Source organism: Acinonyx jubatus, chromosome X (genome assembly GCF_027475565.1).
Source record: "Acinonyx jubatus isolate Ajub_Pintada_27869175 chromosome X, VMU_Ajub_asm_v1.0, whole genome shotgun sequence".
Taxonomy (NCBI): domain Eukaryota; kingdom Metazoa; phylum Chordata; class Mammalia; order Carnivora; family Felidae; genus Acinonyx; species Acinonyx jubatus.
The window spans coordinates 29,264,206-29,408,384 of NC_069389.1; the positions used below are offsets into that span (position 1 = coordinate 29,264,206).

Here is a 144,179-nt window from a genome sequence, read left to right on the forward strand (position 1 = left end):
CCAACTCTCAATTTCAGCTCAGATCATGATGTCACGGTCATGATATCAAGCCCTGCATTGGGTTCCATGCTGGGCATGGAGCCTGTTTAAGATCCTGTCTCCCTCTCCCTCTCCCTCTGTCCCTCCCCACTCATGTGCATGCAGGCACTCTCTCTCTCTCTCTCCTTAAAAAAAAAAAAAGAAAAGGAGAAGAATTTGTATCAATCCTCAAACTCTTATAAAAAATTGAAGAGGAAACATTCCCAAGCTCACCTTAAGAGGCCAACATTACACTCTTATGAAAGCCAGATAAAGACAATACAAGAAAAGAAAATTAAAGGCCAATATCCCTGATGAATACCGATGCAGTAATTCTCAAAAAAATACTAACAAACTGAATTCAACAGCACATTTAAAGAATAATACACCATGATCAAGTGGGATTCACCCCTAGAATGTAAGGATGGCTCAAGACACACAAATCAAAAAAGGTGGTAACACCACATTAATAGAATGAAAGGTTAAAAGTCACTGTTTATCTCAATAGATGAAGAAAAAGCATTTGAAAAGTATAACATTCTTTCGTCATAAATAGTTTCAATATTTGCACAGAGAAAGAATGTACCTAAACCTAATAAAGATGACATATGACAATCCCAAAGCTAACATCATACTCAATGGTAAAAGCTTGAAAGCTTTTTCCCTAAAATCAAGAACAAGACAATTGTGTCCACTTTCACCACTCCTATTCAACATAATACTGCAAGTCCTATCTAGAGTGGCTAGCAAGAAAAATAAATAAAAGGCATCCAAATAGGAAAAGAAGAAAAACTATCTTTGTTTGAAGATGATATATATTATATAGATAATCCTAAAGACCCCACCAAAAAACTGGTAGAACAAATCAACAAATTCAATAAATTTTCAGGATAGAAAATCAACATAAAAAATCAATTGCATTTTTATAGTCTAACAATGAAGTATCTCAAAAAGAAACAAAGAAAACAATCCCATTCAAAATAGAATCAAAAATAATAAAGTACTTATGAGTAAATTTAACCAATAAGGTGAAAAACCCACACACTAAAAACCTATAAGATTTTTTAAATAGTTTCTTCTTTTTAAAGTAAACTCTACCCCCAACACAGTTCTCAAACTCACAACCCCAAGATCAAGAGTCACATGCTCTACCTACTGAGCCAGCCAGGTGCCCATAAAAACTATAAGACTTTGATTAAAGAAATTAAAGAAGACACAAAATAATGGAAGAATATCCTATCTTCATGAATCAGAAGAATTAATATTGTTAAAATGTCCATACTACCCAAATCCATTTGTAGATTCAATGTAATCCCTACCAAAATGCCAATAGTGTTTTTCACAGAAATTGAATTAAAAAAATCCTAAAATCTGTATGGATACACACACACACACACACACACTATATATATATATATATATATATATATATATATATATATATGGGGAGTAACCTTCTTATATATATGTAACCTTGATATATATACGAAGAAGGGAGTAACCTTCTTCATTATATATATATATATATAGATATAGATATAGATATATATATATATATATATATATATATATATATATATATATATCCAAGGCAATTCTGAGAAAGAACAAAGCTGGAAGCAACACACTTTCTGATTTCAAAAAATACTACAAAGCTATAATAATCAAAACATTACCGTACCAGCATAAAAATATATACATAGACCTACAGAAGAGAGTTCAGAGCCCAGAAATAAACTCTTGCATATACATTCTACTAATATTCAACAAAGGGGCAAAGAATATTAAATAAGAGAAAGACAGTCTCTTCAATAAATAGTGCTGAGAAAATTGGATAACCACATGTAAAAGAAAAAGAGTAAATCCCTATCTTACACCACTCACAAAAATGTACTCAAAATGGATTTAAAGGCTTAAATGTAAAAACTCAAACCATACATAAAACTCCTAAAACAAAAGAGTGGGAAAACTCTTGACATCATTCTTAGCAATGAATTTTTAGATATGACACCAAAAGCACATGCAACAAAAGCAAAATAAATGACCCGGACTACACCAAACTAAAAAGTTTCAGGGCGCCTGGGTGGCTCAGTCGGTTGGGTGTCCGACTTTGGCTCGGGTCATGTTCTCGCAGTCCGTGAGTTCGAGCCCTGAGTCGGGCTCTGTGCTGACAGCTCAGAGCCTGGAGCCTGTTTTGGATTCTGTGTCTTCCTCTCTCTCTGACCCTCCCCTGTTCATGTTCTGTCGCTCTCTGTCTCAAAAATAAATAAACGTTAAAGAAAATTTAAAAAAAGATTTCTGCACAGCAAAAGAAACAATCAACAAAATGATAAGGCAACCTACAAAATGGAAGAAAATATTTGCATACCATATATGTGACAAGAAGTTAATGTCCAAAATATACAAGTAATTCATACAACTCAATGGCCACAAAAATTCATTTAAAACATGGGCAGAAGAATCAAATGGAAATTTTTCCAAAGAAGACACATGAATAGCTAACACACACCTGAAAAGATGTTCTGTATCACTAATCATCAGGGAAATGCAAATCAAAACCACAATGAAATATCACCCCACACCTGATAGAATGGCTATCTTTAAAGAGATAAAAGATAATAGGTGTTGACAAGGATATGGAGAAAAGTGAATCCTTGTGTACTGTTGTGGGAATATAAATCAGTACAGCCACTCTGGAAAACAGTATGGAGGTTCCTCAAATAATAAAAAAGATAATTACTGTATAATATAGCAATGTCACTTCTGTGTATATATAAGAAAAATGAAATCACTATTCTAAAGAGATATATGCAATCCCATGTTCACTGTGACATTATTCACAATGAACAGGGTATGGAAACAAACTAAGAGCCTATCTATGAATAAATGGATAGAGAAGATATGAAATATATGTGTCTGTATATATACATATATATGCATATATGTGAATTATTATGTGAGATACAACAGAATATTATTCAGTCATGAGAAAGAAGGAAATCCTGCCATTTGCAACAACATAGATAGATCCTGGGGGCATCATGCTAAGTGAAAAAAGCCAGACAGAGAAAGATAAATACTGAATGATATCACTTATTTGTGAAATCTAAAAAAAACAGATAAACAAAATAGAACAGTGGTTGCCAAGGGCTGGGGTGTTGAGGGAAAAGGAGAGATAATGGTCAAAGGGTACAAGCCTCCAGTTAGCAGATGAATAGTTTCTAGGAATCTAATGTACAGCATAGTGATTATAGTTAACAATAGTATATTATATACTTAAAAGTTGCTAATAGGACTTAAATTTCTCACTACAAAAAAGAAATGGTAATTATGTGAGGTGACAGAGGTATTAACTACCCCTTTGGTGGTAATCATTACACAACATATAACATATCAACATGTTGTACAGCTTAAACTTATACAATGCTATATGGCAATTATATCCCCATAAAGCTAGGGAAAAAAAAAAGAGGCTGTCATATGACATTCAAGCAAATATGCTGGTCCTAGCCTGCTTTTCCTGGAATTCACTCATTGCTCCTTCCTGGCTCTGTTTTGTATCACATGATAACAGACTCATATAGACAGCTTACTTTTGATCAGCTGCAGCCAATAAAAGTCACTGATAGAATATGGGACTTTAAAGCTAGACAGTATATTGTTAAGCAAAATAAGTCAGTCAGAGAAAGACAAGTACCATATGATCTCACACATGTTGAATTTAACAAACAAAACAAATGAGCAAAGGAAAAGACAGAGAAAAAGGCAAACCAAGAAATAGACTCTTAACTATAGAGAACAAACATGGTTACTGGAGGGGTGGAAGGTGGGAGGGGATAGGTGAAATAGGTGATAGGGATTAAAGAGTATACTTACCATGATGAAAAAAAATAATAAGCAGAAAGATTAATCTGAAATTGTTAGGCAGTTTAGAGCTGGTGGTGATTTCAAAGAAAAATTGTACCAGATGGTTAAACAAGCAAAGAAGATTGTATTCAAGACTATTGCGATAGGGGTCAAAACTACTTCAATAAGGGAGGGAGACTGAACTCAACTCTGCAGAAACAAAAGGCAGTACAGATTTTAAGTGCCAGGGCAAACTACAGGGAAAGTACTAAACAATGTTGGAATGGGAGGCAGTCAATGTGATTAGACTATCTGTGTTTGTTAATTGTCTCTTATCAAAGTTAGGCTCCCATAGTCCCCACAGAGACCAGGCACTAGGTGACCTATCTTTCTCAAAGATTATGTTTCAAAGAGAAGGCTCCCAGGTCCTTGAGAAAGATATTCCAGGGTTGTAAAAGTATCAAGTTACTGGGAGAAAAATTACATCTCAAAGAGCCAGAGCAAGAATTTATAATTCCAAGTTTTTAACAGTAAATGTATTCAGAAAACGGAGGTCCGGGGCCTACAGTCAAGAAGAAACTTGTCTCATGTTCAGTGAAGCTGATGCGAACATTAAGGTCATCTTGGTTAGTGACTAAAATTAGGGAGACCCATGGTAAGGTTATTTTATAAAAGTATAATCAGTGGGAACAGAAGAGAAGGAATGCTTGAGAAACTTTACAAGAAGAAACAAAAGTAATTATCTGCTAGTTAGATACAGGTAGGAAAAAACAAGAAAGGGTAATTACAAGGTAAACTCAACTAACATCCTCAGGGATGTTGCTTTAAGAACGATGAAATAAGTAGAAACATTAATTCACTGGTACAAGGTAAGAGCCAAATGGATGGATTCCCCTATTAGAAATACTTCTTTATTGATTCCAGTCATTACCTAGTCAAGGATTAACAAAACTACAAAATTTGTTAGATATATTTCTGTCTGGGGATTGAGAAATATCAATTCAACTTAATCACTATTTGTATGAGATTTTTAAAACCATACTTTGAGGACAAGTAATGAAAGAGTGGTATGTCACGAAAACATTGAAGTGAATGATCTAAATTAGATTATGTTTTTCTCTTTCTCATTGCGAAGGAGGGGGAAAAAGATGGGGACAAAAGAAATGGACAGAAGATAATATTTATCCACCAGTTGTGGTAAGTGTTTGCTACATTTATCTCATTTAATTCTCACAAACCATGACACATGAGGAAGATATTATTTGCCCGATTCTTCAGATGAAATTCTGTTTACAAGGTAATATATCACCCACCAGCAGAGCTGACCTTGAATCTCAGTCTGTTGAAATGAAAAAGCCAAACTCTACTGATACCAGATGCTTGGAATAGGCAGACTTCAGTGAACAAGAAAGTTGGAGAATGAATGAACTAATGACAAGTCTTGCTGACCTAGTAGTAAATTTGTGAGGTCTGGCTAGATTCAAAGGTCCTTGCTCTGCTAAATATCAAGTTATAGGCAGTATCCTTAAACATCCAATGTTTACAGAACTATTAAGACTTCAGTTGATGATATTTTTTTTCAAGGATTAACTATTATTACTGTTTTGTCAATCTTTAGAAAGACCATGTTCTTGTGGAAAGCCAAGTTAAATTTTGATATAGGTTTTTGCAATGATGCAACTTGGTCGCCCTCTGGAGGCTATTCTTAGATCTGACTAGCATATATTTTAAGAAAAAAGTCAAGTCTTAACAATTCAACAACTGATTTTCAAATGTAAGAAATAGGGGCCCCTGGGTGGCTCAGTCAGTTGGGTGTCTGACTTTGGCTCAGGTCATGATCTCATGGTTTGTGGGTTTGAAACCCGTGTTCGGCTCTGTGCTAACAGCTCAGAGCCTAGAACCTGCATGGGATTCTGTGTCTCCCTCTCTCTCTACCCCTCCCCCACTTGTGCTCTGTCTCTCTTTGTCTCTGAAAAATAAATAAAAGTTAAAAAAAATTTTAATGTAAAAAATATGTATGTATGTTATACTTTTTTAAAAGTTTCAAAAACATTGAGTTCAAAATGCTCAAAATATGTTACAATGTTTAACATTTTATAGCATAGCATTTTTGAAGTCCTGCCCTTCGTTTGGAAATACAAATGGTCATCATTCCCCTTTTATCATGTAATATCTACTGATACTAAACCCATTATTTTTTCCTTCCCCAGTAGGAGCACATGAACAATAGTTTTATATATTGAATAATAAAGCATATGATACAATATTAGACACTCAATTAGTAACAAGATCTTTAGTTTCAGGTAAAGAAACCAATCTCTAAATTTTCAGATTGTTTTATTTTTTTTCTTTTTCCCAGAAATAAAATGTCAGAGCTTATAAGAATCCTTATAAACGGGCTCAATAGATAAAAATATTTTTTTTTAATTTTTTTAGTGTTTATTTATTTTTGAGAGAGAGAAACAGCATGAGTGGGGGAGGGGCAGAGACAGAGAGGGAGACACAGAATCCGTAACAGGCTCCAGGCTCAAAGCTGCCAGCACAGAGACTGACATGGGGCTTGAACTTGGGAACGGTGAGATCATGACCTGAGCCGAAGTCGGACGCTTGATCGACTGAGCCACCCAGGCACCCCTAAAAATCTTTTATTCCTTATTTCATTCTTTTTCAGTTTTCTTGTGGAAGGTCAAATATTCCAGTTAATTAAAATTACACAAGGAACGTGTTTCCCATATATTGGTGACACCTGTCGTGATTTAGCTATAAATCTACACAAAGTAAGCAGTTATGAGTTGCTGCAGTAAAACCAGTAGTTCTTTATTTGATTTAAATGAGTTTAAGTCTCTAAATAACTGAACAGGTAGAGAATTAAGACTCAGCCATTATTTGAGGTACATTATACACCCACAGTGCTTTATAAAAAATCCTAAAATACAAAAGTGTTATGGAAGTCTCTCTGGTCATCTGAGGGTCACCAGTACCTTCACGTCCCACTGATAAATGTTTCTGTGCAATGTTCTGTGCAATGCTGAAATAGTGAGATACATGATGCTAACACCTGACTTCCTTATATCTCCCTCCTGTTACATCCTTCTAACGACTTGGTGCAGCTCCAGGGTTGTATCCAGTCACAAGGTTAGTGTCAAGCACTGCTTATTGTACCCACTGGACTTTAATCCTCCAAATGCCTTGTAATCTCCTCCTTCATACCTTGATACTTACAAATGGCACATTTCCTGGGGAAAAGATTTTTAAAGAGTCCTGGATACTTGTTTGAAATGGGAAAGGGAGGATGAACTTTGGGAAGGAAAAATACAGGGAAGAGTAACATCTGCCACAAAAATTACAGCGACCATGCAAAGTAAGCAGGGAAATTGAGACTTGTGCATTAGTTTACCACTAAAGATGCTGAATAGATAGAGAACGGTGGACAGATTAAGAAAGAATCTAGGAGGTAAAATGGAAAAGACTGGTAGTAGATACAATGTGGTGGATGATGGGAGAGAGTCAAGTCAAGGACTATTACTAGGTGACTGCTTTATAAAATGGGATGAATGGTGCCACCGAACACTAAGCAAAAAGAAAAAAAAGGAAGGAAAAGGTATTTGGGTGTTTAGGGAGACCATGAATATTTTCTGTATATTCTAAATGAACAAATCTAGACATTACATAGGCAACTAAATGTCCAGAATCAGATTCGAGGTCTCAAATACACACGTATCCAAACTTCATGGAGTTAGTAATTGTGTTTCCATGAAATCATATTCTGAGTTCTGGAGTGAGAGAACATAATGGCTTAGAATTGAATTTTGAAGAATTTCAACAATTAATGTCTGAGGAGAAGATGTACATGCAAGGAAGATAGGCAATGAGCTGCCACAGAGATTAGAGGAAAATGAAAGGAATTTTGGGTCAAGGGAAATCAAGTTTCAAAGATGGAAACAACTTCTACCTAGGGGTCAAGTAATTAAGAGATTAAACCTTCCCAATGCATTTATAAATTTAGAAATAACTTATAAAGTAATTTTTATTGAGCTTTATTGAGGTATAACTGATAAACAGAAAATTGCACATATTTAATGTATACAATTTGATGACTTTGGACATATGCATACACCCACAAAACCATCAAAACAATCAAAGCAATAGCCATATCCATCATCTCCAAGAGCTTTCTTGTGTCCCTTTTCTTGTATGTGTGTTAAGAACATTTAACGTGAAATCTACTCTCTTAATTTTTAACTGCACAGTACAGTATTAACTATAGGCACTATGTTATACAGCAGATCTCTACAATTTATCTTACATAATTTTAAATTTATACCTGTTTAACCACAGTTCCCTATTTCTTCCTTCCCCTAGCCACTAGAACCATCATTCTGTTTCTAAGTCTGATTATTTTAGAAACCTCATATAAGTAGAATTATGCCATATTTGTCCTTCTGTGACTGGCTTATTTCACTTCGCGTATTTGTCTTCCACTTTCATATATGTTGCCACAAATGGCAGTATTACCTTATTTTTAAAGGCTGAATAATATTCCACTGTAAATACCACATTCTTTTATCCATTCATCTGTCAATGGACATTTGGGGAAAATCTTCTTGACACTGATCTTGGCAATAATTTCTTTCCTTTTAATGTGTATTTTAGTTCTGAGACAGAGAGAGACAGAGTGTGAGTCGGGGAGGGGTTGGGGGCACACAGAATCTCAAGCAGGCTCCAGGCTCTGAGCTGTTAGCACACAGCCAGATGCGGGGCTCCAACTCACAAGACATGAGATCATGATCTGAGCTAAAGTCGGACGGTTAACCAACTGAGCCACCCAGGCACCTCATTGGCAATAATTTCTTAATATAACACCAAAAGCACAAGCCACAAAATAAAAAATAAACAAATTGAACCACATCAAACCAAAAAGCTTCTGCACAGGAAAGGAAATAACCAATAGAATGGAAAGTCAACCATTAGAATGATAGAAAATATTTGCAGATCATATATCTGATAAAAAGTTAATTTCCCAAAAGGAACTCATGTAACTTGATAGCAAATTAACAAGTTACTTGGTAAAAAAAATGGACAAAGGAGGTCAACAGACATTTCTCCAAAAAAGATGTACAAATAGACAACAAGTATATGAAAAGGTGCTCAAAATCACTAATCACCAGGAAATGCAAATCATAATCACAATGAAGTATCACCTCCCACCTGTTAAGGTGGCTATTACAAAAAAAAAAAAAGTAACCAATGTTCGTGAGACTATGGAGACATTGGAACTCTTGTATACTATTGGCGGGAATGTAAAATGGTACAGTCACTATGGAAAACAGTATGAAAGTTCCTCAAAATATTAAAAATAGAATTATAAAATAATCCAAAAGCCCCACTTCTGGGTATATATATCCAAATAAATTGAAATCAAGATGCCAAAGAGACTGTATTCCCATCTTCATTGAAGTATTATTCACAATTGCCAAGAGATAGAAAAAACATTTTTAAGAATTATTTTAAAGGGGCTCTGGGTGGCTCACTCGGTTAAGCATCTGACTTTGGCTCAGGTCAGATCTCGTGGTTTATAAGTTCAAGCCCTGTGTCAGGCTCTGTGCTGACAGCTCACAGCCTGGAGCCTGCTTCAGATTCTGTGTCTCCTCTCTCTCTACCCATCCCCTGGCTCATGCTCTGTCTCCCTCTCTCTCAAAAATAAATAAACATTTAAAAATTTTTTTTAAAAAGAATTATCTTAAAAACAACAGCTTTGAAGAGGAAAACAGGGTCACAATTAGTGACAAAGGTTGAGAAATGGGTAGAGAAATGGTGAGCTTTGTTTTCCTTTTGTTTTTTGTTTTACTCTTCTTTATTATTTTTTCCCAATTTGGAAGATGCTAGAATGTTTAAAAGCTAATGGAAAAGATCCAGATAAAGGAAGATACTGATCAATATAAGAATCATGAGAGGATGGAAGTTGATGCAATCCAAATTAGGAGTAAGGAAATTGTCTTTAGTAGGAATAGAGCTTCTGTTCTGTTAAATTACCAAAGGAGATAAAGATAGAAGCAGATGTAGTAATTCTATTATGTTCATTAACAGGAAAGTTCTACTCTAATGTCTTTTATTTTCTTTACTGTGAATTAGAAGAAATTATCTCCTGATATTTCAGCAAATGGCAAGGACATGACCATCGAAGGATAATACAGAAGAACAGAAAAACATTGTAGAGAGTGGGAAAATGATAGGTCCAGATTAATGTAGCAGAATTACAAGACAATATTGAAGGAACTTTTAGGTTATAACCATGAATTCATAAAGGAAACAATTTGAACTATTATGTACTTTTCTTAGGGAGCCTTTGTAAGCTGGAGACCAACTAGAATTTAAATAAAACCTTGAAACAAAAAAGAAAAGAAAAGAAAGTTGGAGATCAAGAAAAGAGAAAGCAGCGGTTTGGATTCATCCAGGACTAGATACAACTAAAAGACATTGGAGCAAAGGAATTTGAGGTATGGAAAAATATACTATTTATTAGATAATGAGCATTGGAATATAAGAGAATAAGTAGGGATGCAAATGCAATATAGGAAAAGGCAAAGGAATAAATAGATCTGTTTCCAAGTACAGCTAAGGTGCAGGAATATTTGAACAATTGCATTAGAAAGTGAGAAGTTAGAGGGATAGCATGCTTGTTAATAATTTTGGAAGTGGAATATGCCATCAGTTTTTTAAAGACCATTTCTCCATCTTTTTTCCTACTCTGATTTTTATTGTAGAGGACTGACTTCTAAAAACTATATTTCCTATTATCTACTGACAACTAGCTTCCCATTAATTGTCAGCAGAGGAAGGACTGGTGACATACTGGAAGATGGTAACAGGGAAGAACCCAGAATGTCCTCTTTGAGTGGGATATGCAACTGAGGTTTTGTCTCCATCATGGGTCCAGTTGCTGCTTAAGATCTTCTCCCTCCATGTTCCCAGTACCCACTAGCAGACACTACATTCATTCTAGTTCTGCTTAGGAGATTCTCTCTTGCCAAACTAGATTGCCTCCCTATCCCGTGTGACACTAGCTTTTCTAACTTTTGAAACATATATTAAAATCCACTTTTTAAACCTCCTGAGGCAGATTTTCTGTTCTGTCTGAACTCTGAGTGAGCAGCCCCAGGAAAAAGGCCTTTAACATAGAAGTCTGGAATTAGGTTGTTCATCTGTTTGAGCTTGAATATTGTAGTGACTTCATTGCCAATGTAAAAAAGACAAGTGCTTCTTCCAAGCAGTGGCAACATAATTATTTAAATTACCAGCAGTGTTTGCATTGGATAAATTGCTAATTGAAGACAATACTTTTAGAGGTCAAGTGGCTGCTGCTTTTATCTATTATGGTAGTAATAACTACAAAGCACTATGGGGACCATTAGCTGCTTCTGATAGCACCAGAGAGCTTACAAAATGAAAAATGATGTCAGGTGTTTAAATTCTCAGATTAAGGCATGGGAAGATAAAGGGAGCCACTCTAAGGGCCATAAAAGTTTCTCATATATTATAGGCACAAAGCAGACACGACTAAGGATCAGCTCAAATCTAAAAAGGTGGTTGCAGAATTAAAATTCAAATTTAGTGCACATCTGTGCTAAGTATTACATATTAATATCAGGACATTAATCAGGAAGAATTTGATATTTAAGATAATGATAAATTGAGTGTTTGGGAAAAGTACAGGTAGGCAGACTCAAATTAATATAAAACCTTTTTGTCTTAACATACAGTGTAATGTTAGTTTCAAGTGTACAATATAATGATTCAACACTTCCATAGGACAGCCAGTGGTAATCACAAGTGAACTCCTTAATTCTCATCACCTATTTAACCCATCTCCCCCACCTCCACCCTGGTAACCATCACCTTGTTCTCTATACTTAAGAGTCTGTTTCTTGGTTTGTCTCTCTCTTTTTTCCCCCTCTATTCATTTGTTTTGCTTCTGAAATTCACACAGGAATGAAATCATACAATATTTGTTTTTCTCCGACTAACTTATTTCACTTAGCATTATACTCTCTAGCTCTATCCATGTCATTGCAAATGGCAAAATTTCATTATTTTTTATGGCTGAGTAATATTTCATTACACACACACACACACACACATCACCCTTTATTTATCCATTCATCTATTGATGGACACTTGGGCTCCTTCCATATCTTGTGTATTATAAATAATACTGCTATAAACACAGGGGTGTATGCATCTCTTTGAATTCGTGTTTTTCTATTCTTTGGGTAAATACCCAGTATTGTGATTGCTTAATTAGAGGGTAGCTATATTTTTAACTTTTTCAGGAAACTCCTTACTGTTTTCCACAGTGGCTGCAAAAGTTTTGCATTTCCACCAACAGTACACGAGTGTTCCCCTTTCTCCACATCCTCGCCAACACCTGTTGTTTCTTGTGTTATTGATTTTAGCCATTCTGACAGGTATGAGGTGATACCTCACTGTATTTTGATTTGCATTACCCTAATGGTCAGTGATGATGATCATCTTCTAATGTATCTGTTGGCCATCTGTATACCTTCTTTGGAAAAATGTCCATTTGTGTCTTCTGCATTTTTTAATTGAATTATTCATTTTTTGGGTGTTGAGTTTGAAAAATTCTTTATATATTTTGGATACTAACCCTGTATCACATATGTCATTTGCAATATGTTCTCCCATTACATAGGTTGCCTTTTAGTTTTGTTGATTGTTTCCTTTGCTGTGCAGAAGCTTTTAATTTTGATGTGGTATCAATAGTTTATTTTTGCTATTGTTTCCCTTACCTCAGGAGACAAATCTTAAAAGAAGTTGTTACGGCCTATGTCACAGAAGTTACTCCCTGTGTTCTCTTTTAGGATTTAAAAAAAAATTTTTTTAACATGTCTATTTATTTTTAAGAGAGAGAGCATACAAGTGGGGTAGAGGCAGAGACAGATACACAGAATCTGAAAAGCAGGCTCCAGGCTCTGAGCTATCAGCACAGAGCCCAACACAGGGCTTGAGCCCACAAACCATGAGATCATGACCTGAGCTAAAGTCGAACGCTTAAACGACACAGCCACCCAGGCGCCCCTCTCTTTTAGGATTTTTATGGCTTCAGGTCTCACATTTAGGACTTTAATCCATTTTTTAAATTTATTTGTTTAGAGAGGGAGAGAGAGAGAAAGAGAGAGAGAGAGAAAGGGAGAGAGAATCCTAAGCAGAGCCCGATGCAGGGCTCAAATTCATGAAACCATGAGATCATGACCTGAGCCAAAACCAAGAGTTGGACGCTTAACCGACTGAGCTGCCCAGGCACACCAATTTTGAATTTATTTTTGTGTATGGTGTAAGAAAGTGGTCCAGCTTCATTATGTTGCCTGCTGCTGTCCAGTTTTCCCAGCACCATTTGTTGAAGAGACATTCTTTTTCCCATTGGATATTCAAATTAATATAAACATTTTTAAACCAAACCTTCTTGTAGTTTCCTTGCCAGCAGAAACTACCCTTCTTCCTCCCAATTTGAGGAAGCTAACTTTCTCCTGCTTCACACCTCTCTAAAGACCTCATCTGAAGTGGTTAATTTTCCAGGCAGTTTCTACTTTTCTCAAGACCCATACACATCAGCATTATTACATCCCAACCTGTAACTATAGTCAGATTCTTGCAGGTCTCAGGAGGAAAATACAATGTCCACCCTGTTAAGAGTTTGCATATGCACCAAAAGAAATGCAATATCTTGCTAATTTGTATCAGCAGAACCCAGTAGAATATGTGTGTGGCATATATTTTATGACTGTTAGACTGAAGAAGATGAAATATAAATTTGGAAGGGGTTGAATTTATTACAGAGAACTCACCTGAGATTTAAGATTTAAAATATTAGCTCTAGCTGATGAAACTGGCTCTAATCATTGGCTTGTTTGGCTGACTAAAATATGGATTCAATATTCATCAACATTCAATGAAGGCAAGATGCCATAACTTATCTGACAGAATGTGGAGGAAGGAATCCATGTACTCAAAATGAGGATGTTGGAGTGGATTAATTATGTACAACACACTCAACTGTTTCATAGTTATGCCCCTGTAGAGGTTCCAGATGACATTATTCTTCAAGACATTAAGATACCCTTTGATGAAAGAATTACAAGCATCCTTGAAAACCTCTGTGGTACCTGTCTTCAGTGGGCTAAAGATGACAATGGGGGATGCCACCACTGAAATGGTTCCCTCATTTTTAATAGGAATGATGGGATTATGAAGTAGCAGAGGTTAGGTAACAGCATTTAACATGAAAAACAAGGTAAATGCAATTACCATAAAAGTCAGCAGGGGAGAACGGCAGAGTGTTTTTACCCAAAGTGATTTCTAGCAGTAAATGATCAATCACATTTATACTGGGAATCAAATTGGTGAGCAGGCTTGAACTACATAAATGAAAATAAAATTCAAGCACAATAAGCAGAAACCTGTATCAATTTGGCAGGAAAGAAAATTATGGTCTCACCCAGATCTAATCCAGAGATCAGGTGGCTACAACACCTTCAGAAAGATTCTCATAGGGGTGTCTGGGTGGCTCAGTTGATTAAGCATTCAACTTAGGCTCGGGTCATGATCTCATGGCTGGTGAATTTGAGACCTGCATGATGCTCTGTACTGCTGGTTCAGAGCCTGGAGCCTGATTTGGATTCTGTCTCCCTCTTTCTCTGCCCCTTCCCCACTTGTGCGCTCTCTCTCTCTCTCTCTCTCTCAAATATAAATGAACATTTAAAAAATTTTAAAAAGAAAGAATGATTCTCATAATGCTCAAGAGTACACAGTGTGAGTTTTTCCCCAGGTCTACCTCCAAGGGACTTATAATTTTCCAGAGAAAATGTTTACACAGAAAAAGAGAAAACGCAGAATTTTTCAGAGATTATTAAGCTAAATTTACACACCTGAAGATCCAAATGGTCTTCAGGTCGTAATACTGCTTATGGAGGTTATGTGATAGTTAGTCTTGGCACAAGTTCACCTCACTAGGACCTCTGTGGGATCAATAACCTACACGATATTTACTTCACTATATCTGAATGCAGTTTTGGAGTAGACATACTTGCAAAATGACAGAATTCTGAACCAAGGTAAAAGCTATTAAGATAAGAAGGGCCACCACTTCATACCCATTAAGATGGCTATTAATAATAATAATAAGTAATATGTGTTGGCATGGATTTGTAGAAATTTGAACCCTTATGCATTGCTTGTGGGAATATAAAATGGTATAGCCACTGTGGAAAAATATGGCAGTTCCTCCAAAAATATTAAACATACACTATCATATGATCCAGCTATTCTACCTCAAGGTATATATCCAAAACAATTGAAAGCAAGGGCTGTAACAGATGTTTTTATACTCATGTTCTCAGCAGCATTATTCAGAAAAGCCAGAAGTTGGAAACAACCCAAATGTCCATCAATAGAGGAATAGATAAATAAAATGTAGTCTATATATACAATAGAATAAAATCACTCTTAAAAGGGTAAGACATTCTGGCACATGCTCCAATATGGATAAACCTTGAAAATATTATGGTAAGTGAAATAAACCAGAACCAAAAGGACAAATACTGTAATTCCACTTACATGAGCATTTATAGAGACCAAAAACAGAACAGTGGTTGCTAGGGGCTGGGAGGAGTGATGCATGGAGAGTTGTTTTAATGGGTAGAGTTTCAGTTTGGGAAGAAGAAAAAGTTGTGGAGACGAATGGTGCGCAACAATGTGAATATACTTAATGTCATTGAGTGGTACACCTAAAAATGGTAAATTTTATGCCATGCATATTTACCACAATTGAAAAAATATATAGGAAGGGCCAAATAGAAGCTTCTGGAATCTGCCCTGCAAATGAAAAATACCAAAAAATTGCAATAACCCATATCTGAGGAATTTGCAGAGGATATTCTCCATTACCTTCCCCATTTAAGAAATTTGTTTGGCTTGTGAAAAAGGCAACTGGATCATGGACAACGACTGTTGATCATCATAAAATAAAGAGGTGGTAATTCTAACAAAGCTTCTGGGTTTTATGTTTTTGCTTTTTCTCCTGGAGCCAACCAAAACATCTCCTGACAGATAGATATTCATATGGCAAATGCTTTTTTGACTGCACAGTAAACAGTAAGTAAGGATGATGAGGCAGTTCACTTTTACCTGACAGAAACAGAAGTACACTTAAACTTTGTCTCAGTCAAGTGCTAGGCCAAGTCTACTGTTGTGTATCACATTATAGTTCATAAGGAGATTAATCATCTAGGTACCACAAAAACATGATAGTCCATTATATAGATGAGCTTATGGTGATTGGATGTAATGAGAAAAAGGTAGGAAATGCTCTAGCTATGTCAGTAACATTCACAGATGTCAAAGGGTAGGAAATAAACTCCACAAAAATTTAGAGTGTCCAACATATCACAGACTTAGAATGATAATGCAAGCAAACAGAAACCAATCTTCAGAAAGCACTGAAGATCATGTGGAGTTGTCTTAAAGGCAGGGGCATTACACAGCACACTGCTAGGCTTCCAAAAGACTTCGTGTACATCCCTTTTCCCAAATCTCACTCCTGATAATTAGTGCTCTTTCCTTTTAACTCTTCTCTCGTGTCCTCACCCTTCCTTGGTGGTTTCCTATCCTTCTTACGCCCTTCTTCTTTGCCCTTTCTCATTCTTTATACCAGCCTCTCTCCCCTACCTATCCCACCCTCCAACAAAGGCCTTGTGCTAGCTAAGAAAGAAAATATTTCTACATCTCAAAATACTGAAAGGGAAAAGGTTGTAGGTAAATAGCAAATCTTGACAGTTTAAATACTGTCTATCACATTAGTACATCTTATAATGAATTCATATATGCAATAATGGTAGAAATTGAAAATATTCACAAGCTACCAGAGTACCAAATTCAACATGACATGCCAAATCACATAACCATACTATCTGCTTTTTAATTTATAATTAAAACCCTATCTGATAACAGAGTTTTAAAATATCATTTCGATAACTATTAAAAATTACAAACTGCATCAAAATTTAAAATTTCTGCACTTTTAAAGACAATTAAAAATAAAAAGGCAAGCCACAGACTAAAGAAAATATTGATGAGACATGTATATCTAACAAAGACTGGTATTCAGAATATATAAGATACTCTCAGAACTCAATAACGAAGTGGTATTTGGGGGAAAGTATACTGACATCAGTAACTTTGAAATATATCAAAAACATAACAGGGATAGATGGAAGAGGAGAGAGATGTGTAGATGAGAAAATATGTAATAAAGTACACAAAAATGTTAATAGTAGCATGTATATAGTGGATATATAAATGTCCACAAAAAATTATTTCAAAAATTATGTTTTAAATTTTAAATTTCTCATAATAAATTATTGGAAAAATAGCTTTTTGTAAAATGCACATAATTAGTTTGTAAGCTGTACTTCATCAATCTAAATTTGAAGCAACAGGATATTGTCATTGTATTCTTTTTAAAAAATGGGTAAGTGGCTTCTAGAATTTCCAAAACCTGTAATAAGCACCTTCTTCAGTATCTGCAGACAGAACAGATGCTACCCTGACCTCTACTTGGTAAAATCTGACAGTCTGTTATACATTTTCTCACCCTTGAAATGACTCTGGAAGAGATTTTGGCCAATGGTTCATCTTTAAATCAATCATATTAAAAGGAAATCATCTACCTGTCCTCCTCCTTAGGAAGAGTTCCATGGCAAGGGTCAGACATGGAGATGACATTCCTACAAAGCCTGTGTCTTTTTCTCTGTAGAGCAAAATAAGATAAATTTTTAATAGAGAGAAATATGTAAATACATCCTTGTTGTCAAAGAAATTAACACTGGCTTACTAGATTTAAAGCCTATAAGAGTAGGGCTTTAAAAGGGTAAATGTTTTTCTTATCAAACTTTCCCTCTTCAGAAATGGAAAAAAAAAGTCAGCAAGATTGGATCCGTGAGTAATAGGTTTTTATGTTTATGTTGAAACTTAGTATTTTCAAAGTTTACTGAATGTTGTAGTTCAACAAAATTCTCATAAAAGGAAATAAGAAAAGACAGAGAAAGAACCAAACAGTGTAAAGTAGAACCAGGGAAAAATATAAATTGGAGGGATGAATTAAATGAACCAGAAGAAGAAAGAATAGATTTCTAGAATGAGACTGTATATGGCCAGAGTCAGATCAGTGGCCTCTATAAGAGAATAAAAGACAGTTGTTTTGATTCTTCATCCATAGTTGAGGCTGTTTTACAGAAAAGTAATCTACCATGACCTTTAAAACTTTTCTATTATGTTAGTGATGCTGTTGCTAACCCATTGCAAGAAGAGTGATATTTCCAACAGAGCTGCAAATCAGTAGTTTAGAAAGCCCCATGGAAAAAGAAATACATTTTCTGTTGTGAGATCATTGTGGTTATGTATAGTGCCAATACTTGGTGCTTGTACATAGCTATTTGATGCTGAGACTGCTGACCTGCCTGGCTCTTGAGTCCATATTCATATGGGTGAAAGTTAAAATAAACCTCAAGGAAAGTCTTGCTTGGAAAAAGGAATTCATAAAGAGGCAACATGTGGTCTGAGATCTAAGAGTCCAACTGGAAAAAATTAATTCTGCCAGTTTTTCTTCAATGTTAGGTGTAGAGTTTATCACACCAATAAAATTCTGAGAATCTTTATTTTGATTAAAAATTCCTGTTATGTAAAGTCTTTATAGAGAGTATATAGGGGTGCCTGGGGGCTCAGTTGGTTAAGCATCCAACTCTTGATTTCGGCTTGAGTCATGGTCTCATGGTTCATGAGTTCAAGCACCACATCAAGTACCACTCTCCCTCTATCCGTGACCCTCCCATGCTGTCTCTCTAAATAAATAAAATAGACTTAAAAAAAAAGAAAAGGAAAGTATTTATACTGTAAAATAGGATAAAAAAGAAAGAGGTAACTGGCAGGTAACTAGACCACTAGAATGAATTAAAGCATTCAGAAGTGTTTACCAGTTAATAACTGTATGTCAAGCATTGTGCTTTTTTTATTTTTTTAAGTTTATTTATTTATTTTAAGATAGGGGGACATGCAGGAGGGTCAGAGAGAGAGGGAGAGAGAGAGAATCCCAAGCAGGCTTCACACTGTCAGTACAGAGCCCAACATGGGGCTGAACTCAAGACCCTTGAGATCATAACCTGAGCCAAAACCAAGAACTGGACACTTACCCGACTGATATGTCCAAGTGCCCCTGTCAAGCATTGTTTTAAGCACTCAAGAAATAAGTGAGCATTTGTTTGAGTCCTTACCAAGTTCATCTGGCATTCATAATATCATCATCTATGTCAGTGGTGACCTTTGAGTTATGCAGTACACAAATATACAGCCATGCATGGTGGCCTTGCTGAGTAAGTAGTAAGGAAAGAATAATAAACAATACAGACAAGATCCCTGTTCTCATGGAATTTACTATATATTGTCTAGATTGGATAAAGGGAGAATAAATGAGTAAATTAAACATAAGTTACAGATACTGATGACTCATAAATCTAAGAAAATAGAATATGCATGATAGAATGGCATACATCAGGATAAGGGTATAGTTATACTACAGATAATATGATCAGAAAAGATCTCTCCAAAGAATGTATCTTTGGACTGAAACTACTAAATAAGTAGGATCCAGCCATATGGAGATCTACATGAAAAAGATCCAGGCAGGGGAAAGAGCAACCACAAAGTTCCTGAAGTAAGAATAAGGTTGGGATATTCATGTTCTAAGAACTGACAGAAAATCAGTGTGGCTAGAATAGAGTAAATGGGAGGAAAGTTGCACAAACTGAGAATAAAATTGTTATGGACTGAATGAATGTGTCCCCTCCAAATTCATACATTGATATCCTAACCTTCAATGTGGTATTATTAGGAGATGGGGCCTCAAGAGGTCTTTTGTAAAGGACTTTCATTTAGCATAATGTTTTGAAGGCATATCTATGTTGTAGGATGTATCAGTACTTCATTTCCTTTTATGGTCAAGTAATATTTCATTATATGGCATATCACATTTGTTTATCCATTCATTGGTTGATGGGCATTTGGGTTGTTTTCATCTGTTGACTATTATGAAAATGTCGCTATCAGCATTCTTGTGCAAGTTGTTGTGTGGACATGTGTTTTCATTTCTCTATGAGTGCAATTGCTGGGTCATATGTAATTTTATGTTTAATTGTTGGAAAAACTGCTAGATGGTTTTCAAAGCAGCTAGCTATACTAGTTTATATTCCCACAAGGAGTATGAGATTTCTAAGTTTTTCCACATCCTCACCAACACTTTTTGTTATCTTTTTTATTCTAGCCACCTTAGAACATGTAAACAGGATTTCATTGTGGTTTTGATTTTTAATAAGCATTTCCCTGATGAAAAATGATATGGAGTAACTTTTCATGTGCTTATTTTCCATTTCCATATCTTCCTTGGAGAATCATCTATTCAGATCCTTTGCCCATTTTTAATGTTCTACTCATCTTTTTATTATAAAAGATCTTTATAAATTTGGATACAAGTCTCTTACTAAATATGTGATTTGCAAATATTTTCTCCCATTATGGGGGTTGTCTTTTCATGTTGTCCTTTAGAACAAAAACATTTTTAATATTGAAGAAGTTCATATTATTGATTTTTTATTTTGTTGCTCATGCTGTATCATATCTAAAAACCCTTTCCCAAATCTAAAGTCATGAAGATTTACTCCTATGTTTTATCCTTGTTTATCTGTTTGTTTTTTGTTTTATTTTTGGTTTTGGGGTTTTGTTGTTATTGTTGTTTTGTTTTTGTTTTGTGGTGCTGAAACCTGGAATCGAATCCTATGTTTTATTCTAAGAGCTTTATATGTTAGCTCTAACATTTAGTTCTGTAATCCATTTTCAGTTAATTTTTGTGTATGGTGTAGAATAAGGATATAATGTCATTATTTTGCATGTGGTTATATAGTTGTCCCAGTACTATTTACTGAAAAGATTTTTCTTTCTACCACTGAATGGTGTTGGCACCCTTATCAAAAAATCAGTTGGCTACTTTTCCAAAGGAGACATCCAGATGGCTAACAGACACATGAAAAGATGCTCAATGTCACTCATCACCAGGAAAATACAAATCAAAAGTGTAATGAGATACCACTTCACACTTGTCAGAATGGCTAAAATTAACAACTCAGGAAACAACAGATGTTGGCGAGGATGCAGAAAAAGAGGAACCCTTTTGCACTGCTGGTGGGAATGCAAACTGGTGCAGCCACTCTGGAAAACAGTATGGAGGTTCCTCAAAAAAATTAAAAATAGAATTGCCCTACAACTCAGCAATTACACTACTAGGTATTTATCCAAAGGGTATAAAAATGCTGATTCTAAGGGGCACATGCACCCTGATGTTTATAGCAGCACTATTAATAACAGCAAATTATGCAAAGAGCCCAAATGTCCATCAAGTGATGAAATGATAAAGATATGGTGTGTGTGTGTGTGTGTGTGTGTGTGTGTGTGTGTGTGTGTATAATGGAATACTACTCGGCAATCAAAGGGAATGAAATCTTGCCATTTGCAACAATGTGGGTGGACCTAGAGGGTATTATGCTAAGCGAAATAAGTCAGAGTAAGACAAATATCATATGATTTCATTCATATGTGGAATGTAAGAAATACAAAAGATGAACAGAGGGGGAAGGAAGGAAAAACAAGATAAAAACAGAAAGGGAGGCAAACCATAAGAGCCTCTTAAATACAGAGAATAAACTGAGGGTTGCTGGAGGGGGGTAGGTGGGGAGATGGGTTAAATGGGTGATGGGCATTAAGGAGGGCACTTTTCCAGATGAGTACTGGGTGTCATATGTAAGACATGAATTACTGGGTTCTACTCTTGAAACCAAGACTACACTGTATATTAACTAACTTGAATTTAAAAAACAAACAAAAAAACACAACACTAGGCCTCAGGGATTCAGAAGCAAAGTCGTGCCATGCATAGCAGAGAATGACTGTGATGGCTAATTTTGCATCACCTTGACTGGGCCATGAGGTGTCCAGATATCTGGTCAAACATTATTCAAGATGTTTCTATAAGGGTGATTTTGGATAAGATTAACATTTAAGTTGGTAGACTGACGAAAGCAAATTGTTCCCCCTAATATTGGTGGGCCCCATCTAATCAGTTAATGGCCTGGCTAGAATGAAAAAACTGATCCTCCCCTGAGTAAGAGAGAGTTCTTCCTCCTTGGCTGCCTTTGAACTGGTACATCACCTTTTTTCCTGACTTCAGGCTTGAACTGAAACATTGGCTCTTCCTGGGTCTTGAGCCTGCCAGCCTTTGGACTAAAACTACACCATTATCTCTCCTGGTTCTCAAGCCTTTGGACTAGACTTGGACTTACACTGTCAGTCCTCTTGGATCTCCAGCTTTCCTACTCACCTTGCAGAACTTGGGTATTGCCCACCTCCATAGTCATGTAAGTCAATTCCTCATAATAAATCTCTTTCTATGTGTAAATATAAAAAAATAAGTCGGCCATAGATATGTGGTTTTCTTTCTGGACTTTCAACCCTATTTTATTGATCTCTGAGACTAACCTTTATCAGCACCATATTGCCTTGATGATTCTCTTCTACTAAGTTTTTAAATAGGTAAGTGTGAAGCTTCTTGCAAGTTGGAGATTGTTAATATTCCCTACTGTTTATTTCCTGTTTGTCCTATTTGTTTTTATTAATTATTCCTTCTACCATGGCCCAATTTATTTAATTCTTGTGTTGCAAAATTAGCTCATTAATTTTTAATAAGTTTCCTTTCAAGTATACATATATAGATCTAGACTGCAGGTATTGATTTACAGGTTTCCAGCAAGGTGGGTTTTTTTTCAGTTCTCAATATTTAGTAAATTCTGAATTTTTCATTAAATAATGAAAACAGAGTTTACAGCTTCAAAATTAATAAAGTAAAAATAGACTACTATAAATATTTCATGAATCCAAAGGAAGGAAAAGAAAAAATATGAAAGGATGTAGAAAAGACAAATAGAAAAAAAGGGAGAAGATTTAAACCAAAAGATATCAGTAACTACATTAAATGTACATAGATTAGGGGCGCTAGGTGGCTCAGTCCATTAAGTATCCGAGTCCTGATATCTCAAGGCTCATGGGTTCGAGCTCTGCATCGGGCTCTACACTGACAGTGCTGAGCCTGCTTGGGGTTCTTTCTCTCTCCTTCTCTGTCTGCCCCTCTCATGTGCTGTCTCTCTCTCTCTCTCAAAATAAATAAAAAATAAACTTAAAAAAATGTACATAGATCAGCTGCTCCAAATAATGAGAAAAGAAGGGTCAGACTATAAAATTACATGTAACTACGCACTACCTTCAAAGACATACCCAAAGAAAGCAGAAGCAAATAATAAACACAAGAGCTGAAATTAATCACATAGAAAATAAACAACATAGATCACAAAGCCAACATTTGGTTCTTTTGAGATATTCATGAAAATGACAATCTACTTGAGAGTCTTCTGAAGTCAAAAAAATTAAAGTACAAAGAAGGAATATCAGGAATGTAAGTGGGTAATATAGTACATGTGTGTTACAGATTTTACAAAGGAAAAAATACAGAAAGTGTTTTTAAATAAATTTTAAATTTTAGGGGCACCTGGGTAGCTCAGTCTGTTAAGTGCCCAACTTTGGCTCAGGTCATGATCTCACAGCTAGCTCATGAGTTGAAGCGCCGTGTAGGACTCTGGGCTGATAGCTTGGAGCCTGGAGCCTGCTTCAGATTCTGTGTGTGTGTATGTGTCTCTCTCTCTCTGTGCCCCTCCCCCACTCATGATCTGTCTCTGTCTCTCAAAAATGAATAAAACTTCAAAAATTTTTAATAAACAAATTTTAAATTTTAGAAAATCACAATCCTCTAGAAAAATATAACATCAAAATAGATTCACAGAAAAAATAGAAATGTATACAAACATTTTTACATTATAGAAATTGACAATGCTCACTACTCTTACCATGAAGAAAGTTGAAATCCAAAAGAATTTCAATAGGTGTTCTGATAAACATTCTAGAAAAAAATAATTTCAATCCTATATAAACTCTTCAGGAAACAGAAAAAGAGGAAACACTAGTCAATTGTTATTTTTTTAATTTTCCTCATTTCAAGACAGGAAAGAACAGTATAAGATAATTAGAGGCATTCTTACCATGGAAAATAGATGATAAACATAATATAAGCAAAATGAATCCAGCATAAAAAGCTAAGTTTATGTCAAAGTTATTTTGTACAACAAAATTAATAAAATTAATCTTGCAAAAAAATTAAATAAACGGTCTCTTATAATTTCAAAGGTCATTCATGAGTTTAAAGAACCTTCAGTAGGTTGACTCTTAGTTTTGTTGACTGTTTTCTTCGCTGTGCAGAGCTTCTTATTTTAATATAATCCCAAGAGTTTATTTTTGCTTTTGTTTCCCTTGCTTCAAGAGTCATATCTAGAAAGAAGTTTCTATGGCCTATGTCAAAGAAGTTACTGCCTGTGTTCTCTTCTAGGATATTTATTGTTTCAGGTGTCACATTTAGGTCTTTAATCCATTTTCAACTTATTTTTGTGTACAGTATAAGAAAATGGTCCAGTTTTATTCTTTTGCATGTTGATGTCTACTCATATATGAAATTTAAGAAACAAAACAAACAAGCAAAGGGATAAGAATAAGAGAGAGAGAGAGAGAGAGAGAGAGAGAGAGAGAGAGAGAGAGAGATCCTGAAGACTCTTAATTATAGAGAACAAACTTATGGTTACCAGAAGGAGGTGGGTGGAGAGATGGGTCAAACTGGTGATGAGGATTAAGAAGGTGTGATGAGCACCAGGTGATATATGGAAGTGTTGAATCACTATATCGTACACCTGAAACTAATATTACACTGTATGCTACTTAAATGGAATTAAAATAAATACTCGGGGCACCTGGGTGGCTCAGTAGGTTAGGCATCTGACTTTTGATTTCAACTCAGATCATGATCTCACAGTTTGTGGGATCAAACCCCACACTGGGCTCTGTGTTGGGAGTCAAGAGACTGCTTGGGATTCTCTCTCTCCCTCTCTCTGTCCTTTCCCCACTCACTAGCTCTCTTGTTCTCTCAAATAGAGATACACATTTATAAATAAATTAATTAATTAATCCTAAAAATTTTGAAAATAAAAAACCTTCAGCAAATCTTACCAAAGTAGACATAGAAACTATTAGTTGAAATGTAGATATCTATCATACAGTAACATCATAGTTATTATTGAGATAACTAAAGATTTAATTTAAAATTAGGCACAAGACAAGGATACCCTTTGTCACCATTTCTTTTGATTATTGCACTAGAGATCTTAGCCAATGCAGAAACCAAGAAGTTGAACTATCAAAATGCCTCAGGATTAGAAAGAAAAAAAAAACAACAACAACAGAGCTTCTGCTATTTATATACGATGTGTTGTGTACAGAGAAAAATACTAAATAATATACAGGAAATTGCTAGAATTTGTAAGAGAGTTTAATAGGATTTCTAGATAAAAATAAAAATAAATTGCATTTTTATATAATAGCAGCAAACAGAAAATGATATTAAAAGAGATAAACCCTTCCAGAGAGCACCAAAAGGCTGAAGTAGAAATAAATCCAACATGTGCCAAGTCTCTACAGACAATATTATACTTTTTCAGAGACCTTCAAGAAATAAAAAATGAATAGAGATATATTCCATGTTTATAAATTGGACGTCTTATTATTGAAAAGATATTAATTCTCTAAAGTTTAATTTACAGAGTAAGCAAAACCTAAGTAAAATACCAAAGATTTTGTTTTGGACCTGAAGATCTTCTCCAAAAATTTCTACAGAATTACAAAAGCCCAAGAATAACCACCACACATTTGAAGAATAAGATAAATGTGGGAAGACTCATTCTACTGAATATTTAGATTTCTGATAAACCTTATTAAGCTAGAGTAAGATGGTGCAGTATTAACATGGAGATCAACAAATGGACCAAGAGAAGAGCATAGAGATGCAAAACACAGACCAAAACATATATTAAAATAAAATCATATAAAACACACACACACACACACACACACACACACACACACACACACACACACTTGCCACACTCTGTATCTCAGAGGTATCTCAACAAATCGACAAAGAAATAACATACTTTTGAATTAAAAAATGGTGAGCAGTAGGTTATCCATAAGGAAAACAGTAATTAAAATTAGATCATACCATCAACAAAATTATTTCCAAATGGATTAATGACCTAAATGTGAAATGTTCAAATATACTTTAACAGACAATATAGGAGGATATCTTTATGCCACAAAGTAGAAAGGTATTTTTAGGATGAAGAAAGTACAAGCTTTAAAGGAAAAGATTGATGTATTTGCTCATATTAAATTAAGAAATCTTTTCCACCAAAAGAAAACATAAAGATAATTAAGACAAGCCATGCCACAGAGTTTTAAAATACTGTTGCAACATATAAAACCAATAAAGAACTGCCATTCAAAAAATGAAAATAACTCTTATAAAGAAGAGAAAAAGAGACAACCTGATAGAAAAATGGCAAAAAATTTCAACATACCCTTGGAAAACAGCAAATCCCCCAAATCAATAACTATATTTAAGATTACAACCTCACCAGTAATAATGAAAACTAAAATTCATACCATAATGAGTTACTACTACACACCCATTAGATAAGAAATATTAAAATAAGTGATAATAACTAATGTCAAGGAATTTAAATATGCGAGACTTACCACTACTGTTGGAAGTATGAACTGATTTGACCACTTTTATTAACTTGTGGTTTAAAGATATATTTTCCCTGTGACCCAGCATTTCATTCCTGAAACTTCCCTATAACCCAGCATTCCATTGCCTAGAGAAATGTGTTCTCTGCACCAGGATGTGTATGTGTGTATATATACGTATGTGTGTGTGTGTGTGTGTGCGTGTGTGTGTGTGTGTGTGCGTGTGTGTGTGTGTGTATGTGTGTATGTATGTGTGTGTGTATATATATATATATATATATATATATATATATATATATATATATATGGCGGCATTATTCATGACAGCCACCACTTGAAAAGAACACAAATTGAAAATAACACACTTTGCACAGTGAAGGAAATAGTCAACAAAACTAAAAGGCAACCGATGAAATGGGAGAAGATATTTGTAAATGACATATTGGATAAAGAGTTAGTATCTAAAATATATAAAGAATTTGTCAAACTCAACACCCAAAAAATGAGTATTTCGGTTTTAAAATGGGCAGAAGATATGATTAGACATTTTCCAAAGAAGACATCCAGATGGCTAACAGAAACATGAAAAGATGCTCAATATCACTCATCATCAGGGAAATACATATCAAAATTACAATGAGCTATCACTCCACACCTGTCAGAATGGCTAAAATTAACAACTCAGGAAACAACAGGTGTTGGTGAGAATGTGGAGAAAGGGGAACCTTCTTACATTATTAGTGGGAATGCAAACTGGTGTAGTCACTGTGGAAAACAGTATGGAGGTTCCTCAAAAAATTAAAAATAAAACTACCCTATGATTCCATCAATTGCGCTACTAGGTATTTACCTAAAGGATACAAAAATACTGATTCAAAGGGATATATGTACTCCAATGTTTATATAAGCATTACCAACAAAAGCCAAATTATGGAAAGACTCCAAGTGTCCATCAATGAATGGATAAAGAAGAAGTGGTACAGACACACACACTGGAATATTACTCAGCCATAAAAAATACTGAAATACTGCCATTTGCAACAACACCTATGGAGCTAGAGAATATCATGCTAAGCGAAATAATCAGAGAAAGACAAATACCGTATGATTTCACACATATGTGGAATTTAAGAAACAAAACAGATGAATATAGTGAGAAAAAAAGAGAGACAAACCAGGAAACAGACCCTTAAGTATAGAGAACAAACTATGGAGGTCAGTGGGTGGACGAATTAAATACGTAATGGGGATTAAGGAGGGCACTTGTGATGAGCACTGGGTGTTGTATGTAAGCGATGAATCAGTTACTACATTCTACGCCTGAAACTATTATTATACTATATTTTAACTAAATGGAATTTAAATAAAAACTTGAAAAAAAAAGGAAATAACACAAACATCCATCAGCATTATAGAAATGCACACATAAGTAGTAAATCTACAAAGTAAAACAATGAATGGATTAACATAAAAGTTATGTGAGTTGTTATTGCTTGAGCTAAGAGATAATTCTGTAATGATGCAAGGCATAGAGGGAATTTTTGGGTGTTGGCAATATTCTATTTCTTGACCTGTGTGATAGTATCATTCATTTTTGCTTCATAATTATTCATTAATTTTTCTAATGTTTATTTATTTTTGAGACAGAAACAGAGCACGAGTGGGGGAGGGGCAGAGAGAGAGGGAGACACAGAATCTGAAGCAGGCTCCTGGCTCTGAGCTGTCAGCACATAGCCCAATACAGGGCTCAAACCCACAAATCATGAGATCATGACCTGAGCTAAAGTCGGACACTTAACCAAGTGAGCCACCCAGGCACCCGAATAATTATTCATTAAATGCACATATATTGTATTCATCTTCTGTGTAAACTCACCAAAATAATCAACTATTGTACCTACTGCCTAGGATCTAAAGTACACAAGAATCCTGCTACAGAAGAATTCTTATGTCTCCAAAGTGACACTTATTAGCTGCAATAGCTAAGTCACTAGGATGACTGCCTTTCCAAATTTCCAACTTCTGAAACTCACATAAATGCATTGACATGTGGAACTTCTTTCACATCAGGTTCCCAAGATGAGAGAGTATCTGAGACTGTTTTTAAACTTTCTGGCCTGCAGTTTAAGAAAGCACACTAGAAAGTAGACCAAATAGATGGTGAATGCCAACCCACTTATTCCACCGTAGGAGTGATCTTGGATGAATCAATTACAATACCACCTGAACTCTCCAAATGTCTTTAGTCCTTTACGATTGGTAAGAAATGGGTTTGTTGATGAGATAACTAATCGTCTTTCCTCTTGTCAATAAGCATTATGGTGACACACTTAAGTGTGTCAAACTCCCACCTGTTAAATGTTATTTTCAAACTGACTTCATTAAGGTGATCTTGCCCTTAAAGCAATGATTTTTCTTGCTTTTTCCAGAGCCTTTAAGTCCTAGACCCAATTTTATTATTTATATATACCCATAATTCCCAATACTCCTATCAGTAGCCAGTCTCCCCATTAAGCACCTGTAAGAAGTGTTCTGAGACATTTACTCAAAGGAAAAACACACACACACACACACTCTCACTGGAAAAAAGAATCTGTATTCTGAGGCACTTGGGTGGCTCAGTTGGTTAGGCATCTGACTCTTGATTTAGGCTCAGGCCATGATCTCACGGTTCATAAGATCAAATCCCATGTTGGGATCTGTGCTGACAGTGTGGAGCCTGCTTAGGATCCTCTCTCTCTCCCCCTCTCTCTCTGCCCCTACCCCACTCACACTCTCTCAAAATAAATAAATAAACATTAAAAAAAGAGTTTGTATTCTTAGGTTTAGTATTCCTAAGGGTATCAAATAATATTCACTTCTTCCTTAAATCTAACACAAAAAAATCCTTGACTCTATGCCCTGCCAGCTTCTGAATCCTACATTTTGGGACATGATTAGTTAATAAATAATAGTTTCTTCTTAAATGTCCTATAATACAATACATACATACACATAGCCTAATTTTCTCAGTGTTTTAAAACATATCAATTGAATAAGCCTATTAACTTGGATATTATGTTAACATGATGCCAGATTTCCCACTATGGAACCATAAACCACTGATCTCTGATGCTTCAGTCATACTGAAAATCTCCATAAACTCTAGGGTTCAATACATATCATTCTCCTTTTGCACAGCTCCTACCCTGCGTGCAGGAAAAATAATATTTTTACTTATAATATGTAACTTCTCTTTAAACTTCCCTACCCTTCCTAGATTACTTGAGATTTTATAAATTCAAAGCTGCCCACAAGGTGGAGTCAAATCTTACCTTGATATGTGATTAGGTATTAAAATCAGTGGAAAATATTTAAGTGAATAAGTTAAAATTACCCTCAAAAACTTCTTAAATCATAACATACAGTGTCCACTATATAACTTTTATCAGTTTCTCTAAAGCTTCTTTAATCTCCCTTGCCCATCCTCTCTATTAATTATTCAATGAATTACTTGAGAATGGCAAAGAATCATGAATTCCTATGCATTCTCCTTCTCCTCAGATACCTACATCTGTCTTTTCACTGTCTAGTTTCAAGACAGGTTTCAAATGTACCTGCAACCAAATATTATATCAACTGCAATGTCCCTACCAATTTTGCCCTATCTTTCAGGGATCCTTCCCCTTTTCATAAACAATCTAATTTCCCTTTTGTCTTCTCTAAACTCCTTCCCTCTGTTTCAAACTTTGCCTAATAACAGCTACTCAAAATTTCCTATGGGAAACTAATAAACTCGCAAGAAACCATTATCCTAGGCATTCATGTTAAACCATGCATTCGCAAACTTGACACTCAGCCAAGTGCTTCCATGCCAAGATTACTACTTTTCTCATGAAACCCTCCTGCTAAAGAAAAGTACTGATTGCATCATTTGCAGAAGCTTTGAGCACTCCCCTTCCTCAGCAACAATCTGGTAAATAATTTAGATGAATGGTGGAGTGTTTCCTGGTTGATTTTTATGTTATTCTTAGATGGTAGTACAGCCATATGTTATGTCATAGCACAACAATATCAGACAAACCCACAAGTATGTAAATCCTCATTTACATAGATTTCAATGTTTACATGAGTTTGAAAGTGTGTTACTAGAAGAAAACCCTACTTCTCAATACAAAACAGTAGAGAAGAGTGGATGGCACAGATAACGTTCTTTCCTCTTTTCCATTTAAAGTTGATTCAGGTTTTAGCTTAAATGTGCATCCCTATAGGTTCTCCCTAACTTTCCTCTTCTTCCACCATGATCTTGGTTTCTTTAATCCCCTTCCCATTCTCCAAGGTTTTGACTATCAAACAGTAGGTTCCTTTCATCTTTCTTCTCATGAAGCTAGGTATGTAGATAGGCTGACTGTGGGAAAAGTCAGGAATCTTAAAGGTCCTCTAGAAATGTCTTTAGATCTCTCAGTTAATATCTACAACCAAAATTTTCCTGCAAATTTTAACAGCCTTTATTTGATGTTATGATAAAAGAAATTTTCTCTTTTCTCAATTATTTAAGGGTCTCTTTTAAGAAGAGGAAGTAAGAAAGAAAGAAAAGTTTAAGGAGGAAGCAAATCTTGTCTCATTACATAAAACTGAAAAGACAGAAGAAAACCACATGACACTTTTTCTTGAGGAGGTGATGACAAACCCTGTAGTATTCTAATGAGAAAAGTGTAAACAAACAAAAAAAAATTAACAGAGGTCATTTACCATCATTGTGGTGATCTGACTTCTCTTGTGTCTTAAATTTGGGCACCTAAAGCCATTCAGGAACTGTCTTCTTGGTGTTCTTGAAACAGATTGTAGAAAATATAGACCTTTCTCCAATTTATTAGCCAGTTATTAAGCACAATTTAAAGACTGTGTTTCAAATAAATCAAGGCACTATAGTCTCTAAACTTTAAACATTCCTTCAGTTCCATTAGTATTCATTTCCAAAGATACTTTTTTAAAGTCCACAATGCTGTATTTTCCACATAAACTATATGTTACATTAAAATGAAAGCATGGGGGAGTGCTAATTGGGCCAAGATCCTCTCATGTTATAACATATATGTCATAAAAATAATTTAGATAACCACAATGCCATGTTTACTATCAGATTATATGTCTGTTAGTAAATAAACACCGAAGGACCAGGTTATTATATGTGGTATGACTGAGAAATTCAAACTTGATAAATTAAAAAAAATTAAAATATTTAATTTTTTCAGTAACTACTATAAGGGAATTTAATTCCATTCTAGTCTCTACCAAAAACATTTCAATTACTTATAATTTTAAACAATTCATTTAAGTAAATATACAGACACTTCATATGCTATAATTATTATGCTGTTATTATTATTTGGGAACTACTTATTCAAGGCAACCATACATGCTCTTCTCTAAGTCCCTATTCTATTTGATTTTAAACCTAAATTTAAAATTAAAAAAAGACAAAGCAGAGACCCTACTCTTTTCATTACAGGCATAATTGGTTGCTCATTGGTATTCAAGATATGATCCTCATCTTGTCCCTCTGATATCAGTGGTCTCTAATAACACAGGATGTGTTTGTTCTGTGGCTTCACCATGGGAAGAATTTATGGTTCATCCTCATTCTTGCCTCATTGACCCCAGAAGACCCCCAAAGTGGAAGCCATATCTTACTTTAGCCACTGTTAGCAAAAACCCCTTCCAACTCTTTTCTGGTATGGGTTCTATAACACTGAGTCCTCTTTTTTTTTTTTTTTTTTAATTTTGAGGGAGGAGGGGCAGAGAGAGAGGGAGAGAGAGACTCTCAAGCAGGCTCCAGGCTCAGCACAGAGCCCAACATGGGGCTCGATCCCACCTTGAGAGATCAAAACTAGAGCCAATATCAAGAGTCAGACACTTAACCAACAGAGCCACCCAGGCACCCCACACTGAGTCCTCTTTTAAGCTCTCTGAGAGTGACAGTGACACTGAAGGGTTGGGACTTCTACTATCTCTTCTCCAAAAACACTGTTTTTTTCTGCCAGATCTAAATTTCTGTTAATCCCACCCAGTGATCTGTTTATTTTAATCTCAAGTACTGTAGCTTTCATCTCTAGAAGTTCATTTTTTTTCTATTTTCCATATTTCTGTGTAACTTTTTGAACATGAGGTAAAATTATATAGCTATTTTGATTTCTTTGTCTTCTAATTCTAACATTTGGGTCAGTCCTGGGTGACTTTCAATTGGTTGTTCTCATCTTTTCCTGTCTCTTTTTATTCCTGGTAATCTTTGATTAGATGCCATAAATTATTAATTTTACCTTGTGGTGGTGATGAATATTTTTGTATTTCTTTAAAGATTAGTGAGTTTTGTTTTGGAACACAGTTAAGTTACTTAGAAAGGTTTTCATCTTTTTAGGTCTTGTCTTTAAATTTTGTTTTGCTCTTAAAAACTTCATTGAGGGGCGCCTGGGTGGCTCAGTCGGTTGAGCGTCCGACTTCGGCTCAGGTCACAATCTGGCAGTCCGTGAGTTCGAGCTCCACGTCGGGCTCTGGGCTGACGGCTCAGAGCCTGGAGCCTGCTTCCGATTCTGTGTCTCCCTCTCTCTCTGCCCCTCCCCCGTTCATGCTCTGCCTCTCTCTGTCTCAAAAATAAATAAACGTTAAAAAAAATTAAAAAAAAAAAACTTCATTGAGTGTTTTTTTATATCTATTTTTTAGATGATGAAAATTGACTTCCCAGAGAAAATGTAAAAGCCATATACCTGGATGTGAACAGGTCCTCAAATATTATCACATAATTTGATTCACATCCCTCTGATTCTAAACATACCATGGTGCCACTCTTCATGAATTTCCTCTGTTTTTTTTTAAGTTTAGGCTCCACATCCAATATGGGGCTTGCACTCATGACCCCAAGATCAAGCATCCCATGCTCTACCAACTAAGCCAGCCAAGTGCCCCAAATTTCCTGTTTTAATTAACTCACTTATTAGCCAGATGAACAGTCCCTCAAAAATATCTTACATATAAAATTAAAATACTGTACTGAAATAAAAAATAATAATTTTCTTACCACTAACTCTAACAAACTTACTACTCTAACCCAGGATTTTCACTTAATACTAACTAAATATTGGTTATCATATGTAAGAATACACAAAAGTTATGTTGAAAAAAATCCATTCTTATATATTACATTATAAAAAAATTTTCACTCTACCAGGAATAGCCAGACATATTCTAAAATATTTATTTGCAGTAATGTCTAGAATACATATTATCCATTAATAATTAATAAAGCCAAGAACTGACTACACCACTGATCAAGAAGTGTAATTTTAAAGCTCCTGCCTCAGAGATTATGCTAATTTTCATGTTCACATTTCATTTAGTTTAATTCAGAAAGAAATGTTTTTATTTTCCTCTTTGTAACTAGAAGAATCCCCAATCTGTATTCAAAACAGTAACAGTAAAAAACAAAGGCCCACTTCATATAAAGCCAGAAACTGTAAAACAACACACATTCATAGTATACATATATAACTTCCCTACTGTTGTTTGTAAAATATTATTACAGAGAAAACAATGACTTATGTGGTACTTATTCATGAGTAAGTTCTAATAGATAGTTCTCACTCCTCATTTTTGTCACCCAGCATGTGAACACCGTACATAAGTTACGTAAATCTCCATCTTATGAGGAAGAACATGTCCTCATTATAGAGAATGAAAATGTCGGCTACTTGATCTCTGAGTATTCCTTAAAGCTATGGGCCAGCATATGACCTTGCCTCCACCAGTTATATCCACTCTGGAGATTGGACTGGAAGCTATTTACAAAAAGGAAAGACTGGTTAGAATATATTCTAGAAATGGGAAGCAGAAACTACTTTCAGCATCCAGAAGAAGCTTAATAGAGATTCACAGGACAATATTTAGCATCCCATATCACTGATATTTGTAGTTCCAGCTGCAGTGTCTTGCAGTAAGTTGTTTCCTAGACCAATTGTACAGTGTGAATCCTGGGCATAATGTTCAGCTTTTAAACTGTAATCTTGGTTCTTGAACCTTCCAGAGATTACATAAAGTTCCCAATATCTCTCTAATAGTTTATTTTCTTCTTAAGCCAGAATAAGTCATAGTTGCTCTAATGTAAAAATTAATACCAAGAGATGGGGTGCCTGGGAGGCTCAGTCAGTTGAGTGTCTTGACTTCAGCTCAGGTCAGATCTCAGGTTGTGATCTCACAGCTCATGAGTTCAAGCCCCCCATCAGGCTACATGCTGACAGCTCAGAGCCTGGGGCCTGCTTCAGATTCTGTGTCTTGCTCTCTCTCTGCCCCTACCCCACTAGCATTCTGTCTCTCTCTCTCTCTCTCTCTCAAAAATAAATAAACATTAAAAAAATTTTAATTAACACCAGGAGAGATCAGAAACAACAGATCATTGAAGAAATAGGGAAAATTGCTACCATGTATCTAGCGTGGTTGGCACTGAAAGCAATAAATCTCCATTTGGCAGTAAGGAACAAGACTCTGGCATCCCATAGCACAGAATGAGAAAGTAATTTAAAAAAATTATGCTTGGAATCTCCAAGGATTTAGTGCCCATTAATGACCTGAGAGGGAAAGTCAAGTATTAACTCACTTAAAAAAGTATGAAGGTCAAGAGTACTCCAAATTTGTAGGGTGGCATGGTTGCTTCTAGAGGCACTGGGAGATTATCCTTTCTCCATTGTATATTCTTGGCCCTTGTGTCAAAGATCAACTGATTACGTATGTGTGGATTTATTTCTGTATTCTCTATTCTGTCAGGTCTATATGATTTTCCCTAGTCAGGTTTGCAGGGACAATAAATCACAGGAGACTTTAAGGATAATTTACTTTTTGCCACTACCATACTGTTTTGAGTACTGTAGCTTTGTAATATATTTTGGAATCAGAAAGTGGATGTTTTCAGCTTTGTTCTTCTTTCTCAAAATTCACAAATGGTGCTGAGAAAACTGGATATCTACATGTGAAAAAATAAAATTGGAAACTTCCTCACACCATACACAGAAATAGACTCAAATTGAATTAAAGACTTAAACATAAGACCTGAAACTGTAAAATTCCTAGAAGAAAACGTAGGCAAAAAGCTCCTTGGCATTCATCTTAGCAATGATTTCTTGGATATGACACCAAATGGGACAGGCAACAAAGTGGAACTTTGCCAACAAAAAAAGGCACGTGTAGGAGTGCCTGGGTGGCTCAGTTAAGTGTCCAACTCTTGATTTCAGCTCAGGTCATGATATCATGGTTTGTGGATTGGAGCCCCACATCGGGCTCTATGCTGACAGCATGGAGCTTCCTTGGATTCTCTCTCCTCCCCTCACTCTGCCCCTCCCCTTCTCTCTCTTTCTCAAAATAAATAAATAAAATAATTTTAAAAATGTATTTTAAAAAATTTTTAATTAAAAAAAAGGCAAGTGGAACTATATCAAACTGAAAAGCTTCCACACAGCAAAGGAAACAACAAAATGGAAATGCAACCTATGCAAATCATATATCTGATAAGAGGTTAATATCTAAAATATATAAAGAACTCCCATGACCTAATAGCAAAAAAATAAACATCTTGATTTAAAAATGGGCAAAGGACTTTAATAGACATTTTTCCAAAAAAAAAACAGGCCAATAGATATATGGAAAAGTGCTCAAGCTCACTAATCATCAGAGAATTGTAGATCTGAACTACTATGGGATGTCATCCCAAATATGTTAGGATGGTTATTATTTTAAAAAAAGATAAGACATGTTGATGAGGATGTCAAGAAACTGAAACTCTTATAAACTGTTGGTGGGAATGCACAATGGCACAGCTGTTATGGGAACAGTATGGAGTATCTTCAAAAAATTAAGAATAGAATTATCACATGATCCAGCCATCCCACTTCTGGATATCCTCAAATCCTGAAGATTTGAAATCAAGATCTCAAAGAGATAACTGCACTTACATGTTCATTGAAGCATTATTCACAATAGCCTTATATGGAAACAACCTAAATTTCCACTGACAGATAAATGGTTTAAAAAATGTGGTACATACATACAATGAAATATTATTTGGCCTTCAAAAAAGAAGGAAATCCGGCCATATGCAACAACATAGATAGATGTGCCTGGAAGATTTTATGCTAAGTGCAATAAGTCAATCATAGAAGGACAAATTCTACATGATTCCACTTATATGATAAGATATCTAAAACAAATGAACAGACAGAAACAGAGACTAGAATGACAGTTGCCAGCGGCTGGTAGGAGGAGGAAATGGAGAGCTGTTCAATGAGTATATAGTTTCAGTTTTGTAAGATGATTAAGTTTTAGAGGTCTGTGTATAATAGAGGACGTCTCTCTATTTCACACTATTGTATTATACACTTAAATTATTTTTTTAAATTTATTTTTGAAAGAGACAGAGACAGAGTGAGAATGAGGGAGGAACAGAGAGAGAGGGACACAAAGAATCCAAAGCAGGCTCCAGGCTCCAATGTGTCAGCACGGAGACCGATGCAGGGCTCGAGCTCATGAACCAGGAGATCATGACCTGAGCCAAAGTCAGAAGCTTAACTGACTAAGCCACCCAGGCATCCCTATACATTTAAATTTTTAAGAAAGTAGATTTTATGTTCAATTTTCCTGTCACAAGGCAATATCAAAATATTATTGACTTTCTGTGAATGTGGTAAAAATGTTATTTCTCACACTCACACATTGAGATAGAAAAACACTCAACATTTAATTTTGAGGACTGCCTCATTATAAGAGTTAACTGGAATTATGGAACAGGGCACTGATGGAAAAAGAATTAGAAATTCTTTATAGTGGGAAAAGCATACAATAGTAGATTCTAATAACGAATAGGTGAATCTCCAACCCACGCTTATCTACTTTTGTAAGAATTACATTTTACAGTATATGTTGTAAATATTTTTCACTATAGTTGGAGATATGTAATAACTTTGCCAAGAAGAGTTACCTAGAAATTGGTAGCCAATTTTCCCATCCCAACCTCTTCATCCTTCAGTGTATTAACTCTTGGTACCTCCAACACCACTATTGCCCACTGGTCAGGGTGGAGACTTATGAAGATGAGATAGATAATAAATGGCATTTTGGCTTAAGTATGCCTCACAGTCATATTAATAGGATCCCAAAATTCCATGGATATTTCATTAGTTTCATAGTATATCAGTCATTAAAGAGGAACACTCAGCCACAAGCAGAATCACCATCTTGGCTACATGCCTTAGGGAATAATGTTCATTATGAGGAAGGGCCCTATAGAAGCCCCTAGAGCTTCCTCTATCTACTATAACAATGTATCAAAGGCATGACTACATCTCTGGGAGAATCACAGTGATTAGTTTCACCAATGAAGATGTGACAGATTCAGGGTTGGCAATTTCTATCATATTCCTTTTTAACTAATTTCAGTTTGTCTAGTGCACAAGTCAAGGTATTCAGGAGTATAACAGGATTGTTACAAATTTGATCACCTAAAGACAGCAAATCAAAGTCATTGTTCTATATGTGGTCTTTTCACTAGAACAAATCAATAAGGTTCTAGGAAACCTGCCTTGCTTTCTAAAGAATCAATAGCTATTGATTAGGCACATGCTTTTATTCTTTTACTCTAAAAAGCTGAGAACATCAGAACAATTTGCTTGCAACTCATAAGGCGACAGTATTACTTCACTGTCTTGCCTCAACTTTTTCACTCTGATACAGCTTAGCTCATAGAGACCTTGAACTTCTAAAATCACATTCAACTTCTATTTTGATGATATCATGCTCAGAGAAACTAGAGATCAGCAAATAGACTTTACCCTAAGTATCTTGGCAAAACCCATGTGTGCCAGAAAGTCAGAGATAAAGTGCATGAGCCAATTCCATTCCCTATGTTTTAGGAATCTCCCACTGTATGAGGCAAATCCACCTCCCACTATAGAAGCTAAAGATCCCAACTACATGTTTTCTCAGCTTCCTCTGAAACTAGGGCAGTAGCACAGGAACCAAATTCTATCAGTCTTGTGCACATAGCCCACATTTAGAATTAGACACTGGCAGTGAGTGAAAAACAGCAATTGCAGATTCTATTCTGGTCACATAAAAGAAGAGTAGTGGAAGCAACATCCATTTTCCAGAAGCAGCAGTATCTATCGTTCTGTGGTTGTGAGTTCAGCATTACAATCTACAGAGTAATCAGGTAATCCAACAGTAACAGCACTCATATTTTTACCAGGTGAGACTGCTAAATGAATTTTGACATTTCTCCTGGCTGGAAGTTCAGGCCCATGATTCTCTGATTCTCCAAGAAATTCTGTAAACTACTCTGTATCATTATGATGAATTTATTTTCTTCTTCAAGGTGTCAAAGTCAAATTAAGTTCCTTAAAACTAAGAGAACTATCTGATATACTCAGTTATTTCATGGACATATTCATTTGACCTTATCAGACCCTAGAGGAAGCTAGATAAATATGGACACAGACTTTGTTAGTGCATGCGCTTTTGAGGGAAAATGTGATAAGTGTCACAGTACATACATGTGCAAGAAGCTATAAGACTACAGCTAAAAATTATTTTCTTAAACTCACTGTGATTTCTTCTTTAGTTTGTGGATTTAAGTAAAATGCTTAATTCCTGAACATTTGGATATATTTTTTAATGTTTTTATTATTTATTTTTGAGAGACAGAGAGAGAGAGAGAGCAAGTGAGGGGCAGAGAGAAAGGGGGACACAGAATCCAAAGCAAGCCCCAGGCTCCAAGCTGTCAGCACAGAGCCCAACACAGTGCTTGAACTCGTGAACTGTGAGACCAGGACCTAAGCCGAAGTCAGATGCTTAACTGACTGAGCCACCCAGATGCCCCTGGATATATTTTTAAATCATATTTGTTAATTGATTTCTAATTCAATATCTCAATGGTCAAAAACATATTTTATTGTATTTCAACCTACGAAATAGGTTGAGACTTATTTTAAGTACAACCACACATGAATTTTTGTAATATAATCTATATGTACATGAAAAAGTGTGATTCTGTCATTACTGAGCAGAATGTTTGTACACAGGTATCTTCCTCCCCATGCTTTTCACAAGTTTGTGCTGTAACACCTCAGTTTTACAAAAGACCTACATAGTATCTGTTTTCACTAAGTGAAAGAAATCCGAAAAGGATTTTCGCTTCTACACAAAAAAAAAAAAAAATGCAAAAAGAGTACTCGGCAATTGTTTTGCATTGAGCTACCATAGAGGCAGTGTGCACCCAAGCAGCGAGAGTGGAACTGCCCAGCTCCTTCCCCACCCGCTGCCCAAACTACACTCACCTTCTCAGCATTAGGCTGCCATACCTTTGAACTGTGTCTGTGAGCATCTCTGCTTTATCTCAATTTATTTTGTGCATCCATTAGCAAGATGTGTCCTAAGGTATCAGAAAAGCCTAAGAGAGGTTTCTTTTGGGTCTGGGAATGCCCCAATATTCTTCCATATTAATTGTTTCTTTACTTTATGCCATTTTGGCTTAGGAAAGATTTCACAAGAATATGCTACTTTTGGATAGTGGGAGAAACCTGTATTTCAATTTGATCAAGTTTGATGTTTATGTTTAAATCTTCTACAGACTTTTGGCTGATTGTTCTACCTACTGCCGAAAAAGTTATGTTAAAATTTAACACTATAATTATGGATTTACATACTTTTTGCTAAACATATTTTTAGAGACATGATTTATACAGACTTATATTACACTGTTTTGGAAAATTGATCTTTTAGTCATCATGGAATATGAACAAATTCTATAGGTAAGCTATTTGAATTAATAAGATAATTTAACAAGATTGCTGACTATTTTCTAAAAATCAGTTGTATTTGTATAGACCAAGAGCAAATAGAAAATGAAATTCAGGATATGATGCTCTTCACAGTAACATCTAAAAAATGAAATACATCAGAATAAATCTACAAAGAGATATGAAGAACTGTATATATAAACCTGTGAAATGTTATTGAGAAAAATTAAAGAATACCTAAATAAAATAAGGGATATACCATATTCATGCACTGAGGGACTCAACTTATTGAAGAAGATAATACTCCATAAATCGATCTTAGTTTCAAAGCAAGCAAGGCCCATTAGTTTCTTTCTGTGTTTGTATTTGCGTTTGGCTGTTATATTTTTTGTGTTTGTTTGCTTATTTGTTTTTTATTTCTTTGTGCAAACTGACAATGGTTTTAGAAGCTCTAGGAAATTTGTCCTCCTACAATTTATGATTGTTATTCTATTCCTAACTGATACCTGAAATTCATCCCACATTTAGGTATTTATTCTGTAGCTTTACTTTTTCTTTCCCCCTCTTGAATCTTACTCCTCCCATTTCCCTCAAAGAAGCAGCACCTTAAGACTTCTGAACCATTTGTGTTTCAGTATGAGTGACTTTCAGATAAGTGTCCTAGAAGTAATTTTGGTAGGGAGAAGGATAGAACAGAGGCAAGAGGCACCTAAAAGAATAAAGACAAAGGAAAATGAGTTCAATAAAGATAACCACAGACTCCAGAAAGAGAACGTTTTATCTATTTCTCAATCCTACTATAGCAATTCTGTTAATTAAAATTCAGAAAAGCAAATGAGTACAGTATTTCTGCTTTATCCATTTATTTTATATTCCAGTATTAGCCACTGCCAATCAATTGGTCATCATGTGCTTAACCTAAAATTTTAATTTAAAATTGTCTTTTATGTTGTTTTTAAGTTGAAATGTCATCCGGATTCCAAAACATGACATTCTGTTCTCTTTGGGACACAGGAAAAAATGTTTTGATATCTGGAACTATATAATTAATTGGGCAAATGGTGGAAAGAGAATTAAATTGGGAACAGAAATTTTAATACTTATTAATATCTAATATTTAACCATTTATCGTTGGTAAATTGTTTAGCTCATCAGGCTCATATTTTTCTCATTTGTAAAATGAAAGCACTAAAATATTTCATGAATTTGTTCACCTCCACACTTTTAAGAGTATATGACTCTTAGTCAGATGGTCATTTGATGATTCAGGAAAATCTTTCTAAGAATAAGACAGGGCTAAATGTGCGATGAGCATTAAGGGGGGGGGGGGCACTTGCGAAGAGCACCAGGTGTTGTACGTATGTAAGTGATGAATCACTGGGTTCTACTCCTGAAACTAATACGACACTGTATGTTAACTAACTTGTATTTAAATATATTAATTTTTTTAAAAAGACTGAGACAGGATAGTTTTAGATAACACTTTTCTTTCTTTAATGTTTACTTTTTTGAGAGAGCGAGAGCGAGAGAGAGAGCTGGGGAGGGGCAGCAAGAGAAAGGGAGCCAGAGGATCCAAAGTGGGCTCTGTGATGACAGCAGAGAGCCTGATGCAGGGCTCAAATTCACAAACCATGAGATCATGACCTAAGCCAAAATCAAATGCTTAACCTACTGAGCCACCAAGATGCCACAGTAACACCTTTTTTTTAATGATTCAAATGAACGTTTTCTTTAAAAATTCCAGTAAAGGATTAGAAAGATATATTTTTGCTAGAATGGTGATATCAGTAAAATGAAAAATTTCACTAGTCTTAGAGTTGAAGAGTAAATATTAACGCCAACATTATTATTTAGAAAATACATTTTATATCTCACAGTTTCAGTTCAGAAAATAATAATGTTTTAAATCATCTACAAATATTCAAAGGGCAAACAAATTATTCTGTGTATGAGCTATGATAACACAATACTTTGATTGCTTAAATATGATTTCCAATTCAAACTTCTCCCTCATTCTCTCCAAAAAAATATTAAAAACTTAGGTTTATTCCTTTGATCTAAATTAATTTACCAAAAGACATGTAAATTCTCTGTGCTAGATAATCTTTTAAAATATAACTCCCTTGTGCTAGAATGCCCTCACTTGAGACAGGCAAATAAGTAGATGAATTATTAAAATGCCTGCTGTTTCTACAATCTGGTGGTTTTAGACATTATTTAGTCAATCTGTCAAAAGTTACTTAGACCAATGGTTTCATTTTTTAAAACATTTTTAAAAATTGTTTTAAGTTTATTTACTTTGACAGAGAAAGAGAGACAGAGAGAGTACATGAGTAGGGACAGAGAGAGAGGGAGAGAGAGGATCCCAAGCAGGCTCTGAACTTTCAGAACAGAGCCCACTGTGGGGCTCAAACTCATGAGCCATGAGATGATGACCTGAGCTGAAAGCAAGAGTTGGATTCCAAACAAACTGAGCCACCCAGGCACCCCAGACCAATGGTTTTAAATTATAGTACTTGGAATTTTGTCAAGGAGACTTATGGGCATATGAAAGAGGGGAGTGTACAAATTGTCAAAGCACCACTGATTTTTTATTTTGTAATTTTATTGCAACAAGACATAATTTTTTTTTAAAAAAGATGGGATATGTTGTTTTAAACATTTGGATATCAAACTTATGCATAAAAAATATTTTAAATGTAGAGGTTAACAACGTAATAATAACTAATGCATACTGAACATGTACTAAATACTGGGTACTGTTTGAGTGCTTAAGATGCAGTAACTCATTTCATCCTAACATCAATCTAATTATCATTACCTTCATTTTACGAATGTAGAAATCAAGGCACAGAAAAACAAAAATAACTGTCCCAATTAGTAAATTAAGAAACTGTAATCAAACTCAGACTATTTAACTCCAGGGTGCTCACTCTTATACAAAACATTAATTCACTTTCTTAGGACCTCCTTAAGATAGGATAATGGGCACTCTTGGACGCTAGACAAAAGAGACAAAGTAGATTAAATGGAGCTCCTGATAAAAAAAAGCAGTGATTCAAAACTGGCATTAAAAATATTCATCTGGGAGGCACCAGGGTGGCTCAGTCGGTTAAGTGTCCAGCTGTTGATGTAGGCTCAGGTCATGATCTCACGGTTCATGAGTTCAAGCCCCACATTGGGCTATGCACTGACATCAAGGAGCCTGCTTGGGATTCTCTCTCTTTCCCTCTCCCTATGCCCCTCCACAGCTCTCTAAATAAATAAATAAATAAACTTTAGAAAAAATATTCATCTGGTAATGAATGTAAAATATATTAAATAATAGCAGAGCCTAGGTTTGAATATTTGGGCTCATTCATTTAACAAATATTCATTGAGCTAGTCACCATCTTGTAAGCTCGGACTACATTAATGTACAAAGCATATAGAAAAGTCTGCCCTCTTGAAGGAATGATTCCAAATGCATTCTGTGAGGCCAGAATTACTCTGTTACCAAAACTAGATAAAGATACTACAAATAAAGAAAACTACAGGCCAATATATCTGATGAACATAGGTGTAAAAAACCTTAACAAAATATTAGCAAACTGAATCCAACAATACAGTAAAAGAATCATTCAAGGGGTGCCTGGGTGGCTCAGTCAGGTAAGCATCTGACTTCGGCTCAGGTCATGATCTCAGGGTTCATGGGTTTGAGCCCCGTGTCGAGCTCTGTGCTCACACCTCAGAGCCTGGAGCCTGCTTCAGATTCTGTCTCCCTCCCTCTCTCTCTGCCCCTTCTCCACTCATGCCCTGTCTCTCTCTCTCTCAAAAATGAATAAACGTTTAAAAAAATTTTTTAAGACAATCATTCAAGTGGGATCAAGTGGGAAAATTTACTCCTGGGATGCAAGGGTGGTTCAATATTTGCAAATCAATTAACATGATACATCACATTAATAAGAGAAAGGTTAAAAATTCTATGATCATCTCAATAGATGCAGAAAAAGTATTTGACAAGGTACAACATCCATTCATGATAAAAACACTCAGCAAAGTATGTTTAGAGGGAACTTATCTCAACATAATAAAGGCCATACATGAAAAACCCACAACTAACATCATTCTCAGTGGTAAAAAAAAAACTGAGGGCTTTTCCTGTAAGATCAGGAATGAGACAAGGATGTCCACTCTCAGCATTTTTATTCAACATAGTACTAGAAGTTCTAACCACAGAAATCAGACAAGAAAAAGAAATAAAAGGCATCCAAATTAGTAACAAAGAAGTAAAATTTTCAGTATTTGCAGATAACGTGATAGTACATATAGAAAACCCTAAATACACCACCAGAAAACCACTAGAACTGATAAATGGATTCAGGAAAGTCATAGGGTACAAAATCAATGCACAAAAATCTGTTGCATTTCTATGCACTAATAATGAAGTGGCATAAAGAGAAATTAAAAAAAAAAACAATCCCATTTACAACTGCACCAAAAACATTAATAAAATACCTAGGAATAAGCTTAACTGAGGAGATGAAAAATTTAAACTTTGAAAACTATAAAATGTCAATGAAAGAAATTGAAGATGACATAAACAGAAATATATCTCATGCTCATGGATTTGAGGATACTGTTAAAATATCCATACTACCCAAAGCAATCTGCAGATTTAATGCAATTTCTATCAAAATAAGAGCATTTTCTACAGAATTAAAAAAAATAATAATCCTAAAATTTGTATGGAACCACAAAAGACCCTGAATAGCCATGGAAAACTTGAAAAAGAAGAACAAAGCTGGAGGTTTCACAATCCCAGATTCCAAGATATACTACAAAGCTGTAGTAATCAAAACAATATGGTACTGGCACAAAAGTAGATACATAGATCATGGAACAGAATAGAAAGTCCAGAAATAAACCCATGCTTTAAGGTCAGTTAATCTACAACAAAGGGAACAAGAATATACAGTGAGAAAAAGACAGTCTCTTCAACAAATGATGCTGGGGAAACAGGACAGCTCCATGCAAAGGAACGACACTGGACCACTTTCTTACACCACACACAAATACAGAATAGATTAAAGACCTAAATTTGAGACTTGAAACTATAACATTCCTAGAAGAAAACATAGGAAGCAATTCTTTTGACATAAGCCATTGAAACATTTTCCTAGATTTGTCTCCTCTAGCAAGGGAAACAAAAGCAAAAATAAACTGTTGGGAGTACACCAAAAAATCTTTGTACAGCAAAGGAAACCATCAACAAAATAAAAAGGCAACCTACTGAATGGGAGGATGTATTTGCAAATGATATATATGATAAAGGGTTAATATTCAAATTATATAAAGAAGCTATACAACTCAAAACACAAAAAAAATAATAATCCAATTTATGAATGGTCAGAAGACATGAAGACATTTTTCCAAAGACATACAGATGGTCAACAGACACATAAAAAGATGCTCAACATTACTCATCAGCTGGAAAATGCAAATCAAAACAACACTTAGATACCACCACAAACCTGTAAAATAAAAAAGACAAGAAATAACAAATGTTGGTGAAGATGTGGAGAAAAAGGAATTCTCATGCCCTATTGATGGGGATACAAACTGATGCAGCCACTGTGAAAACAATACAGAGGTTCCCCCCAAAATTAAAAATGCTATTACCATACAAGCCAGTAATTCTACTACTAGGTATTTACCCAAAGAAAATAGAAACACCAATTCAAAAAGATATATATGCACCATGATTTACAAAAGTCAAATTCTGTGTCTACCCATAGATGAATATCAAGAGGATATGGTGTGTGTGTATGTGTGTGTGTGTGTGTAGATACGTATATATGGTATCTATAATGAAGTACTATTCAGCCATAAAAAAGAGTGAAATCTTGCCATTTGCAACATCAATGGACCCAGAGGATATAATACTAAGTGAAATAAGTCAGTCAGAGAAAAACAAATACCATATATCTTTCACTCATATGTGGAATTTAAGAAATAAAACATATGAACAGAAAAAACAAATACAAACAAACAGACAAAAAACAAGGCCTTAAATATAGAGAACAAACTGATAGTTACCAGAGGGAAGGTTGGTGGGGAGAAGGGTGAAATATGAAATAGGTAAAGGGGTAAGAATATACTTATTGTGATCAGAACTAAGTTATATATACAATCATTGAATAATTATACTATACACTTGAAACTATTATAACACGGTATGTTAATTATACTTAAATATAAAATAAAGTCTGCCACCCTGAACTCTAATGAACTCAGACTAGTTACCTGGATAAGGGCATGGCATAGGAGGGTAGCAATGAGCCTGCAGAGTAAAGAGTAAGTTAAAAAATATTCAAATAAGTTTAAGCACAGGTACAACAATGAAAAATCAGAAAAGGGGACAAGTTTTGGATAAAAAAAATGATTTTCAATAGCTGTCTCTGAAGGAAAAGCAAAACACCCATTTGTAAATATTTACACATCAGTGAGCAAAATAAAGCTGAAGCTATATAAATATGTAGTAAACCATATAAATACCAGAGCCATTTGTCATTGAGGCAATATCCAATCCAATGACAAGTTTTAGTTGGAACCATAAAATTGAATAAATACTCTGAGGGAGAAGGAGAAGCAGCAGGCAAAATATCGAAGTTTGCAGAACTCCCAAAATAATATAATGGGAAGAGTCAAAAAGAAGCACTCAAGGTAACAAACTCATTTCTTAAATGTGTAAGAAGAATAACAAGGTAGTATACAGCCATAATTCAAGGGAAAAGACAGGCAACTATGGACAGCATATTATCAAAGGCAATTGAGATTTTAAAGTAAATGAGACAAAAAAAAACCCTGTGAATTAGGGAATTACAAAGTCATTACTGATGAAGATAAAAATCTTGGTAGAATGTGAAATGAAAGCAGGGTGAGGAAAAAATGTAAATAGTGCATATAGGGGCACCTGGATGGCTCAGACAGTTAAGCGTCTGACTTTTGGTTTCAGCTCAGGTCATGATTTCATGGTTTGGTTCATGGGTTCAAGCCCTGCATTGGGCTCTGCACTGACAGTGTGGAGACTGCTTGGGATACTCTCTCCCTCCATCTCTCTGCCTCTCCCCTGCTCTCTCTGTCCCTCTGTCTCTCTCTCAAAATAAATAAATATATTTTTTTAAAAAATAGTGCATATATGCCATTTGTTTTACACATATCATAGTACAAGGGAAGGAGCAAACTATTAGGAAGAAGGCCAGCCTTCACTTTGGTAGTAATGACATCAACAACAATAAAGGATCTTGAAACCACAAATGAGCTGATGATTAGAGAAAACTTTACTTAGCTTTGTAAAAGCTGTGTTTCAAATAGCTAATGGATATCCCAACTAATTCCTAGTCTTTCAACTAATATATGCTACTTCCAAGATAGTAACAAAAACTTGTCACTTGTTTTTAACACGGCTTGCTCATTTTCCCACAAGTTTTCTCTTAATCTATTATCTTTTACTTCCTTGCCTCAGACTTAGAATAACATTTTAATGCAGGTGAATATAACAATAATGCCGGGCTCATTTATAATTCCACTTCTTCAAACACATTTCCCACATGTAATGCGATTAGGATTAAGTAAAAAGCAAGCAGAGGGACAAATAAGAAAACCTTCTTTTAAAAAGATAAAAAAAAAACAACAACTTTGGTCTGAAAGGTAGATAAGAATCACTGACAGCCCACATTTAGGTGATTAGCTAGGTGTGTTTTATTAATAAAGTTCTCAGTCTTTCATTCATGCTTTGTTCCAGTATAATTGTGCCCTCTACAGTCTTATCAAGTGAATGAAGGGGACTTTAGCTTGAAAGGAATTAGAGAAGTTTCTGATACTCAGTCCACACTGATTTACACGGGAACGCAATAGTTTCTTTTTCATTAAAAATATCCTTGATTTATTTAATTTGGGGAACTTTCTAAGACAAAAGGTAACTAAATTTAGCAAGTGGACACATTATTGGCTTTGTGATGACCGCTGGAAAAGAAAATGAAGTTTTGTTTGGATCTAATTTTGTCCTATGATACTGAAAACTTTACCATTGTTGACAATGTTGAATTTTACCTGAACCCTGTAATCCCGGAAAATAGCAAAAGTGAAAATATCCCCTGTCCTTTGTGCTGTGGAAAACAGCTTATTGCAAAGATCCATCCTTCCACATTTGACATAAATAAGACTCACAGATGCCTTCTCTTGTATTTCTATGGCAAGGCCAATGATCCTCCAAATTTCTATTGTTTGGCCTCATAAATCATTAGGTGAAAAGCTGTTCCTACTAATCAATTGTGACAAAATCTTTGTTAATCAAACTTTAGGAGTTAAACAAACTTTAGGAGTGAAATCAAAATTTCACTCCTTCCTCCAAGCTCCAGAACTCTGATTCAGTGTCAGCCTGAGTCAACATACAATCTCTCCTGAGAACAGGCTGGGTAAAATATTCTGATCTACTATCCAGTCAAGCTACTCATTTGTCCCACTTCCCCACACCCTCTTCTTCCTAACCTTCTTTACCCCTCCCAATAAAATAAAATCCCTTTTGCCTAACCTTTGAAAGACTTGCAGATCTTATGGTCACATGTACTCTCTTTTGCAACAGTCCTCTCCCTCTATTGCAAGAGACCCCTCCTTGCAATTATATTTTCAAATAAAGTCTCTCCTTACTAACTTAGGATTTGTTTTTTACTTGACACTGATAAGTGGTAGAAAGAAGTAGATATTACTGCATTTGGATATAAGTGATAATGGGGAATTGAAAACTCAAAGTATTAAATAATTTGACTCAGTGAATTATGAGTGTTACAGAATACAATAAAGGGTTCACAAAAAGATAGCCATTTAAGCACCTGCTATATGCTAGGGTCTCCTCTAGTTGCCCACAATTAGACAAATTTGTTTGCTCAAAGTGCACACAGGTTAGTACAGAAGACTAACATAAAACCATTATGAGATGAGTTGATAGAAATATATACCAAGTATTATGCATACATTTGATTAAGTCATTTACTATGAATGCCTATGGTGGGTGGCAGGAAAATAATGTAACAGAAAAAGTTTTACAGTAGAGGTGATATCTGGAGAAGAGCATTAAAGGATGAATAGGACTTTGGCAGATGAATAAATTATGAAGAGTCTGTATTTGGCAGTGAGAAGAAGGTAATCACAAGAAGACCAAGTAATGCCATGGCCTGTCTGGATAGTAAAAGTAGCTGTAACTGACTCAATTGTAGAGCATACAGTATGGATGTAAGACAACTGAATGAGAGCTGTAAAGATAAGCAGATGCAAGACAGTCTTTTACAGCTATGAAGGCTAGGCACTGCACAACTCCAAAGAGTGCCATTCATAATGATGTCAAGTGAAAGGCATTTTCTGGAGATGTGTACAGCCCTGACCAATAGCTCTGAGCAGGTACCAAATTAGTAGTGTATTTTTATACCAAGTATATATGTTAGGATGTCCTGGTAGCAAATTATGAAAACCAAATCTGTCTTTGGCGTCAAGGGGACTTGGGGATGAACACCAGAGGTTCATAGTACTGCTGTGGAGCTAGAGGAAAACCAGAACATTTCAGCAGATGACAGAACAGAAAGTTAGAGAGCCTTCCTTTAAAAGAAACAGTTTGGCCAGAATGTTACTGACCAAGAGGCAGGATACTACCAACGTAACTGATGTGAAATAATCTGAGCCATCTCTCATCATTGCAGCATTTTGCTCCATATTCAATCTTCTAGGCGAGAAGCTTTGATAAAGCATGAGCTGGGGTCTTTTCAATGGAACAACCACACAAAAGTAGAGATTATCCTCAAAATAGTTAAGAGGAAAGAAGTACTGGACAGGCAAATTTAACAATTTTTTTAAACAAGTTGAGGAGTTTGGATTTGTTTTCTAAGGCAGGGGTTCGCAAACTTTCTTAAAGGCCAAATAATAAGTAGTTTAGACTTGCCAGCCTTCTGATCTCTATGGCAACTAATCAACTTTGCCCTTGAAGGCAGCCATGCACTAAATCACTGGGCTTGGCTACGTTCCAGTAACACTTAATTTACAAAATAGATGGCCATGCTATTGATCTTAGTTTGTCAAAAACATCTGTTCTTAGGGATGGAAAGGCCTGGAAGGATCTCAAGACTTTGTCATGTCTAAATAATTGGCCATTTCCTCCATGACTATATGAGGTGGCAGCTACAAAGTTACAAAATTCATAATCTTTCTCCTTAATGAAGTTAAAATGAAGTAGATGAGGCCAAAATATAGCATAAAATCATCATAATAGTTCACAGGACATAACAAAAAAACTAATATGGCAACTGTTTCCACTTCCCAAATTTGCCCCCCAAATTGTATCATTTCTGATCCAGTTTATCATCTCTTTCTATCTAAAATATAAATGAAATGCTTTGGAGGAAAGACATGAAAACTATCTTAATAAGAAAATACTGGAAGATTTGTAGCAAAGAATAAGGGAAAAAGCCAGATGGGTAATAGTGCTGGATATAATTGGGAATTTCTGTGTAAGAAATTCTGCAATATTATAGAATGTAAGAAAATTGGGTAGGAGGATAGAGATTTGAATAATGTTCCTTTTTAAGGGAATTAAGTTCCCTTTTATGTTTTTTCATGAGAAATGGTTAAAGTCAGGATTTTTTTTCTAAAATGATTTGGACACTGTACTTTTTAAAAGGCATCTCGATGCTAAGACTAAGCTACATTCCCTCTCCAATTTATTATGGATGCCTAAATAACTTAATACATCTTGAAGTGCTTAGTGGTAAATCACCATAACTGATTTCAATAGAATCTAAAAGATAAGGAAAAAGTCAGCTTCAGAAACAACAGCAAGGACCTGTTACTTAAGGAAAATCTGAAAGATGAGCAGCTACAAGGATATCACCATATTTCACCTGATGAACTAACGAAAATGAATTTTGCAAATTTTCAAAGTATTTAACAGCCCTTTCTTCTACTAGATTAAAAAAACACTTTAATAATCATAAATCATGATTTTTCCCCAATATCCTCTTTCTACTCACCTGTATCTCCCTCTCTTACTATTATTGTATTATTATAAATGAGTTCCTTTATGCTTGGTATTAATTGTTTTATATATTAGAGTGCTCATACAGTGGAGCATAAATATTTACAATTGTTAGATTTTCTTGTTGGACTGTCCCCTTTATTATGATTTGGTGCCCTTCTTTATCTCTTGTTAGTCCTTGTTTTACAGTCTGGTTTTTCATACATATACTGCTACTCCTGTTTTTCTTTTCACATTCATTTGTGCGATAAATGTTTCTCCATCCACTCACTTTCAATCTACATGTATCTTTAGGTCTAAAATGAGTCTCTTATAGGCAGCATATAGTTGGTTCTTGTTTTTTTATCCTTTCTGATACTCTATTTCTTTTGATTGGAGCATTTAGTCCACGTATATTCAAAGAAATTATTGACAGATATGTATTTAGTGCCATTTTATTACTTGTTTTGTTGTTGTTTCTGGAGATGTTCTCTGATTCTTTCTTGTCTTTGTCACTTTTGGTCCCTCCTTTCCACTCAGAGTCCCCTTTAATATTTCTTGCAGGGCTAGTTTAGTGATCAGGGACTTCTTTTGTTTTTGTTTGTCTGGGAATCTCTTTTCCTCTCTTTCTATTCTGGTTAATAGACTTGCTGGATATTCTTGGCTGCAGATTCTTCTCATTCAGCACTTTGAATATATCATGCCACTCCCTTCTGGCTTGCCAACCTTCCATTGAGAAATCTCCAGCTAGCCCTATTGGTCTTCCCTTATAATTTAAGGACATCTTTTGTCTTGCTGCTTTAGTTTTTTTCTTTATCACTATACTTTGCAAATTTAACTACAATACGTCTTGATGTCAGCTTGCTTTTGTTGATTTTGATGGGAGTTCTCTGTGCCTCCTATAACTGAATGTCTGTTTCTTTCCCTAGATTAGGGATGTTTCCAGCTATTATTACCTGCAAAAAAGTGTTCTGCCCCCTTTTCTCTCTCTTCTTCTGGGATTCCTAGAATATGAATATTATTACATATGATGGAGTCGCTGAGTTCCCCCAGTCTATTCTTGTGTTCCATAATTCTTCTTTCTCTCTTTTGTTCAGCCTCATTATTTTCCATTATTTTGTCTTCTAGGGCACTAATTCATTCCTCTGCTTCTTCCAGCCTACTGTTCATTGCATCAAGTGTATTTCTAATCTTGTTTATTGCACTCTTCATCCCTGATCAATTCTTTTTTAACTCTATTATCTCTGTTGTAAGGGTCTCACAGGTGTCTTCTATTCTTTTCTCAAGCCCAGTGAGTATCCTTATGATTATTCCTTTAAATTCTCCCTCAGGGATGTTACTTGTATATGTTTTGCTTAGGTCTCTGGTTGTGGCCTTATTTTCTTTTTCATTCGGGATAAATTCCTCCATCTTAGCATTTTATATGTCTTCTTCTCCATGTTAGAAGAGCCAGTTACGTTTCCTGTTCCTGTTCCACTTATGTTCCTTTTGCCTTATGAACAAGAGGTCATGTAGTGTCCAGGGCCTGACACTATGGGGAGTATCTTCCATGTGTGCTGTGCGTGCTCTGCTGTTGTGTTTTGGCTTCAGGCCTGCTATGAGAAGTGTTGGTCTTTGACCTGAATTTGATGAGTCTTACCTAGGTGTGCTCTGGTCTCCTTGTGAAATGAGATCTGACACCAACTCCACTAAAACTGAGGCCCTACAGAACTTTCTTGTCAGGAGACATAGTGTGGGCAGAGATTTATGCTGATCTTCTGGTGGAGGGGCTGGCTGTGCTGGGAATGAGGCAAGCTTGACTGAGAATGGCATTCTTGCATGTGCACAGGGAAATGGGGCTTGATGTAAGCAAGTTAGGCAGCCAATGTGGGCTCTGTGCTGCTTCCTGCAAGTATCTCTGTGTTTATACTGAGAAGCAGGCAAGGGAAATGGTGCCAGTTAGCTCCTTTGTTCAGGGAAAGGCTTCCCTGTGAATACTGCCTTTTAGGGAAGCACTCAGAGAATAGCAAATAACCTTCCTTGTGAGCCTCAGGCACTTTTCAGATCACTATTTCCATGCTATCTGCCCCCAGGTTGCCTGGCCTCCCTCCAGGAGCAGTGCACTCTATCCCAGCTAAGTCCACTGACCTTTAAAACTCCAGATTCTAAGCCCAGCTGGTCATAAGAACTAACAAAATTCAGCCCCTGTCATTTTCCAAGACAATGGCTATGGGGAAATGTACTCCTTGTGCATTCCCCTGTGTGTTCCTCTCTCTCTAGCCCTTCTACCTGACAACAGGTCCCTCTCCTCTGCAGCACCTTTCCATTTCTCCCCTAAACCACATCTCCACACTTCCTACCTTCTCCAATGTGGTTTCTTCTCTCTCGTTAATTATGGAGTTTGTTCTGTTAGTCTTCAAGTTGATTTCAGAGGTATTCAAGACAATTTGATAGTTATCTAGTTGTGTTTATGAGACAAGACAAGCCAGGGGTCCCCCTACTATTCCACCAACTTCCTCTCCCACTTGTACCTGTTAATTTTTCCTAGCATATTTCCTAACCTTAATTATCTAATATGTTGGAAGTACAAATGTATTTAGCACCTACAAAATACACAAGATACTATGTTTTAAAGCTATGTGTTAGTTGGTCCATTTGTGCTTGGTACTGGAAGATAAAGTATTGGAGGATTCAAACCCTGCACTCAATTTTCTCACAGACCAAAAAGATTTAGACAAGTAAATCCACAATTCAACGTCTTGCTAAAGGAGGTATGAGAAAGCATGACCAGGAGTTTTCACTATAAAGAGTGGGGGAACCTATCTCTTCCTGGAGAGGAAAGGGCTGGATATTCAAAGAAGGATTCCTAGAGGGATATTATCTGAGAAAAAGCAGATGAACAGAAATTACTACATAAATAAGGGAGATTTTTAATCTTTTAGTTCTATTCAATTCTCACACACACAAAATAACTCCAAAATCAAAAAGAAAAAGAAAACATAAAGGTATATGGCTTTTCAGGGCTTCTTAGACTCTTTGGTACCTAAATTTGTAGCTGGAGATACATTTGCCACAGTTATGCTCTAAGTTAAGGGAGGCTGTATATATCATACATCAAGTGTGTAGTAAGATCATGTTAGTAAAAATCATCATTCAAGAATAACTAAGGTAGAAAAGTAACAACTCACCACATCATCTCCAATACCTTTCCTCTAGTTTCCTCTACTTGTGTTCCTCTCACCTACTCAAACGATTCACCATGTAAGGCTTCCTCTCAAAACACTGGAGTCCATAGCATGGCCAACTGAGTGTGAACAACAGATGAAGTCCCTAATGAATAGTAATACTGAGTTAGAGAAGACTAAACAATTCCTGGAACCAGGTGAGAGAAACAGTGTTTGCATCACTTGCTCTGAAAAGTTATCTGAAAGATTCAATCGTATTTTTCACATGGTTTCTCTTCTTTTGAAGAGTTAAACCTGGATCTTTGTAAGTGGTTCAATGTGACAAATGTGGGGGAGAAACATAGTATGATGGAAAGAACATTAGTCCCAGAAACATAAGTTTGAAGTCGTATTTCTGTCACTGTTTTGCCATGAGACTTTTTTTTTGAAAACTCATTTAACGAGTCAGCTATTCTTTCTGACATTTGAAAAAGAATGAAGCTTTTTACAACTTTGAAGTTCTATGTTTTTATAGTAATTTTTAGTTTCAGCTTTTTAAGACTCCCCATCTAAATTCTTAGTTATTTGTAAACTTGCAAGCATATAGAGAGAGCCGATTACTTGTGACCTCTCACTGATGGGCCTATTCCATTCAAACACAGCCGAGTACTTCACAGAAATATACTCAACCTGTGTAGAAGACAATTCAAAATATGTATTCATTCACTGTGCAATGATATATATACTTAGTAAAATGCTCTGTAAGATTGATGACTGAGGTCTTTAGTGTCCCATAAACCCAAAAATGTTGGTTAAAGGAATAAAATGTGGATTTCACTATCTGCTTGTTATTTACATGAACCTTAATAAGATCACTGCCAAGAAAATGTTTCTGCAAATAGTATGTATACTATATATCAAAAGTGAAAGTTATTATTTTATAAAAGGAAGATTCCTGATAGCAGTGCTGGGTAGACTTTCAATATTAGAATTCTTTGTGGATATATTCATGATATTTTTATTATTCACTGTGTATGTTTGTATCCACTAAGAAGCATTTTTACAATACACACATATCAATATTTATGGATTAATTTAATAGTATTTTTCATAACCTAAAGGTATCTTTCAAGTCTTATTTGCTGTTAAGAGGCCTTACTTCTTCAGTAACAGATTGTGATCAGAAGAATTTTTAGATGTCACTCTACATATATACATATGCATAAAAGTAACTGCATGTATGTATATACATACACACATATACATATATCCATATATATACATGGGTATAATTATAGATGCCTGTGTGTGTATATATATATATATATACCCACATTTGTCTTTCTAACCACCCATAGATACATACATTAATCTATCTAGCTGTCTTCCTGTATACAGTATCCCTACAATGATAAAATAGGATCAGAGTATCACAGAAATTTCAAGCCCAAAAGATATTTAGAGATCACTTAAAGACAGAATTTTAGTCCCAGAGCTGTAACTTTCTAAAACAGTACTGGTAATAAGAACTCAACAGGAACCTAATGCACATGTCCTGATTACAAGTTCAGTTTTCATTCCATCACATTACACTGTCTTGGCACAAGTATTTGGTATAAACTGAACCTTAGGAGACAGTGTCAGTGCAGAAACTATTTTCTATACTGAGCACCCTGCTGTCAACAAGACTCTCATTTGAGTTCTGAAATTTACTGATGGTTACTCTCAGCCCCATCTCCTCCTAGGGGTTTTTAAATGTAATCAATCTGAGGAGAACTTCCTGCCAGGTACCAATCAATTCTTTCAACCACACTTATCTATGAAACTATTGTCTTTGAGTCAGAGAACATGAATGTTAGTGTTAAAAACACCTTTGCCTTTGCTTGCATGCATGAGCGTGTGTGTGTGCGCACGCGCACACACACACACACACACACAGGCAAACACACAAATTACAATTACAATCTGATTATCTTTAAGCTATTCTATAACTAGATAAATGGAATATTCTGTCTGCCATAATCTTTTTACTTAGGAAGATGCAAACACTAGTTGTTTCTTATAGTTCCTGACCTAATGCAAATAAATTTGCAATAAAGAGTTAATAATCACCAGCACAGTTAAACATTTTTTTAAGATTTTATTTTAAAGTAATCTGTACACCCAATGTAGGACTTGAACTTACAACCATGAGATAAGAGTCACATGCTCTACTGACTGAGCCAGCCAGGCACCCCACAGTTAAACATTTTAAAGAGATTTCTCCTCTAGTAAGAAATTTATATTTTCTCCAAGCAAAGGGCAGTTACTCCTTCATCCCCAGCTGAATTCGTTCTATGATTTCCTTCCTTTCTCAGTTTTCTGCTTATCTACTCATCATCTCTGATGACCTCTTAGTCTATGAGTATTAGGGAGGAGAGGGTCTATAATTAGAATAAGGTCGTCTACAACCACTTTCTATGTTGCTATGAACTTATTTTAAACTCCTCTAATAATAAACTTAGAAAGAAACCATGGAAACGGTTCACATGTGCATATGAATATGACTATTAACTAGGAAACATCCAGATTTTTTGGAAAACCCTAAAAGCAGACTGACTCACTCAGGATATATAGAAATACAAGTGAGAAAGGTGGGCTGGAGTGGATGTCATATTCAGTATAAGCTGTAGATATATTTTTGCATAACTGAACTAAATTCTTAAATAATAACAAACAGAAATGTTTTAACTGAATTTAAGAAATGAAGTTTAAGGGGTGCCTGGGTGACTCAGTTCGTTGAGCATCGAACTCTTGATTTCAGCACAGGTCATGGTCTAGAGGTTTGTGACTCTGAGCCCCATGTTGAGCTCAGCTCTGACAGTGAGGAGCCTGCTTGGGATTCTTTCTCTCCCTCTCTCTCTGTCCCTCCCTCACTCGTGGTCTCTCTCTCTCTCTCTCTCTCTCAATATAAATAAATACACATTTTTTAACTTTAAAAAAGGGAATTAAGATTAAATTTATTTTTTTATTTAAAATTACTTTGAGAATGGAAGTTAGAAAATAACATTATGATCTACAGTGTTTAGCAACACCTATAATAAGATACATCCCACAAAATATCTTCTATTTACACTGTTTCCTTGATAGAGGAGTTCTTTGTTTTAATACCTACACTATATGGTTATTTCTCAATCAAATGTTCTTCAGCCAATGATTATACAGGAATAAAACTTATTTACATATCCACACTCAAGATAACTTTTATAATAACCACAATGGTAGGAAAAATCTTGAGTTATATTTCAAATGCATTGGGTAAAATTTCAGAATCATATGTAGACATTTTGGACAGCTTGCAAAATGTCACAGGAGAGGATGTGCATGTCTGATATTACTGGGGTTAAGAGAGGTCATGTCACTGCAAACAAGCAAGATTTGTTAACATAAGGAAGACTTTATCCAGGGAGACTACCACAATGGGGTATTGTAGTAGGAGAGACAGACTGGATTCAATCTTGAATACAGTAAGAACAAATGGAGATTAATAGCCAAGGTGTAGAGTGTGAGTTAGTGGATAGAAAATTACTAAGAGGAAACATAGGGGTAAGGGGAATTCTGGCTAAACCAACTTGACAGTAGTTTTGCTGAGGTAGGGCAGGGGATAATAAGATATGGAGGGTGAAAGATAAAGAAATTGATCAGTAATCAAGGGTGGAGGTTTTCTGATAAACTGACCAAGGAGGATTTTGGCTAAAACTGGTCTATGGGCCAAGGACAGAGCCCAAGGTCAAGGACTAGTTACAAAGAGGATTCAGGGGAGCCTGACTCAAGTTTGTTCAAAGGAGAGTACTATGGTCTGAATGCTTGTTTTCCATCAAAATTGAAATGGTGAAATCCTAACCCCCTAAAGTTGATGGTATTAGGAGGTAGGACCTTTGAGAGGCAATTGGGTCATGAAGGTTGAGCCCTCATGCATGGGATTAATGCCTTTTTTTAAATTGAAGTTTAATTAACATAGAGTGTTATATTAGTTTCAGGTATATAACATAACGATTCAAAAATTTTATGTATTACTCAGTACTCATCAAGGGTACTCTTGATCCCCTTAACTTCACCCATCCCCCCACCCACCTCTCCTCAAGCAGCCTCCAGTTTGTTCTCTGCATTTAAGAGTCTGTTTCTGTCTCTTTTTTTCTTTGATCATTTATTTTGTTTCTTAAATTCCATATATGAATGGAATCATATGCTATTTGTCTTTCTCTGGGAATTAATGCCTCTTAAACAAGGCCCAGAGAACTTGCAGACTCCTTTCCACCATATAAAGACACAGCAAGAAGGCACCAGTTACAAACCAGTAAGTGGGCCCTTGCCAGAATATGACTGCACTGGCATCTTGATCTTGGACTTCCCAGCCTCCAGAACTTTGCAAAATAAAGTCCTGATGTTTACAAGCTACCCAGTCCGTGGTATTTTGTTAAAGTAGCCAGAATAAACATAGACAAAAAGCGCCTTTGCCAAAGGTCCACCCTCTCTCTCTCCTTCCGGCTTTCCCTCCTGTCTCCCTCTTTTCTTCTTTCTTTCTTTTTCTTCTCCATTCATTTTATTTCTCTAACACATGATCGTTTAGTACATACATTCAGAAACCAAACAGACAGAAAACAGACTGAGCTATAAAAAACACTATTCTTACAGTATACAGTTTACTGGAGAATAAGATAAGGCTCTGTGATAGAGCAAAATGTGCACAATTTTATTTTAGATAAGCTAGTCAGGAAGGCCTTTCCATGGAAGTGACATTTAAACTGAAGCTTGAAAGAGAAAAATTCAGTAATGTTAGCAAATTTAGAGTGATTTTCATAAGGACATACAGATTTTACTTTATTCTATATTAAATAAGCTGTCAAAGGTGTTTGAAGAGAGAGATTACATTCTAGTATATAGGAACTTGTGTTTAGCCTGAATATTAAAGAGGCTTCAAGAAATCTCACCATTATGAAGCCCAAGCTCTCCTCCCAATACAAATGACACTTTTTATTTTCATTTATGACATAAAAGTTTAATATCTAATATATAAAGAGGTCTTGCAATTAAGAAAAAATAAGCACTCTAATAAAATCCAGAAAATGACACTACCAGGCAATTTTTTAAAAGATATAAAAATGACAGGGATACTGTGTGGCTCAGTCAGCTGAGTGTCTGACTCATGATTTCAGCACAGGTCATAATCTCAGTTGTCAGATCCAGCCCCATATTGGGCTCTGCACTGGGCATGGACCCTGCTTAAGATTCTCTCTCTCCTTCTCTCTCTGCCTCTCCACCGCTCTTGCACATGCATGCATGCACTCTCTCCCTCAAAAAAAAAAAAATTGGGGTGCTTTGGTGGCTCAGTTGGTTAGGTGTCCAACTTTGGCTCAGGTCATGATCTCACAGCTTGTGAGTTCGAGCCCCACCTCGGGCTCTGTGCTGACAGCTCAGAGCTTAGAGCCTGCTTCAGATTCTATGTCTCTCTCTCTGCCCCTCCCCCACTCACGCTCTGTCTCTGTCTCTCTCTCTCTTAAAAATAAACATTAAAAAACTTTAAAAAAACTAAAATTTAAAACATATAAAAATGACCAATAAAGTTAGAGATGTCCAGGCTCAGTCCTCTAAGGAATGAAGATGAAAACATGCATAAAATCATACACAGGGAACCCCCCCAAACCTTTCTTCCACAGACCCTCCCATAGATATATACAATCATATTCACAGACAGACACACACAATGTACTCTACATACAGAGACTCAGTACACCCCATAGGACACCGACACCTGCTGCTGCATGCTCTGCAACTCAAGAAACCAGTGTCAGCCAGGGATGCTATCTTGAGCATTTCAAAGGAACCATTCCTATTAGAAAGCTAATGACGTGGTATAGAACCTCAGCAAAGTGTCTCAAGATGTCATTTTCTGTAAATCCCTGCCCACTGCTCTGCCCTCAGGCTCCTGGGAGCTGAGTGTAGGTAGAGGCAGTTCCTGGAGCCTTCAGAACATAGAATGGAGGTGGGCCTTTCTTCCCCCTATCTGGCCCTGCTCCTTTGGGTAGTTCCTGAAGATACACTGAGACCCAAAAGTATCCCAGATCATGGTGCCCAAGTCCTTAACTGACTTAGAAACAGGCCCAAAGATGGATGGCACTACCTGTGATCATACAGAAAATCAGCTGCTGATGTGGTCCCTTACCCATGCCAGAGAGGTTGTCAGAAGACCACAACACTCCCCAATTATCCTGGTTCATGAGCATCCTCTAGTTGGGTCTCTGCAGTCCTGGATCCCAGCAGGTTCTGGCAGTTTTTGTGTTGTGGCAAGATCAAGGCAGGGATTCTAGAAGGGCCAAGAACCACTAAGGACACAACCAAATGTTCAGGACCTGCTACAAATGTCCTGTGTGACCATGGTCTCTCTGGGTCTCAGGCTCTTATCAGCGCAGTATGGGGGGTTTGCCCCGAACTCAAGGCCCTTCCCACCCAGATGGTCCCTGAGGATTTCTCCCTCTCTGTAGGTTTGTTACCATCTGGGAAGGTCCTTTGTTCAGATCCCCTCCAAAAGTTTCTCACTCTATCTTGCCTCCTGCCAATACTTTACTTGGCAGATCCCCATCTTATCCCTCTTCCAAGGACACAAGAGTTCATTGGAAACGGCAGCCTAGCAGTGACTCTGAGGAAGGCTGTCTACAAATGCCACGTTTTAGAAAATGATTATTTATTTTGGAGAGTGGAGGGGCAGAGAGAGAGGGAGAGAGACTCCTCAGCAGGCTCAGCACTGTCAGTGCAGAGCCCAGTGTAGGGCCCAATCCCATGAACAGTGAGATCATGACCTGAGCTGAAATCAAGAGTTGGACGCTTAACCAACTGAGGCACCCAGGTGCACCAAAGGCCACTTTTTAAAAGACTATCTTCACTTGGTCAACCTGCTGTCCACTAAATTGGCTGAGGACTGTGGGCATTAAGACCTAAACAAGAGATGCAAATTGATCATAGTAGTTTGCTTTAAACAAAATTCAACAAAATTCAACAAAATTTAAACCAAATGGTACATCTGAAATGTAGGCACCTTTTTGTAATATAATTTAAAAATTGAGGAGGTTGCTTTGGATAGGTAAGCCGAGACTGAATATTCAGTGACTCTCCAGAAGACTAATTGCAACACCCAATTAGCACCAGAAAAGGGAGAGAAAAGAGGTGAACAATTACCCATACCAGAAACTGTCAGTGTTGTTATACCTACTGGTGTCAATACTGTTCTTCACCTTGGTCAAAGAGGCAACACACCTCCTTGTGATTGCAGGCTGCTGAACAAAATCACAACCTTCCTTCAATGTGAACATGTAATTTACTAGGCCTGGAAAAGAACAAATAAGTAACATTTACTCTCCCTTGAGCTCATTGTCCTCTGGTGTTCTCCTTAATGGGTCTAAGGAAAGGAGAAGATCACATTGAAGCTTGCTTTCAGAGCCTCCATGTACAGTTGTACAGGCTATGTACTGCATATATCTAGGAGTGTCATTCATTTTATTATTTCCATAAATGGTGCCCCCCTGGGGTTTTATAGTGAGTGCACAACCTATGAATCTGTATTTGGCAGTCCTGTTTGATTTGGTTTTATTTATATATTGTAAGCCTTTGTGTTGCTCATTCATTTTATGTTCTCCGTGTTCATTCATTTTGAGAAATAAATCTGATATTAGTTTTATCATTGGAGCCACAAAATTCATCTTTAATTATATCTATATAGGCAACAAGCAGAAAGTTACTTATGTATGTAATTTTATTTATTTCTTACAACAATACTAGAAGGTGAGATTTTATAAATAAAGAGATTAATTTTAACAGATATGAAGTAACAGGCTTTTGAATAATAGAGCTAGACCATGGCTCAGGGAGCAGTGTGAGATTACTCAAAATTGGAAAAAGCCTAGAAGCAAATTATCCACTGATGCAGTAGTAATAAAAAAAGCTATGAAAGGTCTAAATCTGGGCAGAACCAGGAATAAAGGAAGTCAGAAAGATGAGATCTTGCTAAATAAACATATTTTTATTTCCATAATTAGAAGTAAGAATAAGGAAGGGAGGAAAATAATTCCTGTCAAGCCAAGGTAAATGGAAAGACTTTGATTTCAGTTGATCAGTTTCACATTTAAATTCAAAACAAGTATTTGTATCAAAGAACCAATTCTAGTGGATTCCATGAGACATGCATATATTACCAGTAAATAGCTATTAATGATACTATTAGTCTCTGCTGTGGGAAAGCTATTACATAACTTAAAAAAATCCTTAATCCATTACCTTAAAAATCAGGTTGAATGTAAAGTACTTCAACTTGTATGCCCTCCCTTTTTTATTCTCAGCCAGAGGGTATTGCACCTAAGACAACAGGAGAGATTAATTTCTACTTCAATTAAAATGACATCATCATGAGACTTTTCATGTGCTATATAGCACATTAACTATAACCATAAAATCTTCCCCCCTCCTCCCAATGAAAAGTAGACTGTGATATCCCTCTTAATGAATTTAGGCTGACCTAGTGACTTATTTGATCAACAGAATACAACAGAAAAGTTTTTGCACTTCTGAGGCTGCGTCATAGGAAGCCTTAGATAGTTCCACCCAAGCCTTTTGGAATGTTCACTGCAGGTGAAGCCACTCATTACATAAGAATTTCAACTATTTTGAGATTTCTAGGTTATGAAGAATCCTAAGATACATGGAGAAGTTTCATAGAGAGAGAAAGAGAGAGAACCAGCCCCAGCTTTTCCATCCAGTCCAACCCAGCTCAGGCACCAGATACGTGAATGAAGATGCCATCTTGGACATGCCAGCTCCAAAAGATGTGACATAAAGAAAACCTGAGCCAGAATCATGGCCCCCATACATATGACCTCATCAAGTCATCTAATCCCCAGCCATTCAAGCCAGGACAGACAAGGTCCCAGTCATGATGGAGCAGAGATGAGCCTTCCCCAGGATGCTTTATTTTTATTCTTAACTCACAAAGTCCTGACTATAACAACATGGTTTCTGTTATATCTACCACTGAGTTTTAGAGTGGTTTGTTATATTGCAATAGATAACTGAAGCATATGCCTGGATCATTTATTATAGTTCTAAAGCCACAGAACTCCCTTCTACTCATATTCATGGGGAATGCAATTCCTTGTTTATTTTGATTCTCCCTTTGAATCATAGAATCTGTTCAGAAACGTCCTTAGACTGACTCAGTAAAAGAAACTCTTGAACAGCTAAATATGTTCAGACATACCCCATTTTTTCACCAAGTCATAAACAACAGATGGACCAAATTTTCAAGTGCTTGAATCTAACTGATTAAAAGTAGGCAACTTTTCATCTTCAACTCCTTCCCCTCCAACTCAACTTACAGTAATACTCTAGTTAACTTCCAAACTTTCTGATGTACTTCCTATCTCCTAAATGAAAAGTGAAGAGAAACACCTCAGAGGACTTCAGATATTAACCAAATAAGTGATCAAAGACCAAAGCAGCAAGATTATTATCCAGAGAACAAACTAATGGGCCTACACTGTAGCATTCAGAAGGAAAGCCAAAATGTGAAAGAACTAAGTGTAAAGTAGTTATATTGATGACTCCTATTTGAACAATTAAGGTCGATGAATAGGTTTCCATAATGATGAGACCTGTATCATGTTACCTACACCAGAGTTGGTATATAAACAAGGCTAAAATAGTCCATGAAGCCAGAGTCATTGAACATGAACCCAGGTCAGGGAACACCAAATTTCTGGGGCTATTAGTTCATGCGTTTCTATACATAAAGTTACAAAGACTATACAAGACTATCTGAATCCTCAAATAACTTGCCTAATGTTCTAAATATAAGCAGTCTTGCTCCCTCTTCGGCTAAAGCACATGGCCTCAAAGTCAGGTGCTATTTATTGCTGGTGCCTCTGTACAGTAAGCAAAGACAAAAATACAGGAGCAATCCTGACTCCTGCCTTTACGTCACAACCCTCCCCCCTTCCCACTTCTCCCTCTAATCCAGTATATATCACCAGGTTAGTCAATTCTGCTTCTTAGATATGTCTTCAAGTCCATCATTTTATTTTATTTTATTTTTTAAAATATGAAATTTATTGTCAAATTGGTTTCCATACAACACCCAGTGCTCATCCCAAAAGATGCCCTCTTCAATGCCCATCACCTACCCTTCCCTCCCTCCCACCCCCCCATCAACCCTCAGTTTGTTCTCACTTTGTAAGAGTCTCTTATGATTTGGCTCTCTCCCTCTCTAACCTCTTTTTTTTCCTTCCCCTCCCCCAAGGGTTTCTGTTAAGTTTCTCAGGATCCACATAAGAGTAAAAACATATGGTATTTGTCTTTCTCTGTATGGATTATTTCACTTAGCATCACACTCTCCAGTTCCATCCACGATGCTACAAAGGGCCATATTTCATTCTTTCTCATTACCACGTAGTACTCCATTGTGTATATAAACCACAATTTCTTTATCCATTCATCAGTTGATGGACATTTAGGCTTTTTCCACAATTTGGCGATTATTGAGAGTGCTGCTATAAACATTGGGGTACAAGTACCCCTATGCATCAGTACTCCTGTATCCCTTGGGTAAATTCCTAGCAGTGCTACTGCTGGGTCATAGGGTAGGTCTATTTTTAATTTTTTGAGGAACCTCCACACTGTTTTCCAGAGTGGCTGCACCAGTTTGCATTCCCACCAAAGTGCAAGAGGGTTCCGGTTTGCCCACATCCTCTCCAGCATCTATAGTCTCTTGATTTGTTCATTGTGGCCACTCTTATTGGCGTGAGGTGACATCTGAGTGTGGTTTTGATTTGTATTTCCCTGATAAGGAGCGATGTTGAGCTTCTTTCATGTGCCTGTTGGCCATCCAGATGTCTTCTTTAGAGAAGTGTCGATTCATGTTTTCTGCCCATTTCTTCACTGGATTATTTGTTTTTCGGGAGTGGAGTTTGGTAAGCTCTTTATACATTTTGGACACTAGCCCTTTGTCCGATATGTCATTTGCAAATATCTTTTCCCATTCCGTTGGTTGCCTTTTAGTTTTGTTGATTGTTTCCTTTGCTGTGCAGAAGCTTTTTATCTTCATGAGGTCCCAACAGTTCATTTTCGCTTTTAATTCCCTTGCCTTTGGGGATGTGTCAAGTAAGAAATTGCTGCAGCTGAGGTCAGAGAGGTCTTTTCCTGCTTTCTCCTCTAGGGTTTGGATGGTTTCCTGTCTCACATTCAGGTCCTTTATCCATTTTGAGTTTATTTTTGTGAATGGTGTGAGAAAGTGGTCTAGTTTTATTCTTCTGCATGTTGCTGTCCAGTTCTCCCAGCACCATTTGTTAAAGAGACTTTTTTCCATTGGATATTCTTTCCTGCTTTGTCAAAGATTAGTTGCCCATAGGTTTGTGGGTCTAGTTCTGGGTTTCTTTTTTTAAATTTTTCTTTTTTTTTTAACGTTTTTATTTATTTTTGAGACAGAGAGAGACAGAGCATGAATGGGGGAGGGACAGAGAGAGAAGGAGACACAGAATCGGAAGCAGGCTCCAGGCTCTGAGTCATCAGCCCAGAGCCCGACGCGGGGCTCGAACTCACGGACCGTGAGATTGTGACCTGAGCTGAAGTCGGATGCTTAACCGACTGAGCCACCGAGGTGCCCCTCTGGGTTTCTATTCTATTCCATTGGTCTATGTGTCTGTTTTTGTGCCAATACCATGCTGTCTTGATGATTACAGCTTTGTAGTAGAGGCTAAAGTCTGGGATTGTGATGCCTCCTGCTTTGGTTTTCTTCTTCAAAATTACTTTGGCTATTTGGGGCCTTTTGTGGTTCCATATGAATTTTAGGATCGCTTGTTCTAGCTTTGAGAAGAATGCTGGTGCAATTTTGATTGGGATTGCATTGAATGTGTAGATACCTTTGGGCAGTATTGACATTTTAACAATATTTATTATTCCAATCCATGAGCATGGAATGTTTTTCCATTTCTTTATATCTTCTTCAATTTCCTTCATAAGCTTTCTGTAGTTTTCAGCATACAGATCTTGTACATCTTTGGTTAGATTTATTCCTAGGTATTTTATGCTTCTTGGTGCAATTGTGAATGGGATCAGTTTCTTTATTTGTCTTTCTGTTGCTTCATTATTAGTGTATAAGAATGCAACTGATTTCTGTACATTGATTTTGTATCCTGCAACTTTGCTAAATTCATGTATCACTTCTAGCAGACCTTTGATGGAGTCTATCGGGTTCTCCATGTATATCATCATGTCATCTGCAAAAAGTGAAAGCTTGACTTCATCTTTGCCAATTTTGATGCTGTCATTTTCTTTTGTTGTCTGATTGCTCAGGCTAGGACTTCTAACACTATGTTAAACAACAGCAGTGAGAGTGGACATCCCTGTCATGTCCTTGGTCTCAGGGGGAAAGCTCTCAGAGTTTCCCCATTGAGGATGATATTAGCTGTGGGCTTTTCATAAATGGCCTTTATGATGTTTAAGTATGTTCCTTCTATCCTGACTTTCTCCAGGGTTTTTATTAAGAAAGGATGCTGAATCTTGTCAAATGTTTTTTCTGCATCGATTGACAGGATCATATGGTCCTTATCCTTTCTTTTATTCATGTGATGTATCACATTGATTGATTTGCGAGGGTTGAACCAGCCCTGCATCCCAGGAATGAATCCCACTTGATCATGGTGAATAATTCTTTTTATATGCTGTTGAATTCGATTTGCTAGTATCTTATTGAGAATTTTTGCATCCATATTCATCAGGGATATTGGCCTGTAGTTCTCTTTTGTTACTGGGTCTCTGGTTTAGGAATCAAAGTAATACTGGCTTCATAGAATGAGTCTGGAAGTTTTCCCTCCCTTTCTATTTTTTGGAACAGCTTGAGAAGGATAGGTATTATCTCTGCTTTAAATGTCTGGTAGAATTCCCCAGGGAAGCCATCTGCTCCTGGACTCTTATTTGTTGGGAGATTTTTGATAACTGATTCAATTTCTTCACTGGTTATGGGTCTGTTCAAGCTTTCTATTTCCTCCAGTTTGAGTTTTGGACGTGTGTGGGTGTTTAGGAATTTGTCCATTTCTTCCAGGTTGTCCAGTTTGTTGGCATATAATTTTTCATAGTATTCCCTGATAATTGCTTGTATTTCTGAGGGATTGGTTGGAATAATTCCATTTTCATTCATGATTTTATCTGTTTGGGCCATCTCCTTTTTCTTTTTGAGAAGCATTGCTAGAGGTTTATCAATTTTGTTTATTTTTTCAAAAAAACAAATCTTGGTTTCATTGATCTCCTCGTTTTTTTAGATTCTAGATTGTTTATTTCTGCTCTGAACTTTATTATTTCTCTTCTTCTGCTGGGTTTAGGGTGTCTTTGCTGCTCTGCTTCTATTTCCTTTAGGCGTGCTGTTAGATTTTGTATTTGGGATTTTTCTTGTTTCTGGAGATAGGCCTGGATTGCAATGTATTTTCCTCTCAGGACTGCCTTAGCTGCATCCCAAAGTGTTTGGATTGTTGTATTTTCATTTTCGTTTGTTTCCATATATTTTTTTTAATTTCTTCTCTAATTGCCTGGTTGACCCATTCATTCTTTAGTAGGGTGTTCTTTATCCTCCATGCTTTTGGAGGTTTGCCAGACTTTTTCCTGTGGTTGATTTCAAGCTTCATAGCATTGTGGTCTGAAAGTATGCATGGTATGATCTCAATTCTTGTATACTTATGAAGGGCTGTTTTGTGACCCAGTATGCGATCTATCTTGGAGAATATTCCATGTGCACTCGAGAAGAAAGTATATTCTGTTGCTTTGGGATGCAGAGTTCTAAATATATCTGTCAAGTCCATCTGATCCAATGTATCATTCAGGGCCCTTGTTTCTTTATTGACCATGTGTCTAGATGATCTATCCATTGTTGTAAGTGGGGTAGTAAAGTCCACTGCAGTCATCACATTCTTGTCAATAAGATTGCTTATGTTTGTGAGTAATTGTTTTATATATTTGGGGGCTCCCATATTTGGCGCATAGACATTTATAATTGTTAGTTCTTCTTGATGGATAGACCCTGTAATTATTAAATAATGCCTTTTTTCATCTCTTGTTACAGCCTTTAATTTAAAGTCTAGTTTGTCTGATATAAGTATGGCTACTTCAGCTTTCTTTTGACTTCCAGTAGCATGACAGATAGTTCTCTATCCCCTCACTTTCAATCTGAAGGTGTCCTCAGGTCTAAAATGAGTCTCTTGTAGACAGCAAATAGATGGGTCTTGTTTTTTTATCCATTCTGATACCCTATATCTTTTGGTTTGCGCATTTAGTCCATTTACATTCAGTGTTATTATAGAAAGATATGGGTTTCAAGTCATTGTGATGTCTGTAGATTTCATGCTTGTAGCGATGTCTCTGGTACTTTGTCTCACAGGATCCCCCTTAGGATCTCTTGTAGGGCTGGTTAAGTGGTGACGAATTCCTTCAGTTTTTGTTTGTTTGGGAAGACCTTTATCTCTCCTTCTATTCTAAATGACAGATTTGCTAGATAAAGGATTCTCAGCTGCATATTTTTTCTGTTCATCACATTGAAGATTTCCTGCCATTCCTTTCTGGCCTGCCAAGTTTCAGTAGATAGGTCTGCAACTAGTCTTATGGGTCTCCCTTTGTAAGTTAGAGCCAATTTATCCATTGCTGCTTTCAGAATTTTCTCTTTATCCTTGTTTTTGCCAGTTTCACTATGATATGTCATGCAGAAGATCTATTCAAGTTACGTATGAAGGGAGTTCTCTGTGTCTCTTGGATTTCAATGCCTTTTTCCTTCCCCAGTTCAGGGAAGTTCTCAGCTATGATTTCTTCAAGTACCCCTTCAGCACCTGTCCCTCTCTCTTCCTCCTCTGGAATACCAATTATGTGTAGATTATTTCTCTTTAGTGCATCACTTAGTTCTCTAATTTTCCCCTCATACTCTTGGATTTTTTTATCTCTCTTTTTCTCAGCTTCTTCTTTTTCCATAATTTTATCTCCTAGTTCACCTATTCTCTCCTCTGCCTCTTCAATCTGAGCTGTGGTCATCTCCATTTTATTTTGCAGCTCATTTATAGCATTTTTTACCTCCTCCTGGCTGTTCCTTAGTCCCTTGATCTCTGTAGCAAGAGATTCTCTGCTGTCCTCTATACTGTTTTCAAGCCCAGCGATTAATTTTATGACTATTATTCTAAATTCACTTTCTGTTATATTGTTTAAATCGTTTTTGATCAGTTCGTTAGCTGTTGTTATTTCCTGGGGATTCTTTTGAGGGGAATTCTTCCATTTTGTCGGTTTGGATAGTCCCTGGAGTGGTGCAGAACTGCAGGGCACTTCCCCTCTGCTGTCTTGAATAACTTGTTTTGGTGGGCGAGGCCGCAGTCAGACCTGATGTTTGCCCCCAGCCCACCGCTGGGTCTACAGTCAGACTGGTGTGGACCTTCTCTTCCCCTCTCCTAGGGGTGGGATTGACTGTGGGGTGGTGTGGCCCCTCTGGGCTACTTGCACACTGCCAGGCTTGTGGTGCTGGGGATCTGGCGTATTAGCTGGGGTGGATCCGCAAGGTGCACAGGGGCGGGAGGGGCAGGCTCAGCTGTCTTATCCTTCTGTGATCCGCTTCTGGAGGGGTCCTGCGGCACCAGGAGGGAGTCAGAATCGTCGCGGGAGGGATGGATCCACAGAAGCACAGCGTTTGGTGTTTGCGCAGTGCAAGCGACTGGTTCCCTTTGGGATTTTGGCTGGGGGATGGGCGAGGGAGATGGTGTTGGCGAGTGCCTTTGTTCCCCACCAAGCTGAGCTCGGTCGTCTGGGGCTCAACAACTCTCCCTCCCATAGTCCCCCAGCCCTCCTGCTCTCTGAGCAGAGCTGTTAGCTTATAACCTTCCAGATGTTAAGTCCCGCTTGCTGTCCGAACACACTCCGTCCGTCCCTTCCACTTTTGCAAGCCAGACTCAGGGCCTCTGCTTGGCCGGCCGGCCGCCCCTGTGCCCAGGCTCCCTCCTGCCAGTCCGTGGAGCACGCATGGCCTCTCCGCCCTTCCTACCCTCTTCCGTGGGCCTCTCATCTGCACTTGGCTCCGGAGACTCCGTTCTGCTAGTCTTCTGGTGGTCTTCTGGGTTATTTAGGCAAGTGTGGGTGGAATTTAAGTGATCAGCAGGATGGGGTGAGCCCAGCGTCCTCCTACACTGCCATCTTCCCAGAAGCCTCCTCCTAAAGTCCTTCATTTTAATTAATTTCATTTTCTTGATTCAAATCCTTGTCATCATTAACCTAGGCTGCCCTCCATTCATGTCTGCCCCTCCCATCTCAACCTTTGCCGCTCATATTTATCAACACTACCAATGTTATTTCTAAATTGCAAATTACATCATCAATTATCTGCCTAAAAATTTCAATGTCTTTCCATTGCCCTGAAGATAAAGTCCAAATCCTGAACATGTTATAAATGATCTCCATTTCCTGGCCTGGTCTGTCAATTTAGTTAATCTCTTCTTCACTCTATAAACCAATAATTAAAGTATATTTTTGGAGGCACCTGGGTGGCTCATTTGGTTGGGCTCTTGATTTCTGCTCAGGTTATGATCCAATGGTTCGTGGGATCAAGCACCTCATTGGGCTGTGTGCTGACAGTGCAGAGCCTTCCTGAGATTCTCTCTCTCCCTCTCTCTCTGTCCCTCCCAGCTCACAAAGACATGTGCATTTTCAATCTCTCTCTCAAAATAAATAAACTTAAAAACTCTATCTTCACAGTTTGAAAACTGTTAGTAGTTTCTATTCTATTGAAAATATTTTCCCCTTTCATTCATTTGGAAAACTCCTATTCACCCTTTGAAACCCAAATGCACAAATGATCTCATCCCTAAAACCTATTTTTTCTCCCATTCAAATTGAATGAGTTTCTCCTAAAAACTGTAACCACACACATAAATTATCTCTGTTTAGCTCAGTTGTTTGCTGCACTCTAATGACACGTAGATTGTCTAAAATATATTCATTTAGTATCTTCATCATCTATAAATATGCCTGACAATTAACACTAAATACTTTAATTGACACTTAAGTTGAATTGACTGACTGGATTGAATTGAATTGACTACTCTCAAGAACACTAATAATTGTTAGAGTTTCCTGTACCAAGAATACAAATCCTTGCTGAATTTTCATAACACTGGTAGTTTTGATTGAGGAATGGGGACCATCAAATTTCTAAGAGACTTCCTTCAGTGAAGAAAATAAATGCAGTAAAAGAGAGCAAATACAAAATACACTCAGAAGTCTATAAAGAAGATGGGGTGGTCTAGTGATTCTGCTCTCATCCAAAGATTTGCTGAGATTCAATTCTGAGGGGGAAGATTGATTTTCCAGCTTACGTGAAGCGAAGCATCGAACAAATGTCAAAAGCATGACATAAACTTAGATTCTTCACTGTCACACTAATAAAGCTACCATCCTTCCATCTCCTTTAGAACAAATGCAAGAAAGCCTGCTGTAGACCCTGAACAAAACAGCAACTGTAAACTTAAATGATTTATTAAGCTTTCAAATTGTGCACTAAAAGTGCATTTATACCCCATGATTAAAAAGACATATGTAGACAGAGGATTTTTTCATTGGTTATAGTTTTATTTTTTAAGAGAAGTAATGTTTTTTATCCTAGAATTTAAATGCAATATCTTATTCCTGAAAGATGTTTAAATATTAACATTTTATTATTAAGAATGATATTAGTGGGGCGCCTGGGTGGCTCAGTCGGTTAGGCAGCCGACTTCGGCTCAGGTCATGATCTCGCGGTCCGTGAGTTCGAGCCCCGTGTCGGGCTCTGTGCTGACAGCTCAGAGCCTGGAGCCTGTTTCAGATTCTGTGTCTCCCTCTCTCTGACCCTCCCCCGTTCATGCTCTGTCTCTCTCTGTCTCAAAAATAAATAAAAGTTAAAAAAAATGTTAAGAATGATATTAGATAGAAAGCCTTATAGTATTAAGGTAACTCTCTGTAAAGTTATAAGGATACATAGTATCACTACACACTAAACTTCTAGGACTTCAGAGGTAAAAATGCAAAATACAGCACAAAATTCAAAAGACATGTGAATTTTCTTTACATTTGTGAGATAGAGAGATACAGCACAAGTGGGGAAGGGGCAGAGTGAGAGGGAGACAGAGAATACCAAGCAGGCTCCACATTGCCAGCACAGAGCCTGACGCAGGGCTCAAACTCACAAAACTGTGAGATCATGACCTGAGCAGAAACCAAGTTTCAGACCCTTAACAGACTGAGCCGCTCAGGTGCCCCAACACATGTGAAATCTATAAAACAAACAAACAAACAAAAACCACTTTATTGACCAGTCCAAAGGCAGTGAATTATCTTAATTGATTGTTCACCGTTATAGATCAAACTCCTTGTTATGCTCTTTCCCCCTTCTCACTACTGCACTTGACTAGTCTTAAAAAATAAAAATAAACCCCACTTTATTAAGGTATAATTGACATACAAAAAATGCACATACATAATGTATACAACCAATGAGTATGGGGCTAGGTATCAACTGATGAAACCATAACCACCATCAAAGCCACAAACATAAACATATCCATTACCACCCAAAGTTTCCATTTGCCTCCTTTATTATAAATTTTTGTGTATGGTAAGAACACTTAACATCAAACGTACCCTCTTCACAAATTTTAAATATACAATACAGTATTGGTAGCTATGAGAACTCTGCTGTATAGATCTCCAGAACCTATTTATCTTACATAACTAAAACTTTGTACCCATTACAATCACCTAACCATTTCCTCCTACCCACCCCCACCCAGTCCTTGGTAGCCACCATTCTGTTCTGCTTATATGAGATTGACTCTTTATTTTCCACATATAAGTGAGATCATATGGTATTTGTCTTTACGTGAAATCTTTATTCTACCTCTATATCAGTGAAGGTAACAGTCTGTTGTACATAATTTAAGATTGAAATAAGCAAAGAAATGAAAGGACAAAACTTTTTAACAAACACAACAAACTTTCTATTATTCTGGTTAAAACCCATTTATAAATCCTATTGTGCATTTCAACTGGATGAGACAGACTCATTTCAACATTGTTACCATTGATTTTGTTAGATAAGACTGAAAAAGCATTCATTAAAAAACACATAAATTGGGAATTGGGAAGCTTCTTAAAGTGCATATTCCTGGCCCCTATCTCCAGAGATTCTTAATTAGTTGGTACAGGTTAAAAGCCAGGAATTTGCTTTTTATAAACTCCATTGAAGATTCTGATGCAATAATTACTCACATAACACTTTGAGAAACTTCCTTAAGTAGGAAAATTTTTGTATTCTGGTTTGAATAGAATACACCTGTTTTATTCTTTTTATTTTTTTATGTTCATTCATTTTTGAAAGACAGAGAGAGAGACAGAGCACAAGCAGGGATGGGGAAGAAAGAGGGGGACACAGAATCCGAAGCAGGCTCCAGGCTCTGAGCTGTCAGCACAGAGCCCAACTGGGGCTCGAACCCACGAACCGCGAGATCATGACCTGAGCCAAAGTCGGATGCTCAACCGACTGAGCCACCCAAGTGCCCTTACACCTTTCATTCTTATTGTACTATTGCTCTAGATAGTTATTAATAATGTCTCTTTTTTTCGTTCTCAAAAGTTGCATAGCTTGGTGATCAACTACATGGTCATCTTATGACACAAGAGTACTTTTAGGTTATCCATAAATTTAAAGATTCTGTAGAGTTGAGGCCACCTCAGGAACCAAAGAAGCAGTTGGGGCTAAAACAACCTGATACAATTACAAAGTTATCTAACCTTTTAAATTTTTTTTTCCACGTTTATTTATTTTTGGGACAGAGAGAGACAGAGCATGAACGGGGGAGGGACAGAGAGAGAGGGAGACACAGAATCGGAAGCAGGCTCCAGGCTCTGAGCCATCAGCCCAGAGCCTGACGCGGGGCTCGAACTCCCGGACCGCGAGATCGTGACCTGGCTGAAGTAGGACGCTTAACCGACTGAGCCACCCAGGCGCCCCACAAAGTTATCTAACCTTTTAGAAGGACCTAAAATATTGCCACTTTCTCCTTGGAATCCAGTGTGCCAAAAAGACCTCAGTAAACCACTTAAAACTGTTCAAATTGGAATCCTTACAATCTACTCACATTCTTGGAATCTGACTTCATGTGAGCTAGCCTTTCATATGTGAAAATTAGAAAAGCCATTAGAATCACATTCCTGTTTTCTTACCTCTTTTCATCATAGCTTTAGGCTTTTCTGTCTTATGAGAAAAATTCTTACACAGAGGAACCAGGACATAATTTAATATGATTTCACCATCCCAGCAATCTCCATTCTGATCCCAAGAAATCCATGAGTGCTTTGGAATTAGTGTAATGAGAATGTTAGCCCGTACTTGCTCCTATCATTATACTGATAAATTCTATGCCTATAAAAATAAACATATTATTCAAATATCTGCAGATGATTTTGTGATTAATAAAATAACTGTATCTGATATGTCCCACTTTGCCCACAGTGGGGAAAAAATAAAACCACATAATCATTTAAATTCTCAGTAAACAACTCAACATCTCTTCTCATTATCATAAGAATATTTCTGCTTCCCCCTAAGTACCATGTTAAAGCCAAAAAGTAGCCAGAGAGCTTTGATTCATTTCAAATGGTAAATACTGGTGGCTCTCACCCATTACTGGAGTGAAAACTCAGATGTGACAGAAACAATCTGTGACCACCACTGGCAGCTGGTTGGCCAGAGAGAGGATTTATATTCCAGTGAACACCTGGGAGATCCAAAGAGGTTCTCTGCCTTAAGGCTGTTTTACCTGTCATTATTGACTGGGCTTTGCAAGTTTCTTCAAACCCAATGTCATTGAGAATAAGCTCAGCCATGGGGAGGGTATTCCACACCAAAAGTAACCTAAGGATTCAAAGTTTCAGTTCTTTAAATGAATTCACACAACCCTTTCACCAGAGTGCAATCATTTCTGCTAGAAGATCTAGGATGGGATATTTTCTATTACTTCACTAAACCATAATTCCCACTCTTTCTGTTTTACCACTCAAATCATGTCAAATAAAACCTTTATCTTCTGGTGGACACTAGATAGCTGTTTACCAAGCCCAATTCCTTTTCTCCTGCAGGCACAGTAAGATTACATTTCCCTGACTCCTGTAACTATGTTTGGCCATGTAAATGGTTTTTGGCCAATGGACTATCAGAAGACATGATATATGCCAATTGTTCTATGAGGTCGTACACCTACTCTCATTCCCTTTGTGCTGTCTGGATATTGGTACCCAAGGTGAACTTGGAATTCACATTTTAAATATAAAGAAGCCGTATAATTGCAGGAGGCCTGATCCTGAACCACGAGTTATAGGGGACTATCTGATCAGAAACACCCACATTCTTTATTCTGTGAATGAATAGATTGTATTGTTTTAAACTATTGAGATTTTGGTATTTATCTGTTACACATCTATTGATATTTTAACTAATACATAAGCCAGTGGAGATGTTACTTTAAGGATATTGGGCAGGGATAACCACGCTCACGACAACAAGATTTTTTTAACTTTGAATCTTATGGAAAAGAAAGGTTTGGGATCTCAGATCTTTCCCTTCAAGAAGTCTTCTAATCATAAAAGAATCTGTCATACCCTCTCCAAAATATTTTAAATCCTTTCAACCAACGCTTGTCTTGGTGGGGGGGGGGGGGGGAGAAAAGAACAAATTCCTACCAGTTATCCAAATGCATGCAAATTTATTGAAAGGTTTTACTGAAACCATTGTACTGTTTCAATGAATTTATGCTAAAAATTTAACTATTCTTTTGTAGAGGATGCCATTTTAAAATTCAAGGCAATGAAAAATGGTCCTTGTACTCAAAACGTGAGAATCAATGAAACTCATAGATTTTTAGAATATACTATATGCTAATATAATTACATTATTTTATTTTAAAACTTTAATTTTGAATAGCCATAGTCTTAAAAGCACCTTTTTTTCTCCCCTGCTTACCCAGTGGAGCCCCTGAGGGAGCTCCAAGGAGGCATTTGGCTCAGCCAAGTACAGCTTGAAAAGGTAACAATGATAGTAGCTAATGAGGCCATTATTAGGTTCTAGACACTACCCTAAGAACCTAACGTATGTTAACACATTCAATCTCTTTCCAAAATGCATGAGGAAAGTCCTATTACTGCCTGCATTTTATAAAAGAAAAATAGAAGCACAAGATCATACAACTAGCAAATTTCAGGGGTGAGATTCAAATCTAGACCCTTGGACTCCAGCGTCTATCTTCTTACCTATTTGGAGGATGCTACTTCTTCAATTTCAAAATTACTTATCTAATGTAAACATATTATATCTAAGGGGAAAAGAGGAAAAGAAAGGTATAGTGGCTTTCCCAAAATTAAGGCATAATATGGTAGCAGGATTAGACTTAAAACCTAATTTAGGAACTCACAATACAATATTGCATCCCACAAACCACTGTGCAATTGAAATGTGGGTACTGGCAGTTTTTACTTTCATTAGCCTTATTTTACTAAATAAAAGGCATTTGTTTTCTCATCTTCAACTTATTTCTTTTAAGAGCTTTGAGTTACTACCCATCCTTCTTCTTTACCGTTCCAAATCAATACTGCTTTCCTAATTACCCTTTAAAAACACACATGCATCTCAATTTCTCTAATAATGTACATTCGTGTCAAACTCTTTATTGAAGGAGGAGGGGCATAAATAAATCAAAGAGTAGGGCTGAAAATTAACAATAAATATGTAATGAAGGAAGGAATGAAGTAACTGGTTAATATAATGTCACTGGTTAAGTACCAGAAAATGATTCCAATATTAAGAGAAAAGCTACACTTCCACTTAGGGTAAAATAAGTAATAATTTGATGCCTAGAATGTGCTCATAAATGCTAGCTATTAGACACTTTTAAGACAGTATCATGATAGCATGGCCTCTCTCATGTATATATACAGTCATTAATAGCTATTTTGCTGGCTTTCTTGTGTGTGTGTGTGTGTGTGTGTGTGTGTGTGTGTGTGTGTATGTTTTCCCATAATAGCTATGATGGTACCAAAACACATACACACTAATTTGTATATAGTACCCAATTTGCACCTAACAGGAGTAAAAGAAATACAAGAATATGTAACACATATATCTTGAATATTTGATTATCATTTTGAAATAAAAATGTAAACATTGCTTTTGCAATAGTGATTACTAGAAAATGAGATGGGGGGGGGGATTCAGTTGTTATTTTATAAAAGGATTTACTTTTACTTACTGCTTGACCATACCATTACCAAAACTCTTCTGAAGATACTACAAAACGTGAAATATTCTAGGGGTGCCAGGGTGGCTCAGTCAGTTAAGCATCGACTCTTGATTTCACCTCAGGTCATGATCTCACAGTTCATGGAATCAAGCCCTGCATCAGTCTCTGTGCTGACAGTGCAGAGCCTGCTTGGGATTGTCTCTCTCCCTCTCTCTCTGTCCCTCCCCTGCTTGTGCCATTGAGCTCTCTCTCTCTCTCTCTCTCTCTCAAAATAAATAAATAAACATTTAAATAAATAAATAAAAGTGAAATATTCTAAATATAGCTTTATAACCTTTTCATTGTTGCTTTCATAATGTAACTTGTAGGAATACTTATGCTCATATAATATTTGAAGGCTGTATAGAAAGTTTTTGACTCCTGTTCTTGAAATTTTGAAATAGTATTTTCTTGTTATATGCAATAATTTTGTTGTATGTCATATTGCAGTAATCTCTGTGGGAATTAGCAGAGAATAAGTGGCAAGAAGGCACAGCACATAAAGTCTTGCATGTATGCAAAGCAAACTGCTGAGGCCTAGGACGTGAATCAGTTTGTTTAAGAGACAAAAAAAAAAACCCAAATATAACTAAGTACAGATGTGTGCTCAGCAAACAGCTTGACCAAATTTGATCCTCAAAACACATACATGTGTTTGACATTAAATAGCTCATCAGAGGATGACACTCGGTAGACCACAATTTCTAAATAATCCCACTCTACTTTTTTATCTCAATTAATAAGTCTTCTGAGGACAAAATTGATTTGATACAAAATAGCTGTGTATAGGGAATGGTTGAAGAATTTTTTTTTTCACCTTATATTTCAACAGAAGGGGGCAATGGTGCTCTCTGATAGACTGCCAAGGGTATGTGAAAAGCCTGGACACTTGAAGAAGAGCAAACTGCTATTAGAGTGGCAGCTTTGTATATATGCCATGTCACTGGACAGAAAAGTGTCCTAAGAGAGGCATAGGTGGTGTCTTCTGCCCCTTGTGATGACAGAGTGACAGGTCCCTTTACCAGAGCAAATTTAGAACAGGAATGGCCTTGGGATACGAGAAAAGGAGAGAGAACAGACATTTGTGTTCATTCTTGCTAATTCTCAAAAGTACAAACTTTCTGACATGAATGATCTGGAACAAAACTTCTTCTTTCCTAAAGGTATTAAATGACTTGCATTTGAAATATTAAAATATCCTATGTTGATAACATTATTAAAAATTCTTAGGAACCTACTGAACTATGTAACGGTCATCAAAGTCAAGTCTTGAGTAGAGCCATCCTCAAACTTTAGTACACATTAGGATCAACCAGAGAGCTTTAAAAATCTATATTATCAGGCCGTACTCCTCAGACCACTGAGGAGTTACAGTGAAACTCAGGCATGAGTATGTTTTAGAACTTCCAATGTGCAGCTAAGTTTGAGAACCAGTGTTTTAGTACAGAAATCAGGTTTCCTTTAGTGAGTTTCTGGCACAGGCTAAAGAGTGGGATTGAGTTTTAGAAACAGATCAAACTGAGTTAGGCATCATAAGCATCTTCCCTTAATTCCTACATAGTTCTTTCTTTGTCTTTGAAGGATGGTGATGCATGCCCCATTTGGTGTCTGTGAGGCTTAAATTAAGAATAAGGTATTTGAAACAGTAAGTTATTAAAAATCTAGTTATTTTTCTCCTCTCCATATATTTATACCGCCACCTGTGACTCTAGATCCATTAAGTTTGTATCTAATTTCTTTTCTTTTCTCTTTTTTTGTTCTTGTTCTGCCTTTACCTCACTTAAGGCACCTTACACATGTTTTACTTTTTTTTTTTAATTTTATTCCTCCTTTTATCTTATTTTTTTGCCCATCTCTGTTTAAGTTCTGCTTCACTGATGGAACTTAAGAATATAGATCTTGAGAGCTTGTTTTCAAGTACTTTGTGACAATTTGAGCCCCAAATTAATACCAGCTGGATCTCAGCACCACCCTTCTTCCTCCTCGGCACAGCCCACCTGGAAAGAACACAAACACCATTTCCGATATATGCTGTTGCCACTAGGTGGGGCTCAGAGCACACAATGTATATTCCATGTTTAAGTGATTTCATACTATACCAAAGTACAAAATTTATCTAGAAACCATAGAGTATTTAACAACTTTTTAGAAAGGGCTGGTTGGATGGGGTTGGGAGCTGTTAATATAAGCAAAAAAAGACACCTGAGTATAATACTAGCTATTACAGGGGAGCTGAATTTGCCACCTCAAAATATGTCTCTTTGGCATAAATACTATTTTAGGCTGATTATTTTTAACAAACTGCAAACACAGGAAAAGCTATAAAAATCAACTAAAAGTTAGCCTTTTTATGTATTTTTTGAGAGAGAGAGAAAGAGAGAGCATGAGCAGGGGAAGGGCAGAGAAAGAGAGACACAGAGAGAGAGAGAGAGAGAGAGAGAGAGAGAGAGAGAGAGAGAGAGAGAGAGAATCGCAAGCAGGCTCCACAAGCCCAGCACAGAGCCCTACGTGGGACTCAATCTCACAACTGTGAGATCAGAACCTGAACTGAAATCAAGAGTCTGAAGTTTAAATGAGTGACCCACCCAGGTGCCCCAAGTAAGAGACATTTACATGTACAAGGAAAATCTCCATTTGTAAGGGTGTCTACCTCTCTATACCAGGAAGAGAAGGATGAATCTAAATCTCTAGAAACTCCAATCAATGGAGAAGGCTGGGACTTAAATCTGCATAACAACCTTACCTTTGTTTACTGTGCTTTACCAGTCATCTTCCATAACTGACTCCCCACCTCCAACATTTTTTCTCTTTGGCTCAATATGATATTTAAGGGTGTGTCTTGGGCCATTTTGGGGAATTACTCAGTTTTCCTGAGTTTACATGTACACACGTGTCTCCCATGTATACAGGAAGTATATATGTTATTAAACTTCTGTTTGTTTTTCTCCTAATCTGTCTTATATCAATTTAATCATTAGACCAGCCAAAGAATCTAGAAGGGAAGAAGGGAAAATTTTTGTGCTCCTACACTATTGCATTTGAGGTTCAGTACCATTCATGTTGAAGAGGTAAGGGTTCCAATCTCACATATACAAAAAGACCTAGGTGGGTAGTAATAGAAATATAACTAAAGGTTGTGTTTCTAGGGCGTTAGTTTTACTGGGATAGCCCACACAGATCTGGGAATAAAATGGCTAATTTATAAAATCCCTGAACTAAACTACTACTACTAGTGTATTTAGTAGGGCTACCCAGGGGCACCTTGGGTGGTTGGGTCAGTTAAGCCTCCGACTTCAGCTCAGGTCATGGTCACAGGGTTCATGAGGTCGAGCCCCACATCGGGCTCTGTGCTGACAGCTCAGAGCCTAGAGCCTGCTTCAGATTCTGTGTCCCCCTCTCTCTCCCACCCCTCCCAGGCTGGTGCTCTCTCTTTCTCTCTCAAAAAATAAAAATTTAAAAACAAAAAGTTTTAAAAAATATAGTGCTACATGGAATCCATATTTCTGCTCAAAGGGGAGTAGGATGCATTTTCAGTTCACACTGAAAACTGGAATTTGTGCAGTCAAAGGACTAGGTTTACAAGACCCTTCACATCATTTCAGGAAAGAAAAATTGATAATTAAGAAAGGGACAGGACACAGCGAAATCAATCAGAACAGGCCTAGAAAGCTAACGTGAACTGGAGAGAGGTCACTGGAGGAATACAATCTCAGCACTGGGGATTTGTTTAACGCCCGAGTTTTAAGCAATTAAAAAAGCAGTAAAAAAGATGTTATATTTTCTATTATTAACTTCCTTAAGAAAGCTGCAATCCCAGCGTAGACAATGTGAGAGCAAGATCACTGCATAGTACATGGAAGAATATCAAAAGCAGCAGGACATATGCTGGATTATAAAAGAAATAATAGCATAGCTATATGTGGCTAAGACGTGGCTAAGGTGTTTCACTAACTGCTACTGTGAAAATATGGAATTTAATATTTTAATTCACCATATAAAATTCCTCCTTTCTGTAGTGCATTTATATTTATTGATCTCTTAAATCAAGCACTATATTACATCAGACATTGGAGACAGACCCACAATTAAGACAGTTACATGAATGTGAAGGGGAGCAGAATTTGCCACCCTAAAACATGCCTCTTTGGTGTAAGGATTATCTTGAGCTGGTTATTTTTTAATAAATAGCACACACATGAAAAGCTCTGATAACCTAGTACAAGTTAACCTTTTTGTTAGGGACTGTTACATATATAATGAAAATGTCCATTTGTAAGCGTGTCTCCCTCTCAGTACCAAGAAGAGGGGGGTGACTCTAAATCTCTGGAAACTTATTCAATGAAGAAGGCAAGGACTTAAATCTGCATAATAACTAGCCATGTTTACTGCGTTTTGCCTCCCCCTCCCCCCCCACCCCAATCTCCCACCTCCATCCCCCACACAACCAAAATCTTCATTTGTCTTTGGCTGAAGACAGAAGGAAAGCTGGTAAAAAGCAGATAAAAAGGGGAAGACACATGTCTGAGGCCAGATACTCCCCTTACATGTTTTTGGCTTCTGCAATCTTGCTTGCCTCTTATATTAGCCTGCAGCTAGAAACCAGAAGCTTGACTGTATTAGCCCCGCCCAACCCGGAAGCACATATGTATAAAAAGCACCCATAAAACCTAAGTCGGATGCTCAGCCTTTGGAGGTGACTCCACTGGGCCAGCACCATTTGCAAAATAAATAGTCTTTTCTGATTCCCCGAGTGCATGTCTCTTGTCCCTTCCTGGGCACCAAGTATTTGCTGTAACAACAGGATTTAAGGTGATGGCTTTGGACTTTTCAGATAGGTATTCAGTTTTCCTGGGTCTCTCCCATGTAGACAAGAGGCATACATGTTACTAAATTTCTCTTTGTTTTTCTCCTATCTTTTATTTCAGGGAGGTCTGAGCCAAGAACCTAGAACATAGACGGAAAATTACTTTTCCACCCCCACTGTTACCCTTCTCATCCTCAATACACTTATACTAGCTATAGATGTGGAGCCCTCCACCCCCAACAAATTATACCAAAGGGGACCCTAATGTATTATTTTCAAATATACCGAGGTCTTACCCTGTGCCACTAGGAAATACCTAACAGTAGAAACCTCTATTTTGAGTCCATACTGAACCTCTATATCTTGCTCTTGATTGCAATTTTCATCCAAAACGTAGGCTCAGTCACTCTTGAGAGAAATAATCCTTCCAGACATTGTTGCTATTCATTGATTTTCAAATGTGTCACCATGTTGTCTTTAAATTGTATCTTGGTACCCCAAAGAGAAATATGAAAAGTATTAGGTAACAACAATTCAACCCAGTAAATTTTCAAGATCTAATTGGCTTTATAAATCTATTCATGAATTGGGCAGCATCCCATGGAGCCAACAAGGAGGTGCTCCGAAGGGCTAGAGAAAGGCAAAGGTTGTTAAAAGCAGGACAAGGAAGTCATAAACAGAATAAAGGATTTTGGGTGAGGTCACCTTCATTTGAGGACAAAAATGTCTTAGCAGGTGGATTATCACCTTTCTCTGGGGGAATGGAAAGAACCAATGTGACGGTTTACCTTAGTGGTGCTCATCAGAAAGTTTCTGAACCAGTTAAGACTACATTTCTGGGGGAGGTTGAAACTGTAGCAAGGTTAGGTACTAAGACCTGTTTTGATGACGTGGCCTAACCTAAGTGACACCATTTTGGGCATGTGGTTTTCTTTTTAACAGAAAGTGAGGATAAGGCCCAGCTTTTGAAGTTTCCAGGACTAATTTCAACTCTGTATTTACAAGTTTTATGTAGTGAAATGCTGTGTAAGATTTTACAAAATTAAAATGTTTTGAAAACAACAGTTACAGATCTGTCTGTAATGACTTAAATACTGTCACCCCCCCAAAATTCATGTCCACCCAGAACCTGAAAATGTCAAAATAGTCTTTACAGATGTAATTAATTAAAGGTTTTTAAATGAAAGCATGCCAGATTTAGGGTAGTTAATAAATTCAGTGACTAATGTCTTTTTAAGATAAAGAAGTAAATTTGGACACAAAGAGGACAGAGAGAGACACACAGAGAAAAAGGCCATGTGAAGATGAAGGGTGAGGGGCACCTGGGTGGCTCAGTAGGTTAAGTGCTGGACTTTGGCTCATGACTGAGGTCATTATCTCAGGGTTCATAGGTTCAAGCCCCACGTTGAGCTCTGTGCTGACAGCTCAGAGCCTGGAGCCTGCTTCACATTCTGTGTCTCCCTCTCTCTGTGTCCCTCCCCCACTCATGCTCTGTCTCTGTCTCTGTCTCTCAAAAATAAATAAACATAAATAAATAAATAAATAAATAAATAAATACCAATGTCCTATTTCTATCAACTGTATAATTGCATCACTTTAAAAAGAGGGAGAGGAAAAAAAAAAGAAGATGAAAAGTGAGATTCACCAACCTTTGCTGCCACAAACCAAAGGACACTAAGTATTTTAGGCAACCATGAGAAGCTAAGAGAGGGTCATTGGATTTTTTCTCAGAACTTCTAGAAGGAACCGACACTGCTAATACCTTGATTTTAGACTTCTGGTCTTCTGAATTGTGAAGGAGAAATTGTTATTGCTTCAAACCACCAAGTTTGTGATGATTTAGGAAATTAATACAGATACCAAGAACAATTTGACTTCAAATTTATCGCACAAACTGAGTACAAAAAATCTTAAGTGGCCTCCATACATTTTACAAAATCCTAAAACCTGCAGCAGACAGAACAAGTAAATATCATCCTCATTGAAGAGGATTCCAAAATGAATATGCCATAGATTCCTTTGGCTTTCCTTCTAGTATTTCCTCATTTGTCATTGCTGATGTTTTGGGATTGTAGTAACTCATGCCTGGTGTTACTTAATGACAGCTCATAAATGGTCCTATTCATGCCTGCCTATTCAGACGTTTCAGGACTGAAGTGAGAGCCAAGAGTTATAGGAAGGGTTGGCAATGATTGTAGTCTCTATATCCAAACACTTCCTAAAAGATATAATAGCCCAAAACATGTGGGAAGAAGCAGACACAAGAGGGACAATTCCTAGTCAGAGCAAGGTTGTAGGGAAGGGATAAAAACTACCGTGAAAGACTTTTACTACACTTAGGCCATAGATATTGTAAACTAAGTCAGGAAAGAAGGAGAAAATGGAACATCTTGGTCTTATTTGGCAGTCTTTTAAAAACAGGACTTCTCCTCAACAATCCCTGTCCATGCAAAACTAGATAAAAGGATGCTGACAGGACTGTATAATATCAAGAATAGTGTGATACTGAAAGAAAGGTCAGTGTTAGAAATATAAATGCATTTCTCCTACAAATACATTTTTAATATTTGAAAGGGATATGTGATTCAAAATTGTTTAAAATAAAATCTGCCACCTCCTGAAACTTTAAGAGGTAAAGGAAAAATTCTACCTATGTCACAGTTTTCTCTACTCAGTAAACTCCTCTCCACCCCCAACCCTGTCTTCTCCTTCCCCTTGACCATAATCATGGTTTTTACTTTTAGTGTACATATTAGTGACTCATTTCTCTCCTTAACAATTAAAACTCTTACTAGTGGTTATCTCTGTTCTGTCTTCATTTCTCCTATATCTAATATATTCCTCATCCAATATAAAAATCTATCTAGTCAAAAACTTTTAATGCAGTGAATACACACACACACACACACACACCAGACTTCACAGCCACAAATCAAGCTACTTCTTAACATAAACTAATCTATACTTTCAGTTTTACCTTGTATTAGTCCATTAAATAATCCAATTGTTCTAAAGAAATAGTGGATGTACGGCCAAGCTTACTTTGTATTTCTTTTTATTACTCTATATCTTTGTATTTCTTTTTATTACTCTATATCATTTTTGCTTTGTATCCCCAACTGCTATACTTTCTTCCTTTTCTATATATTCAAACCATGTATATGTTTTAAAGTTTATATCCTTCCCTGATCATTGAAGACAAAACTAGTACCATCTTTAATAAATTCCAGTAGTATATACTTATAATTCATTTGATACCATATTTCATTGTAGTTTTTTAAAAAAACATAAAGCATGGAATATTCTAGATAGAACAAAATTAGGAAATGTATGTCTCCATATACCCATAGCTTGCCTGATAAAAAGAATCACCAGGGGACACCTGGCTGGCTCAGTCAGTAAAGCATGCAACTCTTGATCTTGGGGTCTTGAGTTTGAGCCCTACATTGGGTATAGAGATTACTGATATAGATAGATAGATGAAAGAAAGAAAGAAAGAAAGAAAGAAAGAAAGAAAGAAAGAAAGAAAGAAAGAAAGAAAGAAAGAGAAAGAAAGAAGAAAGAGAGAAAGAGAGAGAAAGAGAGAGAAAGAGAGAGAGAGAGAGAGAGAGAGAGAGAGAGAAAGCAAGCAAGCCTGGAAGCTGCTCCAAATGTGCTTAATCAGAACCTTGAGAGTATGGGCATCTGTATTTTTAACAATGTCCCAGGTGAATTTATAAGCACCCAAATTTGGAAAACATTGGCTCAATCTATTCTCCTCATTCAACAGATGAGGTAAGTGTAATCCCCTGCCTAAAGATAAACACCATGCCCAGAGATCATATGGGTAGTTAGAGGCAGAGTCAAACTCGGGGCCAAGTAAGGTAATGTGCTCTTTCCATGGTATAAATATCCAATCCAGAATTATAAGCCTTTGAGAGAGTATCTGGGTCTTTGTTTCCACCCACCCAGTGGTATTTTGCATAATAAGTTACACATAACCACTTGAGAAATGTGTGGTAAATTAATTTTAGAGATATAGACTACAGACTCTATGTCATTAGCTTCCAAATAGGTTAATAAAAATTGTATTCCTTGACACGAGTAGTTTTATAAGTGAAAACACCAGATTTAAAAAGAGAGAGAAGTAAATGAATGTACACTTGATTTTCAATAAATACCAGGACTTTACTCCTGAAAATTCCTTCCTAATGCTCTCCTGCCACCTGTCAAGAACTATAAAATATTTTAATTTTAACTTGATGACTGGGAAATGCATATAATAAAGGTCCTTCATGTACAGAGTCTGTGGAGTTAATGGGGAGATACACCACAGGCAGATGAGAAAACTACTCCCACTATAAACACAGGAGGGAGCTATGAGATTTGAAAAGATAAAGCAAACCGTAGAAGAAAAAAAAAGCAATGTGGCTGTTAGGGCATATTGTTTTAGGAAATAATGAGTGCTCTTCTAATTTTCCATCCTGTGATACAGTACTATTTTATTCACAATTAAGATTCCAGGTTTTTGTAGTGGTATTCTTTAAAATTAAAAACAGCCCAATTCTACCTTCTTGGCATCAGCATTTTTTTCCATCTTTGCTATGCCCTGCACTTGTTTTGATCTGACAAGCTTAATGTCATTTGATAGGATGAAAGCAGACCACTTTCTGAGAGCTGAGTGCTTCAAGGGCACTCATCCATTTTGTGAGGAATTTCTATCCCTTTCTAGTACTTCTATCTTCTTTGCTTTAGATAACAGAACAAAAATGAATACATTATAAGGTCTGAAATTCTGTCAGGAGGGAAAAAAAACATTAACTTCATACTATCTAGCATCCTAAGATGTAGACAGAAAGCTATGTTAAATAGAAGCAGAATTTTACCTAAAAATAAGAGTAACAACCGTTTAAAAAGAACTTACCATGTATTAGTCACAATAATCAAGATACACATAAATGATCTAGGTATTTTATTTAGTGCCTATAATATTTAGTAGCAACAAAATTGCTATTCAGAGAGGTATTTATCTTTCAGTTTTACAGATTAGGAAACTAAAATTTAGGAACTTAAATTTGTCAAAATCAAATGTCACTAAATAAATAAGCCTTGATTCAAACTCCTGATCTGCCTGACTCCAAACCCAAAGCAACAACCTTCTATTAGTAGTAGTATGTTTCTAGGTTTAGCCTAATCAACCTTACCTGGGAACATGTTAGACATAAAGGGTGTCTGGCCCCACTCAAAACCTACTGAAGCAGAATCTGCATTTTAACAAGTCTCCTGGCATAACTCAACAGCAAGAAAATAAACAATCCAATTTAAAAAATGGGGAGAAGACATGAACAGAAGTTTTTCCAAAGAAGACATCCAGATGGACAATAGTTACATGAAAAGATGCTCAACATCATTAATCATCAGGGAAATGTAAATCAAAGGAACAACGAGATGTATCACCTCATACCTGTTAGAATGTCTTTTATCAAAATGTTGGTGAAGATGTGAAGGAAAAGAAATCCTCATGCACTGTTGGTGGGAATGTACATGCGTGCAGATATCACCAACTAGAGCGCAAAACCTTACCTTTATTGTCCACCTGTTTACATTCACCCACCCTTGTCCCACATTTTTCCTTAAGCTTTCTTTCCAGCGTATCTTCTAACTCAGGCAAACAGAAAGCAAAACAGCCCCTTAAGGAATAGCGACTGCCCTGACAAGACCTCCAGACAGCCCAGACCACCCCGACCAGTTTGAGTGTAACCCCTGACTCGAGCAAATGGACCCTGAAGTAACTTCTAGAATGACGGAAAACTACCTTTACCCCATTACAATACTAAAAATCTCTGCCCAAGCTCTGCACAAGCTTCATTTACATAACATACAATGCATGTACAGGCAGGTTTCCTTGAGGTACCTACACAGCCTTATGCCTGCCTCTACATATGATGACCAGGCTTCTCCATCTAAATATTTATCCTAACCCCAAATAAAGTAACCCCTTTAGCCTTGCTTGGGGAGTCACAGCTTTGGCAGTTATTTCCCGTGATCTCCTAATTTGCTGCAAATAAAGTTTACTTTGTACAACAACTTCATCTGGTGTTATCTGTGACTCACCAAGGAGCAAACTCACATTGGTTGTTAGATAGCCACTATGGAAAACAGTACAGAGGTTCCTCAGAAAATTGAAAATAGAATTGCCATACGATTCAGTAATTCTACTATGAGATATTTATCTGAAGATAAAAAAAAACACTAACAAAAAAGATGTATTCATCTCCATGTTCATTGCAACATTATTTACAATAGTCAAGATATGAAAACAATCTAGGTGTCCAGTGAAGGATGAATGGATAAAGAAAATGCAGCATATATGTATAATGCAATATTACTCAGCCACAAAAAAGAATGAAATCTTGCTATTTGCAACACCACAGATGTACTTTGAAAACATGCTAAGGGAAATAAATCAGAGAAAGACAGATATTGTATGATCTCACTTATATGTGGAATCTTTAAAAAAAAACGTTCATAGACACGGAGAATAAATTTGTAGTTGCCAATCAATGGTTAAAAGAGTCAAAAGATACAAACTTTCAGTTATAAAATAAATGATGAAAATATATAGCATGGTGATTATAGTTAATAATACTAAATTGCATACTAGAAAGTTGCTAAAAGAGTACATCTTAGAAGCTCTCATCACAAGAATAAGTAAACAAACAAGTACAATGGATGATTTTTAAGCACAATAAAGTTTCAGAAACAGCGTTATAAATGTCTGAAGTGCCCTCTTATAGAGTTCAGTGATAAATATGTTATTAAATTTAGTAATCCTAGGGGCACCTGAGTGGTTCAGTCAGTGGAGCATCCAACTCTTGGTTTCAGCTCAGGTCATGATCTCATGTCACAGTTCATGGGTTTGAGCCATGCACTGAGCTCTACATTGATGGTGCATAACCTGCTTGGGATTCTCTCTTTCCCTCTCTGTTGCTGCTTGCTCTCTCTCAAAAATAAATAAACATTTTCTTTTATTTATTTTTTTTTGAATTTTTGTTTAATGTTTATTTATTTTTGGAGAGAGACACAGAGTGTGGGTGGGGGAGGGGCAGAGAGAGAGGGAGACACAGAATCGGAAGCAGGCTCCGGGCTCTGAGCTATCAGCACAGAGCCCGATGAGGGGCTGGAACCCACCAACTGTGAGATCATGACCTGAGCCGAAGTCGGACGCTCAACCGACTGAGCCACCCAGGCGCCCCAAACATTTTATTTTAAATTTAGTAATCCAAGAGATATAAACTAACTGGTAGCTCAAATATCATATTAGGCCCAAAATATGATTCTTAAATTTAAAGCAATACCTTTGTATCACCATATTTGTTTTAAAATTTAGGGGTGCCTGGGTGGCTCAGTCGGTTAAGCGTCCGACTTTGGCTCAGGTCGTGATCTCACAGTCCGTGAGTTCGAGCCCCATGTCAGGCTCTGTGCTGACACCTCAGAGCCTAGAGCCTGCTTCAGATTCTGTGTCTCCCTCTCACTTTGCCCCTCCCCTGCTCATGCTCTGTCTCTCTCTGTCTCAAAAATAAATAAAAACATTAAAAAAATAAAATTTAGTTAGAACATGAAACTTTTGGTAATATGTGACTAGCATGCCACCACTATTCATAATAATAAAATATTCAGGAAGTTCTTCTTTACATAACACTCTATGAGTTATTATCTATAGAAACTGTGATAAGGAGGAGCCCTTGTTTTCCAGGGGCTTAAAGTTGCACTTGACTGTCTTAGAAGACAAAATAAACTCTTCAAGTAAAAAAAACAAAACAAAACAAAACAAAACAATAATGGGTAAATGAAAATTGTTTCATTCTTCTTTTCTCCCCTTCCCCATTCCTCACCAATCTCTATCTCTCCTATGCCTTAAATCCCTGGGATACTGATGAAGGAGAGCAGAAATTGCCATCCCAAAATATGTCTCTTAGGCATAAGGATTATTTTAAGTTGATTATTTTTAAGAAACAGCAGACAGCGAGAAGCTCTGAAAAATTAGTAGAAGTTACCCTTTTGTAAGAGACATTCAAATTTATAAGAGGCTCCATTTGTAAAGCCTCCCTCACTGTACCATGAAGACAAGGATGATGACCAAGTCTCTAGAAACTGTCATTGAGACAAAGACTAAATCTGCATAACAACCTTATCCTTGTTTACTGTGTTTTTCTGGTCACCTCCCTTAACTGGCCTCCCAGCTTCCCATCCCCATCTTCTTTGGTCTTTACCTGGAGATTGTATTTAAGGCAGTGGCTTGGGTCATTTCAGGGAGTTACTCAGTTTTCTTTGGTATCTCCCATGTATACAGGAGGTATACGTATTATTAAACTTACATTTGTTTTTCTCTTTTTTTAATTTTTTTTAATCATTCATTCATTTTTGAGAGACAGAATGTGAGTGGGGGAGGGGCAGAGAGAGGGAGACACAAAACCCGAAGCAGGCTCCAGGCACCAAGCTATCAGCACAGAGCCCAATGTGGGGCTCAAACCCACCAACTGTGAGATCATGACCTGAGCCGAAGTCATACACCCAACCAACTGAGCCACTCAGGCGCCCCTGTTTTTCTCCTTTTAATCTCAATTATGTCAATTTAATTATTAGACCAGCCAAAGAACCCAGAAGGTGATGAGGGATCATGTGGCAAGATGAGGGCAAAATACAGGCTAACAGAACCCCGGCCCAGGTGGAATATGTGTGAAATTCCTGAGACACTCCTGACTGCCCAAGAACAAAGGAAAGGGGTTTAAGTGCTTGCTGTGGTAATATGGGAAACTAAAGCAAATGAAAAATTAAATTCCCTAATTGCCTACAGCCCATAGATAAGTCCTTGAAACGAGCAGAATGACCCTTCTTCTAGGACCTCAGCTGCCTTGATGACGACACTTTGCTAGGGGCAAAAGAGAATCTTGGCTTAACATTGTCCCAAACTCAAGGATCATGCGAGTCTACTCCCTTTATCTCAACTGATCCAAGATATATGCTGGCAATCATACTGTTACAGCAAATACTCGGCACCCAGGAAGAGACAAGCCACACGCATTCGGTGAATCAGAAAAGGTTGTTAATTCTGCAGCGGTACCAGCCCAGTGGAGTCACCTCCAAAAACTGAGCATCTGACTCAGGTTTTACTGATCTTTTATACATAGCTGCTTCCAGGTTGGGTGGGACTACTACAGTCAAGCTTCTGGTTCCTGGCTGCTGGTTGATATAAGGGGCAAGCAAGATTGCAGAAGCCAAAAGCAGGGGAGTATCTGGCCTTGGACATCTGGCTGGCCCTTTTTTTTTTTTTAATCTGCTCTTACCAGCTTTCCCTCTCAGTACTTCAAGCTTATATTCTCCTGATCTACATCTGAAGGGTCTAATGACTGAGGTTTTATTAAATGGTAATAAATGATGTTTCCCTAGCAACAGCTAGCCCCTCAAGGGCCTGGAAACCTTGCTTCCAAAATACCTTAGAGACTTACTCTATCCCTGACCCCCTCCCAACTTGAGGGTATATAATGAGTTAACCATCACAACCCCAGTGCAGCTCTTCCTGTCCGTGGGTCCTATCCCCATGCTTTATTAAAATCACCTTTTTGCACCAAAGACATCTTCAAGAATTCTTTCTTGGCCATTGGCTCCAGACCCTACAAACTCTCCACCATCACCCCAAAACCTCAGCAGAAGGGAAGAAGGGAAAACTTTTCTGCCCCTAGTTTTGGTGACTCAGATTGGACCTTCAGTGGCTGGATACTGCTTGTTCCAGGGCTATTAGCTGAGAGATCCTAGCACCTCTGACAAAAAGCTGGCAGAAGAAAAGAATTCTTATCATGTCAGTCTCCTGAATCTCTGTCTTCAGGGTTTGGTGGTGACAGTTCTTTTTTTTTTTTTTTTCATCCTTTTCTAAAGTTAGATTAGCGGGAGGAAATATTTGTGGAACTTATTCTTTGGTATAGTGACTGGTGATCCTTTTTCTCTGGAGATGGTAACTGTGTTTGTCTCTGTTGTATTGTTACCAGGAGGAAAACCACAGTGTAGAACACAGACACAGGCCCTATAAGCCTGCTGCTGGAGCTAGCCTCACAAACTACTGAGTTCACAGTTCTCACCAGACTGGCACCTGTTTAGACAAACTTCGCTGTAGGTTAATGTGCACATGAGGTAAATTCTTTTGCAAAGGAACATCACAGAAACCAACACCACAAAATTGGTGGGCATAGCTGGAGCACTTAAGAGCTGTTAGAGCACTCACCACCTAAACTAACTCAAAGACTGCTGTGTTAGGAAAAGTTGGTCACAGAATAGGTTACTTTGACACCAGTTACCCACCAACCTCAAGAAATTTCCATGTAACCAAGTACTCAGTAAAACACCACACAATCCCCAACCAAGGAGCACATCCCTCTTAGGTCTCAGTTTGCCTCTGAGAGATCTAAGGATTAGCTAAAGCTGTTAATATGCACATGGATGGGTGAGTGTAATGTGCAACCAGCTGAGGTTTTCCTTTTGTTCTATGTCTTGGGACCTTGGCTTTGAGACTAGTGGGAAAATTCTCTCTAGACACCACCAACGAGAGGATACATGTAGGAGCATATATCTGGCAGACAGCTGAATAGGCTGCGGATCCAAAAAAGAGAGGGGATCATGGGAACTCTGATTTCTGGCCAGCCAGTCAAATGTACATGTAACAACCTAGACTTATAACTAGTATCAGCATTCTCTTTGTCCAACTGCCAGCTCTCAGAGTTTGTCATAGCAGTCCTAGTCCATAAGATGGTCTCAACCTTCACTGTCCTGTTAGTGCTGGAAAAGACCCATTCCAGTAGTGCCTGCCTAAGTGTCACAGATTAACATGTCTGTGACTGGAGGAGTCTCAGTTTCTTATAAGAAACAGAGGACACTATTTGCACTACACCATTCTTACCACCAGTGACAACAAAGCCTTTTCTTTCTGAGGCTAACTCTGGGAGTAAACTTTCTGGATCTTGTGAGGGCTGCATCTTTTGCATTCTCCTTTAAGGATGCCTCTTGCATCCATGGTTAAGGCATAAAAAGGCTTGTTGGTTGACTCACTATTAAGATTAAAATAAGACCCTACTTGCCAACGGCCAGATGATAGATCCTTTGAATTGGACAAACTTCGACATTAAAAATATTTTTGAGAGCTCTCATCCTAAATTGTTTTATTGATACCTATAGAAAAAGCAAATTGAAAAGTGGATACAAAGAGTATAACAGCTAACATTAGGGGCTACCTTAACGCAATGAAAGAATGGAAATTAGACTTAGAGCAAAAATCAGAGTCCATATTTAATGTAAATTCCCCTCTTCCACCCTTATACACTGCGTTATTGTCAACTCCCTGTCCCTGGCCTTCCAGAAGATATTTTGCTTCTCAGAGCCCCTAGTCTAAACCTCCCTCTCAAAATCCAGCCCAATAACCCCAGCAAATTCTCTTACATTCCAAAACTCCTCCAACTCCCCAGAAAATCTCTGTTTTGACCTCCCTTTCTTTACAAGATTTATAGAGAGTGCTCCAGCCTGGTCCACAGGCCCAGGGTACAGAGGTTACTCATGTAAATACTAAAATGCAGGAAGTGAATTTAGCAGAAGCATCCAAGATGGGCAGTAGGGCTTGCTTCGCTGTCCCTTATAATTCCTCTTACTTTCTAGGACCCTGTAATCAGGCTATTCCAGCTTCAGGCCTTCCTATACAATGTTGTTTACAGAAGTATCCTGGGCCTGCGCCACAAAGAATTCACATCCCATGCACAGCAACAAATCTGAGTTAGAAAGCCCTTTTACCTCTACATTCAAAATATCCTACCAAATTTAGACAAGAGTAGGAAAGATTAGTGGCCATTCACAAACCCACTCACAGGGACCTCAACTGGCTGATAAGAGGTGTTCTTCCCTCCCATGATTATGCTACAGCTATCAGACAAGCCACATAGACCCCTGGAGAAAATTCCCCACATAGGGTAAACAGATGACCAGAATCTCTCTCAGGCCATGATACAAATGGCCAGAAAGTGGCTGATATTCAGGGGCTTGATAGTAGCAATATTAGAGACATTACCCCTGAAGTGAATAGGTGTAAGGGTTAACTATGCACTCATAAAGAAGGAGAACAACTGAAAGCCTTTGCTAAATGCCTTGTATAGACTTCTTGAAGACATAATCCATTAAATCCTGAAGTTCTAAAGCACAGAAATCTTTTAATTCCCATTTTGGTTGGAATGGAAGTCTTCTCCCTGATCTAAAGAAGCAACTGAAGATAATTTAATTGGATGGGCGGGTCAGTCCCTTGATATTAAGACTGCAATCCAGTTCTCGGGGGAATTGTAAAAAACTGTCTTTGTTTTGGAAATCTCTACAGAACCAGAAATCTGTCCCCAAAAGCAGTTCAAAGCTCACCTTTCCTTACCAATCCCCAAACCTTCCCGATTTATATCAAAATGCTTTGTAGATATTGTAAAAGATGAGGACATTGGAAACAATATTCTTGTACTTAGGAAAAGAAGAATTTTAGTATTAATCATTCCATACCTTTAATAATAAACAAATATACCCCAAAACTCTTAGGGGAAACGTTGAATACTTTCTCTCTGCCTCTCTAGTATATTTACCCCCATCTTCTACAGGACCTAAGAGCCATTCTTTGAAATGCAAACTTTAGGGACAGGTTTCTCATCAGAAAAAAAAAGAAGGGGTGGATATTTGGAAATTGGGGTAATGAAGAATCTAAATGTCTTTTCCACAAATATTAGTAGAATAAACTTTTGACATCTAAGCAGGTAACATTAATTTATTCCATCTGCCAGAAACACAGTTTGGATCCAACTGCTCTTTTATAAACTAATGAGTTTTGTATTATTATACTCATCTTCTGGCTAAAATTTTATTTTATTTATTTATTTTTTCTGGCAAAAAATTTTAAATTGAACTATAAGATCTGTTTGTGTCTGTAAGTTTATGTGTATCTATATGTGTATTTTATAAATAGGTGACATTTTTCTACTTCCACATGGTATTGTCAAAATTAATTTGTAAAGAATTCTAATTGGCTTAAAATTAAATGCTTATTAATTAAGTATTCCTAAAGTTCTCAGAAATATAATAGAAACTAACTCAAATGTGTTTTAGTTTCATGTGATCTGGAAAAATACTTATTAAAGCTAGTGTAAGTTTGCTGGTTTAATTAAAACAGATCTTTAGGGCTATCAACACTGAATATAATGTAGACTTACAACTTTTATTCTGCCCGAGTTCACTAGTCAAATACATACATCTTAATATCTCTTACAAAATTTGCCAACAAGAAAAATAGCTTGAAATAATGGCTGACTTTGTCTAATATCTCATAGAGTTTTTGAGTGTAGTCTAAACATTATAGTTAGGAAAAAGTGGTTTGGATAGATATAAGTGAGATAATAGTTTTTATGTCAGCTATTTAGCAATAATTATTTTTATAGTATGCATACTTAAAAATAGCTTCCAAAATCTTTTCAGTAACTTGAAATTTAGAATTTTGCTAAGTTAAGTTAAATGATGGAAATTTATTGAGTATCTAGATCATTTCCAAATAAGATAAAATAAAACATTAACTACTAAACACAGGTTTGTCTAATTTTGGCTTATTGCAGAGAAACTAAAGATAAATTTGGGTCAATTAGTAAACATGTTTTATGTCACATTAAAAGACTCCACTATAAAAAGCAAATTCTAGGGACCCCTGGGTGGCTCAGTCAGTTAACGTGTTAACTGTCTTTGAGGTTTGCTTATTTATCTGTGAACTGGACTATATCCTACATTCTTATAGTTTTCTCATCTGGCTGCAAATCTCCAAACTAATGTTTCCAATTTTCTCCCCTTCTTTGGCAACTAAAACTACCCTTTTTCCTGAAGCCCTGCGAAATGAAGCAAAATGATTTGATTTAAACTTCAGAGAAATCACAATAGCTCATGTTTAGACAATCTACCTCATTCCTCTTAAGAGCCACTAGGAAAGTTTACTGATATACCCAATGACATCATCAGAGGCATTCAAACTGCAATGTAGGAAAATCTGATTGCCATTGCCTGCCCTCACTCCATCTGAAAAGAGCCTGACATCTAGAAATCTTCTCAACTGGCAGATCTCAAGGCTGACACTTGATTTGTAATTTACTCCAACCATTAACCTTTGTTTTTCTTTTGTTTCCATACAAATGCCTGTTTTTTTTTAAAAAAAAAAAAAAGGTTTTATTTTTAAGTAATCTCTACACCCAATGTGGGGCTCAAACTCACAACCTCAAGATCAAGAGTTGCATGCTCTTCCCAAATGAGCCAGCCAGGCACCCCTAGAAATGCCTCTTATTAATTACCTGATTGCTTGTAAAATATAGGCCTAATTTTGGGAGCCCACCTGCAAGACCACCTCCTGAAATGAGACATAATTGTTCAATGAACTGACCAATTGTCAGAACTAACAGACTGGTTCAATGACATATAAAGCAACTCAGCTTCTTGATTATGAAAACTCTTAAAGTTTCTTAGGTCATAGGCAGGTTTGAAGAGGAGTGGAATTTGCCACCTCAAAATGTGTATCTTTGTCATGGGGATTATTTTAAGCTGGTTATTTTTAAGAAACAGCAGACACAGGTGAAACTGTGAAAACTGAGTAGAAGTTACCCTTCTGTAAAATACATTTACATGTATAAGGAAAATCTCCATTTAAAAGGGTGTGTCCCTCTCTGTACCAGTAAGAAAAGAATACTAAATCTTTAGGAACTCATATCAATAGAGAAGACCAGGACCTAATCGGCATAACCATCTTACCCTCCTTTACTGTGCTTTTCCTGGTCATCTCCCATAATTGATTCCCTACCAACAACGTCTTCTCTTTAGCTGAAGATGGTATTTAAGGTGATGGCTTTGGCCATTTTGGGGAGTTACTCAGTTTTCTTGAGTCTCTCAAATGTATACAGGAGGTATACATGTTATTAAACTTGTTTGTTTTTCTTCTGTTAACCTATTTTATATCAATTTAATTATTAGACCAGCCAAAGAACCTAGAAGGGAAAAAGGAAAACTTTTCCACAAATGAAATTAGGTTGTAGATGCTACGATCCTCCAATATTGCTTAATTTCTCATTCATCCCTCCAGAGACTGAAAAAAGGAAAGCCCAAGGCATTTGAGAATTATCAATTTCATATAATCAGAAAGGGCTACTGGTCCTAGCCCTTCCATTATAATTAATGTATTACCCTCCACTCCCATGGGAGAGCTTGGTTCTAATAATAAACTCCAAGAATATAAAGAAATAAATTGAAATTTTGGAAAAAATGAATAGATTCTAGGAAGACTTGCCTCACAGCTCTTGGGAATTTTCTTGAGGAAAATGAGGAGCCAAAGAAAGCAAAAGTGATGTGGAACATCAGCCTCCAGACTAAATTCTCCTGACAGTTGATTAGGGTCAGTTCCAAATAGCCATGTCTGGCTATGATTTATGTTTGTTTGTGAAATGCATAAAATATTTAATGACCAAATAAGATCCTTTCAATGAGAGATTTTTACTGAAAAGAATATTACTTAAAACAAATTTTATACCTTAATAGTTCTAAGTAATCAGGAAAATGGAAAAACAGTTAAGTATAATGGGCTAGGAATTCTTTTCTGTTTCATATTAAGTGATTTTTAAAAGCAAGAATCCTACTGCTTTCCTGAGGATCTCTTCTCTTACTCTCCATTCTCTTCCCTTTCTTCCTGCCATTTGTTACCAGACAGCACTACTTTATCTGCTTTTAAGATCTTTGGGTGCCAAGTGGCACAAAGAGTTTCTTTTCATCATTCCTGAACTCTTGGTGGATATTTTCACCATCATTTAAGATGAGGGCATCAGTCAAACTTATAACACTGTGATCATCATAGTCACTGCAATAAAATGTTGTTTAGCTCAAAGAGATAATAAATTGATTTGGCTCAGCTGACCAGGGAGGATGAAGAAATTTTAACAAACTTTTTTTCTCAGAGGAAAACGAGTAATCACAAGTTCAATGACCTATGCTCAGCATGCTTTATTTATTTATTTTAAAAATCAACTAAGAGAACAGTGTTTAAAAAGAATGAGTAAACAAGTTTTTATCTGGAAGTAAAAATCATTTTCTAATACAATGTCACCTTCTTTCTTTTTTCATTGTTCATGTGAACAATTGTTCATTGAGTTATATTTATATTTAGGGTATTGACTGGAAGAAAAAGCTTCCCATAACCTTCAATTCACTTCCTCATTAAGAATATTAGAATCTGAGTGTAATATTAAATATAAAACAGTTAATTTCTCATATTTTATTGATGCAGCATCTGAGACATAGAAGAGTAAAGTACCTCTCCCATTATCACACCACTGATTGTTGAATCAGACCTAAGAACACAGATGTCAGCTCCATGCTATTTTGATCAAACTATGAGCTAAATTGGGACTCAAGTATTTGCTTTATATGTAGTTTCTCATGAAGAGAAAAATGGGGCAACATAAGGAACATCAATGCATAAAACATCAAATGGGAAAATCCAACCCATTTTTCTGCCTTAGTGGATGAGATTTATATTTTTTTCTGATAAAGCTCTTGAGAGATAATGACAAACAGAATAAGTCATAAACTTCAGTTCAAAATTAAGGTACATGAAACCAAAATCAACTCTAGCCATAAAGCTCACCCTGATAAAAGGCCAAATTCATCTTATTGACCAATAGGAGTCAGTAAGGCAAGGACTAAATTTTCATTTCAGCATGAGCATTAACATAGAAAGTACGAACATGAACAAAGTAAGAAGGATTCAGAAAAGACTGAGAAGTACCCTCAAGTTTGCATTATTACAATGCCAATCATCAGATTAAATCTGAAAATTTTCTTCACTCAATAACTCTTTAAAATAAAGTCACACATTTGCAACAACATGGATGCAGCTAGAGTGTGTTATGCTAAGCGACATAAGTCAGAGAAAGACAAATACCATATGATTTCACTTATACGTGGAATTTAAGAAACCAAACACATGAACATATGGGAGAGGGAGAAAAAATAAGAAAAAGAAAAAAGAGAGAGGGAAAAAAAACATAAGAGGCTCTTTAAAGAATATAGAACAAACTGAGCATTGACAGAGGGAGGTGGGTGGGGGATGGGCTAGATGGGTGATGGGTACTGAGGAGGGCACTTGTGATGATGAGCACTGGGTGTTGTATGTAAGTGATGAATCACTGAATTCTAATCCTGAAACCAATATTGTACTGCATGTTAACTAAAATTTAAATAAAATTTTGAAAGGAGAAAATAATAAAATAAAATAAAATAAAATAAAATAAAATAAAATAAAATAAATAAATTAAATAAAATAAAATCACAAACACAGTTGACTTACAGGTAGACAGTTAATTAATTAAGAACATGGGACTTCAGGGGCTCCTGGGTGGCTCAGTCGGTTGAACATTCAACTTTGGCTCGGGTCATTATTTCATGGTTTGTGGGTTTGAGCCCCATGTCCGGCTCTGTGCTGACAGCTCAGAGCCTGGAACCTGATTCAGATTCTGTGTCTCCCTCTCTCTGTCCCTCCCCTGCTCATGCTGTTCTCTAACTCAAAAAAATAAACATTAAAAATTTTTTTTAAAAAAGGAACATGGGACTTCAAGAAGGAAAACAAGACAAAGCAAAGGCAAAAGCAAAAATAAAAATATTCCAAAAGATCTCTTGCAAAATTAAGCACTTACTATAATTTATCAAGCAGGGAAACACAGGAGGTTACTTATGGCCTCATTTTGTGGATACGTTAGTGTAAAACAGCTATGTGCCTGACCCAAGGTATTCATGATCCTAGGAAGGCAGGACTAACATAACAGGATATGCTAGTCATTCTGTTTGTTCACACATTCTGCTTCATTTTCTGTTCTTTAATCATTCTATCTTATGAGGTTGCCCCATTCACACTGCATTGCCCAGGCTTTCTTGGATTCATTATGAGTTCAAAGAGAAACATTAACTGGATATAAGTGAAGAGGAGAAAGGTTGGGGATATCTCCTCCATCCCTTCCTTGCTCCAGGGCCGCATCTTGGATACTTTCTGAGTATCTGGATGACTAACTAGCTCTCCTTTGGGCAGGCCCATTTCCAAGTTCTCACAAATTTTGGCAACAGTTTTTCCAACTCTTGCCTTTCAGCTCTAGAGGTGGTAAAAGCTTCACGCTGTTGCTCCTCTGAATACCAACCATCATTTTTTGTTATTTTTTTGAACAGCATCATTAAGGTTTAATTGTACATATTTAATGTATACCATTTATGTTTAACATATATATACTTACATTTATATTTATATACAACTGCACATACTTAATGCATACATTAAAATCACATACCTTTAATGTATATAATGTAATATATATTTAATACACATTTAATGTATACAATTTGGTGAGTTTGTACATATGCATACAGTCATGAAATCATTTCATAACAATCAAGGTAATAAACACATCCCTCACTTCCAAATGTTTCCTTGAGTCTCTTTGGGGTTTGTTGTTTTGTTTAATCTTGTTTTATGATAAGAAAACTTAACATGAGATCTACCCACTTAACATTTTTAAGTACACAATACAGTACTGTTAACTATATGCACTGTGTTGTACAACAGATCTCTAGAATTTATTCATCTTGTACAAATGAAGCTTTATACCTGTTGAGCTCCCCTTTTCCCCCTTCCCTTACCCAGCCCTTAGCAACTATCATTCTATTTTTTATCCCTATGAGTTTGACTATTTTAGGTAGCTCATATAAATGGGTCGCAGTATTTGTCCCTCTGTGACTAGCTTCTTTGACTTAACATAATATCCTCCAGAGTCATACAGAGTGTTGCAAATGACAGGATTTCCTTTTTAAGGCTGAATAATATTCTATTGTGAGACATACGATTTTTTTCAGGGCCTTGACTCAAGCACATGACAGCCCTGCCTTAAGATAATATCTTCCACCCAGTTTATGCTAAATATTGCAGTTTCAGGATGGCAACAAGACAAAAAGGGAGCTTTGATTGGGAAAGGCTAATCAGCCTCTATCACACAGGACTAGAAAGTGAAAAGACCTTGATTGGGTCACTATGCTCCATGATTATATATAGGGTTTTTAGGCTATATTACTTAATACCTACTAAACTCATAGATTATTGGTTTTAGAATTTGGGTTCACAACTGTAAAACCAAGAAATTTGGGAATGAAACTAAAAAAATTAATTTATTGAGTTTTATTTACAAATATTGCCTCAAAATTAATTTCAGTTACTTATACATTTTAATTAGCACATTTTATCCCAGGAGATCTATCAACTTGGGAAGTGAGTACAGCGTTCCAGTACAACTTTCTTCCGATTGCTCAAGTTTCCAATCCTTTAAATCAAGTACAGAGGTTTAGAGCAGCCACTGAGTATATTTACCCAATTTATTTTAATGCTTCATGTAATAGATAAATAAACTGAGAAGCATATGGCATCTAGACCAGATCTGTAGTAGTAAGTCTAGAAGTATTTGTGGACAATAAGGAAAGAATATTGAGCAAGGAGAATAAACTCCATGGAGAAAAGTTTCTATTAGACTTCAAGGTTACAAGGACAAAGTTGATGCTGAATTCAGAAATTCTCAAGTCACCTCACAAAATACATGACGCTGTTTACTACAAAAGGTGTTATAATTAGTTAAGAATTACTGACCCACATTGAGGAGGGCACTTGTTGGGACGAGCACTGGGTGTAGTAGATAAGCGATGAACCATGGGAATTTACCCCAAAAACCAAGAGCACACTTTACACACTGTATGTGAGCCAATTTGACAATAAATTATATTTAACAAAAAGAAAAAAAAAAGAAAAAAAAGAATTATTTTCCCAAATTATAGACAATGAAAGGGGAGAGTAAAATAGAAATATATGTTCCCTGACTTTCAAATCAGGGATATATGCCTTAGATAACAAACATCTAAAGTTTCTGAAGTTATTCTTTACTGGATCCAAATCATAAAGTGATGATCATTTTAAATGAGGAAATTGTTGCCAATGAATGGAATCCAGCACAGGGTGCAAACTATCATTTTGAAAAAAACTTTTAGTATTTTAATTGTAATATTAGTTTCAATAAATTTGTTTGAATTTTTGTCAAACTTTTAAAAAGGAACATTTCAACAATTTAAGGTAAGTGATGTTTTACAGGTTGGATAAAACACAAAAATAACCTGTTCTAACTCCCTCATTTGAAAGAGATTAAAACCTGAACCCAGGATTTGACTCTCTTGGGTATTGTGGCTTATTTGTTGTGAATCCAGGATAGGAATCTAAGTTCCCAAATGCTGGTTCAGTGCTGTCTCCTCTCTGCTATAAATCAGACCTGATTTTAATGAAGAATATATGACTTGTTTTCATAAAATTAATTGACACAAAGGTAGAGTCCTTTAAATGAATAAGAGCCCCTATAAATTTTTTTAATCTTTATTTTTGAGAGAGACAGAGACAGAGACAGAGACAGAGTGTGCAAGCAGGGGAGGGGCAGAGAGAGAGGGAGACACAGAATCCGACGCAGGCTACAGGCTCTGAGCTGTCAGCACAGAGCCCGACGTGGGGATCAAACTCACGAGACATGAGATCATGACCTGAGCCGAAGTCGGATGCTTAACCAACTGACCCACCCAGGCACCCCAAGCCCATATAATTTTTAACATTACTGACCTGTATACTGTTAGTTTTGCTAATTGGGACAAAATGTCCATCAATCCACCTTTACCTTGGAATGGTTTCTCTTAAGGGAACTCATGTAATTAAGAGCTAAAATCTTTTTATTGAGAGAGTGATAAAAGGGCTTGAACAACTAAAAAAATTGCTTATTGCATGTCCCCTAGCAGGCCATGATGTAATTGTTAAAATCTGAAAGAATTGAAAGAAAGTAAAGGAGTACCTGGAGAACTGGACACCTGAATTACCTATTGCAAAATGACTAGCGAAACTATCACCTGGAGTATTGTGGAAAATAGCAAGTGTACCTAATAAATTCATAAATCTGGCTAAGGAGATGGCTAGAAAGAGTAAAAAGAAAATTTAAGTGACTTCTTTAAATGCCTCTGATAATATATGAGAAGACAGAAGATGAACTAAAGGAGAAATAGTTCCGTTTTAGAACAAAAGTGTATGCAAAAAAGGCTGCCCAGGACAGCCTTTTCAGCTAAGAAAAGATCCAAAGGTAAACAATGGCCTCAGAACAAAGAACACAACCTAGACAGCAAAAATCAATTTCAGAGTAAAGAAGAAAAGGGTGTTGCTATCCAATCCCTTTTTAAAGATCTCAGAAAGATTTCAAAACATTCCTCACTAACTCTTTGCTAGGCAACTCACATCAGCCTCACAGTGACCAAAGGTAGATAAGGACTTGTCTCAGAAAGAAATGTGGGTGTGGATTTTGTTTAATGGAGTGAACATCCAATAAGAATCAAAAGCAATCTGATAGAGGATCTGTGCTTTTAGAAGTGCTGTGAGCTTAGACTAAAAGGGACAGAAACAGTTCAGAATGAGAAAAATTCTTGGTACTCTCAACCTTGTACACACAGGAAGCGCACTAAGAAAGCTACTCTGCTACAAACATTGACATGGACCATTTATTTGAAGCAAGATAGGATGGCTCAGAAGGCTGAATGAAGATACCAAATGACCAATTGGTGACTTAGAAATGGGACTAGGGTCTAACCAAGGACCTGGAAACATATGCCTAGTTGAATTTTAGAATTACTGTGGACTAGTCCTCCTATTGAACAGAACTGTCTATTAAGGCTATCTTATGTCTAGCTCAAGAGTGTATGTTACATGACAGAAGGGAAGATAGTGTGCCCCTTTATTTCACAGGTCTGATTAAGAGTAATAAAATTCAAGAAATTGCACCTGAAGAGTCTCTTCTGCCCTAGACCTAATTAAGATAACAGGTCCTGGATAGTCATACTTTGGTGGCCTTAAAAGGGGGTCAATGTATTTTTTCATGTGAGAAGAATGTAAATATTATCTGTCCAGAGGACTATGATAAATTAAAGATGGCTGCAAATCCTTCACATTTCTTTCAATGAGATATTCTTTTTCTCTTCCTTTGAACCTGGTTTGGCCTATAGTTGCTTTGACCATTGGAAAATCCTAGAAGTAATGCAAAACTGATACTATATACTGCCCTGGACCTAGGCTTTAAGAGAACTATGGTTTCTTATAAACTGGAGTTGCTATGTAAGAAATCTAATAAGACTAGAAATCTGCCAGGCTAACTACATGGAGTGGCTCTAGAAAAGGAGCTGAGGTCAGGAGGTGGGGGTTGGGAACCAGCCGACACCCAGTAGTTCCAGACAAGCTATCCCAGTCACCCTAGCTAATTCAGCTAATACAGGGGAAGAGAAACAAGCCCTACTGTCCTGTGTCAAATTCCAGTGCCTTAGAATTGAGTGATAAAATAATGATAAATCATTAGTTTCAGCCACTAAGTTTTAATGTAGGTTATTATGCAACAATGGATAACCAGAGCACATAGCTGCGGATTAAATAATGAGCAGAATATGTTGTGGCTTGCAAAGAGCACATAATGTTCACTGAAGATGATAAATACTTAATAAAATATTATTTTCTACTCCCTATGGTTATGAAGCTCATTTATTGGAGTGCAGTAGACATGATTCATGAGAAAAATGTCAATAATTTGATGAAATATAATTATTAATCCTAAAAACAATTTTTTAAATGTTTATTTATTTTGAGAGAGAGAGAAAGACAGAATGAGCAGGGGAGGTGCAGAAAGAGAAAAAGAGAATCCCAAGCAGGCTCCACACTGTCAGTGCAGAGCCCCATGCAGGGCTCGATCCCACAAAAGATGAGATCATGACCTGAGCCAAAATCAAGAGTCAGACACTTACCTGACTGAGCAACCCAGGTGCCCCTAAAAACAATTTTTAAAATGAAAGGAACTTACTCCATCAGACAGTATACTGGGTCAATTAATGAGGAAGCAGTAAATTGTAATAAGCTGTGTTATATTCAATTATATAATTTGGAATCAAAGATCATAACGCCTTTGACTCATTTAATTATATTTTTTTAAGCAGAAAAGGAGGCCCATATTGAGTTTATGATTGCAATTCATACCCTGAAAGTAGTTCTCAATTTCTCTTTGCCTGTTATTACAACTGAATCATCTCATCTGTTCATGACTTGTTTAGGTATTTTGTTTCTTTTTTGTTTTTGTCTCTAAGTAGACAAATGTTTCTAGTCTACATGAATCAGCATTGCAGCAAAGTATTTCACATCACAAAATTATACCTGTATGTATATACTTTTATCTGTAATTACAACTGTATTTAGAAATATACTGAAAATTTCACAAAAAGATATGCTACATAGTCATGGACGTTCATAAAAAAAAAGTTGGTAAGGAGGTGTTTCTCAGGCAGTCCCAGCTCTGGAGATAGGATATAGATAGGAGATAGATAGAGATAGCTCTGTGTCATATATTCTAGTGTCTCTAAGCACCCACACGCAGAAGTAAGATGACACACACACACAAGAAAGGAGCTTTAAGCAGAATGAACTTGAGAAAACCACTGCAGCTGCCTGGGACAACTTGCAGTCTTCCCAGGTTTTCAATTTCTGGGGCTCAGTTTGCAGTGCCCAGGCTGAGCTCTCAAAGGCCATGAGTTTATCGTCGCCCTTCTTCCAATGCAGAGGGCTTCCTTTCTCTTAAAGTAAGCAACCTGATTTAATGCACCTCAGTCAATACGCCATGACAAGTCTTTGACAAGTATGAGCGCATAAGCAATGTGTACATCCTGCAGGACAGCCTCTCTAGAGTCCGTGGTTTTGCTTTCATCTGCTTGCATAACAAGTGCCACACCAAGGTTGCCAGGGACACCCTACACAGGATGGTGCTGGATGGCCATGAACAGCAAGTGCAGATGGTGTTCACCTGCTAGATACCCATTGTGGCCACCACTGCTGGAGAAATCCTCCCCACAGGTAGAAATGTCAGAGTCAAAGCCCAAAGCATCAATGCCATTCCAATTAGTAGAAATTGATCCTGATTTCAGGGCAGATCTGGCTTCACCATGCAAAGCCTCGATCTCGCTCTTAAGGCAGATCATCATCAACCTCTGTATCCAGATCTATCTAACGATCCAAGTCTAAGTCCTCCTTGGTGTCCAGTTCTTCCCAACCAGGTCCAGGTCTAGATCTGGAAGCCTTCCACCAGAAAGGAAATCTAAGTCCAGACTGTAATCTAAGAATCTCTTCAAGTTTCCTGAAGAGGAAGGAGTGGTGCCCTCTTAAGGCTGGGTCTGCAAGCCACCTAACTAGCACTCAGAAAAGGAAAGGGAAATGGCAGGAGTGGGGAAGGGGAAGGGAGCGACATATTCCTTGGATGGAAGAGTCCATGGAACAAGCCACTAGCGCTTGAAAAGTTCACTCTTCAACGTGGTGCCTAACTTTCTTGTTTTAAGCTTTGCCTCAAGTGGTAAACTTTTTATATGGCATGCCGTTGCTGTTATTTCAATATCTTCTATGTTGGGGTGAGCAACTTGAAGTTATTGATTTGGATATTTCTTTAAATACTGCTGACTTTGGTCTTGAGAGTAAACAGAATGTTGATCTAATTTAACTATTCTTGTTGAATAGTTAAAAACTGCCTAGGGATCAACTCATCATTGCCATCATCCTTTTAAAAGACCTACTAAAGTTGTTGTAATTTATGTACATGTGCTATTTACCTTTGGATCTAAATGGTAATCTGCACCTGCATTTGTTTAAAAACATTTCAGGTGTAAACAGGTGATTTTTTTAATGGGTTATCAAACACAGCTCTAATTTTTTAGGTATTTTTGTGCACTAGACACAGTTGTATAGCAGGTGAATAATGCTGGTTAGCTGTTAAAGTGGTATTTTCTAGTATAGAATGCTTAGCTATTCCATGTTTTTCCTGTTGGTTCCTATGTAAGGACGATGTGCTGCAAAGAAACAAATGGCTATCCAGTTTCTTAAAAAGTCTGACAATTATAATTCCAGTCACTCAGGCCATATATATATATATATATATATATATATATATATATATATATACATGTATATATATATATGTATATATACATATATATATACATGTATATATATATACACATATACATGTATATATATACATATACATGTATATATATATACATATATATGTATATGTATATATATATGCATATATATATAAAACAGAGCATACAGTGAGCATATCTAGAAGATGATAAATATGCCTTTATTTTTCCTCTCACCTCCAAAATGGTAAATCTGATCTTCATTTATGAATTTAAATATGAAAAATTTTAAGAAGAAAATAATTTGTACTTTGGTAATAATAGCTTGCTTTACCTTTTTGCTTATGCTGTACTGTAACTACCATGCAAAAATTTAATTAAAACATTTTTCCTGGTGTTTTAAAAATTAAGATTTGTTGTGATTATATTCTCATTCATAAAATTGTGGAACAAAAAAATATTAAGGTCATCCATCTCAAGTGTCTTTAAACAAAAATGTTAAGACAACGGAGTATCAACCTTCAGAGATCCAAGGCATAGATGTTTTAACTTAGCAAGCTAAAATCAAAGTCATACACATACACTATTACCTCAAGGCTTTGATCCCCAAGCTTGTCATGACCTTGCCCTGGTTCTGCTGGGAATCATCTGGAATTACCTTCTATGGCTCAATACTCCATTTCAACTTATTGGCTTTGAATTAATGTTCTGGGAGACAGTTATTTCTGGCTTGACATTGAAATTTGGACCTGGTCTGATTCCCTTGCTTCTCTGTTAGCTCAGCATTGCCGCACTAACTTAAAATCCCCACTTGCTCTTTCCTCTTTACTTCATGGTTGCCAATCCAGCACTATGGTTTAGGTGTTCTTTTCAATTCCCACTGCCCAATTCTCCGTCTAAGCAACTGAATAAATCAAACTTTGAAAAAATAGATTCAACCTTCTCATAGTAGAGTTTCAGAAATTGGAGTCTAGAGAGTTTAAACGATTGGGCAAATAATGAATTAATGATTAGTCGTCAACCAGGGTCTCTAAATTCTCAATCCAATACTCTTTCCTATATATTGAATTGCCTCAAGTATATTGCTTTTAAACACACTGAATTCAAATAATGTTTGGGAAACCAATTGTGATGTCTGATAACAAATATTAAAAACAAGACTTTAATGGTAATGTTGTAGGAACATCTCAATGTTTGAGATGAGGTACCTTCACATTGCAAAGGAAATTTCAAAACTTAAGTAAAATAGAGCTGTTACTAGTACCCTGAAACTATACCTGAGCCAATTGTTATTAGCCTAACCAAACATGTTTAAAGTTTTTAATCACACCACACTTATATGCATACGTACACACACAAGCACAAACCTACTCACACTAAGTAAGATTTTGCTAAATTTAAGCGTCCTAAAAATCCCATCAAGGAGCTAATTGCTCACATACAACTTTATCTCACTCTTTATTAAGGTATCAGTGAAAGATATTTTAATTCCCACCAGAACCATTCTGTTTCTTTTTTTAATTTTATAATTGTATTTATTTTTTTAATTTACATCCAAATTAGTTAGCATATAGTGCAACAATGATTTCAGGAGTAGATTCCTTATGTCCCTTACCCATTTAGCCCATCCCCCCTCCCACACCACCTCCAGTAACCCTCTGTTTTCTCCATATTTATGAGTCTCTTACATTTTGTCCCCCTCCCTGTTTTTATATTATTTTTGTTTCCCTTCCCTTATGTTCATCTGTTTTGTCTCTTAAAGTCTTCATATGAGTGAAGTCATATGATTTTTGTCTCTCTGACTAATTTCACAGAACCATTCTGTTTCTTAATATAAACCAAATGCTCAGTGGTAATTTACTTCAGGGTATTTTCTCTTCATTTGACAAGTAAATGAACATTATTGGGCCAATGTATCAGAATACATTGTATAATATATGAAACACATATGAAAATTAGGAACATTTTAAAAGGATCAACATTTTAAACACTGAAGTAGGAAATTTAACACAATTAACATATATGCCTAATCAGATTTAAATCATAATCAAATGAAAATGATTGCTCATTTATTTCAACTTAATTATATACAATTTCATTACCTAATAAATACTTACTAAATAAATGACAGAAAAAATCTGTATTATTTTTTCATAAAAGACTAAACCGAATTAAACCTATATAAACATGTTAACTTTATAAATTGGACAATAGCAACTAAGTTTTATGTGGCAAATTTATTAAAAATTACTTTTAGACATCTGATTAGATCACTGATCGTATTGCTCTCTTGCTATAACTATTAGGAACCTTCCAATTGTGACAAAAATTCTACGCAAGCTTTACATTAAAAAAAAAAGAAGAAGAAAGAAATACATTGGTTTACAGATCTAAAAATCCTAGCTTCTCAAATTTTTCTTATTTCTCAAATTTCTCAAATTTTTTCTTAAGTATCTAGCCCCTTTTCCGTCTGTGTTTTCCTGTCTCTTTATGGTGATTTTCCTCATTCTCAGGTACACAAAATAGCACAAGCATCTTTAGGTTTACATCCTACCAGCTTAGCAACCACAGCAGAAAATATTTTTTCATTTTCAAGAGTTACAGGTAACATCTCAGATTTTACTTTTATTTAATTTTTATTTTTTTTAATGTTTATTTATTTTTGAGAGAGAAACAGAGCATGAGCAGGGGAGGGGCAGAGAAAGAGGGAGACACAGAATCCAAAGCAGGCTCCAGGCTCTGAGTTGTCAGCACAGGGCCCGACGCTGGGCTCAAACTCACAAACTGTGAGATCATGACCTGAACTGAAGTCAGATGCTTAACCGACTGAGCCACCCAGGCACCCCACAGATTTTACTTTTAAATACACTTTTGGTCACATGCCCATGCTTAAACCAGGTACCATAACCAGCAATTTGAGATATGCTGATTAGACATGGCTGCATCACATGTCTTTTCCTTTATCTATGGCAGTGATTTCAGCTAACTTACACCAATTGGACTAAGATTGAAGAATGGGTTTTTCCCTCAAGAAAATCAAGGTGCTATTATCAAAAGTACATTAAGTGGAAACTAAGCAGGCAAAACCAAAACCCATCATCTGTTCTCCAAAAAAAAAAAAAAAAAAAAAATAGAACATCTTAATCTGTGCCTCTTTCATTTTTTTAAATGTTTATTTGAGACAGAGAGCACACGAGCAGGGGAGGGGCAGAGAGGATAGGACAGAGGATCCCAAGTGGGCTCTGTGCTGACAGCAGAGAGTCCAGATGTGGGACTTGAACTCACAAACCATGAGATTATGACCTGTGCCACAGTCAGTCACTCACCTGACTGAGCCATCCAGGCACTCCATGTGCCCTATTTCTTATAGGAAAAAATCAAAATTCAATTTATAGTCTATGTGAATTATTCCTTCGGTGATTAATTTCACATCATTTCCCCCCCAACTCCAAAACTGTGGCCACAGTTCCCCAAAGAAGCCAAGGTCTTTCAAGTCTATTCCCTCAGTCTGACATAGACTCTTCACCAATATATGCCCAACTGCCACTTTCTACCAGTAGAAACTTATAATTATATCTAAAGATCCATATTTAAATGTAGTATCTCTGAAATATTTTCCAACTCTGATTAAATAATCATCACACAGTTTCTTGTACTTACACAATAGTGTGGATATAAATCTCTTTTAGCATATAATATACTGTATTTTCACAGTTTCTATGTGATTTTCCATTACCTGGAGTATAAATTATTCACAAGTACTTTATTTTGCAATATTTGACGTATCTCTAGTGGACATTAACTGATTCAGTTTATGTTGGACAGATTAATTGTTAAATAAGTCCAACTGAATAATGTTTAAAATTCCATAGCCAAATCTTTTCTTTACAGGAACAACTTGAATGAAGGATTCCAAAACAATTAAGTGAGGGTGATAGTATTCATGAGTCCAAAAACTCTTGGAGGTCTCCTTCAGAGAGCATTGCAAATGAGCATTATTCTCACCATGCCATCCTAACTGCACTAACATATAGAGAACAAAATCAGCAGTATCAGTACACAATTACAGTAGGCCAAATAATTGTTCTAGATCTGTTTTAAAAGTGCCTGTTCTGTCTCTGGATAGATTTAAGTAAATATTTATAATATGAGAAAGGAGAACAAAAATGAAACTATGATTTTGTGGAGAATTCCTTAAGGAATTGACCAGAAAACCTGTCAAAGTTTTTGCTTGTTTGTTTGTTTTTAAGTTCATTTATTTATTTTTGGGGGGGGGAGCACAGGAGGGGCAGAGAGAGAGGGAGACAGAGAATCCCAAGTAGGCTCCACGCTGTCAGCTCAGAGCCCAATGTAGGGCTCTAACTCATGAATGGTGAGATCATGACCTGAACTGAAATTAAGAGTTGATGGCTTAACAGACTGAGCCACCCAGATGCCCCTTTTTGTTTGTTTTGACAAAAGCCTGAGGGAGTGGATAATTCAAGATGAGGCTATTAAGAGTGAAATATGATAAAAAATATATTTAAAAATAATTAAAAATGATAAAACAAAAAATAAAATAAAATAATAAACATAACTTTAAAAAAAAAGAGTGAAAAGGAAAAGACCCAACTAATGAAATTCAGGCATGGCCCTGGTAAATTATCAAAAATTGTAGGCTTTCTTAGTGTCTATGATTTGAGGATTTCATGAGGATAAAAAAGACTTCCATGGGCACCTTAAAATGAGAATTGCTTCATTTAACTGGAATGACTTGCACGCGCATGCGCGCGTGCACGACATTTTGCAGTAGTCAGTCATACGTAACATAACTAGTTACATTGGGTTCTTTAATGTAACATACAAATAACTAGAGCACATCAGAGCCTGGAAAAGCCTCCTGAACGCCTGAAAAGATGCTCGTGTGACTAAAGGGAGGTAGGATAGTGATGGGTTTGAACGAAATGAAAAGAAACCTACCCTACAGTAGGTTGCTACAGTCCCTAGTTGGTAATAATGGCGAATATAATGGCTGCCTAGGCAACGCGGCCTAGCAAATTCTGGTATAAAGTGGTTGTTGGCTACTGACTCCTAAGACACTGGTGGACTACGGTGAGGGAGGAGCGCCGACGAGAAAGCCGTTCCAACGGAAAGAGAAAGATAATCCAGTCATTTTATTTTATATGTTATATTCATATATAAATTAAAATCTTGTTATTGTATTTCAACAGCATGTCATAAAAAATATTTTTCCACTTGTTTGTCTAGATGGAAAATTCAGATTCTGACAAAGAAGATGGATCCGTGGCCCGGAGCCGAAGTCAGATGGACCGATTGGTCCGGGAAGAAAACTTCTATGAATTTGTAAATAACCTGAGTGAAGAAGATTACAAGCTTATGAGGGATAACGATTTATTAGGCATCCCTGGTGAAAGTACACTAGAAGAGTTGTTGAAGAGACTTCAACAAATTAAAGAAAACCCACCGGAAAACTCGGAGGAAAATACAGGTATATTTCACTTTTAGGGAGGGAGACTAGAACGGGATGGGTAAGGAACTTCATAATTGTGTTAGCCAAAGAGGAATCAGAAGTGGCACATGTTAATTTGGTGCTAAGTAATTTCTCATCAAAGAGAACTGGTATTTACTTGATTTTCAGTGAAAATGTAAAGATAGGGTTTTTTTTGGTTGTTTTTTTTTTTCTCCCCAGTTCATATTTGGATTTCTTTAATTGGGAAACAGTGTGAAATAGCCTATTGATATTTTCTTGGTTTTCCACCTCAACTGAAAGTTCCTCCCACTTCCTGAGTTATTTTTTTTATATGGCCTTCTTCACCAGCAAAAAAATACTGTATATGCTATTCAACTGGTGGTAATTTTGCCCCCATTCCCCAGGGAATGTTTGACAATGTCTTGGGATATTTTTGGTTGTCAAAAATGATGAGTGGGTGTTACTGGCAAATATTGGGCAGACGCCAAGGATCTTACAATGTATAAGATAGCTCCCCAAAACAAAGAGTTGCCCAGCACCAAAATGTTAACAGTGCCAAGGTTGAGAAATCCTGCTCTAACCCCAGCTCTGGTGCTTTTCTCCTAGTGTGAAGTAGAGAATTTTACTGTCTAATGAAGAGGATATATAACAGTTTGGTTCTTAAATATGGCCTCAAATGTACTATGCTAGATTCAGGTTATTCATTTGATCTGACCTTCAATTTCATGTCAATTCAAAATCCTGTCACATTAAGAAGTATTCAAATATTTTTATTTTTTTTAATTTTCTAAAATATATTTATTTTTGAGAGACTGGTGAGTGCAGGGAAGGAGCAGAGAGAGAGGGAGACACAGAATCTGAAGCAGGCTCTAGGCTCTGAGCTGTCAGCCCAGAGCCCAATATGGGGCTAAAACTCACTAACTGTGAGATCATGACATGAGCCAAAGTCTGACACTTAACCGACTGAGCCACCGAGGTGTCCTCCCCCCCACCCTTTTTAAAAGAAGTATTCAAATACTTTTAAACCTATAGACTTTAGGGGCGCCTGGGTGGCGCAGTCGGTTAAGCGTCCGACTTCAGCCGGGTCACGATCTCGCGGTCCGTGAGTTCGAGCCCCGCGTCAGGCTCTGGGCTGATGGCTCAGAGCCTGGAGCCTGTTTCCGTTTCTGTGTCTCCCTCTCTCTCTGCCCCTCCCCCGTTCATGCTCTGTCTCCCTCTGTCCCAAAAATAAATTAAAAAAACGTTGAAAAAAAAATTAAAAAAAAAACCTATAGACTTTATTTAAATTTGGGCAATGGCTACAATCGTCTTATATTTTAAAACAACTTAAGAGCCTAGAAAAAGTAATATTTTGGCTCATGAGAATTAGGCAGTAATGTAAATCAGACTAAAATACTAGCACTGTACCTTAACCTTGTTTAATTGTATTCGTGTTTTGACAATAGAGTAAAAAAATGTCTCTTGACTTTCCTCCCACAGTAGTACACAAGCCCATGTATATGGTGAAATATTGAAAATAGACTTGCTCCTAATTCCCTTTGAAAACATAAAAAAGATTCTCTAAATTTATCTACAATTAATTCTTTTCAGAAGGAACTCAAACTTTCCTGCCTCTTCTTGTAAATCTAGAAAATGTAGTTTACAAAATATTAACTCTATATATGTGAAATCTGTTTAAAATATCTGAGTACTAAAGTTCTAATTTTTTGTTTGTTTTTGCAACAAAGTTTCAGAGTGCTATTCTATGATGGTTCTACTTTTGGTAGTTCTTTATGCCCTCACTTCTTTTTGTTAACAGGTGGAGGAAAGTCTTCCGATAATAGTGGTGAGTATCTATTAGACTGGCTGAACACTTTTGGACAAACTGAATATGTGACAAGTGGGCAAAGAGAAAACCAATCTTGGGAAGAAATAATCCAGATTAATTCAGACAGTAATGACTCCACATTCAGTTTAGAAGTAAATTCTAACCCTAATAATGGGAGCCCAAATCCAGAGAATGAATATGTAGCATCTGCAAGATCTCCCAGAACATACAACATGGAAAACAGCCAAAGTCAAGCAGAAAACACACAATCTGAATCAACATTTATAAGATCACCTGGATCAGAACAAAGTACAACTGAAGCATTAATACAAGTCCCAGTTACCAGAGGTCGGCGAAGAGAAAGAAGCAGTAGCCCTGATCATCGGAGAACCAGAGCAAGAACTGAAAGTAGTCCGGCTCCAAACAGAATGAGTGAACTTTTACGAAGATTTCATTATAGTATAACATCTCCAACTTTTGAGCAGCCTCTGGTAAATGAGACTGAGAGATTTTCTAGGATTCAGCACCAAGAAACATCAAGACAGCAAATAACTGGACTTGAGCTGCAAAATAGGGGTCTTGCTGCAACTTCTGGATCAAGCAGTGCACTTCAAGAAGAAAATTCTCCAGGCACAACCAATGATGGTGAATCTCAGGGACTGGGACAGATAAATCCAACCATACAGTTCAATTGTGAAGTAGGACAAGTTCATCCTAGGGCGGACTCTCAAAGAGACAGCACAGCTACCAGAATTCAGTTAACATCTGAGACGCCAAACAATGCTCTCACTTTAGAAAGTGAACAAGGAGGACGCAGGGATATGTTTCCACATTCTGAGCAGGCAGATGCAAGAGCTTATGTCAGGAACGCCAGAATTCCTTCTCTTCATATTATTTTAACTACTGGTTTTAATGATATACCACCTCCTGCAATTCAGAGCACATTAAGGCAGACAGTGACAGGATCCAGTGGCTTAAGTGGTAACCTCAGGGCCAGTGAAACTGATTTAGTACACAGTGTCTCACCCCTAAGTCCAAACATGGAAAGGGAAGAGTCACAAAATGGAAGAGATGCGTCTGATGTTAGGACTCATTCTGATTGCAATTCAAATCCTAGTTCTGATTTCCATTCAAGTTCTACAGTGATTTCTAGTTCAGGCTCCAATTACCTGTCTAGTTCCAATTCTACTCCTATTTCCAGTTCCAGCTCCAGTGATGAATATTCAGAAATTAGCTCAGTAATGTTTGAAGGCAGTAATGACATAAGCTTACCACCAGGCTCGTCATCAGAAACCAGGCGAGAAAATAGATCTATGAGCCCAATAATATTTGATGACAGTGACTCTTGGACCTCCCTTAATCTGGACCATTTTTTCCTCTTAAATGAAGATGATCATGACCAACATACAGGACTTACCAAAGCACAGATTGACAACTTGGCTATAAGATCTTTTGGTGAAGGTGGTGCATTAAAAGCCTGTACCATCTGCATCACCGAGTACACAGAAGGCAATAAACTTCGCATCCTACCTTGCACCCATGAATTTCATGTCCACTGTATCGATCGCTGGCTGTCAGAGAACTCCACCTGTCCTATTTGTCGTAGGGAAGTAGCAGGTTCTGCTGAGAGAGAAAATTCTAATTGAGATCTGAATTCTCAGCTATATAAAGTATTATAGTGATGGTCAAACAGTAGTCACCTGCTTATGTCCACTTCTGGAGTGATGCTTAAATACAGCAATATGAATCTAATCTAAAATTTGATCCAAATGTAACAATCAGAACTGAATTATAGGTTCTTGAAGGACTGATTGGACTTTGTCCACTTTTTCTTCCAGAATAAAAGGAAATATTTTTAAAAAACAAGCAATATTATCCTATCCAACAGCAAAAACAAATTTCACACCATAGTAGATCACTTCATCTTAAAAGAAACTTAACAGGTACACTCAGGTGGAATGTTCCCAATTCCATGAGAGAAATGTCTTAATATGATATAATCAACCCAGATGGATCCTAGTAGTCTTATCTAGTCATGTAAATCCCAGACATCTCATAGCCCTGTCTCATCTTAGATGCGCATACAAAGAAACAGGAATGCAACCAAAATAATTAAGAAGTTAAGAATTTATTAGAATCACATAAAAAATTAATGTTATTCAAAGAATGCTGTAAAAAGCTTTAAAAACTTTGTCTTCTATCTCTCTTCCTAGCAGTTCATATCACTCGCTAATACTACCTTAAAGTTTCTCCCATTTTCTACTACCAATGTATCAGTTAAGGTCCTGGGCAAAAATTGATGGCATACTTGAAAATGGTGATGGAATAGCATTTAGTGAAGAGACTATTTACTAAAAGTGTATAAAGAATGAAAGGAAACCAAGAGATGTTGAAGTACCCTAGGCTAGCAACTGTGAGAAGCCAGTATTATCACCACTAGGCTTCAAGGGGCATAGAGAAGTAGTAGTTCCTGCAACCCAGACACAGTGTCCTGTAGTTGAAGAAAAAGGCCATCCAACAAGAGCTGTGACCTTAGATGAACAAAAGGCAGCCAGTGCCAATCTAAAACTTGGAGTAAAGGGTCATGGAAATAAATACAAATACCCTTCCCTTTCTTTGCTGATTTATAATATCCTGTTGGTAGTTTACATTAGCGAAACCCAACCTGAAGACAACCGTAAGAGAGACTGTTTGATGAAGCTGATAAAGGTCAGCCTCCTGGAATCACAAAACAGGGCAGAGAAGGATGGCCAGGGGATCCAAAGAGCAGATCAGAGACCATCTACCACAACCAGCATTCCCAATTCTCTTCAAACTCTGCATGCTTTCTTGCCTCTAACTCTTGCCCTCCATTTTGCTCTTTGACTTCACTCTTTAACAATCCTTTTTTAATTTTCCTTTCATCTACTCAGAGCTGACACCATAAAGGAGAGAACAAGTACATTTTATCTTTAGAAGTGATGAGATGATGAGATGACAACCCCATAGAAGTTAATTACATTGCTTTTAAACACGTCACACTTTGGTTTGCTGTGATTGTAAACTACTAAGCAAAGAAGCCAGTATAGGTATTTCTTCAAGTTTTGCTATATAAATATATTCAGGTTTCAATTTCTTTTTATTTATAAGTTTAGTTCATATACATTTTTTAAAAACATATCCTTAATTCTTATAAAGTGTCTTATGGTTTATATATCTCAATGTTTATGTGAGTGACCCAAAGCATCCAATTACTGCTTACAGCCTCCCAAGTTGCAGTCTGAAAGGTTTAAGGTAAAAAGGTAAAACCCAAGTTCAAAAACACACCTACTTAATTCAATTCTAGTTGTCCCCATAAAAGTATCCCAAAACCATGACACTTTAAAATCCAATTTTAGGTCATGCTTCCTTTCCAATCCAAACATAGTGAAGGTTTTTTCTCTTAATTCAACCTGGAAGCTCTGGAGATTTTTTTCCGGGGGAGGGGGGGTGGTTGTTCTGTTGTTGTTATTGTTGTTGTTGTTTTGTATATTGGCCAAACCAGCAAATTTTGCTTAAAATTTTCAATCCTGGCTTAGGTGAGAGTACATCGTATTATAACCAAAGCAATAGCCATAAATATTGTAGAATGTGCAACCGATATAAATATGGACAATGTTAAGTATAAACTTGTTCTAAAAATTTAAAGTCGGTATCATCACTAAGTTTTATTTTCTGTGTGAATTGTTGGCAGCCACAGTAATTACACAGAAACATGAAATATAAATGGGGAGTGCTGATGATGTCTTTTGATATATCTTTGAGCTAGAATATTTTTCACACAGAAGATATTTGTGTGGCTAGAAACAAAGTCTTTTTTTTAATGTTTTATTTTTGAGAGGTGGTGGGGGGCAGTGATCCAAAGCAGGCTCTGTGCTGACAGTAGCAAGCTCCATGCAGGCCTCAAACTCACAAATGGTAAGATCATGACTTGAGCTGAAGCCGGATACTCAACTGACTGAGCCACCCAGGGGCCTCCAGAAATGAAGTCTTGAATGAACCTCCGAAACTCACATTAAATTCTGAAAGTTGTTTGAATATTCTGATTGTTACTGAGTATTTCTTTTTAAAAAAATATTTATTTATTTTGGGGAGACCGCTGGGGAGGGGCACAGAGCTGGGACAGAGGATCTGAAGTGGGCTCTGCACTGACAGTCTGACAGCAGTGAGCCCTATGGGGGTGGAGAGGGGCTCGAACTCACAAACCTCGAGATCATGACCTGAGCTGAAGTCCAATGCTCAACCGCTCAACTGACTGAGCCACCCAGGTATCCCTGTTACTGAGTATTTCTGATACTAGATCTATTTCATTTAAAGTGAGCAGAATAATTACAACAGTGCTTGGCTTCTTATATCCTAACATGTGCCAACCTTCCAGAGGATAACAACTGCCTACTTAATGCTTTAGTACATTCATATATGCCTTCTGTGGTAGAATTCTAAAATTACCCCCAATGACTTTTACAGTAGCCATGGAATATGAGACATTTGAATGTGCTAGAATATCATTCCCAGTAGTAGGTTATGACATATGGCACAGTTAATTGGGACATTCTGACCTAATCAGATGAGCCCTTAAAGTCAGAGGACTTCCAGTCCAGATAAGATGGTTTATACTATCACTCTCCCTGCTCTCCCTCTATATGTACAACGATATATCCTAGAAATAATATGTGACAACCAAAAGAGAACTCTGACAGTTCTAAAGGAGAAAGTGCATTGACTAGGGACCCTCCGAATGGATGAACAACTTCATGACAGTGCATCTTATGACTCCCTCCCAAAAGAAAAAGGTGACTCAGGCTCAGTACTTCCTAACTCCCAACTTAGTAACAGAAAGTGGCTCAGACAGGCTCTTTCTCCACCAGATCAAATAGGAGTCCCACTGAAAACACGAGGTAAGATCTGCAGAAGCTGTAAGGAAGAACAACTAAAAGCCCTGCTGATAATAAGAGACCTGGAAAAGTGCTCCCTTTCTCCACTGGGCCTGAGGTACCCTTTCCCCACCCAGACATACTGGTGACCAAGGGTTCCAGCAAAAGTGATCCCACCATATAAAGCTCCCACCTGGAAAATGCTCTCCTCCTTTGCTGGGACTGAGACTCCTCTCCCATACCCAGAGATACCAGGTAACTTTCCTGTACCTACCAGCAACAGGGACCCCACCACAAAAAACTCTCAACTTGGTAAATACTCACCATCCCTTATAGTCAGGGGAGATCCTGACATTACAAGTGCCTGGCCTGGGAAGTACTCTTCATCCAGGAGGACCAAGAAATTCCCTTCCCCCATCTAGAAGTACCAAGTGCCCTGGCCTGGGAAGCTTTTTCTGCCCCTTAAGCAGCACAAGAACAGACCAGTACTACCCCGCCTGCACAAGAAAAATCAAATAGACCAAAATAGTACCACAAAGGTTCTAAAAATTAGATTGTCATGGAACCACAGTCCACAAAAGTAGAACAGGCACTGTGTGCCAAACCTAAACAAAATACCTGCTAAAATTTAAACAACACAAACAAAAAAACAACCTTTAAACAGGAACCAAATTATCCTAACATAATAGCCAAAATGCTCAGCAGACAAAATATCACCTTTCATACCAAGAACAAGATACATGACAGCTTGCATGAGAAATGATGAATGATGTCAATCCTAACATGAATTCGATGTTTGAATCATCTGACAAGGTTTTTAATACTGATTTCAGGCATTTAAGACCTTTAACAGAGAACCCAGTCACCCCATGCCAGTATTCCAACTTGGAGACCTGTGAACTAATAAAGGGATGTTTTAAGTCACTATATCTGTGCCGATTTCTTATGCAGCAACAGAAAACTAACAAACTTCTCCTCTAGGATCCATTCTATGCCCAGAAAAATGTTATGAGTCCTAAATGGCTCAGTGTCTTACTTCTAGGCCTACTATAACTTTATTCTTGGTCCTGCAAAAAATACAATTCTTGGCACCATTTTTTCCCTAGAATGGAATCCCTAACTAATTCTTGCTATTGAAGCTTCAGGAAGACAATATCCTTCCTGTTTGAACAACCATCAATATCTTAACACTTTAACTTCATATCAACCAATCCCACTTTACCAGTGTATGCTGCTTATATCATATGCCCAATTTAATGCCCTGACTTTCAAATTATGAAGCCACTTATTTTTGTCTCAAAGCAATTGCTGAGTCTTAGACTGCACTCCCAAACCATATTCCTCTGTATCTCCCCTGCCAAATATCAGAAGTTGGAAAAATTTGCATCTGAATTTTCCAATCTCTACCTGATCTCTGTTTTTTACATTATAATTTATCAGTTTAAATCCATAGCATCAATTATGAGTGTGAGCATAAATATTTCCTTAACAATTTTTCCATTATTTTCTTTCTAGATTGTTTTATATTTATTTATTTATTCTGGCCTACTTAAAAAAAGTAAACCTTATCCTAATAATAAATTATTTTTGAAAGCAGTTATAGCCTATGGATAGGACTTTGATAGCAACATCAAGTATATCTTTTTTTTTTTTTTTGCTAACCATAAAAATAAGTTGTGCTCTCACGCTTCCATTAAGAATTAAGTATAAAAATTCCTCCATAAGTTCAAACAACTTTGAGCACATAAGAACATCGAAACATTGCATGTACTGAAAATTTCACAAAGAAATGTAGCTTCTGTTGAATAATATTACCTGTCATCTACTTGCTTTGAGATCTCAGTCTCCTCATTTTCAGTATCTTTGCAATACTTAACCAAACATTTTATATCTTTTCATTATATGGGAGGCAAATGTATAATCTGTCTGTGAGAAGTTTTCCTGTATGAGAATCTTGAATGAAAATCTGAACTATAATTTTTGCAACTTTAAGATTTTAAAATTCTTTCCCATCTTACTTGGGCTTTTTCACTGTGTAAAATAATAAAAGACCCCCCTTTGTGTGATGGTTGAAACTCTCAATTTTTTTGTCATTAAACAAGCATCTTTAACATCACTGAAAAAATGTGGGTGCTTGGAAAAACATTTTCAGGAAATTCCTTTTTCTCTCATCTACCATTTATATAGGACAGACACTAATTATCAACCAACTCTGGGTTCTAGGTTATCCATTCTGACACCACTCATCACAACACAGCTATCTATCACCCCTGGCCTTGTCATCTATACTGGAAGCATATTTTTTGTTGTTGTTACTGCACTTAGCTCTAAAATATATATATTTTTATTTATCTTATACTTGTTTTCTTCCCTACTCCTACTCCAAAATACAATTACTACAAGAGCTTTCTCTTTATTACATTGTTACATTTCTAAAGACTAGAACAGTTATGGTATGAGTCTATGTATATACATATATATACTCAATATCAATAGGGAAAAATCTGTTATAAGATTGCCAACAGGACTGATGGGGGAATTCTGGTCCCAGGCTGAAGACTCCCCTTCCAGGTTCTTTCTCCTACCCGGCTTGCTTGTGTGCCAAATTACTACTAATGTAGAATGAGTAAGTAACAGACTATAAATTGCTCCCTCTGCTTAATGCTAGGGGCTCAGACCTCTGGAAAGTGATCTCCTCTGAGCTTGCTGGTGTGAAATATACCTCCTGCCTTCCAAGATCTCTGAGTGCTACATGGTTCTTCCGCCGGGTGATCCAGACCAAGTTCCATAACAATATGTATGTGTACGTGTGTGTCTGGGGGGGAGGGTATATAGAGCATATACTCAATGAAAGAATGCCAAATGAACAATTCAACCAAAGAAAATTGTTGGTCAGTTTCAGATTTTTTGGCCAATGTCAGCATCCCAGACTTATTTTTTTCCCTTTATTCTTCAGAGAAAACTTATTTTAATATTGTTACACAGCACCATGGATTTGATCTATTTCAGCCTAGACCTCTTTCACTTAGTTAACCTATTTGTACATCATTTCTTGCTTGTTAAATTATAATATCTGACAGACTGTCTCCAAATCATTATTTCATGCATTCAACACATACAGACTTATCCAGAATGTGCCAGGCCTGATGCTGGATGCTTGGATTATAGTTAAGAAGCACAGCATTTATCACTAAGACATGTACTGAGGGCACCTGGGTGGTTCAGTCTGTTAAGCACCGGACTCTTGATTTCAGCTTATAATCTCATGATCTCATGATTCATGAGACTGAGGCTTGAGTTGGGATCTGCACTGGGTGTGGAGCCTGCTTAAGATTCTCTCTCTCCTTCTCCCTCTGTCCCTCTCCTGCTTGTGCTCCCTTTCTCTCTCTCAAAAAAAAAAAAAAGAAATCCATTGAATTTTTAAAAAGGCACATAAATAAACATATGCTAACACTCTGTGTAATAGGTACTCTTATATGGATGCTCTAATCTTTTTCAGATACAGGACATAATGGAATGATCTAGAAGGAGCAGTCCACATTAATAAGTCAAAACTCCCTAAAGTTAAATGATATTTTAGTTGTACCTGGTAGGACTAGTAGTAATTAACCAATGAAATGAATTATTAAATTGTGTTAATTATTAATTTTATTCTAAGCAAAATAAACACTGTATCCAAGAGTAGAGATGAATAACAGAGCACTGAAAATTCAGGGATCAGTAAGCAGAACACTGTGGCTGAATCATTATACTCTGGGGTAGAAAAGGAAGAAGACTAAAACATTAGCAAAATATGAAGAGATGAGGCCAAAGGGCTAACCAAGGGCCTTTATAATCTTGCTGAAGAGTTGAACTAGACCCTCTAAGCAATGAATCATTGATATGATTTTAGTGATAGGAAAAATCGAATAATATTTACAGAAGGTGAGACTAGAGTAAATGTAGTATTTAAAAAATACTTGGTGGGGCGCCTGAGTGGCGCAGTCGGTTAAGCGTCCTACTTCAGCCAGGTCACGATCTCGCGGTCCGTGAGTTCGAGCCCCGCGTCAGGCTCTGGGCTGATGGCTCAGAGCCTGGAGCCTGTTTCCGTTTCTGTGTCTCCCTCTCTCTCTGCCCCTCCCCCGTTCATGCTCTGTCTCTCTCTGTCCCAAAAATAAATAAAAAACGTTGAAAAAAAATTAAAAAAATAAAATAAAATAAAAAAATAAAAAATACTTGGTGATTTTGGGATGAGCACTGGGTGTTGTATGGAAACCAATTTGACAATAAATTTCATATATTAAAAAAATAAAAAATAAAAAATAAAAAATACTTGGTGAATATTTTTCAGAGATGAAGTTAGAAATAAAACTTCAGGTTGAAGTACAGGAACCATCAGTAAAATAAATGAAAACAAATATACAACTATACATCTGTATCAGACACCTCACCTCAGCCTTACACAGTTACACCTGCAACTTACACAGTTGCAGAATGTGCAACTGTGGCAGATCACATACATGTACAACCTGACAGTCTTGCTATTCATGATTCCACTAAATCTACTTCACACTTCTCTCCTCATTCCAGCAGATGAGGATACAGTCAAAGAAACCTGCTCAGTGCCTCTACCTACTGACCCTGTGGATGAATTCTTTCTCCTTTCTTCACACTTCCCTCCCTATGACTTTGATAACTAGATTATAGCATTTCTAAGGGTCAAGTTACAGCTTGATCATGCATTCTCATATTGCATCACCCTCTCTCTCTCTGCCTTTGCCCTACAATCCTGTTCTCTTGCATTGTACTCTCTAATTAAATAAGAGCACATAAACCCCTGGCCTAAGGCTCTGCTTTCTGGGGAAGCAAGGCTAAAAACAGCTGTATTAACGGCAAAGAGGAAAATCTAAAAAGCAATATGGAAGAAAGAATACCAAGTAAGAGGAACAATTATTTTGGTAGCAATCTTCCCATTAGTAACAATAGACTCCAAAAGATAACTGAAAAATACTACCCTTAAAGTGCTAATGGGGAAATCACTCTTAACTTAGAATGCAATACTCACCAACCATATTAACAAATAATTAAAAAATGGCATTTTCAGACAAAGATAGAGATTTCTACCTACATACCCTCACTGGGAGAACTTCTAATGAATAGATTTTCTTACTGAAGGAAATTAACCCCACATGAAGGAGTGGGATTAAAGAATAATACTAGGCAATGAAATTAATATACATGTAGATATACCCAAGAAAAATTAACTGTTAAACATCATGTAATTATGTGACTACTTTGGGGGCAGAGTCAAAAATGAAGTGCAATTAAAATCTAGACAATCATTACATGGAATATAATATATGAGCAGGGCAAATGCTTTGAAATTTCTGAATTTTCTTCTGGAAGGGGTAGAGATATTTATTTTTTAATGTTTATTTATTTTGAGAGAGAGAGAGAGAGAAAGAGATAGGGGGAGAGGGGCAGAAAGAGAGGGAAACAGAAAATCCAAAGAATTCTGTACTGATAGTGCAGAGCCTAATGTGGGGCTCGAGCTCACAAGCCCTGAGATCATGACCCAAGCTGAAGTCAGATGCTTAACTGACTGAGCCACCCAGGTGTCCCAGGGGTAAAGATCTTAAATGTAAGACTGTGATCATTCAAGTAAGAATGTTAAAAGTTAAACTATTAAAAATCGAGAATTTGAGTATATAACCTTAAAATCTCTTGAGGGGGAAAACATAACATTGGATGAAAAATTAAAATTAAAAAATACACATTTTATGCAAAGTCAAAATACACAAAACTAGAATATTATTTCTAACTGGAAACAAATGTCTAGATTCATAAAAATATGGATGTAGAGTATAGTCGAACTTTAAGCAGTGTGTAACTCTGAGCTGGAAGGGAAATGCCATGGAATTTTAGGGGTCTCCAGTGTACTGCCAGTATTTTATTTCTAAAACAAAAAGATAACAATAAAATATTTTAAAAAATCACATCTTGGGGTGCCTGGGTGGCTCAGTTGGTTAAGCCTTTGACTTTGGCTCAGGTAATGATCTCAGAGTTCATGCCTCAGGCTCTGTGCTGACAGCTCAGAGCCTGCAGCCTGCTTTGGATTCGGTCTCCCTTGCTCTCTGCCCCTCCCCCACTCGTGTTTCTCTCTCTCTCTCTCTCTCTCTCTCTCTCTCTCTCTCTCTCTCAAAAATAAATAAACATTAAAAAAATTGTTTTCAAATCACATCTTGAATCTGGGTATCAGACAGACTAGTGATTCCTTGCTGTTTTTTGTAAGATTGAAATAATTTGTAATTGGTAAAAGTTAAAAAAAAAATGTCATGGATCTCTCCTTTATTAATTCCTTGAGTCTTGGGTCATGCTTTCTCCTCTCTTCCTCCTCCTTCTTCTAATCTCTCTCTAGTATATAACCTTGTATCTGGAACATAGTTAAATGCACATTAAACATTTGTTGACATGTGTAATGTACATGAATGTATTTTGCAACCTAAAGCAATTATCATTATTTTATAAACTTCTCACATAAATGCATATTTTCCTTCTAATAAGTGAACCACTATAAACTGTAATATTCTACAGAGTACCTCAAAAGTAAAAGATGGAAAAACAATATGCACAAATTTGAGGGGATCAAATTTTGCCACCCCAAGTTATGCCTCTTTGACACATTGATTATTATAAACTATTATTTTTAAGAAACTACAGACACAAAAGAAACTCTAAAAATGGAGTACAAATTACCCTTGTAAGAGACATTTACACATATAAGGGAAATTTCCATTTGTAAGGGTATCTCCTTTGCTGTAACAGGAAGGGGATGACTCTATCTCTAGAAACTCCTATCAATGAAGAATACAAGGACTTAAACCTCCTTAACAAACTTACTCTTGTTTACTGTGCCTTTTCTATAAATCTCCCAAGTATCTTGCCACCACAAACATCATCTGTCTATAGCTGAAGGTGGTACTTAAGGTTATGGTTTTGGTCATTTTGGGGACTTAGTTTTCCTGGTCTCTCCCATGTATACAAAAGGTATACATGTTATTAAACTTTTGTTTGCTTTTCTCCTGTTAATGTGTCTTGTCAATTTTATTATTAGACCAGCCAAAGAACCTAGAAGGGTAGAATGAAAATTCTTTTTTCCTCCCCTATACATGAATCCTGTAGATATATTTTTGCAAATAAACACTTCTGTAGTGAAATTGCCATCATACAACACTGGTAGGAGCAAAGCATTTATGAATAAAGTAACTATTTACTGGTGCACAATTATATATAACTTATGTGGGAAACTAGTAAGTACCTAGCATGCAAAGGCAATCTATTAATATAAGAGTATAATTTATAACAGAGATGAAAGTAGATGTACACTTGCTATGACAGCATAAATTCTATTAGAATTGCACTTGAGATACTATTATAAAGTAGGTGACTAAATGGGATAGAAAAATAGATTTCTAGTGTGCAAGGCCAAAAAAGAATAATGGACATTTTAACTTCTTTTTCACAGAAAAGCAGGAAATACATGTGTTAGCAATGAAATTGAAATAACAACATAATAGTTTTCATTGAATTTTTTTTTCTTTCCAGTTACTAGGTTTTGCTAGAATCATTCTAACCATATCATTTAATACTCATTTCATTCTCTTGTGTACATCTGATTTGGTTGTGATTTCTAAAAGTAATACATTTTATTTATAAACCTCAATATTTCACAGATATAAACACAGAATATTAAAGCCAATGTTACTGTCAGATTGAATAAAATCTAACATTATCCAATCTGAGGTAGGCTCCAGGCTTTGAGCTGTTCACACAGAGCCCTGATGCAGGGCTCAAACTCAAAAACCGTGAGATCATGACCTGAGCCAAAGTCAGTTGCTTAACCAACTGAGCCACCCAGGTGCCCCCAAACTTTCTATCATAGTACAGGGGTTCAGAACAAGTCTCCCCCAAAATGTGCCACTTTGACATATGGACTATTTTGAGCTGAAGGCATTCAAGACCCAGCAGACTCAGCAGACTCAAGAAAAAAATTTACCTCTCCCCTAAGCTACCTAGAAGAACTCAGATAGGGGGCCTGGTGAAAAAAGACAGCTATTACTAAAAGATAAAAGATAATTTTTTTATCTGAATGATCTATTTGCAGGGCAAACATCTAAGTACCAAACATCTGATCTTCTTATCTTCCTATGAATCACTCTCCTTCCCTTTGAAGCCCCAGGCCTCTGTCCCATTCCTTAGCTCAAGATGGCATACAAGCCTCAACTGTACAGCTTGTCCTTAGACCTCATATTCTTCTGGAGGCCCCCATATATATATAATTAAATTTGTTGTTCTTTAATCTGTCTTATGTTAATTTGATTATTAGAGCAGCCAAAGGACCTAAAAGAAGTGAAAATTTTTCCTCCTCAAAAATAGTTAACTATGATTTCCATACACTTATTTTGTGGATACAAGGGAAGAACTGACAGCTGATATCAGAATATCCTCTGAGTCAATGGAAATTTCCTTGAGAACAGCCTATATTCCTAACTATACACGACACTCTTGGAATTCATGAATACAGTGTTACCTTCAAATTGATGCTCCATGGATCTTCAGTATACAATTATTTATGGAAAAGAGATAAAATTTTTAAACTCTATAATGCTTTGTAAATATACATACAGTCAACAATGTCTATAAGCATTTAAACCAAGTCTTTATATTTTATTTTTCACATTTTTGGGGCAAAAGTTTCAAACCCAAAGAAAAGTTGGAAGGCCAGTATAATGAATAAATACACTAATTATTAATGTATCACATGCCAGTTGCATCACTTTGTCTCCACAGACACACATGCCCACACAAACCTCTTTCATCAAACAACCTGAAATTAGCATAAGGATGTCATATTTTACCTCTAAATGCTTCATTATGCCTCTCACTGTATTATGGAAACCTGTATCACCATTACCACACTTAACAGAGGAGATAAACATGCTGTTAAACTTCTCTTTGTGTTTCCCCTGTTAATCTTTCATCACAGTAGGGGGACTCAGCCAAGAACCTGGAAGGGTACAGGAAAAACTATCTTTCCTCCCGTACAATACTAAATTATTCCTTATTTTCCCCTAAGAGCACTTTTTAGCTGTTGTTTTTTCCCTAGAATTCAATCCAATTCAACCAAATATTTTGCTATCATGGTCCTTTAGTTTACCATGATCTAAAAGAGTTGATCTGCTCTACTTTTAATGGCACTAAATCCTTTGCAGAGTCAAAGCCAGTTGTTCTTCAACATATTACACATTCAATATTCATCTGAATATATTGCCATGTTTAGATTCAGATAAAATGTTTCTGGCAACGATACCACTTAGGTGATATATAACTTCCTCTGCATCTCATCAATGGGCACATAGTGTCAGGTCATAATGCTATTAGTGATTTATGATGTGACCAGCAATCTTGTTGTAAAGGCATATTTTCCATTTGTAATTAATAAGTAATCTTAGGGATGGTGAATATCCTGTTCTCTTCAGTTTTTTACCATATGGTTTCAGCTATTGATCCCTATCTGAATATATTACTACATGAGGGGTTACAAAATAGTTTCTAATTATGAAATTCTTTCTACATTAATTTGCTGCGATCATTTGGTATAATCTAATTTTCTACTTTTTAAGATATCATTTTCTATTTTTTCTATCTCTTCTCTTTTCAAAATAATTATGAATATTTCTTTACTCTTATTCATAAATATTTATTATATTGAATGTATTATAATACATTACTGCCATTATTCTCTGTAATGGTCATATTGTACCAAATTTATCCATTGGACCCACCTTCAAGGTAGCTCCTGAATACTCTTCAGAGGGTTTCATTTGTCATTTGAACACTTCCTTCCTTTCTGGTTCAAGTTGTACTATCTCTGGCCTTTCCTATAATCAGCCATATAGCGAGAAATGACTTCTAGAAACCAAGATCTCAGTGTTATTTATGCTCTTTGAGACTGGCTTATCAACATGTCAAAACTCTATGATCATTTATAACTCTTCTGTTCTAATTATTTTCTAGAGGTAGAATATAACTGCTATAGTGAAAGGTAGTTTCTTTAATGATCGACACAATTAAGGGAGGATCACATATTTGGATTCTGCATTATTATTTTGCTCCTGTAGGACCTCTAATCCCCTCTATTTGCTTTATTATTTCCCTTCATTTTTAAAATTCCGGGGGATACTTACTCTTTTACAAGTTGCTTCCTTTCTCCCCAGAAGCGGTACCTTCTTCCTATGACTGTCACTGCAGGTCCCACACTTCTAGGTCCCTTCCTTTGGATTCTCATTAGCCAGTATTCTGATCCTTTTGGTTTAATACCTATTTTTAGTATTTTCCTATTCACAGTGAAGACCTCATTTTCCAAAGAAATGTATCTGTGTTCTGTCACCAGTATTATCCTGCTGCATACTCATGATTTTCAAGTAGTCTCATCTGAATCGCCTCTTCAGCCTGAGCTCCAAAGCCCAGTTGTGTTGGTTTCAGGGGTTTTCCTATATGATGTAAACTCAAGTTATAGTATTCTTTAACTTCTAATTATGCTGTTGGTGTAAATTTTATATGATCTTATTTTCTTATTGATCTCCATGGTTTTGCAGCATGTGAGGTAAATTAGGATTTAAGAAGCTGCTGTTGTCGTATAGACACTCAAAGATCTAAAATAATCACTGTATGCTTGAAATAATTTTTTTATATAAATAAATCTTGCCTTGCCTTCTGAGTTACTCCTTATTCAAAAAGGGTAAGGCTTTAAAAACACACACACAGTATAATTTTATTATAAGATTCGCAGTAACTTTAGACTTAATTCTAGCAGGGCTGATGCCTCTAAACCAAGTTACTTATTTTTGAGGTTAACTTGCACTGCTATGAAAGTTTTGAATACAAAAAGAAACAAATAAAAAAGTCTTCTGTGTTTTTCTTCAGTCTAGCACTCCTGAATTAATTAAAAAAAAATCATTTGCCTTTGTGCCTACTCACTAATGATGTTTCTAGACATCCAAAATTAATTTTAATCTGTTTCTCATTTCTTTTCTTGTTGGTCTGGTGTTCAGCTGGCTAGGCTGTCTGCAATCAGATGCTTGCATTTGTTGCATAGGAAAAAATTTTTCTCTACCCTTCAAGGTTCTTTTGGCTGATTTTAAGAACTAAACTGACATGAAACAGATTAACAGGAGAAAATCACATTTAATTTTTTTAGGTTTATTTATTTGTTTGTTTGTTTTAATGTTTATTTATTTTTGAGAAACAGACCATGAGTGGGGAAGGGGCAGAGAGAGAGAGAGGTAGACACAGAATCTGAAGCAGGCTCCAGGCTCTGATTTGTCAGCACAGAGCCCTACAGGGGCTTGAAACCATAAACGGAGAGATCATGACCTGAGCTCAACCAAATGAGCCACTCAGGCACCCCAGAAAATCACACTTAATTACATGCATACAGGGAATCTACATAAACACGAGAAATTTCAAATAAAGGAAAAATGAGGTACATAGGGTCATTCCGGAGTACATAAGGTCATTCTGAACTAAGTCTGGAGCTTCAAAAGGAAGGAAGGCAATTCACAGGAAGAATAGAAAAAGTAAATTTTTGGTAAACAAATGTTTGTTGGACCATACAGAAACAAGGAACACAGAGCAGACTTTGATCAAACAGGCCTTGCTCTGTTCCTCCCTCTTTAACTACAGCTAGCTTATATTATACTATAGTTACTTATGGTAATAGCTCCCTTCTTGGAACAGATCCTTTATGTAAATCCTTTTAGGTAATTATGGGAGAGGCAAAAAAAGAAAAACTTCTTGAGTCTTTTGTTTCTTAAAAGTAATTATCCTAAAATAATCCACATGCCAAAGAGACACACTTTGGCCATCTGAATAAAGTGTGTTCCCCTACACATTCTTTTCAACTAAGAAACAGTAAATCAAGTTAGAGTACAAAAACAAATGACATTGGGAAATGCTGAGAGTGTCCAATTGAACAGAATAAAACCTAGGAACTTATCAAAGTCATCTAAACTTCCCACACATTGCCAATGTCCTCCTAAAGTTTAATGAGTGTTTTTTACCTTATGCCAACCAGATCATCAATGATCACTTACCCCTTCTCCCAAATGTTTTATAAGGTACACTGATATTGCAGTGCTTGTTGGTAGAATCACAAAAAGAGGAATCAAAATCATCTTATTCCTGCTGTGGGACCACAGCCATATATATCTTTGGGAGGCAAGAGGAAATACATGCTCTAAAGAGATAAATGTAAAACAAACCACGGGAACTTAAAGTTATAGTAAAACTTATTATCAACTTGAATTCCTGGCCCCATTTACCAGTGCAGTGAGGTCTGGTAAACTAAAATGGACCGCATGAAAACATGTTACATTTTTCCTAAAGTAGGCTTAAATAGCTTCATGTCAAAGCAGACCATACTCTTTTTAACCCTTCTCTAATTTATTCAACACACATTTTACTGAAAGTTTAAAATGTGACCAATTATATGCTATAAGCTAAACATGTATTCTTACATAAAATATACTCTGTACCTATCTTTCCAAAATTTATAGCCTGTGGGAAAGCAACACTGAAACAATAACAATACTAACAACATGCAATCATAAATACTGATAATTATTTGACATTTAAAAATGGCCTATTCTAAGACAACTAAATGTAACACTAGTCATGATTCAGTTTCCAGGTTAGAAAATCTCTTTGAAGAAGGGACATTCTTTTTGCCTGGTCCTGACAATAGGAGTTAACAAGAGAAAGCAACCAGGGGAGAACAGGTAAGCAGAAATGTAGGTGATATGGCACATGTCCAAACTCAAGCCTCCTTACTTTATACATTCTAGCTGAGTAGCAAGAAAAGACAGAAAAAAAATAGGCCTTACGTAACAGAGTAGGTCATTGGTTTGCTTAATGTTCTCGCCATCTGAATAAATGTGAAAGAACCGCTCTGATAAACTACAATTTTAATCCATCATCAACTTCTAAAAGTAAGCAAGGTTTATTCATTCCAACCAATTCATAAACTGTACTCCTCCTTTTGGAGGTGTTGTATAAGGAATTAGGAAAGGGTTAGTGAGTGGCCTTGAATTATTTCTCATGGAAGCAATATACTTGATTTCAAACAGATGGTTTTCCAGCAAGAAACATCTAGAGGCATTGCTCACCTCTATAATGACTACTGTGTCATTAGTGTGTCTCCCTAATATGTCTGCAGTCACACCCACTTCTCCTTCCTGTCCCAGTGAAGAAAGCATTCTTTCTCATGACTATGACAGTCGTTCCTTCTGTGTTCTGGATTCCATATGTTCTCACTTCTTCAAGCAATGATTTATATATATCATTATCTTCTCACCCTCTGTTGATTCTTTCCCCCTCAGCATTTAAGAAAATATTCATTTAAACCACTCAAATCTTCAAAAGCAACTCCCTATTTATTCGGCATCTCCCCCATCATAACCACCATCACCACACCAGCAATCTTACTATTTAAGGTCCTCATACCTTAATTTCTTTTGAAAAGTTATCTAAATTCTATACCTCTACTTCTTAAGCCCCATTTATCGCCCAACCCACTGGAATTTAGCTTCTTCTATGATCATGCCACTAACAAAAGCGATCACTCAAATCACCAAAAACATCCAATTTGTCAAATCCAATTTAAACTTTTTGAAGATCATCGTACATTACCTCTGAAACCTACTATAAAGAGGGGCATCTCCATTTCCCTGAAATTTCTTTCCCCTTGAAGTCTGTGACTCCTCTCCAGATGTCCCTTAAATATCTTTTTCCTGCTGTAGAGATTCCTTCTCAAAGCTTTTTAAATATGTGCAAATTTGAAAAAGAAATACTGTTCTGTGAGCATTCCCATCCTTTTGTCTTCTCTCTTCCTATTAAAGAGGTTCTGATTATTCTTTATTAGTGTTTTCGATGATATTCATTTTCTGAAAGACTTTGGATACTCACAGCCTAGTTCTTTAAGTTTTGTGGGACATTAAATTAGGAAAAAAGGAAGTAGAATATAGATATTTTGGTAGAGTTTTAAAAGAGGATTGTAAATGGGATGTCTGCATGGCTCAGTAGGTTGAGCCTCCGACTTCGGCTCAGATCATGATCTCACAGTTCCTGGGTTCAGGCCCTGTGTTGGGCTCACTCTGTGCTGACAGCTCAGAGCCTGGAGACTGCTTCAGATTTTGTGTCCCCCACTCTCTCTGTTCCTCCCCCACTTGCACTCTGTTTCTCTCAAAAATAAATAAACATTTTTTAAAAAGTAAAAAGAAGAGGATTGTAAAGGGGGTTGGAGTTCTATTAAAGAGTTTGGGAGAAAATAAGCTGAGAAGCTGTAAGGGGAAAAATGGCATCTTAATAAATGTTTCTCTAACCTTTAATGTTTCAGAATATGTTTCATCCATTAAACTGAGTTATCTGCAGATTACAATACAGTGATGACTAGTTCATTTGTGAAAATTCATTAAGCTGTGCTGCACTTTATGATTCATCCATTTTTTTTCTGTAAACCATACTTCAAAAAACATTTACCAAATACATTTTCAGACATACATTTTCAATTGCTTACCAAATAGCTCTATCACTATGAATCATGGGCAAATAAAATCAAAATGTTCAAATGAAAAATATTTTCCTACTCTTTTTTTTTCTTATTTCTATAAAAGGAACCAAAATACAGCCAGTTTTTCAGCACATATTTTCCTTCTCCATATAATAACTGTCCTTAGGCCCAAACTATACCCATTCCCTCTTCCCCATACACACATCTACCATCTTCATTGGTATGTACAACATTCCTAACCTACTACTATACTGGTCTGGTCTCATTGAGGGCAGTTATGAATCTCACTGTCTATTATTTTTGGTTATTCCACAGAGATCCTGTAAAATAAAAATCTGAACATATCCCTTCAGTCTCTTTGGTAGAGAATAGGAGTCAACAGTCATGTAGCATTTGCTACATAACAGAGGCTATTGCAAAAAAAACTCTGCAGCTATTAACTCATTTAATCCGTAACAAAACTTTATAAGGGAAGTATTATAATTACCTCAATTATATAGATATAAATTTGAGGCACAAAAAGATTCAATAACTGATAACAACAGATAGAACTTGGATTTGTATGAACGCTGTACAACTTCAGAAACTCATTAACTAACTTACTGTGGTGATCATTTCACAAAATATATATAAATCATCACACTGTACACCTTAAATTTACATAATGTTTTTGTCAATTATACCTCAATAAAGTTAGAGAAGGAGGGGAAAAGAAACTGCTGTTAGCTAGCTCACAAGATATGGTGTTTTCTGTTCTTTCCTTGACTTTCTCTGAATTTCCTAAAATTATCATATATTCTATGTCTCCAGGACCTTTAACATTCTTTTCCATTCACCTAGGATACTCTCCCCATGGCCATATCCATAGCAACCATGTCTATCTGGTTAATTCTTTCAAGAAAGAATGCATATTACTTTCTCTAAAACATTCTCCTGACATCCCTATCCTTATTGTATGAGATGCCAAGCATATCTCTACCATTGTACTTATTACCTGCTATTATAATTGGGTTTTTTTGCTTATTTGTTGTCCTTATTAAGAAAAAGATCATGAGGCTAGTCACTGTTGCTAGCCTCAACATTGCTTTATACAGTGACTTATACATTGCTTTACACAAAATGACATGCAGACTATTTATTAAGTTGATGAGTAAAGATCCAGAGAAATATATTTATGGTAAAATAAAAATAGCTCTGCTTTTATTTTATTTTGTGAGAGAGAAAAAATAGAGATCAAGCAGGGGAGGGGAAGAGAGAGAGGGAGAGAGAGAATTCCAAGCAGACTCCATGCTTTCAGCATAGAACCCAACCTGGGGCTCAATCCCATGAACCTATGAGATCATGACCTAAGCTGAAACCAAGAGTCAGATGCTTAACTGAATGAGCCACCCACTTGCTCTGATGATAGATTTTTCTTACGGAGATTATATGAGCTAATATATTGAAAGCACTTTTCAGTATCTGGCACATGGCACAAGCTCAAGAAACTATAGTAAAAATATCAATATATTAATTATAATAATTTTGAAATAGACCCCTAGAATTCTAAATTCCACTTGGCTTCCTGACAAAACTTTTGCAAAATGGATTTATGTAAAGAAAGTGACAAAGAGAAAAATTACAAACAAGTAGGTTAGATGTGGGAAAGAAAAGTGAAGAAAATTTGAAATAGGGCTAACTCAAAGTATAAGTAATACTAAGAGGATCAAATTTTGAATAATGAATGCAAGATAATAGAAAGAAGAAAAAAACTTAAATATGAAAATTTAATATTCCGCCCAGAAGGTGTATCAAAATCCCCTTGCATTTAGTGAGCACTCAATAGACCTATGATTAATTCATTGGCTGATTAAATGTGATTAAGTACTAAATTCTTCAGCAGATAACCTGAAGCCTGGTACTTTGGACTGATTGAGGGCTGAAGAAAACATGGTTTTCTTATGGTCTTCTGAATAAGGACATAAAAGCAATAAAATAGATGCTTGCTCTCTATTTGTCTCTCACTCTGTGTGTGTGCGTGTGCACGCGCATATGCTCAGAGATGTTTGTCAATGCCATTTGTTGCAAAGTGAAATATCAAGAAAAAGATTGATGGATTGCTGAAACTCTTCCTTAAGTGCTTACTACTCATATTTTCATCCACAAATGTGTACACTGACTTCTTAATTAACAGGCCTCTGAATGTAGGTCAACTGCTCCAGATCCACTTTCAGCATTGAGGAAGGAGGGAAACTTGCTATAGAAGATAAAGTGTTGGTTATTTGGAATGTTTTCTTCTGACATCTCTTTAGCTAGTTGGATATTCCATGACCACTGTGACACAGTCTAACCAATTCTGAACTTCATCAACTTTTTTCCTTCCAGAACCCAGAGTGTCTCCAGCAGTTTCCCAGACCTATACAGAGTGAGGGACATCAGCCACTTTGAAAGGCAGCTCCAGGGAATTAAAAAGTATTTTTAAAAAAGTTACTTGGTGTCACAGGGTACTGATGTCCAGGTTTTTCTTTTTTGTATACTTTTTTTTATTGAGGTATAATCAATATATAACTTTATATTAGTTTCAGGTATACAACATAATGATTTTGAAACTAGTAACCAAAGGGTTAATGGGACCAATAAGCATAGCTGCAACTTTTTAACCGGGCCTTTTTCATTCCCCTTTAAATTTCTCTGACCTCCTCTGAGGAGTCAGAGTTGAGGCTCGCCCTCCCATGTCCTCATTTTGCTGCCTCTTCACTAAACACTTTTTCTGCTGCATACTTGATGTCTCAGTGACTGTCTTTACTATACATCAGCCAGATGAACTTGGGTTTTGTTACAATTTGATATTTGTATATATTACAAACCGATCACCCCGTAAGTGTAATTAACATCCATCACTATACATAGTCACAAATTTTTCTCTTCTTGTGATGAGGACTTTTAAGATGATAATTTTATCTTGATTGAATGAATGATTATTTGAAGAAGTGTGAACACTGAAAGTCCAGCTTTATTCATGTTGCTAGATCTTCTAATTAGATCTCAGCTTCAAGAAGAACACAAGTGGGACAGTAAAAAAGAAAAAGAACAGCAGTATCTAGCCATGAAGTTCACTCAAGTAACTATAGAAAATCAGGAGGTAACAGGCAACAAACAAAATTTCCCACATATTATACGCTAGGTGGTTCAAAGAGGAACAACTCCACCAGTGTTGCATCACTTCTAGTTCTCTTGTTAAAAATTAGTAAATAAATATATGAATACATATATAAACAAAAGAATTTATTAGTACTATGCCAGTTAGGCTAAAGATATGTAGAAATTCTCTTAGAAAATAAACTATTGTTTTAAAAGGAATGTGAGCTTTACACGAGCTCCAAAATTCTATTGCTGCCTTGTATTTATGGATGACATATATAGCATGTGTTGTTAGCAATTTCTCCTGATTTATAGTCACAATTTTCATCATTTTTAAAACTCAATTAGATGTAACTAATAAAAATTACCAATTTTACCTGGAAAGGTAATCTTGGGAATGTAAGTACAATATTTTTGTCAAAAGACAGTATATCAGAGAAAAATATGATCTCATCATAGAGAAGTAGTATTTGACAAATTTGTTCAAGCACAGATTTAGGCTGAAATGTGAAAAATAGCTCTAGAGTAATATTAGAAAGACCCTAAGGGTTTTTCTTATTTTATGTTCAATTTGTGCTTCTGTGGGTGTTTGTCTATGCGTACGTATGTGCTTATAGTCCCGTGTCATAACTCTATGACAATATATGCTAGTAGATGGGGAAAAAAAAAAAAACAAAAGAAACCAAAACAATATGAAACAATTTTTTAAAACCCATCACAAAGCAGAATATAAATTTGAAATGAATCATGCCTTACACCAGAAACATGATGTACAGATCAGAAAACAGGTCTATAATATTGTGCAAAAATGATACTCAAATTGCCCATATCTTCTGTATTGAAGAAGAAAATAGATCCTATGCTGTCTCATGGCAAATCTAAGGGCTGTTTACCAAAAGGTCCAAATCTCATCAGTTTTCAATTTCACATTTCCAAATAGTTCTGGCAAAAATCTCTAAATGCCCTTGAATACTCATAACATTTCTTAGGCCGCATTTCATACTCTAAATTATTGAATCAATGCAAATCAGTGCTTAATAATGCTACCTATTCTTTGAAAATTTTACACCTTCCTAAGTATTAATTTTAACCAAAATAAAAGTAAATATGATCTTTTAAAGCTCCTAGGGGGAAAATATTTTATTTTCCCCTTAACTCAGTGAATCTGTTACAAATAGAAGCAATATTGTAACCTAGTCCACAGTCTTCATTTACTTAGCAGTAAATTGATGTAAGCTACCCTGTAAGGCATGGTGTTTCTACAGTCATAGTGAAGACTGAAAGGCCAGCTTTGTTCATTTCACTAGAACCCCTAATTAGAAGATAAAATATAGTGTTTTAATAGTCCAGTAAAAGAATTAATGAAAAAAAATTTAAAATGCCCCATGATCAGTTCTGAATGTTTTATGTTTTAGAATTCTTTAAGGGACACAAAAACTCAAAGTATGTGTACTTTGAGACAGAACACTTATTCACTTGGATTCAACAAAAATTTAAGATCCTGTTATATGCAAGAAATTGTGCTAAGTATTATGGAAATCTATCAATGAAAAAGAAATCTTGCCTACAAAGAACTCATGGAATAGTACATTAGCAAAGTATACATCAAATAACTCTAAAGCAATGTTTAATGGGATAAGAGCTATGGAAGACTTTCAAATTGCTAATATAGGCAGTGATGGAAACACTTCTTTTACCTCTTGAGATTACAAAATGATCCATTAAGGAGAAGGTGATATTTAAGGGATCCATGAAAGACTGACAACTATTTGACAGAGGTGGCAGACAGAGCAATGTAGAAAAATTCATTTTAAAGATATAAATACTAAATGGTACAGGTGTTTTCAAAATGTAGTCATTCTCTGTGGCCAGATTATCATGTGGCAAAATGGAAAACAAGGCTTGGAAGGGAGATGGCATATCTCCCTATTTAGAAAATGACAATTTTTTTATAGAGAAGAAAGCAGTATTATTCAAGAAAGTAATATAGTCAGATTCAAACTCAAAATTATTCTCACACTAGCACTTATGGTGTGGTGATATGAAAAGTGAACCTGTTACCCCAGCAAAGCAATCGTGACTGGTGAAAATCACATATGTTTGTGTAAAATATAGATACATAGATAGATAGATAGATAGATAGATAGATAGATAGATCGATCTCCCCTACTCATAGGCGAGGGCTCTATCCTAAGCACAGCAGGCTAAAAATTCTGGGGTCCTAGTGGTCCTTGCCCCAGTTTAATCATTGGGTAGAAGTTCCACACCAGGAGAAACAAGTAGGGAAGATCAAAGATGAATGATCCTTCCAGGGTCTTACTTGTAAATCAAGCCCATCATGCCAGTCCCCAGCTCCAGAGCAGTGGTGCAGAGATTTTGCCCAGTGGGAAGAGGCTGTCTGTAGAAATAGAGAGATTCAAAGCTCTCCCCAAAGGAACTGACTGAGACTGAGAAAGTTCAAGCCTATGAGTGCTCTTGACAACAATGGAGATTTAGGTAGTAAACAAGTAAGAGGAAGCTGGTAACTAAATAAGAACTTCAAGTTAAGCCATATGTCAACTAATTTACTAGAGAAAAACAGGGAAAAAGACAATTAAGAACAGCCCTCCTGAAGTCAGAACAAACTTCAAGGTCTGGCCTCAAAAACCACTCCTGCAAAGGTTCCTTTTTTTTTTTTTAAATATATGAAATTTATTGTCAAATTGGTTTCCATACAACACCCAGTGCTCATCCCAAAAGATGCCCTCCTCAATACCCATTACCCACCCTCCCCTCCCTCCCACCCCCCATCAGCCCTCAGTTTGTTCTCAGTTTTTAACAGTCTCTTATGCTTTGGCTCTCTCCCACTCTAACCTCTCTCTTTTTTTTTCCTTCCCCTCCCCCATGGGTTTCTGTTAAGTTTCTCGGGATCCACATAAGAGTGAAAACATGGCATCTATCTTTCTCTGTATGGCTTATTTCACTTAGCCTCACACTCTCCAGTTCCGTCCTTATGCTACAAAGGGCCATATTTCATTCTTTCTCATTGCCATGTAGTACTCCATTGTGTATATAAACCACAATTTCTTTATCCATTCATCAGTTGATGGACATTTAGGCTCTTTCCATAATGTGGCTATTGTTGAGAGTGCTGCTATAAACATTGGGGTACAAGTGCCCCTATGCATCAATACTCCTGTATCCCTTGGGTAAATTCCTAGCAGTGCTATTGCTGGGTCATAGGGTAGGTCTATTTTTAATTTTTTGAGGAACCTCCACACTGTTTTCCAGAGTGGCTGCACCAATTTGCATTCCCACCAACAGTGCAAGAGGGTTCCCGTTTCTCCACATCCTCGCCAGCATCTATAGTCTCCTGATGTGTTCATTTTGGCCACTCTGACTGGCATGAGGTGATATCTGAGTGTGGTTTTGATTTGTATTTCCCTGATGAGGAGCGACGTTGAGCATCTTTTCATGTGCCTCTTGGCCATCCGGATGTCTTCTTTAGAGAAGTGTCTATTCATGTCTTCTGCCCATTTCTTCACTGGATTATTTGTTTTTCAGGTGTGCAGTTTGGTGAGCTCTTTATAGATTTTGGATACTAGCCCTTTGTCTGATATGTCATTTGCAAATATCTTTTCCCATTCCATTGGTTTCCTGCAAAGGTTCCTAAATTAATTGCGAATTGTCAAAAAGAAAGTCAGTAAAATACCAGCAAACCACATTCTACAACATATAAAAAGTAATATACATCATGACCATGGAAGATATAGCTTATGAATGCAAGGCTGGATTAACATCCAAAACACAACTAATATAATACACCTTTATCAAAAGAATAAAAGACAAAAACCACAGGATCATTTCAAGAAATACAGGGAAAGCATTTGACGATATTCAATACTCCTTCATGATAAAAACACTCTCAAAACTAGAAATCCACAATAGCTAAGAAAGTATCACATTATACTTAATTATGAAAGACTGAATGTTTTGTCCCCAAGATGAGAATGGCAAGACAAGGACAGCCACTTTTACTACTTCCATTAAACATTATACTAGAGGCTCTCTTCAGGTTACTTAAGAAAAATAATAAAATAAAAGACATCCCAGTTAGGAAAGAATTAAATCTATTCAGGTGATACAATCTTGTATATTGAAAATCCTTTGGAATCCACTAAAAAAGGTTAGAACTAATAAATTTGCCCACTAAGGTGGCATAAGAACAATATAGAAACATCAATTATATTTTTATATACTAGCAATAAGCTGTTCTAAAATGAAATTTATTAAATAACTGTATTTTCAATAGCATCTAAAAGAATAAAATATTTAGGAATAAATTTAATGAAAGAATTATAAAACTTAGACCTACACTTCTATACTTCAAAACCCAAAGCTACAATAATTCAGAGTTTGGTATTAGTGTAAGGCTAGACACACAGATTAATGGAATATAATGGAGAGTCCAGAAATAAACCTTTACATTTACAGTTAATTGATTTTCAACAGGGCTGCCAAGACAATTGAATGGAGGAAGAAGAGTCTTTTGAACAAATGGAGCTAAGATGACTAAATATCCACTTTCAAAAAGGTCAAGTTTAGACCTATCTCTCACATCATAAAATGAAAATGTAAGAAATAAAGCTATTAAACTCTTAGAAGAAAACATAGGGATAAATTTTTGCGAATTTGGACTAGGAAATTGTTTCTTTTTTAAAGTTTATTAATTAATTAATTAATTTATTTATTTATTTATTTAGAGTGCACAAACTGGGGAGGGGCAGAGAGAGAGAAGGAGAGACAGAATCTCAAGCAGGCTCCACACCATCAGCCCAGAGCCTGATGTGGGGCTCGAACTCACAAATTGTGAGATCATGACCTGAGCTGAGATCAAGAGTCGGACACCTAACTGACCGCACCACCTAGACACCCCAAGGACCAGGCAATAGTTTCTTAAATATGACACCAAAATCAAAGCACAAGCAACAAAAGAAAAAAATAGATAAGCTGGACTTCAAAACAAATAAAAGTCTTCTGTGCTTCAAGGACACCATCAAAGAAATGAAAAGACAACTCACAGAATGGGAAAAATATTTGCAAATCATATATAGCTTGTATCTAGAATATATAAAGAACACTTACAGATCAATAAAACACAAAAAAACCCAATTAAAAGTGGGCAAAATATGTGTAAATAAACATTTGTCCAAAGAAGACATACAAATGGCCTGTAAGTACATGAAAAGGCTTAATGTCAGTAACCATAAGGGAAATGCAAACTGAAACCACAATGAGATAATCACTTCACACACAATGAAATAGCCATCAACAAAAAGATAGATAACAGCAAGTGCTGGTGAGGATGTGGAGAAATTAGTAGAACCCTCATTCACTGCTACTGAGAATATAAAATGGTACAGCTGCTTTGAAACAGTCTCACAGTTCCTCTAAATATTAAATACAGACTTAGCATATGATCCAGAAATTCCATTCCTAGGTATACAACCAAGAGAAATGAAAATACATGTCACACACAAAAAATTATTTTCATGTAAATATTTACAGTAGCGTTATTCACAGTATAAAAAATACTGTATACCTATGCAATGGAAAAATATTTGGCAAAAAAGAAATGAAATATTGGTTGGCACATGCTACAACATGAATGATCCTTGAAAACACTTTGCTAACTGAAATAAACCAGTCACAAAAGACCACATATTCTATAATTACATTGATATGAAATGTCTAGAATAGGCAAATCTATAGACAAAAAGTAGATTTCTGGTTGCCAAGGGCCAAGGGAGCTGGGGAAATAGGGAGTAGCTGCTAATAAGTATGCTGTTTCTTCTGGAGATGATGACAATGTTCTCAAATTGATTGTGGTGATTGTTGTACAACTGTGCGAATATACTAAAAGCCATTGAATTATTCACTTTAAGAGAGTTAGCCGTATGGTATGTGAATTATTTCAAAATAAAGATGCTATTTAGAAAAAGAAAAGTACATTCTATATTAAAGTAGAAAGTAGAGAAGACATGCTAGAAGGAAGAGAAGCTATCAGAAGAATAGTATGTTTTTTCCTGATGTGGCACAATGAAAATATACGCAAATGTAAGTAAAGTAAACATGTATAAGACAGCATATTTTTGAAAAGACAAAAGATGTTTCTCATTTGAGAAATCAGAGAAGTTAGTATTTCAGTATTTCTCTGATGCAAAATATTGTTTTATTACAGAAAGGAATCTGTGCCTGTCATAATAGTTGAAAGCTGAAC

At 36.5% G+C, this 144,179-nt stretch overlaps 1 protein-coding gene across 2 annotated transcripts; it reads left to right on the top strand.

Annotated features, from left to right (window-relative positions):
- The first annotated feature begins 10,070 nt into the window (after positions 1-10,070).
- LOC106985491 (E3 ubiquitin-protein ligase RLIM-like) lies at positions 10,071-119,356 on the top strand. 2 transcript variants are annotated; one of them, XM_015083690.3, is made up of 3 exons: positions 10,071-10,361; positions 113,271-113,511; positions 115,292-119,356. In XM_015083690.3, exons 2-3 carry the CDS (start codon positions 113,271-113,273, stop codon positions 116,944-116,946), a joined length of 1,896 nt encoding a protein of 631 aa, XP_014939176.1. In that variant the 5' UTR covers positions 10,071-10,361; the 3' UTR covers positions 116,947-119,356. The 2 variants fall into 2 exon arrangements, with proteins under 2 accessions (XP_014939176.1, XP_053058197.1); XM_053202222.1 differs by lacking the exon at positions 10,071-10,361 and adding an exon at positions 112,828-112,940.
- The last annotated feature ends 24,823 nt before the right edge of the window (positions 119,357-144,179 follow it).

Coding starts and splice junctions, on each gene's coding strand:
- LOC106985491 (XM_015083690.3), top strand. CDS start 113,271: ATGGAAAATTCAGATTCTGACAAAGAAGATGGATCCGTGGCCCGGAGC. Junction 113,512..115,291: donor AAACTCGGAGGAAAATACAG/GTATATTTCACT, acceptor TTTTGTTAACAG/GTGGAGGAAAGTCTTCCGAT.